This window comes from Anopheles coluzzii, chromosome 2 (genome assembly GCF_943734685.1).
Source record: "Anopheles coluzzii chromosome 2, AcolN3, whole genome shotgun sequence".
Classification (NCBI taxonomy): Eukaryota; Metazoa; Arthropoda; class Insecta; order Diptera; family Culicidae; genus Anopheles; species Anopheles coluzzii.
Genome location: NC_064670.1, coordinates 14194782 through 14322508, shown reverse-complemented (window position 1 = coordinate 14322508; position 127727 = coordinate 14194782). Strand labels below are relative to the sequence as shown.

The window sequence follows — 127727 nt, the reverse complement described above, 5'->3', positions numbered from 1 at the left end:
CGGAAAATTGTTTTCTCATTTCGTATGATCAAGTGACAAATAAACATATGCATCGGAAGATCAGCTGTGCTGGAATTTATCTCTTGGAATATCCGTATTTTGTAAACGTTGAGCCCACAAATATGTGATGTTTTTGAGAGAGCTAGAGGGATATGTTCAGTATTTTGTAATGTGTTTCTGTAGTTCATCAACAACTGGGTTCTGGACATCATTATACATCATTGTTAGATTACTAATACATCACAGAGGATTTTGAAAAGTTCTATAGTATTGGTTAAATCATTTGTTTATATGTTTATATGACGGCTTATGATGAGATAAGACTTAAAACTGTAATGAATATTAGCTGGATATCTATCGGGATATCTATATATTTCTAAATATATATATATATCAATACATGAAAAATACTTAACTGAAGAATTAATTTCTTCAGTGGTTCCGCTGAACAACAACCCATCTAAGATCCAGTCTGTTTTCTTCAGACATTCTTCAACATTTCACACTGATTGCCATTTCAAGCTCACACATCAGCTTTAGCATGAACTAAACAACAATTCCAGCGTCTATTCCTGTTCAAATACTAGCCACATACGTACACATGGGCATCCTAGCCAAAAGGGCATCGTTATTTGGTTTGAGAGGCTCTCCTACACTCCCCGAATGTCAGTAGGCTTCCCCATTACGTCACCGTCAAATGATGCTTTCACTTACTTTCATTATCGACCGTACCACACAGCCTACCTTGCCATTATGATTCTCCAACTACCCCTTTAAACCTAGGCTGCAGTTGACACAGTTCGAAAGACGAGTGCCATTACTCCAGTTCATCCCCTCCCGCCCATTTTCGTGCCGGCAACATCTTCAAATTTGCTACGAAACCTCCACCCGCTTCTGCTCGTACACTCGATTGGGGGGTGTGTGCGCATGTTTGACATTTATTTCTTTCCGCAGTTTTGTCCTTCCCTTCTCCGTCCCTTTCGGCATCCTGTGCGGGAGGATACACAACAACCCCCGTCCGTCCACCGGTTTGGGTGATACATTTCAATACACTTCGCCGCGAGCAGTGGCATCTTCGGGTAGGAAGAGAAGATCGCTCGTACCGACCGAGCTGCACGGTAAAGCCATAACCTTAAAATGTCGTTTCCGTCCGCATACTGGGTTCAGCGGGAGTTATGCAAGGGGAGGAACAGAGGTTGGATTATAAGCAACCGTCTTTATGGCAATCTAACGATGCGCTTCTACGACCAACGGGGTTGCATTCCGTGAGGTCGGGTTAAATGGTTTGACGACATTTCACTGCGAACGGTGGATAGGGAAAAAGCGGGCTGAAATGGGTAATATCGAGAGGATGGTGCAAAAGCTAGCTGGCAACAAAAAAAAGTTATAGAACAGCTGAACGGTGCAATTTGCCCGTAGTTTGGCGTGTTAGGAAGTTGAGCGAGTAATAAAATTATAGAAAAAAACGAAAAACCCTACCAACCAATATCCGAGTCTAGCCGGCATCGTGAGTGATTGATGTTGGAAAGTACCGTCGAAGTTCTCGAGTCAAGGAGTGGTGCATTTTCCCACGCCGTGTCTACGGACACCCTCCAGGCTCCAGCCTTGACATTCGACTCTCCGGCACTGGCCTGAAGCACTCGCTCGGAAGGGACACCGGCCGGCTAGCCACTTTCGCATAATAATAATCCAACTTAAGGGTACGCAAATTGGAGGCTATCATTTCATCATCCACTTCAGCGGCATAGACAACAGCCACTGCCGCCACTGCCGCAAAACCCACCTCTCGTCGATGATTTGTTTTAATTGAGGAAAAGTGGTTTTGTTTTCGGCATTTTCTTTCGGCTGCGGACGTTTGTAATGCCGTTGTTTCCTGCGGCGCACGTAGTGCGGCAATGCTGGCTTGAGCTGAAGTAACACTCCAAGCTGTTGAGGTGGTGCTGCATTTTGGACCCTGGTGGATCTAGTGGCTGCTGTGCGTGTGTGTTGTGTGGATGGTTTCCGAATGTCGTCCGATCGATGGTCCTTCGGCGAATTTTCGTGGCCAATCGATGGTCAATCGAGGTCATACGGATCAACCACATGGTAACAAGACGGATCAAGTTTAATTGTATCTGTATAGTTGAATTAAATTAAGCTGACCGCTTCTTGTATGTACATTATTGAGGTTTAAAATCAGTAAAGTAATTCTTAAAAAATGTAAACTTTGATAAACATATTATTATTAAACTAATATTTCATAAAGCAACATCACCAAGTTATTCGTTCGTCATATTCATCGTTCTGCATTGATGACAATACAATTTCTATATATTTTCGATTATCTTTGTCAAGAATTTGATGATAAAAACACGACATAATGCTCTATGCACGCTACCGAGACTCCACAAGGTCTGCAACGGTTGCTTTGAGATAGAATGAGCAGCCCTTTGATGATATTGCAACACTTTCCTTTTCACTAGTGCACTAATTTCACTCTCGTTTTGCCGTTACTGTGGTAACGACGCTCCTCCTCTCTGTTTCTTTTTTCCCCTCATTCCTTTATGCTACCATTTACCCTCTCATCCTCAACATAGTGCCCTTCCAGGGGCGTACAAGCTCACCCACCCGCCAAGAAGCTGGTCGACCAAAAAACCGCAAACCGGCAGCCGGTCGTGCGAGGTGCTCGGGTTAATTTGACTTTAATGCGCACGCTATCCGCCGGGGGAACCGGGGATAATCTGGCTCGCAAATTAGTCATTAATTTTCGAGCAGTGGCCCCCCGGTTCAGAAGATGCCAGTGGTTGGCATACGTATTTAAAACCCCTATCCCGTTTTGTGTTGTGGGTTTTTTTTTAGTGACAATCAGAATGCCAATCAAATTCGAACGCTTATCGATCAGTTGTGCGAGAAAAGAAGGAGGTTAACTTATCAGCATTGACTTAATTATGTTTTATTTCGTTCACATTTCGCACTAATCCCGTTTCATTTACTAACACCTCGGATGAGCAAAGTCCACCACGCAGATTCACACAAAGCTAAGTGAGTGCTTCGCTTTTGAATGGAGCTTATTAGGCAGAGACGACCGCAAAACACCGAAATTACCCTACAAAAACGGACATTTGGCCTGGCTGCAAGCGTTACGCCATCGGTGATGTGAGAAATGTGGACGGCGTTTCGAAGCATCCTGTGCGGTGGGGAGGGGGGGGGGGGGAGGTTCGGGATTTGGTGGGATGCATGCTAATTGATTTTATGATCATGTGGAGTTCAGTACCAGTAGCAATAGTAGCCACAAACCTTCTTTTTTATGCCTGCCCCAGTACCATGTGTCATAACGTTTTATGGTGTTTATTTGTTTGGGGGGGGTCAGACAAATCGAGCAGCCGAAAAGAAGCGTCGGCGAAAGCCATTCGCCAGGTTTGTTTGCTTCAAACACCACCGCAACAGTAATTTCCCTAAACAGTCCCGTGCTTGCTTTTGTGTGGAACAAAATGAGTTCTCTATTGGGCAAGGGAGTTGCATGCTCGCGGAGTTGGCCCGTTTTATTAGCTAACCCCGTCGTAAGGGTAACCGATTCAGATAAATGTAGCAAATCAAAAGGTAGTTATTTGCACCAAACTACAGAAACAAAACTAAACAGAAAAACGCATTGCGAAACAATGACACCACACTGTCTTATCATTACATCATAATTCTACTAGTGCTCAGTCGTAGCTTTAGTTTTTCCAACAAAGCCGGGAACCCCTCGAAAAGGGAACGAAAATGATGGACATTTCTTCGAAAATAATAAAACACATCCATTACGGATAGTGTCGTTACGGTCAAACCCATAATTTTAGCACCATTACGAAAGGGTGGTGAGGTGAGCGATACCGGTGCGAAGGTGGGAGTTTGGGCCGTGGCGGGAAGCAAAGATCGAAAAATAATCGCCAACTAACACCCTTGCGGAGTGAGGGTCCGGCTTAGCCTGGCCGGACCCACAACCTGTTGCGTAAATATGAACCACCCACCGGGGCAAGCGGTTCATCAACGAGGGGCGTGAATTTTCGACCACTTTCCCGGCCTGCAAACGGAGCTTGAGGACGATCATTTTTGGCTTGACTGAGGTTTGTCAACGAAGTGTGAAGAAGAAGAAGAAGGAGAAGAAGAAGAAAAAAAGAAGAAGAAGAAGGAGAAGAAGAAGAAAAAAAGAAGAAGAAGGGAAAACTTTCATTTATGACACACTCGAATCAAATCGGATTAGAAAGGGGTGGATGAGGGCAAGTAGAATCGGTGCACATTAGTTGGAGGTTCAACTTCAACTTGAAGGAAAAAGGGGACCAGAACCAGTTGTGGAATATGTTCACAATTGTGGGGTCATACATAATCTTAATGTCAGTTTTCCCTTATTTTTCGCATAAATTTGAAGCCGTGTGATAAAATTCAAACTATCTTTCTCGCGAAGTTATTCATTTTTAGTTAAAATAACGACCTTATTATTGGATCTAGACCAATCCCAATGCTGATTGGGTCTTTATTTTTAAATACCAAAGTACATTTAACAAATATCTGTTTCATTCCCCAAACAAAAGACATTGCCAAAGAATTGTTCTCTCATCTCGAAAAAAAAGAAGTCTCCACTCCAACCACACTTTACATAATTAACGATTCGCAGTGCGGCAGCGCAAATTTTCAATCGTCACTCACTATCCCCAATCTCCCAAAGCGGAGCCTGGGGATGGTACTGTCCCCCGCCCGCAGGGGGCAGGGTGGGAGTTATTTTGCAAATGCGCCAACGCTCCAAAAGCTAAAAAGCGACACCAAAACTGGCGACCCGTGCCAATGCGCGACACTCGACCGACCGGCTTTTGCGAACCGGGGTGGGCCTGAGCGGTCTGATCTGTCCATTGGCAGTCGGTCAGCCAACGCAAAGGGGGATCTTCTTCAACGCGCGCAGATGAAGCAATAGCAATGTCGGCATGCTTGCTGCGGCTGCTGCTGCTGCCCGGTTGCATAATGCTTTCCACCTGAGGCACCGGACAAAGGGAAACCCTTGAGGGAGTGGGACGGTGCGGTGCAGGATGGTACATTGAAATGGCCCAGCGACACGATGCGCGAAACGTAATGAAGACGATTGCATGCACATCGGTGGTGAATGTGTGAGGGAGGCCGAACGTCGAAAGCACGTCGCCGGAGAGGCATCTATCGCTTGTTGATAGTGGTGGGCAGAATCGGGTTAATCAATGTTTCACTGCTTCTATCGGTACAGGGCAGTACAATGAGGAATGATTGTCCGAAGAAAAATGTAATTTCGAAGGTATGTGAATGTGATTTTCATAAAAAGAGAAATGAGAAATGACACATTCCGTGGACGCTTCTTTTTTTTCTAGACGTCATCCTAACCGATCGATTGATCATCCCAGCGATGTCATTCCGGTATCGCAGAGTGCTCTTTTTCTTTTCGCTTCATTTACATCATAACTTTCACTGGTGATCGCAACGGCGAACAAATAGAAACAAAAAAAACCAGTACACAGCCTCACCGCAACCACCAGTAATTTTGACGATCGGACGATCTTTATTTTAAGAGTAGAGAAGAAAGACAACCGTCTCAGTTCACCGCACGCGAGGGACGCGCCATAAATGCACTGTGTTTATTTTGCGTTAGTTTTTCCCCTTCATTTGAGCCATCTTTACGTTTTATGTCTATTCCATTTTCCTTCACTGTGCGTTTGGCGTTTGCTGTGTTTCACATTTTCGGGGCCCTTGTAACACCTTTTTTTTGTTCTTCTCTCGTTTACGGCCGCTCAAGCAAGCCAGCGCGCGTATTGCACGCGTGTGTCGCGCAAAGTTGTGTGCTTCATGCGCACAACAAAAGCGTCGCAGCCTTCCCCGTCCTTTTGACGGGCGTTATGTTGGGCCCCCCGTTTCTTCTATCAGCCTCATTTTACTATTATGCCTGACGCTACAGTCGTGGAGTTTGCAGCGGCAAACGTAGGGAGAGGATGTGGGAGTTTACTGTTGACTAACATGGCCACGATTAGACACAGCGGCACGATGTCATGGGCTACTCGCGGCTTCCTTTTATCGCGCGCGCCTTGGCTCCTCTTCTTCAATTCTCCAGCGGTTCGCACGTCAACGTTGGTGTGGCGTCGGCGGGATGGTGGTGACGGTTAGTTTTTGTTGTTTGTTGCTGCAATTTTTTTCTCTCAGCTTTTTTTTCGTTTCTTGTGCTTCAATCGCTTGCTGATGTAAGAAAGAAAAGTACCAACACACACACAAAAAAAAACTTAATCCCTCGTACCCCATTCACCCCCAGACCAGTTCACGAAAGTGGCCGCGTGCGGACGGAATTAGACGGAGCGCTAGCTCGCCCCGCGGCACACAATTGCTCCATATTGTGAGAATTTCGTATCGGAATCGCCCATTTGGCAGGCGCGACGCTTGGCACGGAAAATGTGGGTCATTTCCGTCATTTGGCAAGGTGGCGAGATATTTGCGACGAGAAGAATTTTTAGGGCGCTTTTTATGCCGTTTGGTCGGTGCGAGGGCGGGCTGGTTGTTTGTTTGTTTTTTTGTTGTGATTTTCATTGCTTGCCTTAATTAAAGTGTGGTGCGCAATGGTGCTGCTGTCGAATGTGAAAATTAGCGAAGGAATTTTCACTCGCCAGCGCTAAAAAGCGGGGAGAAAAGTGTCCAAGAACCGCTTAGTTGGGGCTGAGATTTTCTCATGCAAATTAGATCGATGTGTGGTGAAATTGCAGGTTTGTTGTTCGATGTGAAGCTTCAAGAAATTTCAAATTACTTCCTTTGTGTTTGCAATAAGTTCTAAGCCAATTATATTAAAATTTTATTGAGCTTATTTTAAATTCCATTAACTGTTTTTTTAAACAATCTTCGCTAACGAATGCATTTCTCGGAACTGATTGTAATTATCAGCGAAATGGGTGTTACCTAAGCTACTGCAAAACCGCGCGAACACAATGCGCGATTCTTGTTTTAAAACACATTAATTCGGTCGTTCACACCAGCGCAACGAAACAAACCAGCGGCTAAGCTTCCGTACCCTGTAGCAAAGCCAAAAATTCGCACACTTTTATTTCGAAAAACAATTATTCATCAACGGAAAGGTTGGACCCGTGACCAGTGCACGCTGAAGGCAGGGAAAATTCGCAACGACGAAATTAACGAAAACTGCAACCCAAAAAGCAAAATAAAAACAAAAGTCTACGAAAAGTCGAAGAGAAAAGCAAGCTGCTTTTAAGATGATATTTAAAGCATTTTCACTCCCAGTAGCCTCCCGGTGGGTGGTTCCAAAAAAGCTGTTGCGGTTGTATTTATGCCTTTTTTGCCGCTAACGTTTGCAGTCTATTTTCCATGCTTTTCGTGCAACACTTTTTACTCGCCATCTCTCTCTCTCTCTCTCTCTCTCTCTCTCTCTCTCTCACACACACACACACACACACCACTTCAGAGCGTAACGCCACCAATGTTAGAAGCGAGGAGAGTGCGATGTCATTTCGACGAGCATCAGTCAGTCATTAAGGCGGTGACTATTTTTCCATACCGCCTTCCCGCTGCCTGCCCGCTCGAGGTCGTCCGTCCGAAGCACCACCGAGTGTGGGAGTGTGGGAAAATGTGCAACCAACTGGGCCCACCACGGGCTCAGACAGTGGGCAGACACGATAGCGGCGCGCTGCATTCGATCTCGATCTCGCTCCCTTCCGAACGTAAGCGACGAACCTTTGCTGCTCGGTGTGTTTGTGTTTTGCTTCTGCAATATCAGTACGCTCCATGTTCACCTTTCTTTTAGTTGCATTTCCCTCTGACTGTGTGAGTAGCAGGAAAGAAGGGGCCTTGGTACGGTACCTCTAAGACGATGTAAACGAAGTGGCATCTTTAGAACATCCCTTAGTACCGGTGAATGCTGTAGCAACTGTTGTAAGTGCTTTCGCTTTTAAAGCGCTTTTCCCCTGATCCCGCTCAGCCGAAAAGGGGGAAAGATTACGTAGCCCGTTCTGCACATCGGTACCATTTTTCACTCAATTCAATATCCATATGCTCCGGGTGCAGCTATTAGGCGCAGCAGTTCAGCCAAAGGTGTCGATCGATACCTACCGCTAATGACTATCATTAATGACAAACGATGGTAACGGTTAGGTCGTGGGGCGGTGGTGGTGATGGTAAGGAAATTACAGTTTTTCCCGACAAAAGCTGCAGCTGGAGATTGTCGTGAAGCAAGCATCACGCTGGATTACGTGTTGGATTCGCGAATATTGTGTGTGAAAAGTGTCTGCTGGTGCACGGTGAATGGTAGCGTTCACTGTGCCGCTCCGGATGCAGAGTGAACGATCGATATGTCACCCGGAAATTGCATTAAAGCTTACCGCTGTGTGAGTAGCAGTTGGAAGCACCGGGAGGAATGGCAGCGTGTCCGCTTCGGTGGGTAAAACGTGTGTGATTTTGTCTAAATTCCCGATGCTTTCGATGTGCTAATTAAGATCCATCAGCAATAATGCACGGCTTGATCGCCTCGGGAATAGCACGGCCAGTGAATCAATAAATTTCCTAATAGTTCTTTTAAATACAAATATTTTTTACTAATTTTAGAATAAATTCTAATTTAAAAATAAAATAGCAGTTTTTGTGCATTTTTGTTGTCGTTAATTATGATCTTGTTAATTGATTCACTTATCGCGATGAATCCAATCGTCTGTAAAATCTCCGGCTGTATCAAGTCATGCATGCATGTTTCATTATCTTAACGTTTATGATTTACGATCATGTGTTTACATAAAGCACACCACAACATGATCAACTCGCGCGACAAACACCCATAAAGAAACAGTGGAAATGTCCCATAACCGTCGTCGTCGTCGTCGTGCCGCAGCACTGTTTTTATCGTGCACCACCCCCCCGCTTGGTAGGACATTGCCTGGAACGAGCTCAATAATTTAAGCAAAACGTATGCTGCCACATTATGTACACAGTCCGGCACGTCCGTCGTCTCTAGCGCTGCATCATTAGTGGTGTAATAACTTCATCGTATCACCCGCGCTGTACAGCTGGAGTGGAGCTGCCGAACGAAGCTGCCGATCGTTCTAGCCGTTACGTAAGCGCCGCGCCGTGGGACGAATCACGCTGCCGCGATGCAGCGAGCAACGAGTCGCCATAGACCACGCACCTTTCTCCTCGGTCTCGGTCGACAAAATGGGCACCTTTTGGAAGACGGTCGACGGCCAGCTGTGGTAAATTCGAAAGCATCCATGCTGGGTGGATCGAACATTGAACACGGTAACATAGAGGAACCATTGGGCAAGCCAAGCCCGGCGTCCCGGGTACGAGCGCGAACGAGGGAAGAATTGATGTAGAAATGGAGGTGATAAGTACGGAATCGCGACATGCTAATTGTACAGCTTGTTTCCTTCGCTGCTCCACTCCATCGGACGGCTTGACCCAATGCCCTATTGCGTGTGTGGGTGCGGTAGGGAAGGTGACCGACGGTCCGTATTGTTTGTGGGGCGGCCGGTCTGGATGATGCATATGCCACTAACCCAGTTCACGCGAGCCGGACGGTTTAGGATTGTTTATGAGATGCAGTAATTTTAATACGCTTTTAATTGCACGTCGCAAAACATTTCACCATACACACCCAGTGGGGGTCCATTCATGCTCCCCAGGTCTATTAACAGGGGGTGTATGAGTGTGGTATGCAAAAAAGCAGCATCTCCCCGCAGCAGCCTGCAAAATCAGCAATTGTCCACCGAATTGTATGCAAATCGGGCGTTCAATTTCTCGCACAAACTGGACCGAAGCTGGTCCGACGGGCGTACGCGCAGAAACAAAAGACTTGCCCGTACGAGCAGGCGACGAACGTTACCACCTAGTCTTGCTGCAAGAATCGGCCGTTTTGGGGGTGAGGGCGTTTTTTTTTGGTTTGTTTTTGCTTTGCATTCTTGACCTGTTCGTGTGTACTCACACCCTCCTCGGGTGGGTGATTATTTTGTCACCGTGTGAGATAAATACGTCATTCCGCCGGGCGCCATTCCGATGTGGGGTGGCCACCATTACAACGTGCAAAACATGATTATGACACCCGAAAAACGTACGCCGAGGCGAAGGAAGGTCGGCCGGCAAGGGGTAATCGTTTTCGTTTCGCTCCACATTCTACCCGTGTTGTGAATGAAAACTCTTTTTTACTAGGTGCAAGAAAACACACACATGCACACGAGACCGTGTATGGCGCTCGGTTGGTTTCCCATCGCGCTCGGTGCACATTTGTCACAGTGCGGTGTGGACTGGCAGTTGGAAAAATTTGACAAAATGAGCCCAGTGTGTGCGAGAAATGAGCTCCACCCGTCTCGGGACAGGGTGGTGGTGGCGGAAAAGGGCTAACCGTTTGTTCTCACCACTGAATTAAGGTCGTTTTTTTATTGCCATCCCCTACTCCACTCCACCGGAGCAGTATGTTTGCTAAGTAGGTTGAGCTTTTGATTTCCGAGTTCGATACGTCTGTCAAGGAGCGTAATGGCCCACGGCCCAATCAGGCTGGCTCCCGCTTCAGCTGCGTTGTTCCATTGATTTTGCTGATGGAAAAGGGCATCTGTAGTTATTGATTTGTTTGTTTACCGTACCGGCCGAGAGGGGAGGGTTGCGTTTGATCGATTTCGATGTGTGAGAGCTTGCAATATTATGCTCTCAGCATATGTGGCTGGCAACGCCCGCCGCCCAAGAGCACCGCGAAACAACAATCAAACCAGCAGTGTTGCAATGCGCGCGTGTGTGTGACCCCCAGTAGTGTACGGTTCGAGAGGTGTCGATGGCATTGGCTGTCGGCAATTCGTCAGCAGCCGATCAATCGACAGAACGGATCCGATTCGATTCGATTCGAGCTCCGATTTCGCAAGGCGTTGAACTGCAAAAAAAGAAGGTATGAAACCGTACAGCAGCAGTTGACGAAAGCACTGTGTTTTTTGTCTCCTTTTTCTTCTCAGCCCATTTGGGGTGGATCTGCGATGTCGATCGCGAAATGTCATTTGATGGGTTACGCATTTTTTGTTTGATTTGGTGCGACCCTTACAGGGATTCTTGCAGGTTGATTGAAGGCAAGGAAAACTTAGTTCTCTTTTTTCCAACATTTAAGATAATATTTTTGCTTGAATTATGTATCTTTGATGATAGTGATTGGATTCAAATAGGGTTAACCATGTGGAAATCACATAAGAATGGACAATCTTCCCATACAACTCAAACAATTGCATTGAAAATAGTCTAAAAGCAGCAAAGAACATTTTAAATTAAATTGAACGAGTACACTTTGGACTTCGATGAGTCTCTGCGACGAGCCCTGCATCGCAGTGAGCGAATCGATTTCAAATCTCCCATCATCTGACCGATCGCTGCGGCATAACGCACGCATCGCCCTGCATGGTGCAACAAACCATCGGCCGAAAGGTCGTCATCGAATCCGCGCAAAAGTGACCAATTAAGCTAGGCAACTTCCAATTTGAGTGCCCACCTTCTTCTTGGGTTGCCGCTGCTGCAGTCCGGTTCACAAAATTGTGTAAATCCGTCGTTGCAGGCTCAACATTTCGACGCTCTTGCGGGGGGCGGAAATTGTACTTTTCTTTGTTGCGAGCGGCGGCACGGCGATCGTGAGCGGCACCCGCTCCATGTCACAAGCGTGCACAATTTCGGTGCGCCAACACCACCGACAATTAGTCCGGCCCTGGCGCCGAGCCTGGGTACCATCTTCCCGGTCTGCCAGGGATGGATCGACATTTGCGGATCCGATCGAACGAAACCCACCAATCTGCCGCCATCCGCCGAGAGGGGGGGGGGGGGGGAAGAAGAGCCGGTCCGATTCGGGATGCACTGGGTGGGAATCGCGGCTTCCTTCCCGGGGGGTTTTTCGGCCGTCGGTAATCGATGACCACATCGCTAGGATCATCAATCGACACCGAATCGAACCGCTGTGCGGAAGACTGCCGTACGATCGTGATCGTACCAACCCACCACAAAATGACCAGCCGTCCGGAGGGCAGTCAAATTTTTATGAGCCATTTAACACGTTCGCTCGCGAGTGCCGTGCCGTCCCACAGGAACAACCTTTCTTTTCTGAAAAGGTGCGCTGGAATTAAGCTGATTGCAGGGCGCATTATTGTTGCGCGATTGCGTGATTTGAAATTGAGTGAGTGCGATCAATGCGCGTGCGACATTTGCCAACATTTTAAAAGAAAAAACGCGCGCTTCAGAATGTACGACGATATTATGACGATGGTAGAAAGGTAGAAGGCTTTAAAGACCTTCAAATCTGGAACAAGCTCATCTAGAAGATCATCTCCACACACAGTTCGTCAGACAACATTCCACCATGTTTTACCTTTTTGCAGCTCGTGATGAGCTCAACACAAACACACCATACACACGCTCGTAAAATCGCACGCAGAGAGATCGTGTGCATTCTGCGCCAAGGGTGCTGCTGCGTGTGCCCCGGGGAACGGAGGGCCATCCGAAGAACGCTCGCCAAAACCCGGTGGCGAGCGGGCTTGAAAGTCAGCGGCTCAACGTTCATCCCAGCCGGGTAAAGATCATCTCGCCTCGCGACGGTCTAGATTTATGACGGCTGCCTGTCGCTACCGACCGGCGTTTAGCCGCGATCGAAGTAGAACTACGTGTTGTTTGGCAAATGTGTTGCAAGCCACCTCCGCAAACGAACCTTTCCCTTCTTTTTTTTTGGTCTGTTGCTGTTGTTTCTTCTACTACTAGTGCAGCTCCCTGGGCTGACATTTTACATTCGATTCGTCGGCGGAGTGGCGATGGTATATGAGCCGACAATCGATGACCCGAGCGCCATTCTAGCCTGGAACCGATCGTTTGTTCTGCGCATTTGTTGCGCGAAGGTGAGAAGGTCAAAGGATGAGCTTGCTTTTCGAGCATGAGCGAATGGCGCAGTGTAAGATGGTTGCGAAGGAGAAAGGATTCGCCTTTTTTCTCTGTGCGCCCCGTTCCTTTCACCCGGCATCTGGTGGATAAGCTCTTGCGCGAAGGTGACATCGATTTGTACCAAGCAGAGGATGGGTTTCTTGTTGACTGGTGAGATTCAAGGCGAATAGAAAGTAAAAGTTGGGTATGCAACAAGAATGGGCAAAGAATGTAATAAATGCTTAAATAAAATTAAAAGGCGTAATTTGATACGTTATTGCATACATTAAGGCGTATTGAATTATAGATGGTACATTTAATTTCATTTCAGCTGCTTATAAGCTCAAAATTGGTAAAAGTGTTCCAAGATTAGCAGAAAGAGATGAAACGGTTAAACTCACTTTCAATATTTCATTTCAAACATTTGCGAAAACGGTGGATCAGCATAAGTTTCTCAGCATTTTTTTTTTGTACATTTCCCCACAAAGTACACGCAAAGCCCCCGAAACCGAAACCTGTCCCACGATAGCAAAAGCTCCACAGTTTCAATCACAGTTTCAATCACAGGGCAAGTTTTGGGGCTGCTCGCTATTTTCTGCATTTGATTTACGATTTAGCGAGTCACAGTTTTGGGACGGGCTTTAATTGTTTTGTCATGCCGTGGCGTTTCCCAGCCAACCGGTGGGTTGCAAAAAGCCGAACGAAATTAAACGCGTGCACCAGTTTGGGCGATCGCTCGCTCCGGTGTGCAGAAATCGCTCTGTGAATTGCAGTGCTTTTGTTTGATTTTTTCGATTCATACCAGCATTCCAAAAGAAGGTGGAGAGGGATGGAAAAAGACTGCACTGAACTGCTTTGCATCGGCCCCCCATCGGCTAAGGGGAAGATTTGAAAGCAATAAAAATGTCAGCTCAGATGATTTCATTTGTTACGTCACTTTGTCACACCGTCATTGCGATCGAGAAGGAGTTTTTTTCTCAGTTTAATTGTACCCTTTTCTATAGCACACATTGCCTTTCCAACATGTCTAAGGTGAGCTGCAGTGCGGTATTCCTTGCATTATGTTTATTACACTCTACATCTCGCCGGCATTCGCCACTTCCTTGCGATCCCGAATGGGAGGTTAATTGAATGAACTTTCGGTGTGGAAATTAAAGGCCATCTTCCTCACGGATACCGTGCACCGTTCCGTGGTGTCAGTGCCCAGTGGCAGCTTAGAAGAGGCACGAAAACGGTCCCAATTCAGGCAGTAAAGAGAGAACAAAAAAAACATTCCAAACAAATGAAGCATCATCCTCTCTTTCGTAGAGTTCACGGTATCGTTTGCGGTTTGCGGTCGCATTGTTGGGCGGTCATACAAAGCACACGAGCGCCAGCGAAGATGGACCGGCAACCACCGGGAGCAGAAGGCCACCGGCTTCACATGGCGATCCTTTAGAGTGGCCGATCCGATGGACCGACCTTCACACCAGCGGCTCCGGGTTGTAACGTGTGCCGGCAAACACGCAGGATAAATGTTAATGGAGAATCCGTTTTTATTGGCATTTAGCAAATGGCACATGAAATTAGAGAAACATTAGCGGAGCAGATGGGGCGCGTGGCACGGTGTGTAGCGAGCGGGTGAGATCATACCCCACTCCAGTCATAATCAAGCGAAGATGCAAATGGTAGTTTATTCCATACCTTAGTGGGGGGGAGGGGGGATAATTTAATGTGTGCGTTTTTTACGCTTCCATTGCAAAGCTGATTACGTTTAAGCTATTGGTTCTGTTCGCAGCGGAAGCTAGAACGTGGCATAATAAGCTTATTAAAAGCTAATGAATGTGCTTGATTGCTTAATTTAGGGTACTTAACCTTTATCATAATTTAATATATTTTTCGTCCCCTGATGGGAACGGGTTCTGCTTTGCAAGATTGAAAGGAAAATGGCCAATAATTCGCATTATTTGTTGTGTATTTTGCAGACGACCGTTTTCGAAGTTGATTATATTGACTGTGTCGCAGTAACGCTGTTTCAGAAGATGATGCCTCCACATCGTGTCGTACCAATTTTGGATAACAAAGGCTACCATCCTATCCCGGGTGTCACAAAAATTGGCATCCCAACCCTGCGTATCATCTTCCCCGCCAGGGGTCGTCGACTTGCTCGCCGCAGACACAGGGATCATGCGTCGTTCGCCTCATCGTTGTCAGCATGATGAATGGGTTTGTAATGAAAGTGAAATCATCTCTTTTTTTTGCGTAATTCCTTCCCTCGATTTCCCCTCGTTCACAGCCCTATTGATTGGTGTAAGGCATAAAATAAACATAATCACGCCACGCATATGGTAGGTACGCTGGCAGCATCCATATTCAACGCGCTTGCCTCATGCAGTCGTTTGACCTGACCGACCGCGTGCTGGGTTTTTTTTCTTGTATTCGACCTTTCCCGTGCAGGTTCGTCGCTTGATCATACCAACAGCTTCCCGGGGGCTAATTTTATTTTATTTTTGTTTTCGTACCAACACTTCCAAATCGGGTTGTTAAAACACGAACCTTCCCGTTTTATGATGAGACGGTGATTTATGAATCGTTAAGGACAAAAAACACCCCAAATGTCACATCTTAAGCAAGCAGGTACGGTTCATGGTTCGAAGATGCAATTCATAGCGAAGAATTTTGGAAGAGCTAAAAAAAGGGGAAGCAAGAGTGGAGACAGTGGATTTAACCATGTTTGGGTGGGTTTGTATTGGGGTGACCTTGAATTATTTGCAATTCAAAACAGCGCACGATGTTTCTGCTGAGGCAACTTGTTCGTTACAGGTTTGATCATTCCACTTTACGAATATTGTACAGTAAAAGTACAAGTGTAATTTGTCAATTTTTCACTTATGTGTACGGCCCTACAACCTCGAAAGTGCGATTAAAACGTTACAACAACATTGCTTCCTGTACAGAAAGCGCTCAAACCTTTGCAGAGCAGAAACGGGTAGCCGTAATGTTTAATGCACGTAATAGATGTTATTATTTTATTACGCAAAACGGATCATCAGCACACCGGTTCCCACGCCCTTGATGCGGATGCGGTGCACAGCATGGGCAGCCGAAACAACACACAGCCAAATTTCACATATTTATCTATCATGTGGTGTTTTTTCCCCCACTTTTGAACATTTACAGCAACCAGTCGAAGATCCGAGGTCGCTGTTCATCTTCTCCCGGTCGGGGTAGAAAGAGGTTTGATGTTTTTAATTCAATACGATTTAAAAATAACAACCACATTCCATTGCCTTCATGTTTTGGGGTTAGCGCTTGTGCGAATTGAACGAGTTTGCGTCTATTTCTTTGGTACCGAAGCAGAACGCAACGCAGTGTAGGAACGATCGGTCAAGCTTTGTGTCATCGTGGGTAATTGGACATACGATCGTACTGCGCATGAGTTTCGCCCCAGTTGGTTACACACAGCCAATAATCTGCCGGCAAAGGGATCGCAATAACGGCTGAGACAAACATGAGGAAACGAAAGTAAAACTAATGAAACGTACAATCAAATCAAGTGCGTTTGCCTTCATGAAGTTTTGGTGGGTAGCGTGAGTAGAAAAGGAAGAAAAAAAAGGCACAAATGCATAATTGCAACATGATGAAATAATAGCTTGGGCCGCTGGTCGGACGTTGCCGGTGTGATGACAGGAGAGTTACATGAAAATGCACATTTGGATTGTATTTTTTATGCTCAATCCGATTTTTTTTCACTTCTGCCATCAAGGTTTTTGATTCAGCAAGTCCTCTGCTACGCCTTTTAAGGTCGACGAAGAGTGGTGAAGTGCACACTGCTCAAGTGATTCTATTTTTACTTTGTTGCAAAAATAGTTCAATTTTTTTAAAAATTTTGCATGACCGCTCAAGATGTTGAGCCACATCACTTTGTTATGAAAAGTTTATCAAAACACACTCCCAACAAAGTTCCTACGCCCGAAGGCAACTGCCCATGCATTGTTGTCCATGAAGGCAAGGACGTCTGTATTTGAGATGATCTTTGGAATGGAAAACAAACTACAGAAAGAGAAGACACTTTTACACGTTTTTCTTCCAAGCCCCAAGTGGCAACATGTGTCCATGTACACCTGCGGTGCCAACAATCGACAAGAATGCTGAAGGCTATGCAATTGAGTACGATCGCGTAGCGCGTCTTCACGTGGCCGATGGCTCTGTTAATCAAACCCAACTGCGAAACGAATCGTCTCCAATTCCATTTCCACCGGCCGATCGGCCAATCGAATGGCCGGCGAAGGTTCGGTGTTTGTCTTTTACGTACGAAAAGGCGATTATGGGCACAGCGTTACATGGAACTTTGTCTCCAAATCGTTTTTTTCAGCGGCGCAGCTCTCGCAGCGGGTGATTGGGATGCGATGGATCAGGTCAAAAGGTGCACGTGCAGTGCCGTTTGGGGGGGGGGGGGAGATGAAGCAGAATGGAAAGGTTGTTGCTGCAATGCAGCTTGCTGTGACAGTAGTGTGTGTGTCTGGTTTATGAAATTGACCACAAAAAGTTAATTTCGTTTAGTTTTTTAACTGTTCACCGGGGAGCCAAAAAAGTCGCCGACGTTTAATAGCTCGCAAAGGAAGAAGCTTCTACCTATTTATAATATCCAGTGAACATTATAATCTTCAATGAAAGCAACGACGTAAACATGTAAATGATAAAGCTTCCCATTACCCTGGTTGAAACGGAGCTGTACTTGTTGCAACACGACGCGCGAGCACTAGCGAGCGCATCGCAACGACCGCCTGGAGGGAAATTCCTTCACCACGTCCGAATCATTGGAACGATCGATTACATCGGAATGAAGAAGATCGGTTGCATCACCGTGGGGTCTTGGACGTGGACTAGACGTACGGTACGCGACAAAGGACAGGGACTGAAAAAAGCTGACACGATGCAGTATGCAATTCAGCGCTGTCCCTTTACACCTTGAAGCATGCTGGTAATGCAGTTTAAATTTTATCACATTTTAATTTTATTCATAAAATGATGAAAAATGCAAACCGTCATCACTTTCAGTATGGTGATGTTGCAATTTTAATTAACTTAATAAAGCTACGATACACTGTGCACCGTTTTACATTTTAAAGGGAAGCATAATTGACTACATAATGGCTCAAAAAAGCGAAGAAAACTTCGTTAAGAAACAAGAAAAAGGGTAAAGCAATCTACAGAGATAGCTTAAACGCACGAAGAAGCTACGATATGATGCAAGCATGAAACGATCACACTTTGAACTGCTATTCAAAGATAAAAACCACACAGGAAACGAAACAAATGATTCACTTACCGCGTTTGACGGCGCAGCGTGACAACAAATCGCTTTATGATGTGTTGATCAAAAGGGTAAAGAAAGCTCGTCACGCTTGACCAGCATTTCAGTATGCTACTGGGTCACCAGGAGCATCCCGCTTACATCACGCGCCAGTGAAACTTCAATGCGCGCGAAGATGCGCGCCAAGCGACGAACCTGCGGGGATAAAAATCTGTCCCCGATTCGGCCCCAACGGGCGTCCTCAGTCCCATCACCCATCACAGCAGGTTGATTAATGGTTGGGGCTCTTTCTCCTGCCTTGGATTGGCCATTCCTCGACCATTTCTCGCTGTTCGTACCTTTAATGAATTGGTTGTCCTGCTGCCGGCCTCACGCCGGACGTGGGAAGATTGAATATTACAATGTGCGTTGTTTATAAGCAAATAAAAGGCATGCATTGAAAACATTCGCAAACGATGGCGCCATACGGCGCACCGCAAGAGGAGAGCGGAAGCGCGGGGGGCTGAGCTGTTTTGACATTTTCAGCGTAGGTCGAGGGTTTTGTCGGAGAGGGTTAAGTAATTTTTCATCCCATCGTCACTCGCGGGGCGTACGGGCGGGAAGATTCATTCCTTGCCCACAGGCTCCTCACAGCATGATATTCGCTTTTTACATGGTTGGAAGAAAAAACGGGCCTTGATGCAGGTGACGTTGGGAGCGTTCATTTATTAACTGAATGAGTTATTAACACCATGTCCGATCGGATGAAAGCGCACCGTTGTGGAATGGATCCTCTCCAGTGGTCTGTACTATACAAAGATTTGTCATCCCAAGGGGATGATCTCCAGTGGATAGACATTCGTTTGACGACGTTGCAAAGCGATGAAAGCTTTCAAGAGAAGTTTGAGCTCAATGCTTAAACATTTCGGTTTAATGTGGATGGAACTTCAAGTTGTCAAAAGAAAAAAGGTTTTTAAATCTTCATGCGTCTGTTATATAAATCAAAGCTAATCCTACTTTACTTTCTTATTAAGTGCTGAAACTTTTGATTTCAGGTACCTTTGTGTCATAAATCCTGTTGAAAGTAACAGAAAAATCCTACTAAAACATAACTCCGTCCAGAAACACCTTCTCTCCACTCGCACACAAAAGACCAGGCTGGGGTGCTGCGGATGAACATGCCCACCGAGCATTAGCAAACCGCAATAAACCGTGTTCCGTTTTGTTTTTTGCATCACCAACGCTCGCATACGGTACTCGCTGGAGGCAACCTTGAAGGCAAACCATCATCCACCGGCCGCATTCAAGCATAACACGCGGCTGTGAGAACCTGCCGGCACAGCTGAATCCGCCTCCGATGAGCCGCGCTTCCCCATAGCATCACAAAACCCGGAGCCGGAGCTGGATCGTATCCGAGTCCGGGGAAGCACAGGCAGGACGCGGACGCAAGGACTGACCGAAAGTGACCGATTTTCCATCGTGCGAACGGAGCGCAGCGTGGTGCAAAAGTGGTTTACCTTGCGCCGGTCACGTGTCGTGCTGGCTCGCTCGGTTACAACTGCTGCTTCACCCGTTGCACCTGTGTTCTGGCCGATTGCGACGACGACGTGTGTTGTATGGTCCTCCCCCCTCCCGGGTGAATCGTGCCTCAAGGGTCCGTTCGTCCGCGCGATTGTTTGGCTGAAAGGGTTGTTCGAATTCAAACGTTCTCCACAGGTCCTTTCCCTTTCCGGCTGGCCGTCTCCCTTTCGGACCGTAGTCTGCGGTCGTGCAGGAACCATCACAACTATTCAATTATTGGAACCCCTTCGGTGGTGATGGTGGTGCGGGAAGGGTTTTGTAGGGATGGATGGTGTTCGATGGTCTGTAGGATAGGAGCTCACAGTGCTGGCTTGCTTATGCTTCGGTCGGTCATTATTTGTATCTGCTTGTGAGGGGTTTGTGAGCGGAAGATGGTCCGGTTCGAGCAAGCCCTCGACGGGTGAAAGACAGCTGAAGGTTCTAGAGACGTGATTCACTCGACCCTTAAAATGGTACGATGTTCTGCATGTGTTAAAGTGGTAATCCAGCAAACGTTAATATTTCCTAACCGTTACCATAAACTACTGCATTTAAGAAAATAAAGTTGATATACAACAGAGCTCATTTTAATGCTTTTATTCAAAAGAAACCACTTTCCCGCACAGCTAGTAAAAGGCAAATACTTCAACAACCAACAACAACAGCTAAATGCCACTTGCGGCAGTCTAATTTCACAATCCTAGCGCTTCAACGGCCACCAGCACCACCCACTCTATTGCAAGGGACGGGGCGATGCCCTGGCGTAAATAATTATGGTACCCAGACAGTGGGCCACCGCGAAATACCACTGACCGGTTGCTCCCTATTTGAATGCCGCTCTCCGCTTTGTGCAGGAAAGAGTGCAATCTTCGCGCGATGAAGATCGACTTTCAACCTCCCTTCCCATCCAGCCACGGTACGATCGCGTGTGTTGCAATATCCGGTGATTCTTTTAATTATTTTACCTCACTCGGCTGTAACATGGGCAGGTTGTCGTTAGAGGCGTTTTAGGGCATGGAATAGTGCGGAGAACACTCTTATGAGACCATGCTGGTGGCATGTTTGAGTGCTGGGTGCTTTGGAAAAGTAGAACATTTCCTGATTACCATTCAACCGCGCAGGGGATACGCCTTGGAACGTGTTATGATGAATGAATTGCTCTGTTTTGATGAAAATGATGGAATTGATGTTTATTTACGAGTAAAGGAAGCAATAGAAATTGAAAACCAAATAAAATACTATGCAGTTCCGTTTCGATTCTGTTAGTGGTTTTAAAATAAAACACTTCAAAACACTGCGGAAAAAGCAGAAAAAACACGCTTCCATAAAACGATCCATCACGATGGTATTTGAAAATCAAATCATTCCATTTTATTGCCCGTTCCTCTACTAATCCTTTGTCGACGAAGCAAAAGTCAGAAACCGGATCTCCGCAAACGATACGAACGTAAACACATCAGAAATAAAGCTCTCCGCAGGCAGCGTGAGTCGGTACGGTTGATGCGGTGATCTTCGCTTGGAGTTATTTCGAACATCACTGGGCATGCAATATATGTTTCAACCCGTTGTGTGCTGTGTGTTTCGGACAATGCGACGATGAAACGCATGCACGGGCTCAAATGTCAAGGATCTTTGCTACGAGGGATCCGTGGGAGATCTAATCGCCACCGTACAGCTCTGGCCGGGACTTCACGAGCACACTAATTAGTGTGATTTCTAGTGTACGCATCGAATCGGACTTCTGGTGTGGAATGCGATCAAGTGAAAGGATTAGCTTTCCGGGCAGTATCCGGAATGTAGGCTACACGAATGTACGAGCTATATTGCTGGGTCGGTGTGTCACGCTGATAGTCAACGGTTGATGAGCTACAATCGGTGACCAATCTTTCACTCAATCGATGACGAATTGGAGATGGTTGGCATTTAAGGTAATCGAACGCATGATTTTTTGGTCGTCTCATATTAAGTAGATAATCGTTAAATCAGTCTGACAGGGATTATCTACAATTATGGCTTAATGGATTGTAACTGATTCAATGTGAATGAGATTTTTTTTCTATTTTTGGATTAGTAATAGCGAACACGATTAGATAACGCAGATGGACTTAGAGAAAATAATTTCACTTTAGTATTATTTACTTATTTATTTACATATTATTCTGAATCTAACTCCTTTTTTTAGCTTTTTATGGTATGAACAAGGATTTCAGAATGCAATCGAGAATAGTTGATACTCACCATGATCGTCCGAATGGTCTATTTGGTAAGTGCACTGAACTGTAAATAGCACAACGAAAGGTGAAGTAGTTCAATTCTCTCCACCTAAAATATGTAGTATGTGGAATGTTTTGAATATTTGCTCAGGAATCTTTATCTCTACTCCGTTCACCTCCACAAACCCTAGTCGAAAATTGTACGCGAGTGTGAGGGCATTTGCAACTGAACATTAACAACACATTTTGAAAGTCCACATTCCACCACAAACTGTTACTATGAGGCACAGCGCCAGTGATAACGCAATCTTAATAACCGCACCATATCGTCCCATACTGTCTGCCCATAGTTTCGATTACATAGTTACCACCACCGCGCACCGTTTTTATGCACTTCTCCATTTTAAATACAACGTGCCGAGGAAGATTCCCCGCATTCAATGGACGTCGGCGCATGGCGGGGCGCACGATTCTGGCACGCTACGATTCGATAATCAAAATACGCGAATCGCCCGCAGCCATTTGCCAGCGTTGCAAACGTTGCGAACCGATCCGCACGCTGGCAGCCAACAACGCTGGCAAGTGAAAGGGCTACACACGCTCGCGGTCGAGGATGCACGTGTACCTTTCTGGCAGAGACGGAGCGGAGCGATTGCCAAAGAAGCTGCTAGCCGCGCGGCTAGAAGCGAGAGAATCATTCGAATCTCGTACCGATCTGCCGCCGGCTGGCACAGTTTATGCTGCGGAAACTTGTTCCAGAGCGCGCAACACTGCATCGTGTGTTCTCGTGGACCCACTGGTGGACCACGTCCACGTGCGATTGATATGTTAAGCTCCTCGGAGGTTGTCGTTTGCCCTTCCAGCGACAGACCAGTGCAGGAGAGTTGTGGATGAGTGTGGTTTTGGTTTTGCAAAATGAAGCAGTGGCCGATGATTAACTAGTGCCCGAGATTGTAACTTTAAGCCGAAGAAGCACCATCAAGCATCGCTGAAGATGCGCCCGGGTCTGGAGCCGAGCCTAGCCGATGGATGAGAATGTCACTTGATGAGATGTGTGCAACGCGTGACACATAATTCGTTCATCTGAAGCGTTACCGGTGGCAGAAGCCGTTAATTAGAGGCGCTCTAATGTCTTTGAAATAGGTGCCTTTGCTCAGTGAGCTGGCTGCGCTTTGCTAAGTACGTTGTGAGATGAAGGCACCTTTGAGCCGTACTGCCTTTCACTTCACGTCAGCTGATTATTGATGTGCACTGTTCGGTGAAAGGATCGGTTTGGGGTGAACCTTATTAAAATAAGTTTAATTCAATTAGCCCCTCAAGTAGCGATGCAATTGAACCCGCGCGTACTAAGCTGAAGTAGTCAAACCAATAGAGTACAACACAGAACGGTACAACGAAGCCACGAATAGAATGACGTTTTCGTTTGATTGCCAACAAGCAGCGTGCATGTAAGCGTGAAAAAACATGATGGTTGTTTTTATCGTTTCGATCTATCTTTATGATGGCTTTATCTAATGTGTTGTTTGGGAACATTACGACCTACAGATAGATAAAAGAGTAGGAAAAAACAGGCTCGTTTAAACAAGCAGTACAGCTAGCTTCGCCCACGGGAGTAGGTCGCTCATAAGTGTCGATTGCATAACCAGGTTTCTCATCACATTCCCCCGGTTCCCCTTTCGAATCCACTCCAGCGCTGGACGCTGGACCGTTGAACTTTGACACCTTACGCGAGGGACACTATCTGTGCGCTCAGCATCTGCGTATGCTCACCGGTTCACGCACATCAGGCGGTGATGGTCAATTTAATTAGCTGCGGGCTCGCTCGCTTAACGACCCCGTCAAATGTGTGTCTCACACCTTCTCGGTGGTCACCTTTACTTCTACCTATATTTTACGCCCTGTTGTGTATGTGAGCTCTGTTTTGCGCTGGAAGATAGTGGACGCGTACCACCTCATCGTATTCGTATCAACGGTGCAATGCTTTCGCAAAAAAACACAGTACACAGCACGGTGTGTGCTTTCGTTCCACCCCATTCGGATGACACTTGGACAGCGATCACGATTTATCACTCGATTCAACGCGCTGCCAACCGTTCCACCAAGCACGCCCAAGTACGCACGCGTGGTTTGTGTCGCCCAAGTCTGTACAGGGAGGGGGTGCGTAGTACATTACGCGTATCACTGTGCACGACGTGTGGCGCTGAGGTGGAAAATTGTTTCTCCGTCATACACCGCAGCATGGAATTGGGCGGCTCCAGGGAATGCACGATGTCACTGGGACAGCGAAGAATTTGATCGTGGTACGTGTGGCACGAAGGGAATGGGGCCTGCTAGGAAGTGGAAAAGCAACATCTCTCCCAGCTCTCACCCCACAGGCTGTGCTGTTCGGTGTAGTTTGTTGCAACTTCTGGTCCACATCGTTAGAGCGAAAGGTTAGACTGGAGGACGTCCTCCAGGCCCGGTTCGGCGACGCTGTGGCATATTTTATGCAACCGCGCCACCGCCACCGAATGGGCGTGAAATGTGATTTGCGGCGCGAGTCGAGGTTCGTCACTTACGCCTGTCAAAGTCTTTCGATTATTCTTCCGTTCCGTAAAAGCGGGGCTCGTTGCTTCAACGCTGGTTATTGCGTACAGAGCGGTAGGGGCGTGGAGGATGGTTTTTGCTTGCAAGTAATGGTACGAGAAGGTACGTCAGGTCGCGCGCCGCTTGGAGGATACTCGTTGCGGGCAGGGTAACTCGATCTGCCCGGCAGGCAAATTGATCGTTTCGATGATCGGTAGGCTCGTAGCTTTTTTTCCATCTCGACAAAGTCCGGGAAAGAAGAGGTTAACGACGGTACGCAACGCACGTTGCATCATCGTGCTCGAGTGCTGAGGATGAGCTGCAAATTGTTCAACTACCCCATCAGCGACTCGATCGATAATTGTGGGACAGCGACGTATTGCGCGCATATATTACGCACGACCCTGACATGTTAATCTCTTCTGCGCTGGTTTTTGTCACTCTCGCTGTACCGTTTCGTCGTCGATTTTTGAGTGTCTTGCATCGAAAGGAAGGACAAAAAAACCCCCCGAATTCGTTCTCTCCAGTTGATGCACGCTGAACAATATAAATCGCAGCAAAATGGGTATAGGTGTGAACAGCCCGAAACGAATGTGCCACGCCAACCGACGGAACCACCCATCGAACGGCATCAATAAACTTTATGGAATCGTCACACAGGCGGCACCACAGGAATCATTTGTTAATGCACATACGCCATCGCTATGTGGAATGGTGCACCCAAGGATCGGGTTTTTCGGTGTGTGCTCGCGGTCGGTTCGCGGGAAAAGGTTAAGCAATGGAAATGATATGGCAGTGCCGCACCGTGGCACGTTATGCGGGGGCGTTTGATCGTGTCTCGCGGCAGCAAAAGCGTGACAGGTGTGCGCATGGGACGAATGTGTGAGAAATGTGGTCGGGAATTTCACGATGGTACGATCGACGGTTGTTTATTCGTGTAAAGCTAGGAGAAATAATAAAAAAGGCTGCAAATATCATGGGTTGATATTTATTGCAGGGTGGTAATTCCCAGTATATCGTGCAGGAATGTGTCGCTGAGGGAAAGTTTCAAAGGTTTATGATACGTTAAAAATAAACAGTAAACTACCAAGGATCAATTCGAGGTTTTGTTATACCGCTTGCGCACACTTCACGACGCTTGTGAACAACCTATGAATAATTCATCCCGAATGAGTAATTACAGCTGTTCGAAACCCAATGTACACATTAACCTACACCTATCAAACATCAAAACAGTAGTCAGCAGCATTCAATTCCATCAAATCAAGCATCAAATTAGCATAATTTCCTCCCATCACGCAGCGTCGTCCCACGATTATTCGCGCTTCACGAATTAATCAATTCCATCGCCGTATTACGTTGGCTCGCGGTGGCTTTCCTTGCACCCGGTCCCGGCCCAGCCACCCAGGTCCACTCACGGTCGTGCTGAAATGACCATAATTTATCCCCACAAAAACAAAAAATCACTACCTCCTCCCTTCGGGCGATTATTAGTGGCCTGCAGCGGTGTTGTAGCGGTTGAGCCGTTCGACAAATTAATGCTCACTGCTCCATGAGGAACTGCGCCGCCAGCGATGGCCCGGAATGGCCTTTCCACCCCGGCACCAACCGTCATTAACCGGAAGGTATCAATTTAACGCCGAAAGACGAAAATCGATCGTGCCCGTTTTGGCTAGCGTTGCGGTGTTTGTGCCCACCCGGGACACTAACACGACAGACAACCGGCAGAACAAATTGATTGTCGAATTTGAGGCGTTCAACCCGGTAAGCGGTAGCGATCCACGGTGACAGTTAAATGATAGACAACAAGCCATTGTAAGTTAGTTCCGTAATGGTTGTGAGTGGAGTGGTGAGCAATGTTGCAAGCAATGACCCGAGGGTAGTCTCATCATCTTTAACACAAAATGCAAGGACACAGCCGGACGGGACGGACAGGACGGGCCAAAAAAGGTTAAGATACTTCCTGTACTTACTCTTTTTTTGGTGGTTCGCTTTCGCAGTACACAATTTAAGTGGGATCAAGTGAATAAATGAGCGAAAAGATCGATCGCATAGTGACAGATTAAACAGCGCTGGTGAGCCGTGGGAACTGGGCGCTTAATTTCCACTGTCCAAGCCGCCACGCCATCAAAACGCTAAATGTTAAAATACGCATGTCAAAAGTCACCCGGCAGCAAACGATCTCATTAGGCAGTATACAGCAGGCGCATCCCGGAGCAAGTACTTGCCGTGGCCGGGGGTTTTGTACTTTTACTTTCTCACAGGTGCTTTTCGATTGAGAGGACGCACACACACACACCTAGTCTGATTGAGCATTTTGTCTCCTCGGAGCGGGGAAGCTCTAGGCAATGGGCGATTAATCACGTTAGATAATGTTCGTTGACTCTCTCCCTCGGTTGCTTCTTTTTTGTTGTCGTACAGAATCGCTAATGAGGTGAAAAGTAAGATGCACCAAAGTTTACTGATTCAGATCTGGTGGCCGTGGCAGTGCGTAGTGGAGTGTGTGTGTGGGAATTAATTTGTTTAACGAGCGAGTAACGGGCAGTGAGGAATAAGATGAATCGTTGGATGCGGTTAAATTATGACAGAGGTTTTTTTAGCACCAGGAATATTATTTAAAATTAGATTTTGCTATTAATTGTTAGTTAAAAGGCCATTTAAACAAGGCTAGAAAGTTATACTTTAATAAATATTTAGTGTGGTGAAGTTGGAATACATTACTCTTTTCGGAGTGCTAGTAGTGATCATCCACAACCTACAATGTAACACACAAAGCAGAACCACCTACCGATCGTACACATAATCGATCATCCCTATCACTATCGAAGCGCCGTCAACTCTTTTATCGCGATCCGAAAGCACAATGCCAACACAAGAAGATGAACACCGGCGCGCAGATGTCGGAAAAGCATCTGCCAACGCGACAGCACGGTTGTGGGTTCGGGGGCCCAGGGCGGGTTGTGTAACCATTACCGGGCCACTGGAAGGGAAAAGCTGTGGGAAAAATTGATACTGTCTCCCCGGGCTCGGGTTTGGATATCACGTGGTGGTAGCAAGCTGTTCCCTTTCGTGCCGTACCGTCATCATGCTGAACCTTTCCTTCTGGTAAGTTTGTGGGCTGTCAAAAATGTTGTTGCCACTATCGCGTGATCGATCTTGAACCCGGCGTAGGTATGCGCGATTGCTCAACGAGTGGGATTTGGGGGTGGCAACGGACGGGTGCGGAGGAGGGGTGGATATATAATGGGGAGGGGCATTCCACGGGGGCAAAGATGAAACAGAGGTCTCTCCATTAGGTGATACGTGGTGGTCAAACATTGCACTTAACAGTGTTTCCCGTCAGATACGTAGGGGTTTCTCGCTGGATGTTGCGTTGAAGTCTTCCGTTCGATTTGCTCAATCGGGAATGTCGCTTCAGTCGATGCACGGCGGGAAATGGCAAATGTTTTAGCTTGATTGGGGAGGATATAGGTTCGTTCTTAATTATACGTTTCAGGGAATGATTTACTGTACGTGTTGGGTGAAAAATGAACCACAAGATCGCAGTCATCGTCTTCGGGATATCTCACATTAATAGACAAATGAACCCTTTCGTGGGATTGGCAGATGTTTACGGGAGGAAGGCATTAGTGAATATTGTATTTGATTGTTTCGCCCCATAACTGTGTAACAATTTTTGCTGCATGCTCCATGTAAAACAGATAAAAACTGAGTTATGTTACCTGTCCCATGTTTATGAAACGATGAAAGAAACTGCATTTTGGGTTTGTCTAATTACAAATTCCAGCATTGTTGCGACATTCAGCCAAGATAACGGGGGGAAGTATTTGTAAGCAAATTTTATGCACGGCAATTGGGAGACAGATACGGACAAAGAAAATGCCTCCTACCGGCCTCGGGGATGCCATCCCATAAACACTACAACTGGTCGTGTCATTTCCATTTCTAATGAAAATTACAATCAAAACTATACTGCGTTCCGCCTACCGTTGAAGTCGGCCGGAGATGCACAAAAACCAGGAACAAAGAAGCTATAGCTTTGTCAGTCACGTAGTCAGTTTGGCTGTTTTGAACAAACTTCCTCGCTCCCCGAAAACCATTCCGCTCTCTCGTTTGTACATGAGAAGATCGCGAACTCTTCACATTCCGTGGGGGTCAGTTTTTTCAGATAAAAATTCACAAAAGAAATGAAAAAAAAAATGAAGCCAAAAAGCCCACATTACGTGCATACTCACCACGGTCCTATAATTATCACATCGTCATTATTCAGGTCCTACAAAACGAGGAAAGAAGGCAAAAAAGGCATTCCACTACGATTCCTTTTACTTTTTGTGGTTTTACCCTACAAATCATCTCATAAAATGTAACGCATCTGTGTGTTTATAAAAGGGAGGCGAAAAAAAAGAATAACAAATAAATTTGAGAGCTTCAAACAACGTTGAACGGTGAAGGAAAGATGTTCCGAAAATTCCCAAAATTAAACGATGGTAACGGTCTCTTATCAAGATGGGGATTTGTTTATTTAGGGGCAGCGTGTGTTATCACGACCTCACTATCTTACACTATGGTGATGAGGTGTTAGAGTTCGCTACCGGTTTTTAGTATCTGAACAGCTGGGGGAAAAGGTTTAATAGGTGAAGGGAACATATTTGCTTGAAAAACGAAAGGCAATGGTGGAGTTAGTAAAAGTGAATCAAAATTTACATTACATAAGTAAAGAATTCAATGCTATGGATTTCTTTCTATGGCATCATATAATATTTGATGTAAAAGCCTATTAATTATTCGTATTTCAGTTGATTTAAACCATTTTTGCCATGAATTAATGTAGAACGAACGGCAAAAAAAAACTACTTTTTCCTTTCTCACGCAAATCTAAATAAACGCCTCCATGTGTAGTGATTTGTAGTAACAACAAGAAGAAAACAACAACAAAAAATGCCGACACTAGCAAAAAATAAATAAAATAACCTACGCGGCAGTCGGCCTCTCCAGCAAAACACATCGGGGCGTACGTGGCAATGGAACGCCCGCAAGCATATGCGTTCCCTCCCATAGATTTACTTCCACCCTTTCTAACCATCTCTCACACATACATACACACACACAGACACACAAACATACCTACAAGCTAAAGGTATGTTGCGCGATTCAGGGCGGTTTAGCCGAAACCACCCTCAGCGTGCAGCGAAATTAGCCCGTGGGATCCGAAAAAGTAACGCCTCGCCACCTCGCGCAGAAATCAACCGAACAAACCAAATTCGCAAATTACCCCGTGTGCGCGGTCGCGTTTTTCTTACGTTACGCAATCACTGGTACAATAACAACAATAAAAAAGGGCCTCACAAATAGCAAAGCAAAAGCCCTCGGTGGAGTAAACACAGTTTAAGGTTGATTTGAGTTTTGGGAATTGAATTTAGTTTAATCGTTTCGGGCGTTGTAATTGTGTGAGCGTCGTGCCCGATCTTACTAGATAACAGAACGATCTGATGTGTCAAACCCAAATCATGCTACTGGCCTTGATGCTGGACAGTCGCATAGAACACGACGGGGAAAACGAACACCTAAGACAGCTTGGAGAGATCTATTTTACTATTGCCTTGGCGTCTCCATGCCATCTTCAAGAGAGGTTCTTCCTTTAATTTAATATTACCTCTAGCGGAGCGAAAAACAAAACAATCACAAAATAGAAGGATCATTCTCAGAGCAATAGTAGAGGTAACTTAGGCTTCCTGACACCCCCAATTAGACTGGTAGCCCATTCGACCTTGCAACTCAAACCAGTGCCCTGGGGGTTCGGAACAGCACGGAGATCACACGCATTATAGCAAGCAACTTTCCCCCAACCCTGCGAACCGAAAGGAGGTTAAATTCTGTCGTGACCTTGGCAGGTTGGATGATTTTTAATTGCTACCCGATCGCGCTTGCTGTCGAAGTGAAGATTTACTCGATCTTCAGTCAGATCTGAGCCTGATGACGATCAGATACTTGCTTCCGTAGCGTGGCGAAGAGACGCACCTAGCAAGCTGCACGATCAATCGTTAGATCGGTGCGATTGTGCCGGAAAATCTTGCCCATCCTACGCCGCACGGTGCAGCGTGGTCACAAGAATTGGATGGTTTTTTGTTGTTGGTGTTTTCTGTTGTCGATGCCTCGTCTTAGCTGACCCTAAAAAGACGCGCGCTGATGCGTTTGTTTGAGCGCACAACAATATTGCGTTCCGAGTGGAGCAGGGGTGTGGGTGGGTGGGTAATTTGGTATTAACAATGCAAATTCTTCCCTACCTTCTTGGAAGCTCCGGCAAACATTAACGCTTTATTACTGCTGCTCGCCATGATTATACAGTGTGCGCGCGCTCAAGCTTGCGGTTCGGGCAGAGTTGGCAGAGGTTCTGAGCATCACGTGGGATCAGGGGCAGGGGGTCCCGATTGTAAGCCCCACTTATTATGATCCAACCGTGTGGCGCCCGGTGGTCAGTTGCAGCTTCATTCGAGCGTGTTGAAACCGTGTGGTTAAACGCATGGCGACATACTAGCACGGCCAGACAAAAAATTGCAGTCCAACGAAAAGAATGAAGCATCAATTTTTTTTGGTTGGTTTGCGATACTTTGCATCTCTTCTGCCCTTCCCCGCTGGTGGGTGCATTTTTTGTTTGCGATCGCATAATTCACCAAAACCGGGTGCTAATCATGCCATTCGACGCTCCCCCTCCGTGGGAACACTGGTGGTACGCGAAGAAAAGGTTAAGAGTTCTGCTGAAATCGGTCGGATTGACTTGACGTGCTAAATGAAGCGCAAAAAAGCAATGCCGCCGCATTAGCAGAGGTGGGCTCGAGAAATCGAGAAGATCTTAATTGGGTGGTTGGATTGGCGCTTCGTCAGGTTCGGTCAGGTTTGATATGCACCCGGCTGCCCATTATGTATATTTCTTCTTTTTTTCATTGCAGCATGTTTTAGACTGCAAAGATTTGTTTGTTTCTTGTCAAATAATGAGATCTTGTGTGAATTGTGTCAAACGATTTGTGAGGGAAAATCAATTTAATAATAACTGAGCGTAGGTTTAAGCTGATGCGTTCTGCAGTGATCTATTGCAGTGATAGCTATTTTAATCTCATAATTGTTATATTATGGTACAGTAAGCAAACAATGTAATTAATCGTCGCAATTTATGCTCCAAGTAGACTTATCAACTGCTCATTACACTTATTTAGGAATGAATCTACTAAAATCGATCTCATTTTACCCTTCTCGTATCCTCGAAAACAGTCTTCTTCAAATACAAGCAGCCCTTTGAATGCCATCACCCGATCGCCTACTGCCTTTTGCCTTTCGGCCGACGACAGCCGCATCATAATTCTATTCATCATCCCGCCCTACTGCCCTTCGCTAACCGCCGGGTGATGGTAATTACCGATGGATTAATGCCTTCACGTTGTAAACGCCAAGTCGTTGTCGCACACCCGCACAAGACCGCCTCAGCTCGGGACACCCATTCTCGATCCCGTTCTCGTTCTCTCCATCCGTTCGCGCATCCATCCGGCTTGTGCGGCTTGTGAAATGAGCGCCGAAGAGAACGCGCGATCACGCGCTGGTGCGCAACCTTCCCCGGGACTGGACCTTCAAATATGTGAGAGCGCACACGCAAGATCTAGTTCAACTACGACGGCTACTGCTGCTGCTGCTAATGAAATACTTGTAAAAAGTTCGAGCCATCAAAAAGTCGATTGTTCTCATCGGTGATCCTCCGCTTTTACGACCACTCTCCACTCACGCGCGTATATTATTGCCTCTGACCTCTGCACCGCTCAGGGGTCGGCAGGCGACATCGGTAGCATCATCCGGTCGGAGCGGAATCTGCACCAGCGTTGAACGGGACCTCACCGGGCTCGCACTTGTCACACGGCCTTTTCCGTGTTAATGGCTTAACGATCGTTAAATCGTTCACCGATCGGTCGGACAGAACCACACGCGATATCGTACGAACGGTCGCTTGATCTTCGGACGGCAAGGACGGCCCCGTTGGCAATGCGATCAAGATCAAGTCCCCCAAACGTTCGCGAAGCAAATGCAACGGAAACACAACAATCGAAACCAATTCAAATCACACCGACTGCGATCGTCGTTTCGGTTTTATTAGCTACGGATGGCAGCTCTCGGATGGCTTCGCACAGCTAGGTAAGTATTGTTGGTTTTTGTTGTAGTTGATGGTAATTAACCGACTTCCTTTGGCACCGAGGGAAAGGGACACATCGAAAGGTGGGTAGAGATGGCCTCCGCTAACAGACTCCTCTGTTAACGTTATAACGTTATATAGAGTCTGCGGTCTGTGGAATGTTTCATCTGCAGCACGAGCATTTTTGGTTACTGAATTAACCTTTGCGCTGGTTTTGTGAGTTTGTGGAGCGGATATTAATGGTAGCTGCATTCAATGAAATCCAGAGTGGAGGGATTGATTACAAAAAGGAGAGATAGATGTAACTATACGTGTGAGACTGCTAATGGAGGTAGTGAAGTAAATTAGTCAGATTGGTTTAGTGTCACGATAATGGAACAAAATGTAGAATAGACCGATGAACATGAGACTTTGTGAGTTTTATTAGGCATAAACTATCTCTTTTGAAACTTTTTAAAAATTTAGTCAAGATAGTTTTGTTTCATATTAATACTTTAATGATCACTTTAAAGTATTGGACGTATCGTATCGTGTATAAGTGGACCGTTGGACGTATAAGTATGGTGGAACTATTTTATCGAACAAATTGAAAACGACAAAAGTCCCTTAACCATTTGGAAAAAAAACGTTGAGCCATGTAAATAAAACAAAATCTTTTGGTTTACATTTCGTTGAAAATGGTAAGCTTGTAAAATCGTCTCATTTGTTTTGAGTTTCAAATCCCTGGTGGTATGTTTATCAGAAAAAAATGGATTGATTTGAAAAAAAAAATTACCATTGTGATTTGCTTTCGTTACGATTTGTTCACAAGATTGAACTCAAGTACCGGGGGTGTCTCGTACACAACATTGCATACAATTGTACAATGCAATCTCACCGTGCGCCTAGACATACCGCCAAACAGCGACGCGCCGTGAAGCGTGAAACTAAAACCAATGAAATTTGATGAGAATGATTGTTGGAGCAAAATCCTTGTTCGTGGTTTTTGCGCCCAACCACTAAATCACCATGAATTTTACCACTATGAATTTGGCGACCTAACCCAGGATTTTGCCACCAACAATTTTACAACCAAGAAGTATGCGACCAACAATTTTGCTATCAAGAATTTCGAGAAGATGAAGCAAAAATTACAAATCTGCTATTGTTACAAACCCGATTTTCCAATTCTCCAAAAACAAGATTGCAATTTTTGGAGAAAAAACATTTTGCGATTGTCGCAAAGAATCTGTGATTGTCGCAAAAAAAAATATCTCGGAAACGGTAAAAGGACGAAGGAAACGGTAAGAGGACAAAAAAAAATCATATTCGCAAAAAGGACTTTAACATGAGTTTTTCAAAAATGATTTTCCCCCCAACATAATGACAAATTTCAAAATAAAACTTTACACTTAAATATCTCGGAAACTAGAAGAGATAGCGCAAAAAGGAATTTAAAATGAGGTCAGTGGAATGTAAGAAAAACCGTATTTTCCCGAAAATATCAGAATTTTTCATTAAATATATTATCTTCCCCAAATTTGTGAAATTTGCTAACATAATTCTCTTTAATCTTAAATTTCTCGGAAACTAGAAGAGATAGCGCAAAAAGGATTTTCTTATGAAATCAATCTAATGTATGAAAAACTATATTTTCCCGAAAATATCGAAATTTTTTCATTAAATATGATTTCTTCCACAAATTTTTGAAATTTAATTTATTAAAAATGCAAACCTTTTAACTTAAATATTTCAGAAACTATGAGAGATATCGCAAAAAGGACTTCAAATAGTGAGTATTATTCTTAACACTATTCGAACGATAAACATCCAGTTTAGGGGTCGCTTTCGTCGGTTTCAATGTTTTAGGAAGTGTACAATATTTGGGTTTAAAGTGTGCAATAGAATTTCGAGTTGTTGTAAGTATGCAACAATTGAATTTTTGTATAGGTTTAAAAATCTGTATTTCTTGATATTATTCATAGTTTTTCTGCCTAAAATAAAATACGCGTACATTTTTTAACAATAATGATGTATACTAGGCACGCATAACATGCATATTGTGATTTTATCCATCGCAAACATATGAAAATACGTTAGCCCTTAAATGTGCCACAATTGGCAGATTACCCTAATTAAACTTAATTTAAATAAAATACAATTATAGATTATCCTTAGACTTTAAGATAATCTGTAATGGTATTTCTCTCTTACTATCTCCCTTTCTCTCTCTCTCTCTCTCTCTACTCGCGGAACTTCCGTCGCACAAAGCGAGGCATCGGTAGTAGGTACAGTATCATGTTGAACGCACACAACCCCAGGGCAAAAGCAATGCTGGCGGCAATATCGGTCGTTTCCTGGGGATTCGGGCGGCCAAGCCGCTCCATCAGAAAATCGGCCGGCTGCGGACATACGATCCCGTTGGCGGGTGTGCAGTTCATTTTGCGGCCCAAAAACGTGGCCGTGTGCAGCAGCGAACTGGCGTACTTGGTGTGCACACCTTTAGCGTTTTCCTGCAACCATCCGGGCAATCCTTTGGTGGATCTGTGAAAAGGGGAAATAAAACATTAGCAAAACAGAGGTAGAAAGTTGTATTGAATGTTCCACCTTACCTGATAGTGCCACTGGCGAGCGTGAGACACACGATCAGTATGTACGAGGTAGCGATCGCCGCGTTCAGCTGTGACTTCATCACCAGCAAAAACATCACGCACAGCTGCTCGGCCAGCATGAAGCTGGTCCAGAGCGCTACCAGCAGATACGTGAACGTCATACCGTCGGGATTGGACGGATCCAGGACGAGCGGGTACAGCACACAGGCAGCGACGGCCGACGAGATGAAGGAGAACGGTATCGAAACGGTGTTGTACGCGATCAGCATCGTTGCGCCAGTGTAAAGGCCCTCCGCATACTCCTGGCAGAAGCGTTTTCTCCACGGTGGAACTAAAGGGAATGAAATGAGGGTTAATGCTTTAGCAAACTTGCAAAATCTTCTCGTTTACAACTCATCCGTACACAGTGAGATTGTTGCCCATATGCCGACACCGTAGCTGAGTGCCAGTACGCTTAGGATGAGACCACCCTTGCTGAAGAATCCGTGCGCATCGTCGCCAGTTTGGCCGTAGAACAGCCACAGCAGCCCCATCGTAGCTGGCAGCGCGAGAAGACGCAGGAACAGTGCCTTCATACCAGCATATCCGCAGGAGAACGTGGCCGCCAGAAGTCGTCTATCGAAAGAGGTAAGTAAAGTTAGTTTCATAATGGTCTGATTTACTATAAAGTGATACTCACAGATAAAGGATGCCCCATACTTTCAGCTCGCCCGGTTTTCCGTACGCCAGCGGTATTTTGCCACTACCGATCGGGTTAATCGGTGCTTCCGGGATGGGCGTTTCACGGGCGAATCGTTCCACCAGCGCTTCAATCTGCTGGCTTGACTCCAGGAAGCGATCGCGCGATCTAAAGTGTAAGTCAAACAAATGCAACTGGATGTTATCAAACGCTCAAAGTCTTGCTTCTACTGTTTCGGACGCTGCAGGGTTCCGTTTTTATCGCAAGAAGAACCAGAGTTTTAAAAATTAATAAATATAAACTTTATTCTTATATCCTGCAATGACTCCCCTTTCTCTCCTTCCTGCTCTCACAAAAAAGCACAATCTTACTACGGACTGCTCACGTTCTGATGCAGATACATCACCATATCGAGCTCGCTATTGCTAAGCGCGAGCCGCCGCTTCTGCAGGTCCCGCTGGCCGGTCTGACCGAACAGCTGCCGCATCTCATCACAGGCCGCAGGAATGTTTAGTATGCGCCGGCACAGGCGCTTCAGCAGCGGGAAGGCCGTCTCGTTCCGCCAGTACGACATGATGTCGACCGCACTCTCCAGCTTCACGTCCACGTACTGCTGAATCTCGTCGTCCACCACGTCCTCGCACTCGAGCTTCAGCGAGGCGTCCATAAACTCGTAGAACGGCAGCTCCGACGGCGCCAGCGAGCTGCGCCGCTTGCGCACCCCGTGCGTCCCGTACTGGCCCCGCTTCACCCGCTCCACCCCGTCGAGATCGGCGTGCAGGTGTTGCTTCACCTTGGCAAGCGTTTCGTTCCGCTCCTCGTCCGACAGGAAGCGCAACCCTTTGAACTTGGGATCGAGAAACACCGCTATCCGGTGGTAGTCGTGCAGCGGGAAGTGTGCCCTCAGCTGGTCGAGCAGCGTTTCCTTCAGCAGCCGCACGTCCTCCTCGTCGTCCGGCTCGGGGCGGAAGCTAAGCTCGAGCTTTTTGCGCCACAGCACCACCTCGCTGATGGTGACGCCCGTGTCGGAGGCGAGCCCCCGGATCGGCTCGCGGAACGGCTCGAGAAAGCGCTGCAGCACCGCCAGCTCCGCCGGTACCGTCTCGTCCTCGTCCTCGCTGCCGAGCATGAACCGCTCCAGGTAGCGGCCACTGTCGTACTGGAACATGTCCAGCACGCGCCTCATAATGCCCCACAGCATCGTCACCGCGCACGGTATCAGCTCGTACTGTTCGCGCTGGTTGCGCAGCGTCCTTTCCGGCTCCGGGCAGTCGTCCGCGTCCGGCGGGCCCCCGTACACCAGCTTGAGCGGATCGGAGAACGACCGGGCGAGGCTGTCCTCGATGATGCGCTGCAGATGCTCGACGTAGGCCGCCTCCTGCCCGGTCACGTCCAGCGTTTTCACGTGCAGCGGCCGGAAGTAGTAGTCGGACGCGACCGTGTACGCGTTGATCGCGACGTACGTGCGCCGCTCGTGCTCGTGCCGGAACAGGCTGAAGCTGAACGTGAGATCGCAGTCGGACAGCACCTTGTTGAGCTGGCCCTTCGCCTCGTGGTACATGGCGGGCAGTACGGTTTCGAGCAGGGCGTCCCGGGACGCGAGCAGCCCGTCCGGCTGCTGCCCGTAGAACGCACCGATGTTGACCAGCATCTGGGCGAGCGTGCGGAAGCTCGGCTGATCGAACAGATCCGCACTGACGATGTCTTTGTACAGGACGCAGGCCTGCTGCCGCACCAGCTCGTCCTTCACGTTCTGGGGCAGCACGCCACCGTACTTCACCATCTGCGGCGGGGTCGTCGTGACGGCCGTGCTGGACGGTGGCGCCGCGGGCTGCACCACCTTCGCGGCGCCAATGGCTGCGGCGGATTTGGGCGCCGCCGGCGCTTTGCCGCCCTGCGAGCTGTTCCAGCTGCTCGACACTTTCGGCTCCAGCTTCACCTCCACGCCGGAGGGCAGCTTGATCTTGCAGCGGTGCCGCAGCAGGCTGCCCGTGCCAGTGCTCGCCTTGTGCAGCACGAGCCAGCCGCACTCCAGGCAGCGCACGTAGTTCTGCTTGATGCCCTTGTAGTACATCGGCATGTAGCGCTGCCAGGTGCTGTTGTTGTTGTGGTGCTTCCGGTACTCCAGCTCCGGGTCTTTGTCGCTGATCATTCGCTCGAGCTGATCCTTCGTCAGCAGCAGCGGATTGTGCATGGCGGCGAGCGCACCGGATTTGAGCATCTGGTCCGTCAGCTGGTACGTCACCTTGCCCATCTGCAGCCGGACGACGGCACCCTTGGCCGGGTAGCCGTCGGACGTGAGCTTGCGGAAGGATTTGTCCGCCTTGCCGGCCCGTATCTCGACCTCCGGCTCCGGCGGTGGCGCCTCATCGTTCGGCGTGTCTTCCAGGACCTGCACCAGCGCGTGACCTTCCTCCAGGGACAGTTCGGAGTCGGCCTACGGGGAATTGGGAGATCGTTAGTACGGTTGTTCGAAGCGTAATCCAGCGAACCCCGTGGGCATGGTACCCGTGGACCCATGGAGACAGAAATGGCAACCGGAGTGGGAATGGAATTTCTTCCAGATTCGACAGACAATTTGGATCGTGGAAAAATAAGGGAAAAATTTAGCCCAACGTTAAACGGGCGTCAAAAATCAACAAGTGGCCTCGTGTCTGTGAGGTCTTTTTTTAAACGGCTGCCCTCGGGTTATAAAACCACCTCTTCAGTAGGAGCCATTTTGAAGTGAAGAGAAAATACGCACGAGATGAAAAACAGAACCGTGAGAGAGAGAGAGAGAGAGAGAGCGAGCAGGTGGGCAGCAGAGCGTGTGTGTGCGAGCAGGAGCAAGTGAAAAGGAAAACAGAACAACGTGAGGCACTGACTGCAAGGGAGCTTTTTTTCGGTGCGCTCTGTGATCCAAGATGCCTTTGGGAACGCGCGCTGCTTCTTCTTGCCCGCTTGAAGGCAATCGGAACGGGGAGATGCAAAAAAAGAAAGAAAGAAAGAAAACAAGCCAACACGAACGCAAAGAACGAACAACACGGAATGGAGAACGCGCAAGAAGTCAACATCATGCGAAAGGGGGAGAAGGCGCAGAGTTGGCACGATCGAACCACTATCCAACGGACTCGTGATGGAGTAGAAAAAGGGAGCTGGCAGAAATGGGGGAAAAAAATGTTCTGGAAGTGAAAGAAAAACCACCCCATCTCCCTCGATACTCGAGCGAAACAATGAGCTAATGTGGTTGAGTGCAGTACGAGGGAACGGTTCGCGTGCACAGGGAAGACACGGGGAAGAACTCCAAGAAGGCACCATACCTTCACGACCATCCCTCACACGCGGGAGGAAGATGTTGTACAGTGATCGGAGAGTTTTGTGTGGTCCGCTGGAAGGTCTGCGAACCGCAGCAAGAATCACCGAATGCTAAGGGATGAGGAATGCGCACAAGAGCAGGCCAGCCAGCACGCTGAAGCGCTGACGAAGAAGTAGAAGAAGAAGAAGAGAAGGAAGAAGAAGAGGAAGAAGAAGAAGAAAAAGAGAAAGAAGAGGAAGATCAACAAAACAAACCGCGCCGCGCACAACAACAAACCCGGCGTTTTGCGTTAATTGAGGGGGATGGTTCGAGGGAGTAGTACACACAATCAACCCCCTTGCCTTGCACCTAAACGCTCCAAGAGAGAGAGAGAGAAACAGCGCAGCAGTAGTACTCTCGCAGTAGGCGAAATGAGAGCAGCGTGAAACGGGCTTACAGTGCTGTGCACGATAATTGCACAAGAAATCAGTTTTGTTTTAAATCAGTTGGTCATGAAACCTGGCTGGGAGATGTTAACTGTCGAGCATGAAAAACATGAACGCTACCTTTACGCTAACTTTAACGTTAACGTTAAGCAACATGATCAACATGCCAAAAAAACCACAGACAACATCTAGTCTATATTTTGTACCGGGAAAAAACTGGTCCACGCATACAGTAGGTGACCGCTAACTGGATGTGTTTTACTGGAGCTTTTTTAAAGTGGAAATTCGTTAACTGGAGTGATTCTCAGTTAGAAAAAGCATAAAGGTCAAAATATGAAACATCCGGAATCTTACGAAGGGAAATTCATTGCAAATGTACATTTTTCTCACAATTTTAAACTCTGAGGTTAGCGGTCACCTACTGTATATGTAGAAAGATAAACAACTGCCGCTTTCGATAATCACTCTACAGGAGTGTCTTTTGAACCGGAACATTAACAAAATGGTAGAGTTGATGGACTATTGCCCAAAAATTACCGCAAAGCTTGCTTTTCAAGTTCTTGGATGTGTTTAGCTGCACTTTTGTATACGTTACTTGCTTACATAGCGTAACAGTTAATTGTGAAGATAAGCTTTCTTCTTCTTCTTTTGGCACAACAACCGCTGCCGGTCAAGGCCTGTCTGTGTACCCATTAGTGAAGTGGGCTTGGCTTTCAGTGACTTTTTGTTACCGTAGCAGGACAGTCAGTCCTACGTAATGGGGCACTGTCTATTCGGGGCTTGAATCCATGACGGGAATGTTGTTAAGTCGTTCGAGTTGACGACTGTACCCCCAGACCGGCCCGAAGATTTGCTTTACTAGGCGAAAACATCTGTCAAATAGTTAATTTCACCGTGTATTTCACTCTTTGTTATATAATCTAGCAAAATTGGATTAATTCGCCCTAAGAAAACATTCGCCTTGAAGAGCTCAATATTTAATGTATTGAAGACATCTTAGAATGAATTTACTGTATTTTGAAACACTTTGTTGACTTTTAGCTAACCTATAAATTCAAAGTAACTCCGAATTTTAATGTAATTATTCCATCCAAAACTTCAAGACATACGAGTTGCCGTAGGAGAACCATCAGGAAAAAAATATTGGTGTTTTAAAGACATTAGTTATACATTTTGGTACACACTGTGCGATGCAGGAACACGCAAATCTAATCTCTCTAGATACTTCGAACAACAACAACAACAACAAAAACGCGTGAGCACGATTCTATTACGCTCCGTCTCATTCACTCGTTAACTCTCTCTCTCTCTCACACGCACACGATTCAATTGCTATTTCCCTCTCGTTCTAGCGCACGTGTGTTTTGGCAGCCACAAAACGGAGCGGTAGTCTAACGAGTTGTAGCGAAAAATGCGTATTTCATTAGGCCGTTTGTTTGGCGTGCAAAATGTGTTGTGAAAAATGTAAAAACAAAAATCAAAATAAAATTGAAAATTTACCAAAGCTTGCACGCCGTTTTTAAAAAGCTGGAGCTAAATATTTAACATAATTTCCAATGCTTTCATTGAGCCAAGTGGGTTTCTGCCTCCGCCTGTCCGCTGAGTGTGCAGCACCGAAAGGTGGGAGTTGCGTGCAGTGAAGCGCGGCGGCACTGGGAACACAGAGAACCACTCTACCGGACGATGTGCACGAGTGTGTGTGTGACTGTGTCTGTAATGCGCGTGAGTAGAGGCAATACAACAGAACGCACAAAAAAGCACACCATCTTTGACGTGACAAACGCTGTGACAAAAACGCAGCAGCGCAATAATAAAACGCTCACACTCACTCTCTCTCTCGCTCTCTCTCGGCGACCGTTTTGCCAGCACTAATGAAGGAGTCACACAACCTCCCCGGGGAGGGGGGATGCGAGGAGGGTGTAAGTGTGGGCAAAACCAAAATTTTGTCGAGTCAGATTTTGCAAACTAAAGTGGAGCATTGGCCGGGTCCCTTCTGTACTGCCATCACACCTGCCTGCCTGCCTGCCTGTTACGATTTTGCCCACATTCGGCCGGACAGGCAGGTAATGTGCGTGAAAGCTGCCCACCAAATGGTCGCCATTTTGTCTGTCACGAACTGTGCGTGCTGTGCCGCGTGGGCACACACCCTCGCCCTTCCTACCTGTATTTCCGGTTCCGGCAGCTCCTCCTTTATGTTGGCCAGCCCCACTGGCATGTAGAGCACCTGCGCTACCGATGGTGGCTGGCCGGTGGTGACGGCCGGTGGTGACGCTGCCTCACAGGTGGACGCCGACGAGCCGCTGGTCGAGGAGGAGATGGAGGACGGGGCGCTCGGGGAGCTGCTGCTCTCGCTTCCGCTACCGCCCGTCGCCGGGCTGAGCGGCGATTCTTCCGGTGAGTCGCCGGCGGCGGTGGCGGCGGCAAGGATGCTGCCGGCACTGAGCGTACCGACAACGGCGGCGTCGTTCATGTCGGTTTTGCTCCTTTCCGTTTTCTTTTTTTTTTCTCTGCTACCTCTCTTTTAGGCGGCGACGAGTTTTGCGACAATGTTCTGATCACGTTCACGGTGCAAACTCACACACACAGACGGGGGGGGGGGGGGTCCCCTTTAATCCTGTTTTTGCTTCTTCTCTTTGTTCCGTTACTGTTTCACGTTGAGCGGGCAAGAGCTTTTAACCTTGGCAAAAAGCAACGGGGCGGGGGGATGGTGGCGCGGTTGTTCCGTGTCCGTGCTGCACGACGGTTGTTGTCAAAATATAACGGGCCCCGTTCGCAGGGGAGAGAGCAGAGCTTGAGCTTGGGGCGTACGTGCACGACTCTACCGAGCGACGGCGACCGTGGTGGCACGGAGTAGCAGTAGGCTGCGTCGTGCCGTGTTGTGTGCGTGAGATGACGCCATGATTTCGTGCGCACCCGTGTGCACCCCCCCTTCTTCCAGCACCACTGCGTTGTGGTGTCTGTCGTCTACTGCCGCTACAAAAGCATACACAATGATGGTTCTGTGTGCTCTCTCTCTGTCGTGGCACAACACACACCAGCCGAAGGGATAAACGTTTTAATGTTGTCACGAAACGCACACACTCACACACACGCGCTTCTGTCACGAATCGAACGAGAGCCGGTGGTTGTTTTCGAACGTTTGTATTTGTGTTTGGCTCCGCCGTTCGCTGCCCGCTTTTGTTTCGGTGAAGCCCTCCGTCGTTTTGACGTTTGCCAGTGCTGTCACAGGGTGCGTGCGTGCTTGTAGAACGTTCTGCAAACGCACACACTCACACCATCACTGGAAGGTGGTTTACCACCCCGTACTGAAAGCGGAGCTGGTTAGGTGTAGTTAGATTTTGGGAAAGCAAAAAAAAACACGCACAAATCGAATGGCCGGTGTCCGGTTACCGGTTAATTCCAACTCAAATCGCACCGCGGAAGTTAAAAAAACACACACGCACACACAACGCGATTCAATTTCCGCACTCGCTCGCTCACACACAAGCGCTTCTCGGTTCGATGCCGTAGCCGTGCGCTCGCTCTCTATCTCCGTTTCACATTCACACACCGCCAACTCTGTGTGTGACGCACAGGTTCCCGAACACGGCGAATGTGCGGCTGCTGCTGCTGCTACTGTTCCGTGCCGGAGTGTGCGTTCCTCTCTCGCAGGATTCCGGTGAACGATTGAAAGAATGCGAAGTCAGCGCATCGAGCGTGAGCCTCGAGGTTGTGGCTCGGGTTCTTGACAGCGCGCCCGCTCTCACTCTCTCCCACCGGCGCGGTCTCTTTCGCTCGCTCGCTCGCTCGCTCGCCTGCTCGCTCATTCACTCTCTCGCGCACGGTATAGGCTCACGGCGGGATTCTCGATTCTACGCAACCTTTGCTGCTGCTGCTAAAAGTTATACCCTTCCCTACGGACAAAGAGCGGGATATTTTATCATGGTGTGTGTAAAAACCTAGAGTTAAGCGGAGAATCGGTGTGAAATACACGGAGGCGAGAGCGCGTTTTGGTTTCGACACAGTTTTGGCACTAACACAGTTACACATGTGGACATGTGTGCGTTCATTTTCGGCCAGCTCGCTCAGTTTGATCCGCTCGCAGCGGCATGCTCGTTTTCCCGTCTTGCTTTTACAAGTTATAATCAAAGCACTCTGAGCTTTCTCACTCTGGCTACCGCAATAATTTTTCAACGACACCAACAAGTTGACACTTGGCGAAGTTGTTTCATTTCAGCCGGTTGCGTCTGCGCTTGTAATTTTTAATTAAGTTTATTTTAGTGTTGAAAAGTTAAGTTTTCCTAGTTCTAATGCTTTAGGAAATGGTAACAGTGTGTGCTTCAGCAATCCTAGTTCGGGAGGTTTGTGAAATAAATTAAGTGTGTGCTTTTGTTCGTGTGCAGCAGCGTTTTACGAGTCTCCTGTGATGCAATCTGTTTTGTGAACTTACGTAGGTAAGAAATATGAATATCGTAAGTGTTTGTTTATTTTATTGTATTTGCTTTGAAATATAAATGTATACCTGTAAGATTTCATTAGTTTATATTATGGTATAGTTTAGAAAATAACTATATTTGCTTGCCTCTGGTGGTCGTGGTATAATTTCGTGTGTGTGGCGTTTTTGTTTAAATTGCGTGCTTGTACCCCGGTGGTATTGTCGTGCATATGTTGTATAAATTTCGTTCGTGTTGTGTTTATTTAAATTGCGAAATTTCTTGTACCCTTTGGTACCTGTTTTAAATTGTGTTTGCTAGCTCTGTTTTGAAAATAATCTACCTATTCTAAAATCATCCTTACCCTGTGAAAAGATGCATGTTAACTTAATTTTACCTATTGTTCAGATATAAAATAAATACCTGTTAAGATGTATCGTAATATCGTTTTGTTTACCGCTTACCGCGCTTATAAAAGAAAACAAATAATGTTCGTTAGTCAAATACATTCGGGCAGTCACTACGTGCGGACTAAAACAGTCATATTCCTTAAAGTTGTGAAGTTAAACTGTGATTAGTGTGAAACAAATTATTTGTGGTGCATTAACGAGAATTGTGTGTATTGTTACAATGGCAGCAAAAAGGAAGCGTGAAACAGGCTCGATGTATAAAATCATCGAAAATATTAGGAAGCAAGAAGAGGCAGAATCGTTGGGCGAATGTAGTACATCTGGCCTTCATAACATAAATGTGGTATCGGATGGAGACATGCATGATGCTTCAATCATTGGGTCATCAAGTGATCATTTAGAATATATCGAATACCTGGTCGAAGAACAAATCGTTGAAGAAGAACAAATCAATGATTGGATAAATATCGACGAGTGTGACGATATGCAAGTGAATGAAAATATCGACGACGACGAGGAAAACGAAGTACAGTCAGCGTCTGATAGTGCACAGCAAACACAACCAAGTAGCAGTGAAGTGGCCGAGCGAGTCAGAAATTGGGCTTTGAAAACCTATCAGACGCATAAGGGTATTAACGCAATGTTAGAAATATTACGCGATATAACCAGCTATAAGCTGCCCAAAGACGCGCGAACACTGCTTAAAACGAAGCAGTGTGGAAAAGAAATACAACAAATAGCAGGAGGAGAATTTTGGTATCCAGGAATAAAAGCAGCTCTGGAGAAACAATTTGGTAATGTTCAACCACGGGTGAGCAAGTTTTCGTTAAACTTCTCCATCGACGGACTCCCATTACACAAAAGTTCTCGCAAGCAGTTTTGGCCGATACTAATGAGTATTAAAGAGCTACCTGAAGTTCCAGTATTAATGGTTGGAAATTTTTTGGGTGAGTCAAAACCTGCAAGTGTGGAGGAGTACTTACGACCGCTTGTAAAAGAGCTCAACGGATTGATGGAGAATGGCATACAAATCGCCAATAAGCTGATCGAAGTACGCGTTTGGGCTTTCATCGCTGACTCACCTGCACGAGCTTTTATAAAAGGTAGGTTGTTAAAACACGTTTGAATTGTAACATATTTTTTATTAAATTTAAAAAAAGTGTTACAGCACGGTCCTATTGTTGGCATGTACTCATTGCAACATATTAATTTTCTTTTTCTTTTCGTCTTTTACTTCCAGGCGTGGTCTACTTCAACCACAAAAAAGGATGCCAGAAATGTACTGTTGAAGGAAAATTTGACAAAACTGCAAGAGTGATGTGTTTTCCCGGGATCGACGCACCAGCGAGAACGCATCAAGATTTCAAGGATTCTAAATACGGTGAACATCACAGGGAAACAACGCCACTTATAGATCTTCTTCACTTCGATATCATCGTTAATGTAATTATTGCTGACCTATTGCACCTGATTGACTTCGGAGTTACACGCACGGTTATTAACGGCTGGAAATCCGGCAAGTTTGGTGGAGGTCCCAAATGGAGTCAAGAAACATTAAACAGAATTAATAATATTCTCGACAACGTGGAAATCCCTTTAGAATTTCACCGCAAATTGCGTAGTATTGAAGATACTGGTTTTTGGAAAGCCAGTGAATTCAATATGTTTTTGAACTATGCTAGTTTCATAGTGTTGAAGGAAGTGTTGTCTAAAGAACAGTATGAACATTTTATGTTATACTATTGTGCGATTAGACTATTCTCTTCGGAATGTTACAGAGAGCATTGGCCAGCTGCACATGTTTTGCTTGTACAGTTTGTTGAACAGTATGGTACTCTTTACGGGGAACATCGTATAACCAGCAATGTGCACAATTTATTGCATGTGTACGAAGATGTAAAGAAATTTGGAGCACTTGTAAATTTTTCATCGTATCGATATGAAGCCAAGTTACACGATGTGGGTAGATCCCTAAGAAATGGCCATAATGTTTTAGTACAGGCTGCAAACAGGATATCGGAACAGATTCCAACACGTCCGTCAAGCAGTAAAAATTCCCCATTTCCCTATATTGAATCCAAACGTTATGGGGCAGTTGTACACATTAACTCAATTATTACTCTTTATCCAAGTGAACAATCAAATTGGTTTCTAACTCATGATTTCTATATTGTTAAATATTGCAGTGCCAAAATGGAAGGATCAGATATTACCATTAGCGGTAAGGCTTTTGGTTGCATAAGTGAAACTACCTCATATTACTCTTCCAAGTGGATGAAAGATATATATGAAGCGAAAATAAGCGATCTTTCTACAGAGGAAATGGTTTTTTATGTTTCGGATATAAAATGCAAAATGGTTGCAATTAAAACTAGTGATAGCAATTTAGTATTTGTACCTATGCTTCATACTTTATTATAATAAATATAAACAATAAAAAGTAACATTTTAATTATTTTACATTAACAACAACTAACAAAATATAGTAAAATGTTAATTTGATTTACTTAAAAGCTGTACAGAAGAACAAGTAACCATTAAATAAAAGTGCATGTTCGTATAGTAAATGCTTTTTTATAGTTGCATGCTTTATTCATAAATATTTATATTTTTTTTATAAAGTTCTCATTAAATAACTAATAATAATTAATAAAAACTGTTCCTAACTTCATATTACCTATACCACAGATGATTATAGTATTTTAACATAAAGTTGTTAAACACCAAAATTGCTTTAATACCTTACATCTAAAGATTAACTTAATTTACTATTTACATCTATTCGATTTTAAATCTCTTTGACTAGTGAGTATAAAATCTTCGTTTGGTATCAGTTTTTTTATCACTATTGATATGCTTTCTTGCTGGTGCTCTAATTAATTTCCCATGAATATATGTTTCTACATAAGCGTAATCTACCTTTGTACCAAAGTGATTAGTTGCAATCACTTGGAACAAACGCAACATGTTTGTATGGCCACTGAATTTATGTTTGTTTTCTGTTTTCCCCCTTCCAGACCAGCTACAAGTAGCAAGGAACTGTTTATCAAACAGTAAATCAAGTGCTTGATGCATTCTGCTATTTGCATCTTCAGAATCAATTTCTGCATCCAAGCGTTGGGCTATGTTATTTAAAAAATCCTCGTTCTTCAAATTGTCTTCAAAAACAGTAAGTTCGTCAACGGTCTTAATTTTCTCTATGCTAGTAGCATTTGTGCTTTGACTACCTTTTTTTTTGTCCTTCAAAATATTGTAAATTTCGCCAACCATTACAAATATTTGCAGTTCTCTGCTATTTTTCTTCCGCAGTTGTCGCTGACACAAAGCACAACAAGTGTGCTTGTTTGCAATGTGTTCCTGGTTTTTTGGGATCGTATCATTATTGCTATCGAAATCTGGTAACATATCTACCATAGACTCCAGGCTGCTGATGCTCGAGTCCAGATTTTGAGATGTTTCCGACGACACTATGGCAGCAGTAGGTAAGTTTTCTGTAATTGTTCCACTTTTTGATTTTGTAGGCACAACCGATGAATCTTTTATGAGTATACCGGATGTTGATGGCTGCGTACAACGGGATACGGCAAGCTGCGATGTGGCCGAATCTGACCCGATTGATTTTATTTGTGGTGACTCTGGTGGTGTCATGGTCAAGGAAGGAAGCAATTCTATTGAAGTAATGTGAATGGAAGGTGCTGTACTTCTACCAGATGAATAAGATGCGATTGGCGTTGCCTTAGTCGTTCCTGGCAGTGGTTTAACGGAAGGTCGAAGCGCTGACACCGGTGAATGAAGTGATGATGCAGCCATTTGCAACGAAGTTGCATACACTGTAGAAGTCGAAGCTGATGTATCGTCCGAGTAAGAAGTGCCTGACTGGGCTGTTGCTGTTACTGTAGTCGACGGAGATGTAACGGTTGCAGATGGTACAATGGTACGGATTGTGGTTCCATAAGGAAGCATAGGAGCAGTTGACGTTCCCAGCGAAGGCACAGACACCAATGCTGGTCGATTGGTTGGATTGGTCGATGGTTGCGCGGTCGAAATCGTAGCCGTACCAGACGAATGCATAACTGATGCACCCGGCACATTCAATGCTAGTTGGCCGATCTGAACCGTTCTTCCACATGGAAGTCTTGCTGTGGAAGGCATTCCAATTGAAGGCACAGGCACAGTTGGATTGGTTTGCGGATTTACTCCAGGTTGAACCATCCGTATTATGGTCCCAGAAGGGAACTTGATTGAGGTCGGCTGCATCGAAAAAATGGGTGCGGGTGTCGTCGGTGGGGGTGCACGCCATGCTGAATGGATGTAATGAGATGATGCTACCGTTGATGTAGTCGCAGTCGATGAAGCTACAACATATGTTGTCTGCGCAGGCGTGGATGGTGCAACCGTTCTAATGAATGTCCCCGATGGAAGCAAAGTTGCTGTGGCCATTCTTGTTGAAGACACAATCGAAGACGTGACTGCAACTGAAGTTGGTGGCGTCATGGTGTATAATGAGCCAGTCGAACTTGGCATTGTTGCAATCGATGACGGCATTTGTGCACCATATGCAGACGCCGCAATACACGGCTCCGACGGTATATTAGCCCGTAAAACCGTGCCGATAGGACGCGAGCATCGTGTTGAAGTCGAAGGCACAACAGGTGAACCATGCACCACAGGTGCATCACCGGTTAGTAACGGTTCACGCAGATGCGAATGTACCATTTCTTCGCCTTCAGGATTTAGCCGCGCGTGCTTTGCTGGTGTCGACATCTAATGAATAACAACAGTTTATTATAATGTTTTAATATTCACTCACATTTAATACCACAATTCATGAAACTTATACTCACTGTTTCTTTTTATTCCTTCGCAGGGTATAACAAACTGACCCACTGATATATAGCACCAAAATAACTACGAAAGACAGTATTTAAAGGTTAGTTGGCATTATTCTACCATAAACATTTAACTAAAGTTACCTTGTAATGTTTTTTAATAACTTTTTTACTCTTTTACTTTTCACAGTTTAAAATCACTCCTACGCGTTTGTGAAATTTTGCCGGTATGAAAATGTAAACATCTCATTTGACAGCTTCGAATAAAGGCAGAGTTGACACACACACCATTGCAGAGCCTCGACATTTCACTCACACATTGAAAGAAAAGAAGCCTCGGAAACCGAGAGAGCGCTCCGTGTATTTTATATGAGAGCGGGAGAGAACCGTGGTACCGATTCTCTCCCCTTTTTTTAAGCCTAGGAAATCTTCCATCGGCTTGACTCTAGGTTTTTACGCACACCATGATAAAAATTACCCGCTCTTTGTCCGTAGGGTTTGCTCACGGCACGTACACACACACAGCGACACACTGTCCGGTGCCCGTTTCGTTCTGCGAAATCAACATCCACGGTTCAACATTCTATATTCACTCACGTTTCTCCTGGCCATCCCCTCTCTCCGACAACCCTTCACCCCCGTGGCTCACCCTGCCCTTCCAGCGTCGTGTTGCGTGTTCAAATTCTCCTTTCCGTGTGTGCCGCGCGTCGTTGGTCACGTTTTTCCATTACACACCCGGTTCTGCTGGTGTGCAGCCGCCAACAACGTCACACCTTCCCTCCTACCAAAACCATGGTTCCCTGCCCCGGTTCCTGGTGTGTTGCTGTGGGACACTCTGTGCTGCGTCCGGATGTCACTGTGTGGTGTGGTTTTGCCTGTCTTCCTTTCCCAGCGACCCTTTGCTCACATGTGCCCTCACACACAAACACACACACACGCACACGGGGTTGCTGGCTACCTGTGCCCCCTTGTGCCTTGCACCTCCGCACAGTTGTTAATGTGAAGTTTTGTTGTTTTTTCGTTTAGTTTCATTCTTTGTACCTTCCAGCATCACAGCTAAGGGTTGGGTGGGGGGTTTGACGAGAGCATAAAAAGCATAGCGGTGCCCGCGGTGCCCAGGGTTTTGAGCTCGTGAAACGGGCAACAGAGCGGACACGATTTCGTACGTTTGCTTCCTGATGTTGGTTTTCCTTTTTTTTGTTTTTTTTTTTTAAATATATTTTTTACATAAATTGTAAACTATGAATGTTCTATAATAAATAGTACATAACATGTTTCATTGCTAAAAGTAAGTAATAAGAGATAAATGTTGTAATTAAGCCTTAACAGTGTTTATTTGTTAAAAAAGAAAGATAAAAGTTTAAAAAAATGAAACGAAGAAGAAAAATACAAAATACTAAAAATGGTTAAATTATGTTTGCTTAACACGTGTTACTAAAAACATCATTTGTTCAAAACAAAGAAGGAACTAAACGAAACTGAACAGGAAAACGCTTTCAACTTTTAGCTTCTTTCAACTCCAAGCCACATAAAATACACGTGTGCGTGCGTGTGTGCGTGTATGTTGATCTTCATACAATCTTCTTTCCCATCCGTTCTTGCATAGGTCAAAACGACGGTTCTTACCTCGAACACAGAACAACAACAACAACAAAAAACAACAACCCTGCAGAGCACCTTTCGTGATCAACCTAATACTATGGCGCATTTTACCATTTTGCGTGACTGGATCTTCTTTCTCTTCTTCTTCTTCTTCTTCTTCTTCTTCTGCTTCTTCTGCTTCTTCTTGTTGTGCTTCTGCCTGCTTTGGTTCACTTCCCTTTTCCTTCCTAAAGGGGCCCACGACAGTACACGGACCGACCGTTTGCTTGCCCCCTTTTTAAGTGTGTGTGTGTGTGTGTGTGTGTGTGTGCTTTTTCTTTGCGCTTTTTCCTTTCTCCTTCCTTTTGTGTTGCATCTTCGCACCTTCCGCAGGACAAACGAAGCAGGCCCCTTTCCCACACCCCCTGTTCCCGCGTGACAAGTGTATGGCTACGTGTGCGTGTGTGTGTGTACCTATGTGCGCGGTACCGCGGTAAGAGGCTGGTGAAACCGCACGCAAAGCGAACCTAGAACGTTCAACTCGCCAACCGCCGCAAACAAGACGCACGCACCAACCACCCCCCAAAGGGGAGGGGGTGGTTACAGCTCGGTGTCTTTTTTTCTTTGTTTGTTACGCGGAGTAGCGTACGGTTCGTGCGCGTACCACGAAACCACCACCACCAACGTACGAACGCTCTTTCACCCTCACGAAAACTACCCCTATGGTGGTGGCGTGCTGAAATTGCTCTACGGCACAAAACGGGGGAAGCTTTTTATTGGTTCCGTTTGCAAGACGCAACATCTCACCCGTGGGTTTCCGTGGCAGATGAGCTGCGAGCTTGAAGTGAGAAGAGAGCCGCGTGAGAGTGAGCAAGTGAGCCAGCGTGATGTGTGTGCGTAGCGTGAATCACACTATCGAAGCGAGGCGCAAAGTACGCAGCCACATTTCCGGTGAATCGTTCGCTGGCGCGTTAGAAACCGCGTTCGCGAGGCAAATAAACACCAAACCGCAAACACTTTCATTGGGCTTGGTTTGGCTCCACAGTACAAGGAGGAAGTCAGCCCCAACCCCTACCGTTTCACCCAACATGACTTGCTGCAGATTTAATACTGTGTCGCACATGGTGGGTAGTTACTGTGCAGTGGCATTTGTTTTGCGCTCTGTGCACGGTGCAATACAAAATCGTGCCATTTGTACAAACCAGCACGCTGGCAGGGCACGGAAGTGGTGAATTATGGGCGGACGTTTTACGGTCGTGATTAGCGTAACGGAAGGGAGTAGCAGAATGACGTTGAATTATTTTAATATTTTCACGTTTCGTGCGATAGTGTTTATGATATTGGTCATTATGTTGCTACCATTAGCAAAAATAATAAAGCATAATTGCACAAATATTTTACAGCGTAGAGTATGATTTTAAAGGTTGTATATTTTGATTTGTTCGAAAACATAAGGAAGTTTCAAACGGCACTTGTGTTGTTTGTTTTGAATAAACAGAAAAGTATGACAATAAAATGGAAAACAAAACACAATAACTACAAGAGCACACAAATATGACGAGGAAATAGACACTCAGCAATCTAAACGTAACAATGGTAATAGTTTCTGCTAGTGGCTCCACAACAAAAGTAGCAAGATGATATATAAAAAAAGTTGTACTGCGTTTGTACATTTACTAACTATACATAATTTACTCAATTTACTAGGTTTTCTTTAATTTGAAATAATTGAGCGTATAATATTGTTGAAATCGAAGTATTTAAATGAAATTTATAGTTCGAATACATACATTTTTAGCACTTCATTCACCCGTTTGGTCTTACGGTTCACACCCTGGCGTAACGTAGCAGCGAGACCTAGTTATCATGCCCGGTGTTTAATTTTTGGACTCGAGTCTCTCGCTACTCGTCGCGAAACGGCGCAAATCTTGTTTATGAAAAAAATCATCCTAGGAGAGATAGATTCACCGGACCTTTTAGCTAGAGTTAATTTCCACGTACCTGCTCGTATTTTAAGAAACTTTAGGCTACTAAGAGTTGACCAAACTAGACGTGCATATAGCGATAATGAACCTTTGACTGCGATGGCTATTAGATTTAATGCACATTATGACTCTTTTGACTGGAATTCCCTAAGTTAACCTGTTTTTCTTGCTGTGATACTCTGTGTTATTTATTTTGTGCTGATGTTACATTGTACCGTGATGCTTTATGTTATTATAAGTTTAGTTTATAAGATCAGTGATAAGGCCAATGATGGCCAATCACTTAACATTTACAAATAAACAAATAAACAAATAAACTATAGGAACCATATAGGAACTTCATTTTTCCAACTGGAAACGGGTAGAGATCATGTTAGAAGAATAGAATAAAAACAAAAATAATTCCTCTATAAATGTCCTCTAAAAACACAACATTGTTTAGATAGCCTCGAACGAATGCATGATGCTTTAATTCTAATTAGACAATATAATAAAAACAAAACAATTATTTTTCATAAATTATTCGCGTTTGCCACAAATTTAATTAAATAAATTTTTACACATTAAGTCTAAAAACAAGAGCAAGAGTTGCAAGAGTACAAGTGTTCCTTGGGGCCAAGCTCATTTTGTTTTCATATTTTATCGTTATCATATATGGATGAAAGTCACGTCTCCTAGGACCTTTATGACTTTACTATCACTATCACGTCTCCTAGGACCTTTAAAAAAGGACCTTTATGACAGAAATTCCTTTAATTAATTTTAATTAAAACCTTTAATTTTTCTCGTTTACCTTTATGACAGAATTTCTTGTGGTTTCCTCGTTTATGTTGTGTTTTAGTCATCACATCGGGAATATTACAGTTTTATGTTGTATATGTTTAGGATTTCAACAATATATTTCATTGATGGAAATGAAAATACTGATGATGTTAACAACGCAGGTTAACATTGAATAAATATTTTGTAGTTATATTTGCTAACTATTAGATGGTTTGAAAATTCACAACATAACTAAAATATATTTGGCTACTATATATTTACAGGGTTTACCAGCATAATAAACAACTGTCCATTTGTTTATAACAATAGTCGTTTTGAATAGACACCGCTGTCTATCACTTGCTCACACGTCAGATGGTGTAAGCTACTCTATCCAATTCAATGTATAAAAGGAATTGGTAATTTCGATTTCAGTTTTGAAAAAAAAAAAAAAGATTTGAAATTAGTATTCCCTGTTCCTTCATATATGATAGTAATATGCACACAATATGCTAAGCAACACTTAAAAACATTAAAGAAACAATCATGAACGATCATGACCACACTTAATGATCACCACTACTTAAACTCTAAAAGCTTATTTCTTTACAGGAGTTCGTTTTTCGATTGCAAATTTGATTTGCGATATTGAATGAACATTATCGAAAGGTATAATGTGTTGTTAAATTGTTTGGCGTAAATTCTTGTTTGTAGTGACAGATGTGTGTGTGTTTTTTACAAATAAATCTAAAATGCACAAAATGACAGTTTCATTGACAGAGTATGTAAATATTAATATTATGTAGAAATTCATAAAACAGCAAGTATTCGTCATGAAAGAAAGCAGTGGCACTTACCTTCGATCCACCGTGGACAGGCATAGATAGTACATGAGAGGATTTTCCAGCTGGGGACACGGGAAACCAATACCGTGGAAGTACTCCAGCATGGCGCGAGTACCGCCAGAGTAAACAGCACCTCCCAGACACAAGAATAATGCCCTAAAACAAAAACAAAACATACAGCCAATTAGCCACGAACTTTTCACAGTTAAGCAGCGTTCCATGCCATCCAACTTACCTATCTAAAAAGGGGAACACATCCGACCGTGGCTTCTCGAGCGAAAGCAATATACCACAGCCCGTTTTCTTGGCCGAGTTAGACAGTATGCTAATCAGCAGGTAAGCGCTAAGCGGATCAAGCCCTTGCGTCGGTTCGTCCAGCAGCAGCATCACCGGATCGCGCACCAGCTGAATACCGATCGCGAGCCGGCGCTTCTCACTGATGTTGAGATTTTCCACCTTCTTGTGGGACACCTGCGACAGGGCAAGATCGGCCAGCACCTGGCGTACTTTGGAGCTTTTCAGATAACCTCCCAACTGGTAAACAAAAATAGGGAACGAGAAAAGAGTTTAATTAAGCAATCTAAATATGAGTTTTCAACTCAGTTTTCACTTACGATCGTTGGTGTGTAGTGAAGCGTTTGGGAAACCGTCAGCCCGGGAATAAAGTCACAGGCATGCGTGACATATCCGCACCGCTGCTGGAACAGTGACTTCGTCAGCGGTGCCCCATTCAGCAGTACCTGGCCGCGGGACGATCCATCCGACCGGCGGGCGATAACATCGAGCAGGGCACGCTTTCCACTGCCCTTCGAGCCGAGGATGGCCATCACCTCACCGCTGTGCACGGTCAGATGCACTCCCTTCAGCACGAGCGCTGACTGGCCGCCGCCATTGAAGCACCCGCCCGTATCAACCTGCCAAATCAAAACAAACGACATCAACGAGCGCACAGGCACAGAACGGTGCACCTTGAGAGTGGCTGTTCGCTGCGGGAGCACGTTCGCAGCGTACACAGCAGCGTAGGACACTCAGGTGGTGGTGGCTGGGTGTACGTACCTCGGTCGTGTGGTAGATGTTGTGTGCCTCAAGCACGTAGTCGCTCCCGATCATGACGATCTGACCTAGTGTTGATGTTCGACACAGCACAAGCGACGAACCTGAAGCAAATGAAATGAGCTCGATCGCTCACCCACTGAGCGCGCGTGGTGAGTGGTGCGTGGCGCAACCCTTGACAGATGGTTACCGTGGCAGAACAGCAGAACGGCCACCGATCGGGACAAAACAGCGGCAACCTCCACCGACAACGTTACAAGCGAGACTGTCGGGTCGGTTCCCCGATCCACGATGTGTCGGCCCGTTTCGTACGCTTTTCCGGTTAGGGAGGGGGAAGTGTTGATGAATCGTTGACCGGATTCTTCAACACTCGTAGCCGGATGCGTCCGATGGTTTGCTGGTATTGGTAATGCCTATGGAATCTGACGTCGAAATGGGGCCTTAAAAGAGATTTTAAATGCTTCGGTACTTTTCTTATGCTGGCAATTGGATTTTTTTCATCTCCATTTTTGAAATATTTTTTTTCTATAATAATATCATTATTAATTATTAAAAACATTAATGAGTGTTATAGTCTATATTATGTTTATAAATTATTGTTTAATTTATGTATGTAACTTAATTGTTAAATGTTTAGTTTTCATTATATTTACGTTTTTACTTCTGATCATCTTTACAATTGATCATCAAAACAAATGCACGAGAACCTACCCTGTTCCACACTCACCCCCTAGGTGGCTTTGACTAACCGACCCTCTCATCCCTCACGCCCCTAACACAATGTTTACCTTTTTGCCCACGGCACGGCTACAAACGTGCCGTGTGCGTCACAACCCACACAACGCCAGTCCCGGACGCAACCGCACTGTGTGTGTATGTTGGTAGTTGTATGCGCGAGTCACAGCCGAGGCCTATCGATCGCGCTTGGAGCCACCCGAACCAACATGGCGTCCCGAGCAGGGTTAGTTGTAGTTTCGCCTCGCTGCCAGCAAGCCGCAGCAGCGCATCAACCGTTTCAGCAGCGCGTGCCCCATGCAGTGAGTTGCACTACCGTGCAGAAGCTCTGTGTGCACTCTGTGCAGCTTTGTGAGTGAACTGCGGACGGTCGGAAAACTCCCTCCCTTCTATCAGTGTGCAAATTGTCCTCCATTGAAGAATTACTCATCAAAAGTGAAGAAGCTTTGCATTTCAACGGGAGTACCGATATCCATCTGATGACTGATGCTGACTATGTGCTATGTGTGTGTGAGTGTTCTGTGATTCTGTGTGTGTGTGTACGGGTGTTTTGTGTTAGAGCGAAAAAAAAAACGCACAGATTCACCGAAAGTGTTTGATTAAAATGCAAAACACTGGTGTGATCCGCGTGCCTGAAATGAGATCACGCCTTTTGAAGGTTACCACAGTGCCCATCGCATTGTTTCACTTTACGTTTTGTACCGCGTGTTTCCGCCGACGCGCAAGGTGCTTCTACGCTCTACCGTATGCTTCGTGCTTGTATTTTCCTCCCCTGGGGCTTTTCTGTTTGGCGTTAGATGTATTTTTGGTTTGTTTTGTGTGTGTGTGTGTGTGCACTTCTCCAATGTGTTGACTGTAGGGGGCGTTAGAATATTCTATGAATCGGTTTCGATACAGCTGGCCAGCAGTAGTAGCGAGTGGGTGGAAAAAAGCGTGGCCGTTGCACAATTGCACAACCGTTTGCGGGCTGCATTGGTTCTGCGCTTTCGCAACGCTTCATTCTTTACCGCTCTGGCGTTCTATGTTCGCAACACACATACATTTACAGAGGGCGGTGAGCATCGGTTAGACGCGCTCGGTCGCTCGGTCAAAATGTTTCATGCCATGATCACTGAAGAGTTTTTTTGCCCCGTTGTAACCATCGGTTTTTCGGGTTTCTGGTACAGGATGAAGAAGAATTCGCTATTTTCAACTTAATATACCAATCGAACTAAACTCCAATGAAGCCTAGCGCTGAGGAGATGATATTGCAGAAAAGGTTCTTTTTTTTGCGATTACCTCAAGAAGAAAGGGTGCGTGAGGGTGTGTGAGTGTGTTTGAAATGTTGAGTATGAGTAGGCGACACCAGTTCGCGATCGTCATCCGGACGCTCTTTCTCCATTCTTGCTCCGCACAAAGACAGCGTTCCGCAAGCGTTCAGCAAAACGGAAGATTTCAACGAGGGTAAAAGCGACGAAGCTGCGATTAATTCTCGATCGCGCTGTAGACACCACGAGAATTCTTTTATCGTGGTTCAAGTTTTTTTCCCCCCTGGCTTTCAGACATTCCAAACAAATATCGTCCCCTGGAGCGAACAGGTCCCGGGAGAGCAGGTTGCTTTTTCGTTTTATTTTTGGCTTCCTTTTCTCTCTCAAAAAAAACGTCATTTCTTTTTTGTCTTTTTCGTCTAACACTGGACGTAGAAAGAAGAAAAGCGACAGAAGACAGGTGTGAAAATCGAAACCCTTTTCTAACCTCACCATGAGAGAGGTGAAGAAAGCAATAAAAAGAAGTAGAAAAAAAACGGCAGACACACTTAGAATGTAAAACAGTTAACCCCGATTCGGTGTGAGAGAAAAAAAAAGTGTGATCGCGGTGTTTAGCCTTTAAACTCGTTGGTCACACAGGGCGGAAATGGGGTAAAAAACCCCGCTGATCCCCGAAAATGACCAAAACTTCCGACCAACTGACCGTGAAACAGTGTCAAGAGTGAAACCTTCCATAGAGGGGAGCGTAGAGTGGGAACTGTGAACCACTGTGAAGACGATCGCCACGGTCGCCAAACAAGTGATCATCAATGTGCCCGGAAGATCGGACTGATCTGCCGCCCGATTCCCATGCCCCATGCATTAATGTGGTCCAGTTGCGGGGGGTGATGGGACTCGTTGTTTTACTTTTCTAACTTCGTCTCGCTTCTCAGTGCCACCCCTCTAGCCGTTCGACGATTCGACAATGTGAGCGCGCCGTGTGAACGCGCGGAATGTTTTAAGAAAGTGAAAGAAGTTAGTTTGTGGGTGAAGTAGATTGAAAATTGTTTGAAAGGCCGAAAAGCCTACGCACAAAAACAAATATTTCGAGTGATCGTTTTGCCAAGCGGAAAGGAAATAAACAAATAAAACAAAAATCACAAGCAAGCAGAGTGATACAGCATCACCGAAGCCCACGAGGAACGCGGGAGAGCAATCGAAGAAAAATCGTCCAACAGTGACCGATTAAAGCCTCATCTTTAACGTATTTCTTTGGAGCAAAACGGTAAGTGAAAAGATCAATTTTCAGCCGTCATCAAAGCCGTTGCGAAAATGATGATGACGATAGCGATAGTTTTCCACACACGTAATAGGCGATAAAAAAAATGGATGGATGAAGCTTTTAATTAATAAAATGCAAATTATAAGACGATTTAACCCACCCAAAGCTATTTAGCGTCGAAAAAACTACGAAAAAAACGAGTCTTTGTGTTTATCCTCCAGCCGACTAGTTGGTGGAGGTCACAGCGTCTTCCTAAAACACATACACACACAACCACAAAGCGAACGAATCAAAAGTCATGGTAACCGAAAAAAGTAACTCAAGGTTTTTCTTCGACCAAGATGCGATAGGTCTTTTGCCCGATTGCGCTTGTTTTGAGCGTTTGGCGGGGTTTCTTTCTTCTGTGCGTTGGAATCAAAGACCGTCGCCGAGGTGGAGAAGGAAATGGTGCATCGGCTTTTCCGGCTTCCCCTCTACGTCGGGCCCTCGAGCCAGCAGAGGAAACCGAAAAGCCGGCCGTCCATGAATTATGGATGAACCTGAAAGCAACTGAACCACGTCCGCACGGAGCCTGCCTTTGCCTTTGCCAGCGGCGGTCTTCGGTGACTTACCGGTGGCACCCTCGACGTGCCGTATGGTGGTGGTGTGCGCTGAGATCTCAGCTGAGAGACCCCAGCACACAGCAATCATCGTCGCAGCGTTTTGCTTCTGAAGCTGGGTTTGCGGTTATGTTTATGTGCGCACAGTGATTTCCTGACGGTGCACCTATCGCTCGTTCGTTTTGTAAGCTTTTGTATGATCGCACCCAGGCATGTGTGTGTGTGTGTGTGTGTGGTTAGCAGCATTTCTTTTGGTTTCATTTTTTAAACGAACTTGCACGGTTACAGCAGCAACTATCGTCAACCGTCGCACCAAAACGACAATGGTCGCTCGAAGCCTCAATGAGGTCAGGCACGGTGCAGGCCTGCAATCGGGGCGGCTCACTCGTGCGTGTTCCGCGCAGGGCCGCCCCGATCAACCTCATCCCACCGCACCCAGCGGCAGCTTTATACGAGAACGTGTAACTATTAGGAAAAACATAAAAACATTACCAAATGCACACAAGGGGGGTCCCCCCGCCCGGCTCAGAGGTTTTCTTTGGGAAGTGTTGTTGTTTTTAATCTCCCGTCGACTATCATAACATCGTAGCAGCCAAGGCTATATATGTACCGCCGTGCGAGTGGATGTGTGTTTTGCTTTCGGAAGCTTAAGCCATACCGTGCGCGACTACAAGAGTATCATAACGCCGTCATAAACAAGCGACCGCTTTATGGACCTTAACGGTTACCTTCAAAACAAAAAAAGGGCCACTGCTTTTAACAAAACCGTTCAATAAACCCCAACCCAACCGAACTGATTGCACGGGGTGCATCATGGTCGATTAGGGTTTGCAACATTGCGTTACGCGTGCCATCGCGCACGGTTTGCTGCACCGTATTGCTGCATTCCAGGTGGCTAATAAAATGTAACATAATGACCATTAACAATCCGAAAACTGCACCTGCACTGTGCGCTGGCACGGTTTCAAGGGTGGAACGTGCCGTTTAAGAGGTTGCAGGCGTCGAGGTTCGTTGGTGCAAGATCGTTCCCATGCTTCCGAGATGCGCTACGCGGGTAGGAAGCAGCAGCCGCACAACAATGCGTGCCATACGTGGGCAAACATTATCAGAATCCGCTGCAGGATTGAGGAACTGTTTGGGAAGCTGTTTAAAAGAAACCTTACTTGAAATTTGTCAAACAGACGCGATTGGAGCTCGAGCGATTACATTGTCGGAATGTCGTTTAAAATACATTTAGTGTACAGAGATGTATTGCTTAGTCTTGGAATGTTAGTGCATAGTAGCTTTAATGCCAAACACGGTTGCTAAAAGCATGCTGGAAATTTCTGAAAAGTCGTTTTGTTTGCAACCGTAACATGGTACGTTTACATAGTAAAAGTAATAATTTGTAATGGCCTGTTTTAACAAAGGCTCTCCTAGTGGTAGAGCAAAAGTACAATGTTTCAATAGTATACAAATAACTTTCTATATAGTGTTACACCATAAAGCACACAACCAGCTGAAGCTGCAGCCTTGAGCAGTATCTCTTGTCAAAGTACAGAAGACCCTCAAGGAGATACAAAACCCCCGAGTTATGACGATTCGCACACACGACTGTTTTGATTCTGACAGTCAAAAGCTGATAGTTAGAACAAAAATAATGAAGGAATTGTTTTTAATTTCTCACTCATATTCGTTACATACACATACCCCAAGATTCCCCAACTACCCGAACTTGAATACAGTGGAACGCCGTTTATCCTTTTATCCGGCTGTCCGTATATCCGTGATGTTTGAGAAATGACAGTTCAATACAAAGATGACATCGCGTGCCGAGGAGGATATTTGAAAACAAATCGTTATCAGAGCACATCGTCATAACAAAAAGCACTAAGATTTTGGGCAAATTTTCAATATTTTCGTTGTAATAACATGAAGTTCATAAAAGCTGGCAAAGCTTTACCAAAACAATATGTATATCAATTTTAAAAAAAACAATATCTCAAGAATTAGTGATAAAAAACGTTCTTGGACCCAATAGCCGTGCTATTTAAGTATAAGGGCAAGGTTGAGTCCCGATGAGCCCGGATAAAAGGCGTTTTACTGTACTTATATCCTGAAATTCGACTTTGGAATAAAATTAATACCTCATCGAAAATTGTTTTAGTTTAAATAAACGATATCATAGATTTCGACTCTCGGTTATATGTCGGTTATAAACATTATATTGACAGATATTAAATATACATCTTTTTCGACTTAGGACTTTCTTTGGAAAATTTTTAACGACCCCAAATACTGTCGTGTCTGGGGGGTTTCCTATAATGAATACATACATCTGTTGATTTTGTTTCGAATGATATAACAATTTTGACAAAAAATGCTTAAAAAGTTACAAAGATCCTAACATTTCATTCCATTGTATTGAGCTTCTAGTCAGTATAGGATTTTTTTGCACACCAATTTTCCAACTCTAAAAGAAGTATAAAGTACATTTTATTGTAGAGTGTGATGAATTTATCATCGTTTCGTTTTGGACAAAAAATAGTATAAAAGTTGCTCATACTATCCACACTACTACCTGCACCGCTTGAAAACTAGAGCAAGCAGATATGCTTGCGCAAACGAGCCCAGCTAACACGTTTTCTAAAGTGGGATCAACTGGGACCCACACCTGGCACATTCCGCCCTAATACGGCATGGCGATCGCGACTTCCGCGCCAATGCACCCTTTCCCGCGATCGCATTGAGCTCATCGAACCCTCATCATTTAGCACCCCCTTTGATAACCGAAACGTGTCTACCCCCAAACCGCACCCGATTGCTCACAGAACGCGGTAAAAAACAGCTTCCCCCTGCCCACCGGGTAGTGTGGTGGTGGCCCAGTTTCACCCAAGCGCCCGCGTAAGTGCGTAAATAAATAAAAAAAAACGCAAATAATCGTGTGGCCAAAAGCGCAACCAGTCGGTAACGGTGCTGGTTGGAAAACGTGGGGGGAAAAGATGCAAAAGAGAAGAAGGGAAAGAGAAAGAAAAACCATCAAATCCTAAAATTGGGTTCGCTTCTTGATGTTGTGTTGTGGTTTCGTTGTTAGTTTTTCTCGAGCGCCGAATTTCCCAGCTCGCAAACGCATCGCACGTACCACGGAAGTGCGTGGTGATCGATTTGTGGCGTTGTTTGCACACATAATGCGTGGTTTCACTTGCAGCACCCATCCTCTGCCATCCTCTTGGCGCACCTGTATCGATCGAAAGAAAACGCTACACCGAAGCAAGATTGGAGTGGCAGACGAAAAGTAGATTAAACGAGAGAGAGAGAAAGAGCTATCGAAACGCATTCCTACACACACCGCGGACATCATACATCGAACGTAAACAAATGAACAATTAAGTAATATTTCAATTTACCCAATTCTACATGCACTACTTCGGAGCGATGATGATGGCTTATGATTGACGAACGTGAACAGCGATGGAAAGCCGGACCGGAGTGAAACCGGCGCAGGCAAGCAAATGCGGAGGCAGGGCAGGGCAGGAATCATCTTTCCAATCGATTTACGGTGCGTTTCGCATATCGACGGCAAACCATCGTCGAGATTGCAATTTGCATTAGCGTATCGCATGCATCGCATCTCTCGCACGCTCGGCGGACCGCCGGGTGGAAAATCGATCGATCATCTTCCATTTCCGGAGCTTTCGCCTGCCCTGGTGCAATGAGGGGAGGGAAAGCCAGGGAAGGCAGCTTGGGTAAGAGTTCATACTGTACCAAAAAGGGGGCGAACGGGTTGGAGGGGAAGCAGGAAGGGTGGTAAAGAAAAGCAGCAAAATTTGCACCAAACGTTCGGAGTACATAATTTCTGGCCAAAAAAAGAAAAAAAAAGGAAAACAACACTCACACACACACATTTGGAGAAAGAAACGCTGAAACCCACAAAGTGTTCCGGTAGTGTGCCGAGTGTAGCATAATCTTCTCAAACGCTTCCCCATGTCCAACTCGCTACCACCGCGCAGGCTCGGTTCAGGCTCATCGGATTTGGTTTGGCTGATCGTGCCCGAGCAGTAGAAATGAGGTTAGGTGGTTTTTCGTTTGCGGTTGATTATTGTTTCCTCCTTTTGCCAATTTTGCGCCCCAAGCTCAACGCTACTTGCACGCGGTCATGTAAATATATGGACGGAGTGGGCTGCCAAGATCATGTTGTTGCTGCTGCTGCTGCTGGTCGTGGTCGTGTCGGTCAGAAGAGATTTTGGAGAGTTTTGAGTGCAAAAGAGAAATTCAATGCTCGTCGCGATGTACGTGTATGGCGGGCCAAGCCGGCCCGGTTGTGGTGGGTAGCCGATTTTCGGGATTCTACGCACGTCGTTTAAAGGAGCCGATGGGTCGACATTGGGCGCGTAATATTGTAATCACTGCGCCACGTTGAAGTTGGACGATGAATAAAACATATGCTCAAAGGTGCCACGAAGCATGTCAGTGGGTGCGACTTGGTTAAACAAATTTGCATGAATCGTGTGGCACACGAATGTTTTTGAATTGGTAGCATTTTTTTTTTTGCGGGTGGATGTTATTTTGCATACCATCATCATTACGACATCATCGTTCAATTGATTATTGCTGACCCAATTCAGTGGCTCAATAATTTGTATGATCATGATGGTTTGCTAGAAATGATTGATGCTTTTGCGAGCTGTTGATGTATGTCTCTGGTCAACACATGTTAGAGCCTTTAGCTTCAAATCGCATTCAATTCAAACGAACCACCTGCCTGAAGTTCCCTTCAAAGAAAGACAGAAATAACCAATTTCTCCTCACCATCCGATTCGAATCGTTTCAATCCAATTGGATTTTATTTCACCTCTCTCGTTGCTTTCTGGTTATCGAAAAGTCCTCTGTCCACTGTCGTCGTTTAAGCCCAAGCCACCCATTAGCATACCGCAGCGAAAAGCCCTTAACGGTATCGTGAGTACGGGGTCAACGAACCGTTGCCCGTTTCGTGCTATTAAACCGACTTGGGGTGGACCGTTCTAGGCCTACGATAGGACGTCACCCTAGACACCGCCGATCGAGTCCGATCGTTCGATTGAAACGCATTAAAGGGCTTTTCTCCATTCAAATTTACACCCGTACCCTCTACCGCTGGCAGCCACAGCTCGAACGATTCGGTCAGTGCGGGATGGGGAAGTCTCGGTTGATCTCTGTCGAAGGAATGCCAAAAGCAATTAGCAACCGCGTCGCTATCGTCATTTTTCTTTCCTCTCAATCGCACTCTCTCTCTCTCTCTCTCTCGCTTGGTCATCGATCGAACGGGGGTGAGAAGGGTAGGCCGAAAGGGCTACTTTCTTCTTTACTGATGCGCGATCGTTCGGTTCGGGTAATTTTCTTACTGGAATGGAGGCCACCGACGGAGCTCATCGAAAAACAATACAATCGATCGTCGTCGTCGTCGTCGTCGTCGCTGTCGTCTTCGCAGCTGCTGGGAGGCAGTTGCCTTTATGGCTTTGTAAAGTGTATATTGCTCATTCCGTTCTCATTCAGATGCTCTCTCCCTCTCGATCTCATATCAACATCAATTCCATTTTTCCATAACAAAAAAAAACCCTCTCTGCTCCCCTTTTTCCTTCGCTACTATTGGGCCTTCATGCGTCGGCACGGTTGCGTCGGTGGCACAGGCCACTTGTGCCTTCCGCCTTCCGTCAAAACGTGGCTTCGTGAAAGTGAAACGCTCACAGCATTCGCGGAGAAGAGTGAAAACTTTCCCCCGCCGAAACAACAGCAGCAACAAAAACAGCGATGCAATAAAGCGTACGAAGCCCTCCCACATGCCTGCCGCCTGTTTCCCCTCTCTAAATCGTGGCCTCACCATCGCCTGGAAGACATCGTTTTGTTGTCTCGCGTCGCATAAAACACACGTCACAACATCACATGCAGGCAGGTATGTGGTGCACGGAATTACCACTTTCGCCCGTGCAAGTGCATACGATTGTTCTCGCCCGGGCGCTAGATGCCGCACAGCAATAGCACACGTGGCACAAAACGAAAGACTGCGGATGAAAGCGACGAACCCTACTTGCGCGACGCGCCATTAGCGTCACGGAGGTGCATAGAGAAGCGTTTGCGGGTAGTAGCGCAGTGCCCCGGCCAAGGGATCGCTGGGCTGTACGGTGTGTAGTGGCCACGTTTAGCTTTCGAGCAGGGTCGAGCGACCGGCCGGCCGGCATTATCACTCTGCCCGAGCGGGGATGATAAATGAGATTGGTCGGGATCGAAATGGACGCTTTGCGTGTGCTGTTCGGCTTTCTTTTGACCGTGCACGTGTGTGTGTGTGTGTGTGTGTGTGTGTGTGCTGGCGAGCAAATTGAACCTGTTTTGAGGACGCTTCGAATGCCGCGGGGCCTACACAGAGAATGGGGCGTCCGATAGCAATGATGGTCAGCGGTGTATCTCATCGGTAATGTAGCCGAGCTCGGGGGGCGTGGAGATGCGGCTGACCTCAAATTTGGGGGAAGATTTCGGGCTCGTTTCCATTACAAGCAGCCGCCAAGCAGAAAGAAAGTTGGTCACCGTGATTACGACGCGGCCATTCTCGCTGTTGGAAGGGGGAGCCAATCCATTCAAGTTGGCGCTGTGAGGTTTGAGAAAATGTTATCATGTGATTAGAAATGGAAAGAGTGAAAAACAATTACATTTATCAACCCAATTCATCACAATGATAATAAAATTGCAATTTGTGAGTAAAGTGAGCATAAGAAAAGAGAAATTGTAGAATACAATGCATCATTTCAATGCTGAGCCACTTTGCAGCGAGTGATTTAATAGATTTTAAGTAAAATGTAATCTTGTATTTAATACATTGTTATCTTTCTCATGATTGATTGATATTATGTAGTTCATTTTAATGAAACAAAAAGCATTCAATTAAATCATACACGCACTCCAAATTTTCTATCGTCCAAAAATGGTTTAACCCTATTCCACCCATGATACAGTTACCAGATCGCTGAGATATGATCAGCTGCCATCATCACTGTTACGGTTACATCAGAATGGCCGTGTGCCTGACGCATGAAGCGTTTTACAAACTCCTGATCCGTATCAGTGCAACCATGTACTACTGCCACCAGCTCTTGGGCTCTCGGGCCGCCGTTGTCTTTCCCCGTGTCGCTTTTCTTGAGCGCTTTCCACCATCGAAACCGTCATCGTGTAACATCATCCATCACGAACGAAACTAACCACTCCATTTCCCGCCATCTCCTACACCTGGGTCAGCTGTCATTGTCCTCCAAATACGCATACGCCGTTTCTGCCGTCATAGAAAAAAGGTTGAATTGAAAAACGCTGTTTCTTACGCCCCTCCCTTTCCCCAGTAGTGGTGCGTATCCAATTGGACACCCGGTGATGTAAATGATGTAAAACCGCGCAAAGGTGCTGTACCGATAGAACGGACCCCGTTAAAAATGAGTTCCAGTGGACGATCTTTAGAAAATGGTTAATTGTTGGGCGTTGGCTTTTTAGCGCGCCGTGTTCTTTTACCACTGTCCACAGACATTATGGCTCATCATCTCAGGCTTTACACGCTGCTCGGTGAGTTTAAATGTATTCCCTCTGCTGACACATCCCATACTCAGTTCCGAGGCCACCGAACCTGCCACATTACGCATGCTTGCAAGGTGAAAAGTAATATAAACAAGCTCAAGAATCAATCCGTTCCCATCCGTTGGCCGCTGCCAACGGGAAATGCGTGGACTTTCGCCCACCCTGCGGAATCTCATTTGTAACCATTTGTGTGACAGATGGGAATGGTCTTTGCCGCTCCGGAAACAATGAATCGAAAACTGCACACGAAATAAAGCAAACCTACCATCATCACAGCCTTCCAGGGCAAAGTGTAGCAAATAAACAAATGTCACGAAAGCGATCAACCAAAAAAGAAAAACATAAACACAAAAGCCCGTCAGAAACTTTCTTTCACTTTCAACACACTGTGGTGGAACTGTGGTTGATCGCGGGGAACCACGTATGAGGTCGCGTGTTTATTTGCATGGCGACAAGTGGCTGATGTTGATGTTGATGCTGTCTCCCGGGTCGGACGCCACGGTCGCGCTCGGACGAAGGTTTGAGCGCATAAAATCTTCACTCTGTGCTGGAAGAAAGCATTAAAAAACAACAACAAACTAATACGATCGACTCCACTCTGCATCTCTCATACAGCGACTGTGATCTGAACTCGACCGGTCACTCAACTTTCCCTACGCAATCTTCGCCGGCTGGGAAGGAGGTATTTCGAAGAAAGAAAAAAAACCATCGCGAACGCAATGTGAAGGCGTTTTCACTCCCCGGGGAACCGGTTCACACGCGGAGGGGGGGAATAAATCTCCACAGCTCGAGACATGTACGGGCCGAAAATAAATCGATTCCCGCCCGTCCGCCGGTATGCAAAGCGCGAGAATCGGTAGGTGGAATGCACCGCGCGTGTGTGTGCGAATGCTTGTTGCGGCAGGGCAGCAAAGTGGTCGGGAAGATTTCTCTCAATAACTTACACCGAAATCCCAACCACGCCGAAGCGTTAAAGTATAAGCCAACGGGGGAAGAAAGAACAACCATCCGACCATCCGGTGATCGTACCCTGAAGAGGCTCGCGCAGCTAAGTGTCGCTCCTTCATCGTCTGATGATAGTGTTTATCTTCCCAGTGGATAGGAAAAAACATTCTTTCCCCGATCTTGTTGAACGATCACGAACCAAAAAAAAGCAAAAACGGTGCGGCCTTCATAATTACGTACGTTTATCAGCTGTCATGGTTATGTTTCTTTGGGGCTGATTTCGAAAGAACGAAAATCTTCCCCGCCTAAGTGTTCTTAACCGCCTGCAGCAATGCTTCTCTCCCTCATTCAGCATTCAGCAGCAAAACAGCGTTCGGATCCGATTTTGATAGGGCCTTTTCCGTTCGGGAGTGCGTTTGCTAATGCTGGTTACAGTTACTTCCCTCACTGGGCCTGTGCGTTTAGGCTTCCTCCTGCTTTCCGATTGAATAATGATGCTTAAGCGCACTTTGGAAAAGGGAACAGGCTGGGAGCGAGCTAGAATTAGAATAAAGACATAACAAGCGCGGCGATACTTCTCACCCGCAGTAATGTCCGCCCGATTAGAGTTGAAGTAGCGAGCGATGGGATTGTAGCTGCGCAAAAAATAAAATCAAGCTCTCACAATTACTTGCAACGTTAGCAGAGTAGCAGCACCAACCTACAATTGATTGGTGGAAGTGTAAGCATCGAAAGATTTAAATGAGTGGTAGGAGAGGAATCTTTTTAGACATTTTTGCTTTGGCTGTTTTTGAGTGCTTGAGTGCTATTTGTTGATGAATGTGGCTGTGGAGATGTGGTTAACTGCTGGATTTACTAGGAGAAATCAATTTCTTTACAATTGAGTGTAAACATAATGCTATTTAAGAGTTTTACATAAACAAAATCAACACAAATCGCTGTAATTTGTACATTTTACTAAAAATTTAGCTGTTGGGCTATGCATACCCAAAATGAATAACATGCAACATCTCCACAACAGCACTTTAACAACCACACACACAAAAAAAACCGCAAGAATATATCTTGCAGGAGCAGCAAAAGGAACGCCAAAGCAAAAGACGCCAAACCGCCGCGGGAAAAGGTCAATGGCACAGCGGAGCAAGCAAACACCCGCACACACACGTAAGCGTATCCGAACGACGGCGACGACGACGCGCTTAAAGACGGCCACCACCGCGAAGACGGTTCACGTGAGCTACCCCAGGCCCATTCGTGGGCAGCAGCGCGTTCTTACGAGGGTGGAGAGTGCGCGCGCGCGTAGGCCCCGGAGGAAGCCAAGGTTACGAAAGCTTCGCCATAAAGTGAGATGGGTGGGCGTACGAAGCAACTTGCGGAAGACATGCGGCGGACGAGATACAGGCATAACAGAAGCAGCAGCAACAAAAAAAGGAAAATTGTGGCTGTGTGAGTATCTTCTGGAGAGATGAAGGGCTGCGTTTAGAGCGCCGTAAAGCTAGTTTGCACATTTTTCCTGCCCGCTAGAACTGTTTCAGCATGAACTTGAAACCGCAGCATACGCAGCATCCGTAACTTGAACACACCCGGGGCCGATACAAGGCGATCGCTGGCATGGCATGCCCGTGGACGATCGCGCTGACACCGTGGCCTCCAGCGTGCTTGGTGTGTCGCTGCGTGTTATGCGTTAGCGTTTGACAATTTTGACAGCTGTCAGGTCCACCCGTAAAAGAAACCGAGGCCGGACCGGAGGAACCAAATTTGCAAATTCAAATACCGCCGGCAAGCATATGGCCATACGTGTACAGCGACACACTAGAATGGTACCATCGCCACACAAACCCCCGCATAAGGAAAGCTGCGTCTGCGACTGCACATGTGTTATTTCCTTCGCAAGTGCTATTATTACACCAAACCAGCGTTCTTATCGCGCGCGCCGTGAAAAGTTCAGCGACTTTTCGCCTCACTCCCATCACTGCAAACCCTTTCCAGGCCTTGCGTTGTACTGCCGCGGTTCCGATTTTGTCCATGAATTTTCCACCGTTCTGCTTCGGCGTTTTTTTTTTCCTCGAGTTCCAAGCTTTTACGCAAGAAGATGATGGTACGTTCGGTTGGAACGTCCGTTTCGTTCCAGCCACTCCCCACAGCCGCGGGTTGGGTCGTACCGGCCGTGCAAGGTTGTGTTTGTGTGACGAAGCGATCTTTGCCGTCCGATCTGAGGGAAAAAATGGAAGAATTGGCTTTTCCTACCCATCCCGGCGTCATCGTCGTCGTCGTTTGCGCCTTGTTGGGACGCTGTAGAGGTAACGAGCGCGATACGCCGCCCAACTCGGAGCTTGGCCTGCCAGCTGAGCGAATTGACGCACAAAGAGTACGGGCGTTTTTTTGTCTGTTACTTTGGTTTGCCTCTTTACGGCAGCCCTCAGAAACGTTCGAGTGCGAGAGAGCTTCGAACCATTCTTCGGGCTTTGTTGAGCAAGATAAATGTTTAGCAAATCCAATAGGAAAAAACATTCGACCGATCGGAACGTGAGGTTTTGTTGTTACTCGCGATGGTATTTCGTTGACATTTTTATGCGCTCCCACCGACAGAACACACATTCAAATTCGCTATTTGCCATAAGCGTCAAACGTGTCCATTAAAGGGGAGGAAGCCAGTCCGACTGAAAGTTATACGCAACCTTAGCTCCCGGATCTTGGCAGGGGTGGAAAAGCTGAGCAGCCTGGGTCGCGTGTGTCTGAGCACACATCACGCGGGACGCACCACATTCGTTCCATGTGACGCTACAGGTGTTTACAGTTACGTTTCTTACCCTTACCACGCGTAGAGGAGAGAGAAAAAGATAGTGATTTAGCGTGATGTTGCAGAGACTTTTGCAAGAAGCACCTCAAGAAACTGGTCGAGAACGGCGATCAAGCGTTGACTCACCGAGAGAACATGACCCTACGGTTAGTAAAGCCACACGTGATATTCTCATAAAAACATTCTCGCAGACGTCAGCAAACATCGGCCGAACGTCAGAGCCAGCTGGTAGGTAGTAATACAGGCGCCACGGTGACACGTCAAACGTTCCCTCTTCGCCTCGCTGCCCGAAGCCTACGCTACCCACCAAGTAAGTCACCAACCAGCGGCATACCGACTTGGTGATTCCGAAAAGTATAGACCATCTGGAGTAACAGCAGAGCGGTGGATTTAGACTTCACTCTGCATTTTTGTCTCTCTCTCTATCTCTCTCTCTCTCTCTCTCTCTCTCTCTCATTTTTTTGTGGGCTGCTTACTCAACCTAGTATAAACAACCGGTAATTTACTGGAAATCACACGACCACTATTCCGGCCGACTTGCGGTGCTCTCGTTTGCTCTTCCCGCAACACAAAACTTCGTAGAAGTCGCCGTGCAGTGTGGGGATTTGTGCCTACCGTGGCACGTTCGAAGCGCCCCAAAAGCGCCGAAGCACGATTGAACGGCTCCGAAGCCGACGCCGATCGTTTCAAACAGTTCCTGCCCGCCGTTCCTACTGCTGGCTAATTTGTCTTCCGTTCCGTCACTCGGGGACTCGGGATCGCAACTGGACGGATGGATTGAGACGCCACAAAAGCCACAGCTCGCTCCAAAATGAGAAGACTTTTACTTTAATGGGGTTTGGCCCCGCTTGTTGGCCCCAATTCGACCCGGTACCCGCGTCTCGGTCGTCGTCCCAGTCCCCTGGGAGTGTGCTACCGGTGTTTGATGATGTGTCATGTTTGGAAATCTTCATGCCCCCAGTTTTTTGCCGAAACTAATAAACAGACGAAACAAAAAACATTAAAATATTTACCTCCTCATCTGATATACCCAGTGGTAGCAAAATGATCGCGAAAGTTTTATGCACACGGAGCGAGCATCATCAGAGAGGGTTCTTTCGCTCATTAAAATAGGTTTGCAATGTTTGCTGCTTTCTTCTGCCGCAAACGATTAACTCACGGTCGAGTGTGATGATGGTCAGGAAGGGTTGCTTTTTTGCATTGCAACGTAAAGCTGTTTTTTGTTTTGGTTTTGCCTATACAGCACTCTGAACAGTTTGAACGGTGAATGCCAAGGCAGCAGCAAGATAAATTGCGTGGGAATGTAAATGCCAACGGTAAGCGCAAGCGAAAACAATGGTACGTATTGGAGCAAACGATAGCTTCATGTTGTTGCGTATTTTTGTTTTGTTTTGTTTTTGCCTATCGTCAATGATAAACGATCGTACGCAAAGTAGGTTAAATCGTTTGTGATAGGCAGCAAGGGCAGCATACTGCCGAGGTACCGTTCGTTTGATGGCGCGAAAACAAGAAGTGTGTGCATCAAAGCAACGAATCCGGTTCGAAGGACCAAACCTAGCAGCACGCTGCCGTTTGGTACGCTACAGCAGGAACGGGTGTGAAAATTCTAATCCAAAAGCCCGTCCAATCAATCTTCCAAGCCAATTTGAAGGCAAAACCTAAAGCTGAACTGGTCGCAACTGGACATGACATAAGGTATCATTCGCCGCGAATTGAAGGCAATTGAATGCGCTGCTAAAAATGAGCGACACGTTGCAGCTGGCCGATGCACTAAAAACCACTTCCCAAGGTCGTAAACGTTACCCGTGTGGAACGGCGTTGGATGGCCGAAATTGGCGGCACCGTTGCAAAGCAGAAATAAAGCAAACCTTAAAACAAACACAGTTTGTGGCCTCACGGTGTGGCCGGCACAACTAAAACAATTTGACAGCATTATTTTGACAGCAGTTTGGTTGCGGTTACCAAAGACGTACAATCTACGGCAACCGGCCCGGGTCCTGGAACCGGTAAGGGAGGCATAGTTTCAGATTATCAAATCTAACGGTGATATCACTGCCCGTTGGAGTTGCACAGTTGCATAATGTAGCCGTTGCAACGTTTCGTGCATCGCTGGATTTGGTGAGAGCGGGTGTGGTGCCGCAATAGGAGATCGATCTGGGCTCCCTCCAGTTTTCTGATCGGCTGTTAGGTCCGGAAAACTGGACCTACGATAGGTCCGCATTCCGTGCATCCAAGTTGATAGAAAACTGGAATTCTATCCTGTTTTGGGTCCCTCTCTCTCTTTCTTGCTATATCTATCTCCGTGCAAGATGCAAAGATGTCACACGCCCGTTGGCAGTTGCCATTTCTCGGCGTGCAATGGTTGTGTAGTTCAAGTGCAAGTCCCACCGTACGCCTTCAGCACATCTCGAGGCCTGGCAACGCATCACATTTGCGTCTTGCTGTATTGCATTACCTGTGCATGTTCACTTTGACATTTGTTACTCTGGAAGTGTAGTGGGACAGCCGCGCTCGACTACCTTTTTTTTGCATGATCGATGAAGCAATCGGATTTGTGCCGCATTCCAGTGAAATGATCGATGATCGTGAGAGTGTAGCAATGAAGCAATTTGTTGGAGTGGAAAACGCATGCATCTTTGTGTTTGTTTTGATTTGACGTAGGCAAATTACTACTAAAAGGTTGACTAAGATGTGTTTATTGCGTTGGGTTGACTTCTTAAAGAGTCGATAGATAAGTTCGGCGTATTTTGACGGCTTAAATGGGCACATTTCTAGAAGCAAATATCACAATGAACGTCGTCTTGATAGTACAGCTTTGGACAATCGTCACAAATTCACTTTCCGAGGATGTCGCAGTCATAAATCGGAACCTCGACGCAGACACACTTCCTCTGTGTCGCAGGAAATGTCAATTTATTTGCTTCCCATCCTTCAAGGACCTTACCGTGACATCTAAACCACAACTTCAATGCGCAAAAGCGAAACCATCTTCAGCATTGTTGCAGCCTGTTTTGTTTTCTATCTTCAGCTTCCTATTTCTCCTTCTATTCCTTCCACTAACCGGGACGGAAATTCATTAGTATTCTTTTGTGCACTTCATCATCTCCTCAGAATGCGCGTAAAGACAAAACAGAAACGTCACACAAACACAAGCACAACGTTGGCGCTGGTCGAGAGTGCAATTTGTTTGCTGTTCGAGTTTGTGCTAGCCTTAATTGCAATGCTTCGGGACATATTTGGGTCCGAATGGAGTGGAATTTAATTGAAAGCAAACAAACCGCCGACGCCAAAGCGCACAAAGCGCGTGGTCGTAAATGTGGGCCGCGTAACCGGACGGGTGAGCCGTTGAGGGTGAAAAAACATACACCCAGGAAAGCGTCGAAACGCATCATTTACTTATTCAGCATTTCAAGGTGCACCGCCTAATGAATCGCGACCGAATGGTAAACCAATCCCGTTTTTTTTCTTTTTTCAAATATTTGTTTGACATTCACTCTCAGCCATCGTTTGCAAATGGATTGGAGCAGATCGAACGGCTTTGTAATGTGATCAGTATGCCCAAAAGGTGTGGTTGACGCAACATCATTCAACGTATTGATCGACTAAAAATGAAAGCATTTCACACAAAGCAGCCACATCAAACCAACCGAGAACCGAGCCCATAAATGCAGATGAAAAAGCTTCTCTCAATGTGCCAGCATTGCAGGTTAATTGAAACGGACAAAATATACAAAATCAGACACACACAAGTACAAACCCCGCACAGATGTGTTGCAGGAAGTTGACCAGTAGGCAAGACCTTGCCTTTGTTATGCTGTCTGTCTGCATGTGCATTCCGGGTTGGCGTTATATTCGGGTGAGCTATTGTTTACCCAGGGCGGGCCAAGGTTGACGCGTTGCTTAGAATTTAATTTTATAGCCCTTTGTTAGGGGGTTTGTGTCTCGCGTTGTGTTTAAAAATAGAATTTAAGATACAATTAAATTGGCTGAAAAATATGCACGACGAAGGTGACTCTCATAACTTTGAAGGTTATTAGCAGACACCTCACTGCACTATAATTAAAGCCTAATTCCATTAAAAGAAAGCTTTAATAAGCTTTTTTTTTTCTTCTTCTTCACATCCATAAGTGAAACCGAGCAAATCATAAAAATCAGAAAAACATTATCGCGACGCATTAACACCCTTTTTCCCTCCGTGTGCGCGTGTGCGACGCGAAAGCGTTCATTTCATTTGCGCCAGCGTGCTATTAAGTCAACCTCTGCCACCCTTCTGCATCTAGTACCGACTGACTGCTCACTCACGCAAAAGCTGTTCGACTGAGCGCTCAATTACGGGTGCACAGTGCACCAGCGTTTGTCAAATATCTTTATTTAAACTAATTACCCACAAAGTAAGCGCCCTGAGGTAGGTGTGTCTGCTGGTGTTGTGTGGCTTTCTCAGGCCTTAGCCGAAAGGTGGCCGCGTGTCGACACGACCGTACCCAGACTGCCAATGCTTTGCTCCCACGCAACTTTCCCTGCGCGGCTCGGCTCGGTTCGGCATGTCGTGGCAGGTTGGTTTCCCATGCTCCAGATTTGTCACCACTCTCGCTCTCATCTTTCACCGAAATTTGGGGATGCACTTCCCAGCGTGAGATGCGGTGCGTGCTGATTGCACACTTTATTGCCCTTTGCCACCATCCATCTACCCCCCTGTCTCTAAGCTCAATGAATCGTTTAACCGATTTGAATCGGGCTGGCGAGTTTTATTGCCGGTTTGTTTGAGAAGTTTTGGAAAAGTCTAGCGTCTCGGGCTCATCCATACATTCATTGGCGGCTGGATATCGCTCTTCTCCGCCGCCCGTCTTTATGAACACTTCCCGCACGCACACATGCACCCTTGGGCCATTGTTTCAAGGTGCAATTTCGGTGCCCGCACCCTTGGCACAGGCACAGCAGCGAAAGCGGGATGGAAAGCAACGCAACCAAGCAGGGTACGCGAACGGTCTACGGTCGGTGCGCGAATTGATTAGAAGGTTCACACAGGGCGGCTGAATTGCCCTTCCGAAAGCGTGTTTTTTTTAAAGGAGAGAGAAAAACAGAAAATGGGCGTCACAAAACACGAACCGGCGCGGTTCGTCGCCGTACCGCACAGTGAAGTCTTTCGTTCGGGTGTATGCATTCGCGCTCGAAGCTTGATGCGCTTCGCGGACGGTTACGCGCGTACGCCCATCGCAGGGGATGGAAAGGGTCACCCTACTTTTTGGGGTCAAGCATCCCCCCCCCCCCCTCGATCGTCAACGGTCCCCCGGCCTGCGCAGGTCACGGACAATCGGACGACGTCGATTGACGATTCGCTACGCGCGTAAGAAAACACCGTAGCCCGGGTCGGTAGGAAGTCTCGGTTGCCTCACCGTGGTCGCTGCGACGCGACACCTGGGCACGGAGCCCTTTGCAGCGGGCCGCTCGATTGAAACGAGGCCACGCTTGGGACCGTTTTGCAGCCAATTTCCGTTTTTTGGGGGTTTGTTTCAGCGCATCTGTTCGCTGTGACAAACACACTGTGCGAAGGCGGAGCGAAGGGTGTTGGAAGATGTGTGTTGCAAAGGAAGTGGTAACGGACGGCTTCGCATTTCGTCTCGCGTATTGCGTACGTAGCCGTCCGCGTACGCGCACATCGAACGGCAAACGGACGTTACGACGTACCTGTGACTAATTTGCTTTCCACTGCCGCGCTTTTCTCACCTTTCCACGTGATTTCCATAATGCAGCAGGTGCCAGCCCGTAGCAGTAGGAGTGCGGGGATCGTGTCATTTACTTTTATTATGACACCTTACGTGAGACAACTTACATACTCAACGCAACGCATTTAGACTGTGCTTCCTCCGATTCAAAAGTCTACTTTCTTTCGCTCGTATCACCACCGTATCGTGTAGACTCGCACAACAAAAAAACCCTTTTATGCGTTAGCCAACACACCTAGCCAAACTCCCCGCGAGACGATTAGTTCCGTGGCATTATGCGCGATGATGTAATTTAAATACTGAGCCTGGTTATCGCATTACTTCAGCACCCTTGTTGGTTTGTTGATTTACTCTCTGCGGGGAGCCGTTTTACCCGCTTTTCTAAAGATGTTTGATTATCTACCCACCAAAAACCCTCTCCCAGGTGGATTCAGGTCAATCAAAGGGGTTCGGTAAGGGGGTTGATGCCGGGGGAAACGAAAAAATCTCGGTGTTAGTAGGTCATACTGGAATTTAAAATAATCAACACCTCCCCTTCCCGGCAGCTAACGAGCCGGTTTCGGAAATTCGAACTGAAATAGAAAAGAAACAAGCAGGCTTGGAATATAATGAGTGCTGCACCGCAACAACAAACCCCCCTCCGAAAAGCTCACCTTCCGATCCGAACCGGCAAACGGCAGGGAAATTTGGACAGCATCTTCCCAATCGAAACAAGCCGACGAAAGCAGGCCCGTTAGTCGCCGGCCAGCTCAAGCAGCTCATCTTCTACTGCAGCAGCTGATCTTGCGGCTAGCGCGGCGGCCCAATACAATCGGCCACTGCCCTTTCCCGGGCACCATACGGTACATACGGGAATAGGGTCTGCGAGCGTGGAAAGGAAACACTTCGCGCACATCCACTTGGTGGATAGGAAATTCCAGCGTTAAATAATATAAAAAAAGGTTCATTTCTTTCCACAGCCCTCGAAAACAGCCGTTACAAGCACGGTAAACGGTTTTTGATGGGTGATCGATCGATCGATCGAAAACTAAACCCAAAACTCCCCGCTCCCCTGTATCCAGTTCCGATGGGGGCTATCGCCGGAATTCGATACGATCGGGTGGAGTGGAAATATTGGCGTTTGTGCGGGCTCGTCCGGGGGCCACGCTAGCCACATTGACCTCGGGCCATCAAGGGCGTCAGGTGAATGAGGGCTGGCAAAAAGGGAAAAGCGATCCGGCTGCCCTGCGCTTGCTGAACTTGAACACTGCCAAGGGTTTCAAGCGAGCTCGGAATGGCTAATGAATTGCTAATCGAACCGTTTCGACAGTTCGTTGTGGTGCGGTGATTTCGTTTCTATTTGATCACAAAGCGTTAGGGCGGGAAATTATGGAAATGAAAGACGAAAACTATTTTTCAAAGATTTTCATGCTTTTATTTGGAAAAGTTAATCGGTCTAATTGTGTATTCGTTGGAGGGCAGAGGTGAAAATAATGCCATTAAAAGGGATCGTTAGCACAATCAAGTATTTATTAAAGCCGGATGTGGTATTGGAAAATTGAAAGATCAATTATTTATAACTTTATTATAAATCAGTGAATGATACAGAAAATCATGTTGATTAATTTAAAACAAATAAGCAAACAGTTATATCTAACAAGAATAAATCGACCATGTAAACTAAACCAATACACATGCCAGGAGCCCAATTTTGCTTTCATATTTCAACACACCTTTTGCTTTTTTCCGATTAGAGTTTCGCCTTTTAAAAACCTGTTTTGCTTTGAAATTAGCAATCCGACCGTAAATTAATTTACTTTCCATACCCCCCCGTTTACCTTAACCTTCGATCGAACTTTTTCCTACTTATCCCTGCCACTCGCACTCGCACCGAAAGCACCACCGCCCCCAGCCACAGGTCCACCGATAACCGAAAACAACGCAACGCAAACAGCACTTTCATCCCATCAAAAATCCATCAATTTCGCTCATGATCGCCACGAAATGGACAACGCGCACCAACGCCCCTGTTTTATGCCATGCTCAATCATAACCACCTGAATCGGCACCACAGCGCACACACACAGACGCTATGGCTCTTGGGACATTCACTGTCTCCGTGCTGAGAGAGCCTTTTTGCCCTTAGGGGCGACAAATTTAGACTTCTATAGCTGGGGAATGACATTCAACGAGCCACAGGCACGATGAATGGGGCTGAACTAGGGGTGACGAAGCAACGCGCGAAAAGAAAATAAATAAAAAAGGATGCAAACGAGCAATAGGGACAGCGGCGAGGGGAGACATATTTGTGATGAAAGTTTTCGGAAACAAACCAAATCGCGAACGTGCGGCAACCACATCCGGGGTGGAATGTGTGTAACACTTTCACTGGCAGTTTTGGTACGGCAAGAGTTTGGTGCTGAAGCTGGGCAGACAGATGAGGGTAGGGCAAAAGGATTCGCGAGGTAAATTTATGTCGGCTTCTGTTGGAGACATTTTTTTTTGTGACGCGAGAAAGTGATGCTGAGATTGATCACATTATTAATGGCTGTTCGAGCTGACAAGCTTTCAATGATTGTATGCGATGTGTTTATTGTCTGCGCACAACACAAAACTCTTGTTGTTTAAACAAATCGAAGCGTACCATTTGCCTTGAAATTAATAAAGAAATGGTAAATAGAAACCTTCAGCCCGGGGTGACCGGATAAGCGAACGAAGCGATGGTCCGTTCATTGCAAGCAGACTGTCCGTGTCGCGAAATGGTAAAAGACGGTGCTAAATGCAGCGCTAGCACAAAGCGAGCCATCCCGTGCTCGCTGCAACCCTTTTGCAGGAGGGAATGGTCAGGAAAACTGGGCGATCACGGTGCTCGCACCGGTGCTGTGGCAAGCGTTCCAGTGCCGGTGAGCCGGTGGAAGCAGAAGATCCCGCGGGAACGGGAATGTAGAAGAGAATCAACAACAGCCACTACCACCAGTGCAGGGCAAATAATCATCATAAACCGGTATGGCAATAGGGAACAAAAAACCGGTGAGATGGCCCGTACCCGTGTACGGATTTACAATTAGCGTTAGACGAGCAACCAGAGATCGGCGTTCGGGGGGGTTGGAAGCGATCGGGGACAACGAAGGGAAGGGAAAAGTGTGTTACGCTTGGGGGAAATGGACACACGGTGGTTTGGAACGCTGCTGGTCGCACTGTTTGCCCGTCGTTTATCAAGACGACCGAAAACCGGACCGTCGACAAGGCGGCCAGGGAACGCAACCGCCTGGAATCGGGACGGATCATCGGGACGGGCTGCCGGGCGATGAGGATGATGATGATGCACCGAGAGCACCGAAGACACATTTGGTCGAGTTGGGTGGAAAAGCAGCGCTGCTGGAAATGTTGTGTTGCAGTGTGTTAGACGTGTAAAAACGAGAGCCTAGAAATTCATGAGCTAAATTGTGCGCACTAGAAATGTTATTTATTTCCGTAACCATTTTAAAACAAATTATCAGCTTTTTTGTCCTCTAATTAGTGAATTTTAATCGTAGATATATGAGTTCATTTAATTTCATTAAATATGTTAGGTTTTTTAGCTTTAAAGCTTTCTTGCGACAAAAAATCAATTTCTGCCAACAAAATCATTACTTTTGTTGAAACCTTTGCATACATTTGGGCGCTAACGATGCAAGCGCTGCATTTTGCATATTTTAGCGTTTCAACACTCTCTGCCACTTGGCTAATAAGAAAATCTTGAACTCCCATAGCTGGACACTTTCATTATTCAAACCAATTTCCAAAGACACTACACCGCCTCCACCCGTCCACCGATCGATCGCAGGTCGATCGTTATTCGCTTGCATTCGCCTCTCCCAGCCTCTTCACCACACATCCCACATGACTCGTGGCAAAAGGAGCGGGTGATGGGTGTTGTAAAACAATAGACACACTTTCCCATCTAATTACCTCTTTTACACCCTCACCCCTGGTACCTGGCACCGCGCGATCGACGTGAAAGTGACGTTAGGGGTTGCAGTGGGTTCCAATAAGCAAAAAAGCACAATCTCATCCGCCGGCTCCTCTCTAAAATCGAAAGCAGAAGCAGCACAGAATTTGCGGGATCGAATAGAGAGAGACAGAGACAGAGAGAGAAAAAAATGCAAACGAATGTAATTAACGGACCAAACGGACCAGGTGCAGGGTGTTCTGTGGCTGCCAGGAAGTGAAGCGAACACACACTCGCTGGACAATCATCCCACCTACTCGGGTAACATTTGTTGCAACTCAGAGCTCCCCACACTCGACTGAGATTGGTTTACTTTGTCCTGGGCTGCTTAAAAGTAACGTTACACACCCGTTGAAAGCCATTTTGACGGACAATGCAAATGACGTGTCGTGCAGTGTGAAGAAGGCAGCATCGAGGGTGCTTTGGTGCGTTCTACAGTAGCCTGTTGTGATGCACAGAGAACAGAAAAGTCCACTTACGGAGGGGAGAAAGAAACGAGTCGCTTCATCTCCCTGCATGGTGTCTTCCGCATTTCCACTCAGCCCGTGTAACTCTCACCACTCGCACACCGGGCAAAAGCTGCACCATCTTCAGGCAAACCCACCCTGTCCATCTTCTGTGTGTGTGTGTGTTTAGTGAGCGGATCTTTCTAACGGCATCTTTCGTCCACAGTGTTGTGGTCCACACGCAGCGCCAACTCATAACTGTACGTGATAAGGCGTGTAAATTGTGGCATCCCCCGGGTTGTGGCAGCACGCAATGGCATAATTTCTTCATCCGACTGCTGCCGAGCATGCGTCGGTACGATAACGGATGCTTTCGGTGTGCTGCGGCGGCTGGCATGGCGCACCGTGGGGATGCCGTCGTACGTGATTCTTGCCAGGGTCATCGGCAACGGGGGTTTTGGGCAGCTGGGAAATCACAGCCATTTAGCAGGCTCATGGGGCCGAGAGGCTCAAAATGCAACAAACGCAACAGTCATGCGTGCGTTTATGTGACAGCTCAGCAAACGGATTCGCTGGAAAGGTGTGTGTGTTTTACTCATCAGGCCTGGATCAGGCGAGCTTTGACGTGCACCGTTTTGTTGGAGCCATGTTGTTTATGGTCACGTCAAAAGATTAAACTAACGCGGTTATATCACCCGAAGTAAATTGCTTGCAAATATTCAGTCTAAAGTGTTTCTTGAAGACGAATGTCTAAAGTCTTTCAAACCATGCCGGTGAAAGTGGAGCCTACGGTAGCATACGTGTAGAAAGTGATGATCTGTACCAGAAGAGGAGACGCACGATGAACCAAAAAAAAAAGAACTTTGTAGAGACAATGTGTAAAGCTTAATCTATTGTGCTTTTTTTGCTAAGACTTTTTGCCTGCCTCACTAACTGCATCTTGCATTTACTGCACCGCTGCACACACTCGCCGGAGCGAGCTAAGCCTGGTACGTTACTTCCACTCCACGCCACGCGATAAGATCTAATCCCATCTAGAGCTGGAGCCGTCCATCAGGTTCCATTGTCGAACGTCCAGTCCAGTGTGGACTGATTGAAGCATAACCCACAACCAAACTCACGAGATGCTGCGTAAAATGCATTCCGAAAGGAATGGAAACGTTTTGAGTTTTCCTTTTCGGTACAGCGCCTTCCACCAGCCAATCGATTCGTTGATGGTGAGGCAGAGGAACGAAAATCCAAACCCCCCTCATCCCATCGACGGGCCCAACGGTACCACGGCAAGCCTCGAGAAGTCCCGATTGCGCAACTGTGCGACTGTGGGTTTAAGCTGAAAGGAGCGCGGGTCGAACGAACGAATCTCACAATCACTGTGTAGGTTCATTTCGTAACACCACCCCGGTACCCCGGTCGAGTTTATGATTTATTGATAAGCGATGGATGAAATAAAAAACGCGCACACTTCGGTAGTATAAAAGTGATCTGTGCGTCCTGCAAACGGCAAACGAAATCAAGCACCTCACTCAGCTTCTCAGCTTGCGAGCGGGCGAGTACGCTAAGAAATGTCATGATGAAATCAACCGAACGGAATGTCCATTCCGTTGCGCCTAATGGATCGAATGAATGGCCCGGAAGGGTGTCGGATCATTACAACAAAAAAAAACGAAGGGAACGTACCCAGGCACGACCCCCCGTAGTTGGTGGAAGTGGCTGAGTGATTTAGTCAAACGCTCTTGGGGTGACGAAGCTCTCCGGAGAACCGGAACCGGAGATGAAGCCCCCATTACGCCGTGATGGCCATGGGGAGGGGGACTCATGATGGGTGGGAAAAATGTACGAAACTGCGACACAGTGGCACAGTTTATTAGGGAAACCATTCTGCGCTAAAGTCTTGTCTCAAATGACACTAGAGTTTGCTGTGTGTGAAAAATAAAGCATTAAAGTTTTATCACATTTTGATTGATTTTTTTCTAATCATCTACCTCGCATGTTCTTATTCTTCACCCTCTTTTAGACCCCCATCGGTTCTGCATGGTATGGAACTGCGCAAAATGAGTACGGCCAAGCAGCAGCAGCAGCTCCAGCAGCAGCATCAGCAGCAGCAACACCAGCAGCAGCGCGAAGATCGACGATACTCGATGCCGCACGGTATGCACGGCACGCTACCACCCGGAGCAACGGATGATCTGCACGCGTGGTCCATCTATCGGTAAGTGGTACTTCACACCCGCCAGCATAGAATGGAGGTGTTGAAATATAAAGCAAACAAAAAACTGGAACGAAGCGATGTGAATCTCAACGCTGTGTGTGCTAAATTCTAGGCCGACAATTAACCGTAAGAACGCGTAATTAATTTGTATCGGGACTTTGTTTTGGAAAGGGTAGTTCTTTTCCTGGAGGAGAGCTATGCGTTGTGGAATGCTATGTAAAAGTAAATGAAAAAATGTTGCACAACATTGAAAAAAGGGGACAAAGAGAGCGAAAATCACATCCAACAGACTTCATAACATGACGGACAGAAAAACGGCTTTAAAAACGCATTAAACCAATAGCCCCACAATTGCTACATTTTCCGACACCTAGATCGAACCAAACCCTTTTTCCATCTAGGCAAAAAAATAACAACTCACCCCACCGCAGGCCGAATGATCGTTAATCGAGCGGGAAAACTGATCATATGATACCAACAGGCGTGCGCGCGCGCCACCGGATCGCATCCAATTGAATTGCGCAAATCGGGGCGCGCACGAAACGTGCCCGTGTGTGCGCGTGTTAATGACGCTACACTTTTCCCGATCTTGTTGTCCGGTCGAAGGAGGGGTGGGAGAGAGTGGGAAAAGCCACCGGCTAGATGTGGTACGCACTGTAAGCCTAATCGATTCGTGAGCAGTTTGGCTGACCTGGATTCCGAACGAGCTTGTTCGAAGCCCTTTTTAACGAGTTACATCGAAACTTCTAATAAGGTTGCAGCAGTCTGTGTTTTGGATGGGCGGGGAAAAAAACGGCAAGGGCACGGCTTTTCTTACGCCTTTGAATGTCTCGCTTTGTCTCTTGTAACGCAACTTGAACGGATCGATTGCAAAACGGTTCGGCGTAGTTCTTCTATGGGAGGCCCGTGCAAGGAGAACAGACCCAACCCGGTGTAGATTGTCACCTTCGACTCCATAGTTGGGATCGATTGTTGCAATCGTACGGCACTAACGCGTGGCGGTCGCATGGTCTCTTAAATACTTCAACCCCCGGCAGCAGGCAGCCTAACCTTGCGCGTTTGCAACGCCTTTAGCAGTGCGGTGCTGTACGAAAAACTACGCCAAGTCTAATTTCAAGCCCGTGAAAGCATTTCCGTCGCGGCATTCGGGGACCTACCCTAGCAGCCGTATCGCCCACAGCTGGGCCCACCGTTTACCCAGTACCTGCGTGACCTTGGGCGGTAGTCATCGACGCCTAAAACCTAAAACTATGCCACAAAGCCTACCCGCCAGCGGAGAGTGACGCTAAAGTGCAACGAGCCAACCTAATGTACGCCTCATCAGACGCAAAAGGGAACGGACATTGTGCAATCCGACAGAGCGTATGTGTGGCTATAGGGTGTACCCGAAGGCAGTGCCGCGCCGTTGGAATGTAAAAATGCATTGTGAGTGTGTTAAGCCGGCCGGTTGTTTATTATTTGCCGTAGCGAGCGCTGGCAAGGTTTTACGAGAGCGTGCTCCAATGACTAGAACCTTGATTGTACTTTACGTTGCGTGACTTGCATGCAAATCTTTGCAAGATAATGCACTTGCCTATATGTGTGTGTGTGTGTGATCGCCAACTTCAATTAATCTTTTGTCCCGTTTTTGTTTTCGATTCTCCCCATCACAGCCAGAACCTCAACTCAGACTTTGCCGACTCGGCGCTCGGCTCGTCGGACAAATCGCCCAAACCGTACGCCTCCCAGTACCATCAGCGAGACACAGCCATCCTCAACCATCCGCGCTATGGCCCGAAACAGAACCCGATCAACAGCAACATGTACACCTACCTCAAGTTCGGGCTGCCGCGCGTCTTCCCCCCGAACGGTGGCCAACCGATGGCGAACGGACGGCCGGGCCGGGCCTCCTCCAAAGCGAACGGACGGGGCCGGGTGAATCGCGGATATCGGGACAGTACCGGGCCCGGGCCCGGCTCGTCCGGCTACGACAGTAGCGACAACGAAACGAACCGCGGTCGTGTGCCAGCTAATCTAAGGTATGTGGTGAGGGTATGGGGGTTTGCAACGGCTCTGTTACTTTTGGCACATGTTCTGAACTCTCGACCAAAATATCGCAAGAACCTAAGGATCGATGTTACAGATTCGTATTTGTGTTGATCAGCTAACCATGACTTGCCTCCTTCTTGTTGAGTTGTAATATATATCAAATCCATGAAGTCCATCCCTGACGTTTGTGCCTCAGATGTGTCTGCAATGTAATAATCCTTTAAATCACAAATGTTACACAAAGTTCAGAAATTGTGCCCAAAGTATCAAAACTAGTGAACCATAACTACTAGCCATTGTTGTTGAATGCAAGGTGCATCTGTTTTCAAATCCAATTTCATCTTTTTGGAAACAATGTCAACAACATTTCATTCAAAGTCTTCGCTTCACCAAGTCATCTCACTAATTCCTTCCGTCTCGAATTGCAGAAAATACCGCAGCGAGTCCGATTTCCGAGCGATCGGTGCCACCAACACGTCGCGACCGAGTTCCCGTGCCCAGGGCATACCGCTGGCCGCCCTCAAGCAAGCGAACAGCCGCGCCAGCATAGCCGGCACGCACGTCTACAACCCGTACGCGACGAACCTGCGCCATCACAACCTGCGCTCCCAGAGCGAAGCGGACCTGCTGGCCGAGTGGGACTACGACGATTCGCCGACGTACGGCGAAACGCGCCTCTACCCGGAGGAAGCAATGTACGCCACCCAGAGCCGGCGCCACTCGATGGCCGGGCTGGTGTATCCCAACATCCAGGTGCACTGTCTGGACGTTCTTCCCGGGCTGCGTGGCGTTTCGCTCCAAGCGAAGGCGGGCGATCTGTTCGCGATCATGGCGACAGCACAGCGCGAAGGCACGGCACTGGTCGAAGCGTTGGCCGGTGTGCGGCAGCGTATGGCCGGTGAGATTCTCGTCAATGGGCAGCAGGTAAACAGGCGCATCCTGCGCCAACTTTGCGGGTACGTCCCTGCGCTCGATGCCGCACCGCTCGATCCGCGCATGAGCGTCCAGAGCACGCTATCGTTTGCGGCCGCCCTGCGCGGCCCGTACGATCGAGCAGATCTGAAGGAACGCATCGACATACTGGTCGAGGACCTGGGCCTCACTGCTGTCCGTTCGGCGAACGTATCGCGTCTGACGCACTCGGAAAAGCAAAGACTGAACGTGGCCTGCCAGCTGCTGACACAGGCGTCCATCCTGCTGCTCGACCAGACCACCATCAACATGGACATCTTCGACACCTTCTTCCTGGTAGAGTACCTGCGGCAGTGGTGCAGTGCCGGCCGGATCGTCATCATGACGCTGCAGCCGCCCACGTTCGAGATCCTGTCGATGTGTTCCGGCGTGCTGCTGCTGTCCGGTGGCCGTACCGTGTACTCGGGCAGCCGGGCCGACCTACCCCGGCACATGGGTCAGCTCGGGTATCCGTGTCCGCCGTTCAAGAACCCCGCCGACTACTATCTGGATCTGGTCACCCTGGACGATCTGTCGGCGGCGGCATTGCTCGAGTCGTCCGCGCGCATCGAATCACTCGCCAACTCGTGGGATCACGTCAACTCGGAACCACCGCTAGCGGCACCCGTTGCTAATCTGCCCGAGCCGACGCGCAGTGCCGGTTTCTTCAGTCAAATCAACGCCCTAGCCAAGAGGTAAGGGTGGCATTTGTCGAACGATCTGTAGACGAAGAGGGAAACTAATCACAAATCAATGAAATGTTCTTTCTTCAGATACATGACGTACAAGCAGCCGGGATCGCTACTGACCTGGATTAGCCGGCTCATTCTTGCCGCCGTTCTGTCGCTCCTCATCGGCTGTATCTTCTGGGATGTTCCAGCTTCCGATCCCCAGCTGAACCTGAACGATCGTCTTGGGTGAGTGGAGTGGGCTTTATAGGATCTCTTAAAAGGAGAAGATCGCTAACGATGAGATCTTTCATTCTCACAGCTATCACCATTGCATGATGATGGTTGCACTCTGGCCGCTACTACTTCTTCAGATACGAGACGTACAGGAGGATCGTAGACATGCGGAGAAGGACCTCAAGCTAGGCCTGTACGGTCGCTTTCTGTACATGATCATCCAGAGCACGCTGAGCGTGATGCCGAGCCTGTGCATATGGCTGGCGTACCTGCTACCCGCACACAGCATGGCCGGACTATACTCCTACACCACCAACAACGATACCGGCATCTATTTGTACATGGGTAAGTGGACACTGCAGTGCATACGATGCTCTGTTCGTTGCCTAACCAACCTCCGATCATCTTCACAGGCTACATGCTGCTCTATCTAATGGCCATACAAACGATAGTGCTGTTCATCGCTCACCTGGTGCCGTGCGGCGTGACCGCCTCGATAGTGACCACGCTCGTCCTGCTGACGATGGCCGCCGTCGGTGGCTTTGCCGTGCACGTCGCCAACGTGCCCGACTATCTGCGCTGGATGGAGCTGGTAGCGCCGCAGAAATGGCTCACACCGCTGCTGACCGAAAACGAGTACAGTGCGGAAACGCTCGCGAGCATCACCAGCCAGCAACAGTGTCGAAACAAACAGGTACGAAAACAGGATCACTTTAGTCCTACAGGAGCCGAACGGCTCACTAAAACCATCACTCCTCTGCGCTCAATTCCAGGTTCAGTACACTGAGATTATCGTGCAGCAGCCGTGTCCACCACCGAACGGTACCTTCGTGCTGGCCGACCATCAGCTGCTGCCGCGCGATCACGTCCTGGATGCGGCCGACATGTACACCTCGACCGTGCTGGGACTGCTGCTGACCTGCATCGTGTTCTTCGCCCTTACCATGTTCGTCTTCCTGCTGAACTGCCAGTCGTTGATGCGAAAGAAGAGCACGGGCCGTTCCGGGAAGCGTGTGTAATGGCAAGGCCGTTAGAGAGGGCCCCCGTTGAAGCATTAGACTTAAGCCTGCAGGATGTAAAAGTGCTAGTTAATTTTATTCCTAATTATCATTTCCCCCTGATACGACCCTTTCGATCCATTGCCGCATACGAAAAGGTTGCACGGCGATGGAGCTTCCCGTATAACACAACCGTCCAGATTAGGTGGTATGTTTCGCTTCCGTCCTTTCATTATGTGTATTATGATGTTTTCTATTTTTAGCGAAATAATCAAGGTAGCAGTTTTCTTTTTACATATATACATATACAGCCAGCCAGTTGTAACCGACTGGTAAGCTAGTGCATAGGGACGACGAGCAGCTGTTAGCTAAGTAGTAGAGATCGATTTTAAAGGTTCTAACGTAGATGACATGGAGATAGTGGGAGTAGTAGTTAGGGGCCAGCATATCTACGCAACTGGTTCGTGTTACGTGCTAGCGTACGCGTGGCATTTAGGACGATTTGGGAGGGCAGCGGCAAAGTAGGATACATGCATTAGACAACGGATAGAAATTGAATGAGTAACATTTCTTTTAAATTAAACGACAATGATGTACGAGGGAAACAATACCTTAAGGTTGTTAGTTCTGTTCTGTTAGTTGATGACATTTCTTCTTCTTCTTCTTCTTCTTCTTCTTCTTCTTCTTCTTCTTCTTCTTCTTCTTCTTCTTCTTCTTCTTCTTCTTCTTCTTCTTCTTCTTCTTCTTCTTCTTCTTCTTCTTCTTCTTCTTCTTCTTCTTCTTCTTCTTCTTCTTTTTCTTTTTCTTCTTCTTTGTTGATCTGATGACAGTTGAGCACGTTGTGCTGACATTGCTAGATGTCCCCAATATTTCTCTAGAGAGTTCAATGCTTGTAAACACATGATCTTCAAAACATCCTACTGGTAGTGGTAGGTAGTCCTCTGAGTCTCGTACTGAACCACTGAATAACATCAAATACAAGTATAACTGGGGCAATCGGATCTATCATTCTTACAAGCTAAGCAGGCAGACCAGCTCGAGATACAGTGCCTCATGATAGCTGAGATCCGCTATCGGAATGGTTTCCAATGATCGATCGATTAACAACGATCGTATGTGTGTTGTATGATTCATCGATTAACTGAGTGTTCGTTCTACCTACTTCCAATCTGTTGCAAAGAAGAGCCTTACAACATCCCTTACATTAATTTTATAGTTATTTAATTTCAAATTATTTTATTTAATTTAGTTACAGGGTTTCCACGATGTATTGGTCAGTTCCCATGATTTTTTGGTGCGTTCCCACGATTTTTGGTCGTATCCCATAGATTTTTGATTCGTTACCATAATTTATTGGTATTTTCCGATTGGATATCAATACAATTGGACCAAAAAATTCTAAGAAACGACCCAAAAATCGTGGGAACGCACAAAAAAATATGGGAACCCACCAAAAATTGATGGGAACCAACCAATAAATCGTGGGAAACCCTGTAATAGCGATTGCTCCTGATAGATCGATAATCGAACCTTTTTTAACATTAAAGTTCTTATGTTTTTTTTTTTTGTTAATGTGAACCGCACACAAGCACTTAAATAACAAAAAAGGGTTGTTGGCTGTCAATGGACTCATTAAAAACAAAAACCCTGTTACCGATCCGATGGCGATCATTAATTTAGTCTGCGATAGGTCATCTGTTGTGCATGAAGATCCATTGGGATTTATCTGTTCTACATCTTTCGCAATGTGATTGACTGAGAGTAAATTTCGAGCAAAAAATAGAAGGTCTATAAGGACCAACCGGTATGCTGAGGATCAACATGGTTTACCACTTAAATGCATAATTTCGTGGCAAGTTGCTCAAGCAACAGACCTCACTGCGTAGCGCGCCACAACCAAAACCGAACACCAAATGTGAATTGCAGAGTTTTCCAGGGGTTCTCATAGTGGTGGGACACTTCCTTGACTCTTTCTTATGGGAAGTGAACTACATATGATCGTAACACTTAAATAAAGTTAAAAAAAAACATATTCTTGCTATGTTGTGCACAAGCTACGAAATAATTAATGACGTCGGCATTTCCCAAACAATTGAACTAAATAGGAAGTCCATACTGTTCGGGAACAATTATCACTTTACATTCACTTGAATCTTCACATTTATCACAAATCATGTATACCGCAAAACAAACAAACCTGCAGTGAGCTATTAGCATCAGCGAACAGTACCATCGACTCCTCCAATATAACGAGCACAGGTAGAGCAGTGTTTGTTCTGTACAAAAATTGTCATTCGGTGTGTCGAATCTGTTTTGCAGCTAGCGTGACAATCAAACAGTCCCCTCGTTCTGCACCCAATTCATTCACCCTTTCGGTGGGAGGAAGGGTTACACATTGAAAGTGCTCGCTAATGCAAACAATCATTTACAATCTGTACAATGTGTCTAAAGCGCGTTCACATTAGTTGCCGCTTGAAGCCGGCCGGCATTAAAAGTCAATTATCATGCGCTGTCCGAGGTAGCACCACACCACATACACACATTCGTCGAAATCTGTCTAATGATAACCCGTGCAAAGGCATGCAATGGTCGGGCGGGTTGTGCACATCAGGCAGGGGGAGTGGGGCAAACATATGATTTGCGAACGTGCTGGTTGAGGGCAGTGCAATCGGGGTTTCATCGTCTGCAGCAACATCATCATCAACCAGCATTACCATTACACAAACACAAAGCAAGCCCGATCATCATCGAGCTCGGAATGTCTGTCTATCGCCCGGAAACAAAAACTTCGGGAAATGAGCTATACATGTGTGTGAGTTTTTGTGTGAGGCAAATCGTGGAAGAGCCCGTACGATGGGGTGCAGTGTAGCGCGGCGCGAAGGGATCATGATGGATCGATGCGCAACCCCAGCAAAACCGTCTGACTCGTCTCGTGTCTGAAAGTGTCTATGTGTGCTGTAAATGGCTGGTGGGTATATAAAAGAGCATCTGGAACGGTGCTTTACATAACCGGTCCACGGGTCTGCTGCTGTCGTTGTAGCCCGTCTCGTACATCGCGCTTGATCTGCCATCGTCAAGGAAGGGGAAGCGTCTTCTAAGACGCAGACGAACACAAACACAAACGCCCATCGCAAGGGTCCCACGAACTGGCTGTCCGTTCGTCCGTCCGGCTGTCTGTCTGTCTGTCTCCGCCGTCTGGACACTAGGGGGACCCGCTACGAACGGCCGCAGTCGCAGTCTTTGTTGTGCACTCGCTCCGAACGGAGTCAACGTCGGCGAAGCAGTAACGTCGCCGTGAATCGCTCTTTCAGCTGAATAAAGACACACACACACACAGGTCGAGTGAAAATATAAAAAAATGGCACTGCTACTCCGTGTGACCGTTGCGTGCGGTGCAGTTCTTGCGCTGGTGACCGTTCGCAGTCAAGCGGCGAACCCAACAACCGAAGCGTTTGGGCGCAACGAAATCGTGCCGGATCTGATCGACGTCGCACCGGAGCAAACGATCAAGATCACCTACCCCCAGTCGGACGTGGAAGTGTCGCTCGGCAACCAGCTCACGCCGACCCAGGTAAAGGCCCGCCCGAAGCTGTGCTGGGAGGTTGAGCCGAGCGCCCTCTACACGCTGCTGATGGCCGATCCGGATGCACCGTCGCGCAGCAATCCGGAGATGCGCAGCTGGAAACACTGGCTGGTGGGTAACATCCCCGGCGCGGACGTCGATGCGGGCGACGTGCTGGCCGATTACGTCGGTTCCGGACCGCCGCAGGGTACCGGGCTGCACCGGTACGTGTTCCTCGTCTACAAGCAGCCGTCCCGCATTGTGTTTAACGAAACCGTGCTCAGCAGCAGGTAGGTTTGGCGCGTGGCATGTTCTTAAGTCCTTCCAGTAACTGGTTCTTTCTCGACTCCAACAAAAACGCCCCTCAGGAACCCGAACCGTGGCAAGTGGAATCCGGCCGAGTTTGTGAAGGATTACGAGCTGGGCGTCCCGGTTGCCGGCAACTTCTACCAGGCCCAGTACGACGACTACGTCCCGGAGCTGTACGCCACCTTTACGGACACTGCGTAGAAGTACGCGTGCAACAAAAAAAACGAGGCAGGATCTTCGTTAATCGTTAAACTCCCCTCCCCAGTTCCCCTTGCTTCCTTCCGTTGCGTTCCTTTCCCGTATCCTCTCACACCCTCACACACACGCGCTCCCCCATGTCCCCACACACAACTTGTTTTTCGGTTCCATCCACCGCACAAAATCACCGTGTTACAATAAAAAAACATAACGAAAAAAAGTACTTCGCAAGAAGAAACGAACCTTTCGGTGTTTGCTCGAGTGTTTCCTTTTTTTTCCCCACTATGACACAGACACACACACACACACATTTCGCACATTTGCAACAAAAGTAAATGGAAAGGATTGGGGTTCCACTTTCGCTCATGTGCGAATGGAAGGGCGAATGTGTTCGCGAGTCCTTGGCGTGGCACTACCGGGAGCCGCCTCGTTTGACAGCGATGGCGTCGGGGCTGGAAGTTATTTGTTTATTGTTATTTGGGCAGTGCGGCAGGTCCAACATAAAAATGCGCCTTGGGTGAGGGTGGGGGGGAGGGGGAGGAGAAGCCTGGAGCCCACTTTCATCGCACCCTTTTGTTTCACCCCCGGTTGGCATGGAAGCAATGCAGCGGGGACTGTGCGAAGTGCACACAGCGTGCTACGGGAAAAGGCTCCGGTGGCCACAATCGGGCTTTCCCTTCCGGGGATATCTTGAATGTAATTCTTAAAAAAAAGGACATTTGATTCCCCTTTTTTTACGATGCACCGATGAGGTCATTAAAATTAGGCAAACAGCATTTGCAGGTCAATGCACGCCGATGGGCGTGTGACGCCCCAAGAGTCATTAGCAACGATTTCCGGAGTGGAGTTTGGAAGTTGGAAGGTGCTGTCAGCGCCTCAAATGACACTCGCTTTATGTTTGCACTGAACGGAGCGGGAACGGGGGAGAAGGAAAAAGTTTAATTAATTGCATTCAGTTCATTTCTACACTTTTTCGCTGGGAAATGGAAATTTGTCGGAACTTGAACGCTTGGAACAAACACGACGCCTCTCTTCCATAGTTCGGAACAGTGTCGGCGAAAGAGGCTTGCGTGTTTGCCTTGGATTTTCCAACAGTGCTGCGAGTTCTGGACGTGTTGTAGTAGTGGTAGTAGTAGTAGCAGTAGTAGTTGTTGTTGTAGCAGTAGCACCAAACGACCTATAAACCTAGAACACAGCCCCACAAAACTAGCGCACCGTGGGCGGTAAGGGTTTCTCTTTCTACCCCCAACGCACCAGGTCCCACCGCCCTACCGCTCCCACAAACCTTCCGGTGCTGTTACCCGGTGCTCCTGCCCGAAGTTGGGTGTTGTTCGCCAGTACCAGTTCGTCGCGAACGTTCGCCCCCGGCAGGATGTCGGACTTTGTGCGCGATATGCGCAATCACAAGATAGTGCCGGACGTGGTGCCGGTCCCGCCCGAGAGCCTCCTGCACGTGACCTATCCCGGCGGGCTGCGCGTCAACCTTGGCAACATCCTCACCCCGACCGAGGTGAAGCACGTGCCGGAGGTGGCCTGGCCGGAGGCGGAACCGGACGCCTACTACGCGCTCGTGCTGACCGATCCGGACGCGCCGAGCCGGACGGCGCCCAAGTTTCGCGAATGGCACCACTGGCTGGTGGTGAACATACCCGGCATGGACCTGGCGAAGGGGGACACGCTGTCGGATTACATTGGCGCAGCGCCGCCCCGCAAAACTGGCCTCCATCGGTACGTGTTTCTGCTGTACCGGCAGAACGAGCGGATCTACTACAAGGAGTCACGGCTGTCGAACAGGTAGGTACGGGACACATTTTTCGTTGACCGGGTTGACCTCGTGGATGTGCCAACATAACACTGACCCTGTGCGTGTGTGTGTGTGTATTCTTCCTTAACAGAAGCACCCAGGGTCGGGGCAAGTTCTCCACGCACAAGTTTTCGGAAAAGTACGAGCTGGGGCTGCCGGTGGCGGGGAACTTCTTCCAGGCCCAGTTCGATGACTACGTGCCGAAGCTGTACCGTCAGCTGGGACACTTTCAAAACGCATTCTAAAAGCTGCCAACAGTGCGAAGGATGAAAGATAGAGAGAGATAGAGAGACAGAGGGAAGAAAGTGCGCATCAACTTGCGACTAGGGGTCGTTCAACTTTCGGGGTCAGAAGCAGGATCTTTCTCGCGATCGGTTGAGAGGATAATGATAAAGTGCGATGCTCGTGGTCTGCTGCGCAATAAAAACGCACACACGCACACATTCGCACAGACAGACAGACAGGGACGAACGGTGAAGAAACAGTTCACAGCATCTGTGAGCTCTGTGGGGAGGATGAAAGGATTTGTGAAGCTATAGCTAAAAAGGAGAGAAAAAAAGCCCAAACGAGTGGCTGGCATAGGGCAGGATACATAGGGCATGGGATGGAAATGATCATCTCGAGAGGGCAGAATGGCATACACAACATACACACAAAGACGTGCTTCGCAGATCGATTTAACGTCGTCTCACCTGTGGTGCCGCTGCTGTTGCCATGGTGCCTTCGGAAGGGATCTTTGCCACCGAGCGGACAATTCTGGCGAAGGGCGAAGGCTGCCAGCCTGCTGCTGCATCCCCAAGTATCCTTCGCCGAGCCGTGGAAAGGCAGACAAAAACAAGGATAAAGCGAAAAGAAAAACGAAAATTAATAAATAGCAAGAAGCGAAGAAGAAAAGCGCAAACAAACAAAGAAAAAAAAACGGAAGCAGAAGAAACGATTTTATGTAAAACAAAGATCCCCAAAGATATGTGGTAGTATAGGTAGAGTGATTTAGCATATAACGTTGTACGATCATCAAGTCAGACAGTCAGAAGAGATGAAAAAATAAGAGAAAAACAAGCACTAGCGAATGTACGTTTGCACGTTGAGGAAGGGCAGTGGAGTGATGAGAGAGAGAGAGAGAGAGAGAGAAAATACGTCGATTTTATTATTCTTATTACTGTTTAGTCGCAAGTTCCGGCAATAGGTGTTATGTGTTACCCGAAAGGGCGATAGCGGTAGGGTAGGATAAAACGGGGTGCCAGCCTTGCGCTCACACACAGGGCTCACGCTATGTGTACGTGTATGTGTGTGTGTGTGTTGCAGACGATGGAACTGCGACCTCTTGGAGTGTTCAATAAAAATTTGCGACCTCTTCGTGCGCACACGGCAGTGCTGGGCGGAAGGGGCCAATGTATCATTGTATCGTATCGGTGTCCTTTTACGTACCCGGTGAAGCTTGCTGCGTGCGTGAGAAAAGGGCAAGAAAGGGGCACAATGTTGCAAGCGCGGCTGTGCGGCTGGAAATGGATTGGTGCTGTTGGGATGGAGCGAAGGATTTGGACTGGGTTTGGATGTGTTTTTTGCTCAAAGGCGGCGGTTTCCACAACGCAGGATGTAAGTTCGATTCTCAGCTCCGATCGCTCGTCTCCTCGTGTACGGTATGATAACAAAAAGGGGTTTGTAAGACTTGTGTAGAAAGAAGGCACCATAACCACACATTGTAGATCATTGTCCCGTGGAGAAGAAGGATCATTTTTCGTTGTTTTATATTATTTATTTATTTATCTTTTCCATTACAACGGTACATGTTTGAGTCATTTTTACAGCCCTTCGATTATGATTGATCTAGTTCAATGCATTTACTCCTAAGCAAATTTCCTTATCTTGAACATAATCAGTTTATCTCTTTGTTTTCTATAATTTATTTATTATAAGTATTACGTTGAAGAATTACAGAGTTCCTGTGACTTTTTGTTACATTTTCTCATCATTTTTAGATATTGTTTGAATCGTTTCACGAATTATGGACACTTTCACACGTATGTTCTCAATCTGTGCTACTATTTATTGACTGGTTCTCGATGTTTTCAACAGTGTGTTTCATACAATGATCGGCATAATAAAACGCCCTCCTCTTACAAGTTTAGATTTGTTGTACTTTAAGTAGTGAGTAGTTTTACCTAAAAATGAAGTTTTACTAATGCATTAATTAATTTATTTTGTACAATACCAAACCATAACTAAATAGAGAAGTTTGATTAAAAAGTAAATGTAATAATAATGTATCAAAAATTGGACCGAATCAAATCGATTGATTTTACACAGCTTTAAGCACAATACTCATAATAGTTAAATTATAGTTTAAACATAAAAAAATGACATTTCATTTTTAACAAAAAAAAAACGAAATTTAACAAACATAAAATTGTAAGAAGTGGGTACTTTGATATCTACCATTTTTAAAGCACATTTTTCCAATAAAATGAGAAACCAAAGAGACGCAAAAACAGTATGGAAAGAAATCAAAAAGTTTGAGAAGCTTTAAAACTACTTGTGGAAATATGTAAAATACGCTGAATTTAACCGTATCCCAAAAAAAAACGGAACAAAAGAACAAAGAGAGATACAATTTGTTAGAAATGATCCAACGACACAGCAAACGCCTGCACACACCAACACGATCAACGCGCCGCCCTGCCGCAGCTCGATCGCGTCAAAGGTTGGGGGCACGATGTCACGCAAACTATGATAAAATGGGTGTGTTAGATTAAACCCCTCTACTCCAAAACAAAAAAAAACCGGAAAGGTAGAAAGCCTCTCAACAGCTCGAGAGGGACAGACAAGACTCTCGTCATCTCGTGACTGCTGAACGCACTCAAAACGTCCAGTCCAGCAATCTCTTCCAGATCGGTGTGTTATCATCGTACGCCACGTCCAGAAGAGGAGATTAGTGTTTTTCGCTGTGGTATAGCACTGCAAACAGGCACACATCTAAGCTCACTTGTAGCTTGTCAATTGTTCATCGTGCGAGATAAGCGTGATGGCACCGGCAAGCCTACCATCAGCCCGTCGCCGTACAGCAACGGTAGCGCTAGTTTCGCTCTGGCTGTGTTTGGTGCTGGACGACATTTCGAGTGCCAGCGGTGACGCAACGACAGCAGCAACCTCCAACAACATGACGACCGAGGTGCAACAGGTTTTCGCCCAGCATGAGGTGATTCCCGACGTGATCGACGCCGCACCGAAAGAGTTTGCGAAGGTAAGAGAGCAGTGGTGGTACGCTTGTCTGTTGGCCAGTTTGCAGTGATTGATATCCCTTCCTACCCTCCCTTCGTTTGTTGCCAGATCACCTACCCGAGCGGTGTTACCGTGAGCGGCGGTAACGAGCTACGACCGACGCAGGTGAAGGACCAGCCGCGCGTCGAATGGACCGCCAAGCCGGACGCCTACTACACGCTGTTCATGGTCGATCCGGACGCACCGAACCGGCAGGAGCCAAAGTTCCGCGAGATTGGCCACTGGCTGGTGGGTAACATTCCCGGCACGAAGGTAGAGGACGGTGACCATATGTACGCGTTCGTTGGCTCCGGCCCACCGAACGGATCCGGGCTGCATCGGTACGTGTTTTTGGTGTACGAGCAGCCGGGTGGCAAGATTGACTTTTCTAAGGCGCCTCGAGTTTCGAACCGCAGCCGCAACCATCGTGTGAACTACCGGCACCGGGAGTTTGTAAAGCAGTACGGGCTCGGCGAGCTGGTGGCCGGGAACTTCTACCAGGCGCAGTACGATGACTACGTGCCGACGCTGCACGCACAGCTATCGTCCGGCACGGAGTAAGGCGGTTGATAAGGCCGGAAATGTATTTTTTATGAGCTCTGAATCTGTTCGAGGTATGTTTCGTAATAAAAAACAAATCTGGTGACAGCAAAGGGCAAGTTTGCATGCATCAAATTATCAAGGTTTGGGGTCGCATAGGCATCCACAGCGGAGTCATTATCACCCGATTCCATCCAATTAGGCTCAGTTGAGCATAGTGTGCTAGCTCTAATGATCGATTTCGCTTGGTCTGGGCTTTCGTATAGTGGTGGGCTCTTGTTATCGGAATTATTCGGGTTCGATTCATGAATCTATACTGAAAATGATTCCGAATGTACCCTGGAGTCGATTCCGTAATCAACTCTGGAGCCTCTTCAAGCCTAGAATGGACCGTCCCTCCATAGCAATGTTTGACTATTCTGCTGCGTGATACTGAATAAGTATCGAAAGTCTGTATAGGCCGACAGATGCTTCCGACTATAAATTAAGACTTAAACTTGAACAACGGTTGAACGGCATTTATTTGCATAAAAGAGTTCGCATCATCGTTCAAATTGAACCTGTTTAAAATCTACTCTAAACAATCATTCTGATTCCGATTTCGGAATTCCATGTCAATCCTGGAATCGATTCCAATTCCGGAACCTATTCCGATTCCAAATCCGGAACCGAATCCAGAGCCGATTCAGATTTTGCAATTGATTCCCAAAACGATCCCAACACCGATTCCCAAGCCGACTCTGATTCTGGGCCTACCCGACGAAATCGCTTCCAGATATGTTAGGAGCTTGTCGGAATCGATAACGACAGCCCAACTTCATTATTCCCATCACTACTCTCGTGTGCAGAATGCAATGACCCGTGCTTGTTAGATAATCGATGCACAAAGACGCACGGACATCTACTCTCCGTTCACTTTTCACTCTCACACCGGCGTGGAAGTGGAAAATTCTACGCATCGTGGGGGTGTCCTCATAAGGGAGAACCAGTTTTTCGCAACTGCTATACTGCCAGCTGCTGTGGGCTATTGAAGGGTTGCCGCATTCGATGTTGGAGGGGATTTGTTTAAAAGGAAAATCTCACCACCGTCCGGAGGACAGTTAGTTGACGCCATTCGTGACCCACAGTGTGTTCCCCGGCAGTATGTCCACGTGCGTGCGCGGTGTAGCGTTGTTGGTGGTTAGTTTGCTGCTGCTAGAATCTCGCGCCTCCGACATACTGAACGATGCGCACGTGTACCGTGCCTTCGCGTCGTACGAGGTCGTGCCGGATGTGATCGACGAAGCGCCCGACTGTTGGGCCCGGGTGTCGTTTAAAAGTGGCCGCCAGGCGGAAGGAGGTAATCGGCTAACGCCAACACAAATACGAAACCCTCCGGTTGTGAGCTGGAACGCGAACGAGCGTGCGTTGTACACGCTGATCCTGACCGATCCGGACGTACCGTCACGGGATGATCCACGCTATCGGGAGTTTATCCACTGGGCTGTGGGGAACATCCCCGGCAACGATATCGATCGGGGTGAAACGCTTGTGGAGTATCTGGGAGCGGTGACGCCACGGGGCACAGGGTTGCATCGGTTCGTGCTGCTGGTGTTTGAGCATCTGCAGAAGCTGGACTTTTCGGCGGAACCGAGGATCACGGCACAGTGCGGTACGGTGCGGCGATACTTCTCCACGCGCAACTTTACACGCAAGTACGATTTGAGTGGCGTGTACGCGGGCAACTTCTTCCAGACGCAGTACGACGATTACGTGAACACGCTGCAGGCACAGCTGCGCGAATGTGAGAGCGAGCGTGAGTTTGACTGGCTGGTGCAGTGAGTTTGATGCTAGAATTTGTTTTGCTCTTTCTTTTCCCGGTGTCCCCATCTAGGTTCGCTGAACGAACTGAACGGCGCGCGCAATGGAACCGTTTTCGGTGGACCGTAGGTGGAAGAAGGGTTAGCCCAGTGCTGCCACTGTTGCTTGGTAGGGGCTGCGACGTGTGTAAATGTGGGGAAGGGGGTCTTCATTTATAGGGAAGAGACGTGTGTGTGTTTTGAGAAGTAAATAGCTTTTTTATGGTGGAATCAGTAGTTGTAAGATAAACGTAACAAAATCAAAATTTCTTATAAAAAATCTCAACATGGTTCAGCGTAATAGAATAATATAAGAATAGTGGTGATACAGATAAATAGACATCCAAAAATTACACAATTGATGCATTAATTATGTTTTGAAAGAATTGTGCTGGCGGTTAAACTTGAAAGAAAAGATAAAATTTAAATATCGTCAGCATGACCATCGCGTACCGGTAACCATAGCAACGGCATGTGAAGCGCTACAAGTGATGGGCGGTAATCGACATTTGTAGGGTTTTCCCAAAAAGCTTGTTGAAGCAAGAGCATCCCCAACGAACAATGAAATGTTATTCAACGTCGAATAAAACTTCGAATAAGAAATATAAAATGGTTCAAATGGTAGTACCTTATGCAACAAGGAATGGAAGTACTGATTCGAATGTTTTAGCCGAACCTGTCATGAAAGAATGTTACTCTATACAATTCATTCCCTCATACACTTTTTTAATTTTATGACTGTAACCTATTTTGCTATCCCGTTGTTCAAGGATTACTGAGTAATTTTAATTTTCACTCCAATGTTGATGGAAACGATACGTCCGTCTTCATCGATTTTCGGTAGAATTGGTTCGTGTGTGAATCGTTTCCCTGCGCCTTCCACTCTTTCGGCCAGACACACATTCACATGTGCTGTGTTTGGTGCTACCGAACTAGCAAAAGATGACATGCTTTCTCGCTCTAGCACAGAAGAAAATCTTCGAATCAGTTGTTTGTTGGGTTGCCAGTTTGCTATGGCAGCAATGGTGTAAATACCCAATTAACAAATCTGCAGCACCGGATCCTGCAAGATCGGATGTAAATTGTTTTCCATTCAGGTCGTTCATCTCAATAAATGAAAGAAGATCCTTCGCAATAGGGTCGTCTGCGACGATTTTAATTCAAACTGAAATACATTTATCTTTTGATTTAAACCAGGGGTCTCCAAACTACGGCCCGCGGGCCGCATGCGGCCCTCAAGAGCTTATAATGCGGCCCACGATGACTTTGTCAGATTTAATATAAATATTACGTTATTATGAATTTTTAAAATTAAAATGTTTTTTTTTTACTTTTCTTAGACAAAATCAAGCTTTAGTAACACGAAACTGTACAAGTATCATTGGTATTTTATTATAAAAAAGAGATTTAAACGTTCACTCATCAGTTAAAGTTAGCGTCAAATGGCCCTCAACATAGTTATTTTTGAAGCAATGCGGCCCGCGAGCTGAAAAGTTTGGAGGCCCCTGATTTAAACTGTTCTAAATTCGCATACAAACATGTTTTGCTCCCAATGGACAGCGATAATAGATTTAAAACGCATTTTGGTATGTGAATTAGTTTACGTAATAGAATTGATTTTTTATTCATTTTTTTTAATTTACTTTATTAAATTTACTATTAAACTTTATTGAAACATAAAAAAACACGGTTCTAAGCTGAGACGGTAGTTATGTGATGAAAATTGAAAGATTTTTTTTACATTCTAAAATTGCAGAAATATATAATTGTGTTTAAAAGAAAAATCCACCACGAAAATGTTGGCTTTCCGCTCTGAACCATCAAAAAGAAAAAAAACCTATCCCAACTGTCAAAGTGAGCAGACTTTGACGCACGGTCGCATTTTGTTCGCTGGGTCACCGAGCAGCACTGACGTTTACGGGCCGATTGTTTACAGCCGCAGAAGCTGCAGACGGAAGGCAGGAAGAAAAGTCTGATTGTCCGTGTTCTCGGTGCGTGCAAGGGCCGACCAATTTTTTTTTGTGCAAAACCAATCGTGTGAGAAGAGTCACTGGTGAACTGTAACATAACCTACGGAGAAAAGTGTGTTTCCTTCACCGTCCGTTGTGCTCGTGTAAACGTTAGTGTGTACTGTCTTGTACTGAATCGTGTAATCGTAGTTGAAAAGCAGCGGGCAGTGTGCCACACTACCAAACGGGCACGTCCAGCTGCAGGTCCCCAAAGAGAAACACACACACTCACACACACGCATATCACAAGGGTTTTTTCTTCTTCGTCTCATTGCAACGTGCGTGCCGTGTATTGCCTTTCTCGCGCGCGCATATGTGTGTGTGTGTATGTATGTGGAGTGAGAATTGTGTGCGTGTCTCATTTAGTGCGCCACGGGAGAAGGTATCGCGAAAATCGAAGCAGCCGTCTCTAGGAAAAAGCCTCGTGTGTGTCGTGTTTTTTTACGGTGCATTTCGCTAAACCGACGCGTACGTACGGAAAGTCCTGCCGAAGCTCCATTTTGTAAATTAGCACACCGCTCTCCTCGTTTCCCGTTGCGTGCACATTCGGGGGAGCGTTACCTTTTTTTGGGTGGCTGGCCGTGGTGGTAGTGATGATAAGTGCCGTTCGGTTGTGTCCTCCGTAGCCGTTTTGCACACCTTTCGTTGCCTTCCATCATCAGTGACCGCGCGCGCGAGTGCTTTTGTGTTTCTGCGTGAGTGAGTGTGTGCGTGCGTGTCGATTTCATTCTATTCCCCCCCTTACCCTACACCACCCGTGTTAGCGGGGTCGTCACCCTGCCAGCCTGTGTTGCCGAATGAAGGGGCCAAACGGGGTAAGCGCCGCCGGCCCACTCCTACCAGTACCATCGTCATTCCCGTGCCGTGACGGTGTGCAACGCATGTAGCGTGGCCAGGAGGAAGTGCAGGAAGCCGACGTAACGAAGAAGCTACCGCGTGTGTCCGCTCACACACACACACGGGCACGCCACACATCGTTTCACCGTTCACCGCTCCCGTGAAGCGGAGCCAGCGCGGCTAGAACGAAGGGCCCGTGCTAAGCGAGGAGGAGCGGCGGGTGCAGTGTGGTAGAGAGTGAAGAGTGCGTGCACAAGACACGGCACCTTTGCTGGGGTGGGTGGGCTGGTGGACAAATAATGTCGGATGTAAAACGCGTCACACTCACGACGATCAGTGATGTGGTGAAAAAGGGTGGCACCAGCCCGTTCGGTGCATTGTCGTCGGCGTTTGAGTCGAGCACCGCGGCGGCAATTCACCCATTCGGCAGCAGCAAAGGAGGGGAGACCACAAGCAGTGGACCGAACGCCGGAAGTGGTGGTGGTGGTGGTGCGGCGACAGCAGCGAAGAAGCTCAAAACTGTCCGCCTCGAGCTGAACCTGTTCGAGCCGACCGCAGACAGTTTTCCCGAGTTTAACTTTTCCAAGCTGATACACGTCGAGCAGGTAGGTTAGCCGCGGGGCGGTAAGGGGGAATGTGTGTAGAAAACGTGGCCATCTTTGTCGTGTGTGTATGGGTGTTGGGAGCGCAGTTTCTGCTGTTTTGTTTCCCTTCAATTGTCAAATTCTGTTACGGAAGAAAGGGGGGGGGGAATGTTTCGTCTATTTGCCAATCCTTAGTAGGCTGGGGTGGAAGGGTACTGTCCGCCTCACTCGCCCCTCTCCACCAGAGTGCATTTCCACATCCGATGGCGTGTGTCCGAGTTTGGTGCGCGTCATTAATTCACCGCTTTATTACGGTGCAATTGAGGTGATTCTTTTTAGGGTGTGCGTGTGCGTATTTTGCTCGCGTTTTTACCCCACTGCCTGCACCCCTTACCTGAGGATTGGAATAGTGCATGTGTGTTTGTGGGTGTGTAAGTACGCAGTTTTTGTTTTTTTTGGTAACATACAAACGCACTTTGCTTTTATGTTTTTTTTTGTTGTGTGCGTGGGTGAATGCAACCCACAGAGCGAAGAGGAGGGGCGTGGGAAGAAAGATGTCACTGCACCGCGCCTGTGTCTCGCTTCCCCACCTACCTCATACAACAATCGATTGCTGCGCTTCCGTTCTAATTGCGCGAATCTTGCGGCGGAAGATAATTCTCGCGCTTTTTCTGTTGTCGCTCTGCTTCTTGCGCATTCTCTCCCTTTTTGCGTACGTGACTTCGGGCGGGTGGTATGCTGCTAGACGTGCGTGTTTTTTTATGAGTAGCAGCGCAGCCCATGGTCAAAAGGGATGTGTGTCAGTGTGGTAATGTGTGTTTGTGTATGCGTGTGTTTTGGTAGAAAAGAAAAAGAAGAGAGGTGCGTTTTTGACGTTTCTTCCCAAAGTTACGTCAAAGTGGTGCGATGAGGGGGGGTTTAAATAGATGTCAACTGTTGTGTTTAAATTTGCACTTTTTTTTTAATCGGGAACGACAATTTATGAATGAAACTGTGTGAATGGGCCTTTTTGGAAGGAGTTTGTTTCACTTACTTGAAACTACTTTTTCCCCTTAATTAAGTTGACTATTTTTATTACATTTTGTATTTCCACCGACATTAATTTGTGTAATGCTTTCTGATTTCGTTGTAGAAACGGCTGAAGAAAGCACAGAAAAAGCAGCAGCACGACGATGAAGCGAACGGGTTCCTCTCCGACCCGGAGCTGGACAACGACGTTGCCCGAATGGCCCGGGAGCTGGAGCGAAAGTACGGCTCGGGTTCGGACTACGCAACCAAGGGCAAGGCAGCCCGTCCCTCCAAGCTGGACTACTACGATCGTGGCGCCGGCTACGACGAGGAAGACTCGTTCATCGATAACTCCGAAGCGGTAACTGCCACTGGCTCCCTATTGTATGATATTGAAGAATGCTTTTATTTATTTCCTTCCCGCTCCTTCTTCTTCCTTTTATAGTACGACGAACTGATCCCGCAAGAGATAGAAACCGTCGGCGGTGGGTTTTACATCAACTCGGGCCAGCTGGAATTTAAGCAGCTGTCGAACTTCGAGCGCCCCGAAGATGCGCACCGGATGCCGAAGCCGAAAAAGCGCGCCCTCTCCACCACATCCGAAAGCAGCGACGAGGATGAACCGGCGGGAGAGAAAAAGAATGCCCCGGTGGCGGAGAGTAGCGCCAGCGGTCTGTCTGGGCAGTCGAAGCAAACGGTGGACAAGCCCGCGGCCACGGCTGGCGTGCTGGAACCGGGTCGGACTCAACCTGAAGGAGTCGAAAAAGGCTCCGATGCCGGCAAGTCCGGACCGGAACCGGAGGACAAAGCGCGCACGAACGGACACGTGGCCAAGAAGCAAAAGATCGTAGATAATGGGCAGCTGGCGGCCGAGCAAAAGAACAAACCGTCCGCCAGCGAAGGAGGAGGTGGTGGCAAGGAGAAGGCGAATGGTGTGAAGGAAAAGGTAGCGGTGGCGCCCGGCGGTGTGTCGTCCACCGTTGGGGGCGAGGAGGCCAGCAAAAAGGATGAAAGCGGTATGAAATCGATCAAGACGACCACCGTGAAGGATATGCTGCGGGCCAAGCGGGACAGCTTGCGCAAGATGGAGCAGGAGAAGAAGGGACGCAGCAGTGGGTCGAGCCGCGTGTCCAGCTCGGAGGCGGAAGAGGACGGCGACGGTGGCGGGGACGACGAGGACGAGGACGAGGAGAATGACGAGGAAGATGACGAGGACGACGAGGAGGATGAGGAGGAGGACGATGAGTACGATGAGGAGGGAAGCGAGAAAAATTCGCCCGAGTCCGGTTCCGAGGTGGACATTGCGTCGGAAAGCGAAAGCAGCCATGGGAGTGAAAAGGACGCCAGGGCTGGGAAGTCGGGCGAGCCACTGCCAGTGGCGAATGGAGCGCTGGACGGTGAACCGGCCAAGGAGCGCAAGCAAAAGGACCGCAAGCTTCCCGAGGACATTCCCGACCAGCTGCGGCGCGATGTGGATGCGCTGAAGGAGCTAGCGCGCGGCCTGTCCGGTGCAGGAGGGAAGCTGAACTTGTTCGAGAGCAAAGTGGCGGACCTGCTGCTCCGCATCGACGACGGGGCCCGCGCGTCCGGCAGCAGCACGCGCAATGCGGTGTTCCGCCATCTCGAGGCGCAGCTGTCGGTCAGCCGGCAGTCGCTACAGCTGAAGCTGAAGAAGATACGCATCCGGAAGCTGGAGGGCAGGACGAAATCGCTGGCTGCGAAGCTGGAGGACGTGATCGCCGATACGATGCCGGCGATCGTCACCAAGTACGAGCTGGACTGTCTGAAGGTGAACGAGCTGCGGCTGGCGGCAGCGGCCCAAACCGTCACCAACAACCCACTGCCAAACGGGGAGAAGGGTGATGCCCCACCCAACCCAGTCACGCAGCAGATACGCAATCCAAAGAAAAAGTACACCTGGAACGAGCGGTCGCGCGATCTGCTCTGGGAGCTGTACAACGTGCGCCAGCAGCTGTTTGCCCTGGTGCGGCCGCGCAACCAGTCGGAGGACGAGGTGCTGGCGGAGTTTCTGCGCACGAAGGTGGTGCCGCTATGGCCGAAAGGTTGGATACGCTACGAAGACATACAGAAGGAGCTGGACCGGCGGAAAAAGGCACTGGCGAAGGGTCAGGCTGCTGCTGCTGGTGGTGCGCCGCTTCCGACGGGGAAGAAATCCACGCCGGTCGTTTCCCCGCTCGTGTCCCCCAGCACGACACCGTTCGAGTCGGCGGCACTGCCCCTGCCCACCGGCAGCACCCCGAACGGTGTGAAAGCACACGATGCTGCCTGTCCACCCCGTTCGTCCACGCCGATAAAGTCGTCGGGGATCATCGGTAAGGGTGGAGTGGACGGTGACAAGAGCGCCGCCACTGCCACACATCACTCACTGTCGGCGGCCGCCAACATGTCGCCCAACGCTGCCCACAAACGTACCTCGGACCATAGCATTATCAACATTATGAACTCACCGCCACCACCGCCTGCGGCGGACAAGCAGTCCGCCGGCGATCAGCGTCGCTCGTTCGACGCGATGGACACGTCCGGTGCCCCGTTCGCCAATCCGGACACCGGCGGGACGGTGGGAAGGGACAGCTTGAAACGATCTCCTGCCACGCCGGCTGACAGAAGGAACCAGGATCGGCAGCGGTGGAACAGCCGGGAGGACGACAGCGACAGCAGCATCGAGATTATAGCGGAATACAACGTTCCTAGGGCACCGGTCGGTGTTGGTGGTGGTGCGTTCCAGGCGGGGAAGCTGCCCGCTTCCGCGACGGTGCTGCAGATGACGACGCCAACCCTTCCCGGTGCATCGAATCTGCCCGTGCTGAACAAGGAAAAGTATAAAAACTTGATCGCGGCCAAGCACAAATCGTCGTCGCACGGTGGCAGTGGCAGCAGTGCGGGCTCTAGCCCGATCGGCATGGGTGGTGGTGTGATTGGTTTTGCTGCACCTTCGGGCAATGTGAGTGGTGGTGGTGGTGGTATGCATCTCCCCGATATGGCCGGTGGCACTGGTGCTGGGAGCGTCCGGCTAAAGGATACACCGTCGCCCATCGATGTGGACGTCCATCAGATCATGAAGGATCTCAAAGAACTGCAGGTAAGTGGGAGGGAAAGGAACTTACAAGAGGCATTCTTATACTAAAATGTGGCTTTTTCTCCGTATTTTAGGAACTCCAAAAGCAACACAACACCAGCGGTAACCGGAAGCCGGATAGTTCAGCGTTACAATCACAACAGCAGCACGGTAAGTGGAAAGGACTTTACCCTCTCACTCATACTAACACGCGTTGAGGCGATCAAATCCATTGAAAGTACACATCACTTCTTGTCCCTATTAACAACGTAGTGCAACAAGTTCCACTGGCCCAGTTCGTTCCACGATCGTAAAGGTCGTCCCGGTCGTGATGCTGCATCCCTTTCATCCTTCAAGGGGGGAGGTCCGTCATATTGCGGTGCTCGTTTAACGTAGGAATCCTCGCAATCCGACCGAGGCGATGTGGCGACGGATCATACAAAATAGCGTTGCGTTCGCGGTGTAGATATATGGAAGGTGTGGATTTTGAAGTATTTTAGCACTAAATTTGATGTGATTTGTGGCTTGCCGTTTGTTACCGTTGTTGCTCGATGTGCTTGTTTTTGTAGCGATCTCGTTAGAGAATATTTGTTTGTTTTGCTGTTCGCTTTTTTTGTATAATCGGTCTTGTAGTAGCATGAAGACATTTGCTTTTGTGGCTATAATCGAAAACGATCGTTCGATCACAGGGTTGTGTAGTGTGCCGCGTTGCTTAACCTTGTTGGTCCTTAGTACGTTGGAGCGAACGGCAAAAATCCGTTTGTCGCTCACGGGTTTCCGTTGCTTTAATTTAAAAAATCCTGTATGACATGTTTTTCTTATCAGAATGAATGGTGTTTTTTCTTATCAACAGTTTAGATGCGCACAGCCAAAAATACAAAACCTGGCTAAACGTGATATATACCGTAAGGTATACTGGAGAATCATATTCACCTACAAACCAAACCGTTAGGAATGTGCAGCTCAAAACTTTTCGGGCAACTCCGGAATCAGCTCCATAATGGGCTCCGGAATCGGTTCCGAAGTCAAATCCAGTATCAGCTCTGGAATTGGAATCCGACCCGGAATTGGAATCTGCTTCGAAACGGAGTCGATTTCGGGATCACCATAAGAAAAGGCGTTTGGGTCCAATAATGCTGCGTATTGATAGGCGCAAAGAATCAAAATTTACTTGTAAACGATCCTTTCTCATGGAGATTCCCGCTTCGCTTCTGAATCTTGTTATTTTATTTCAATAACTGATTCTAATTCCTGAGCTAATTCCATTTCTGGAATCAATTCCCAGGTCGATTTCGGTCCGGAGCCGATTCCGGCCGCTGAAACGACTGCGGAGCCGACTCTAGAATCGGCTTCGGAGTCAATTTCTGAATCAGCTCCGAAGTAAACTGCAGAATCAGCTCTAGAATCGGCTCTGGAATTAGTTCCAGAATAGTTTTCGAACACGGAATCGGGTCGGTCCGGTTCCGAGCTCCCACCACTAGTTCCAACTTGCTGAGGACCGTTGTCTCCCTCTCACTGTTTGAACCATCACTCGATGGAAGTGATTCTCCCCACTCCCTAATCGCTCTCTCTCTCTCTCTCTCTCTCTCTCTCTCTCTCTCTCTCTCTCTCTCTCTCTCTCTTGGACCTTCGTGTATGTTCTCCCTTCCAGCCGCAACGGCAACCACTACCACCACCACATCCAATGCAGCAGCCCGCTCCACTACTGTTGCCGATTACTTTATCGACTGTGATATGGATGAGGAAGATATACTGTTCGCCACCAACTTCACCTACGGTGGGGGTGCGCACAAGAACTGAATAGCTGTCCCCATGTGCATGTGGTTATATAGTGTCGTAGTGTCATCGTCCTTCCTACCCATCCTGAAGCGTATCTCGGAAGTGGTGTCCCATTCGCCACAGTATGTCGGTATTGCGCAGTGGAGGTAAACTACGAATGTATGCCCGATAAGATGGTGTTGAGACAAGTTGTTTTAATCGGTGTCTGGGAGTAAATAGTCGAATCGTGTAGAAACCGATGGGTTTCCGTAGAATAGTCTTTTGGTGTCTTTAATCTGCTCTCTGGTGTCTCTGGGTTCATACTGTACCATTGAATCATACACCACCTGGCGCACTCTACACGCTAATTGCACACACTTTCCCGCACGACTCATTGCTCTATGCTGATGCTTTTGCATGCTTCTTGTTAGTTTTAGTCGCTTATGTAGTGATTATTGGTTTGATTGGTGAAATGGCAACTCAAAACGTGTTTACTGATTACCTGTGTTGTTTCTCAAATCTTTTTGTTTTTTATAGATCGTTCGGATAAGAAAAAAATGGCAGCATAAAAAAACCGCATGCGGCGGGGTTCGTTACTCGCGCGAATTCAATGGAAAGATTGCTTTCCTAAAAAGATGACCTCTCTCCAAAAGGCAAACGAGGAAAGGGATTCTCCCGCACGCTGCGCATGAACGCGCCCGAGCGCAAAACGCCACTGCTGCGTGAAATGTGGTTTGTCCGGTTGCGCTTTTGTGGCAAACGGCGTGCGCGTCTGCCCGTTAATGTGTAGAAACCCCTCCCGGAGACTAATTGGCAGTGTGTATCGACACGGAACACCTTCTGGACACAGCAATGCATATAATTGATCCGAGGGTTTAGTTTAGGGACGTGTGTGTGTTAGGCTATAGCAGGCGGCTGTATTTACCCGCACGCACTTCTTCTGTTGCTCACGAAAAAAATGCCAGTGGAGAAGTGTAAGAAGTAGGTTAAACAAAGGGCTAAAACGAAAAGAAGGATATTGATTCCCCGTGTGGTGGTGGTAGGGGATGGGTAGGTAGTTGTGGTGGTGGTGCGTTTAACGACAGATCCCATCAACCCGATTCAACTCGCAGTACTCTACCAGAGAGATCTATGGGTGCATTTTTGTTTCACACTCTGTTTTGTACATTCGCGTGTTAGCTAGGCGACACTCAGTCACATAAACAGTAACTGCTGGGTACCACACACCACTCGCGGGGGTTTATTGTAGCATAAATAGAACGTTGATTGTGTATGAATTGTAAAAAAACAAGAAGGAAGGAGCTAGATGGACTGCATACAAAGATAGCCTAAAAGAGCGATAAGAACGTAAGATAAATGATCACTTTAAATTTAATACTTTTTAATTCAACTTCCCACTTCTCACCCCCCCCCCCCCCCCCCCTTTCACCCCTTCATTACTGCCTAATGCAGGTGTTACTTACGAATGTTTTTGTTTGTTTATCTCTTTATGTTTTGCTCATGTTATGTATAAAGAGTGTGCGTGTGTGCTTATGTTTTGCTATACTATTTATCCCCAACAAGAGCCTGATTTGATTTTAAAACGTTTCTTTCTGTTTTCCGATTTCCACTTCTACTGCTTACGTCCCTTCTTAATGTAGGATATGTTTTTTTCTTCTTCCAAACACTCTGGGAACATTTTTTGTGTATAATGTTTTAACTTTATCCAACATCGTGCTGTGTTCTGTCTCTCTCCAGACGAATGGCACGGAGAGGATGGGGAGAGGATCATCCACCGTTACGTTTTATAATGAACTCTCCCAGAGCACAGGGTAAACGAGAAGGGAAGGGAAGGGACATGATGGAATCTGGCAAATGAATCTAAAATTTCAGCCTTCTCCATCAACGGTTCTCCACAGAGTTACAGAAACACACACACAGACACAGTAAGATGTAATAAAAACGGAAATTAGATTTCTACACTGAACGAACACTGTTGTTTAGGGATTTTTCTGATAAAAAAGAAAGAAAAGAAGGTGCTTATCAACATGCTGCTGGTGGAGAGATAGATAGATTGTTTGGAGTGTAGGTGTAAATATTTCACTGCTGATGATTCTGCGCTACTACAGCAGGGTAAATGAAACAGCAAATCGGCTTTCGTTTTTTTTGACAATCGATAAAAGGTGGTAAATCTTTATTTAAACAATCAAATGATATTTTTGCGAGTGAGAGCACGAAAAATTTTCAGTCACATTATACCGTGTCGCAATCGAAATAAAATTCACCTCAGCTTACATTCTTCCATTTTTCTTTGTTGCTGTTGCACTGTGTGTCCTAGCTAACTAAACTATACTGCTGAACTGCTAGCGTTAGAGAGAGAAAGAGAGAGAGAGAGATGCATAAATAGGATGGTGTTGTGTTCGCAGAAAAAAAGTCAAAATTACACATTTTTGTCACCTTGACACAATTACAGCAAAAAGCGCATTAATCAGACCAATTCGAAACCGTTGGTGTTGTTGTTGTTGTTGTTTGAAAGTGGGTTTAAAAGGGTAATATTTAGAAAACGAAAACCAAAACCAATAACAGCTTTTTGTACAGTAGTACTAGTAAAGTACTTGAAAAGAAAAAAAAGGGGGGTTATTGTTTGTTTCTTTCTTCGACTTTTACACGTTGCCGACGATCGACGATTGACACACACACAAACAGAGCAACAGAGGCGGGTCGGCCCAGTACACTAGGTATATGGTTTTATATATATGTACAAGAGAATTTGTTTTTAAACTGCTTTTACATTGCTTTGCACCTCGCTTTCCGGTATCCGTTCTACTAACAAAACAAATATTACGCATAATATAACAGAACAAACATATATAAATTCTTATCAAAATCAAAAAAACAAACAAAAAGAAACACATTTCGTGAATGGCGATGGCGCGAGCGCCCGCTGATGATTGTGATCTTTGCGGGTAAATCCGTTTCCCCTGTTTTGCATCTTCCTTTCCTTTGTGTTTCGATACACACACTGATGATGCTGCTATGCAGTTATCTCTGTGTGTGTTTTTTTCCTCACCGCCGGTACGTAATTGTGGATTTTTGTGTTTCATAATAGTTCGAAAAAGCTCGATGCTTTGTTTTGCCTCGATTGTTATTCATATTTCATGTTCCTTGTTCCGTGTATGTGTGTGTGGTTGTTGTTGGCAAGAGTTATTTAAAAGAATACACTATAATGCTATATGCGCAGAAGAGAATTTGCAATGCAAAGGGCGCTCGCCAAAGGACTGCATGCGGGGCGTTTGCTTCACTTTCTGCTTTTATCCAAAATTTTTGAGCGTACGATGCTGTGTGTGGTTTTGATTTGACCAAAAGACAAACGCCCGCCAAATAGGAGAGCTTTTTTGTGTGTAAACAAACCGCTCTGTTCTAATTCATTTCACATGTTTTTAGTAACCGTGTAACACCGTAATATTACCACAACGTTTGGCACAATAACACTATATCTCAATCGTTCTAAGCTGCGCTCTCCTGACTGCACATTAATTCCGCTTTCACGACGCTGCTGTGCTGGGGCTCCACAAAAATGCAGTATGTAAATAGAGCGCGCGCGCGCGCGCGTGTGTGTGTGTGGGCGTGTGTGTATAAAACAAATAGCGCATATTTAACAAATGTAAAGAGTTCAACAAAGTAACGTAACCGTAAACAAAACGCCGCGCCAAGATGCATGATCGAACGACGGAGGACAGAAACGGCCCCACTCCGCGATCCGATCTTCAACAAGTAATATAAAGTGGGTGTGTCTAACACGGGGCAAGGGAGGGAAGGGAGAGGGTTTAGAAGCTGAGCAAAATTCCTTTTTTTTCTCGCTAGAGTGTTCATGTGTTCGTTTTTCGTTTACTCAAAAGGGAAGGTTTGATAGGGATCTGAGGGACAACACTTCAGAGCAAAAGAGAACGCGAGGCGCGCGACCCTTCCAAAACCTTTTTCTTATGTGCGCCGGCTGTTGTTGTTGTTGTTGCGTATTCCATTTGCCGTGGGTGGTGCTGCAACCCCCGCCGTCGGTACTTTGTGGCGTCCCCGCTTGGTGCAATCGGTGAATTGTTCGTTCGAGCAGCCACCACCGCCGGTCGCTCGCTTCATGACGGACGTCGATTTGATCACCAGTGGTCTCGTGCTGCTGTTTCTGCTGCTGCTGCTGCTTCTTTCGTGAATATCGCCAGCTCTCAGCAGCTCGTTGGTCCTGGCGTTCTGTTGCGTACCGCACCCACCACCAGCAGCGTTGCTACCAAAGGCGTACTTAATGCTACTGATAAATTTACTAAACCTAGTGCCGCCGTCGCTGGGGACGGCGGGTCCATTGCCACTATCACTACTGCTGTCGCTGTCGCTGCCCAACAAGCTGCTGCTATGGCTTCTGCTGCTATTCAGGCTATTGTTGGTGGTGTTGGTGTTTTTGTTGCCGTTGCTATTGCTGAAGGTGGTTCCTCGGTGGAGCAGGATCGTTGCTTTACGGTCACCCGCGGTAGATGACGCCACACAGTACGCGGACGTCCGATCGGGTGCGTTGTTGTTCGTCGGTTCTATAGCAGCAGCAGCAGCAGCGGGCGTCTCCACCTCACGATACCGCCAGGACCATCGCCAGGGCCAGCTGCCGTACCAGCTGCTGCTGCTGTTGGTTGGCGGTGGTGGCGGCGGCGTCGTCGTCGTCGCTACCTGCCATCGGCTGGAAGCGTACTCTCAAGAGTGCTTCACCTTGCCGTTCAGCTGACGGCCGCCGCCCGCATTGCCGCCGCTGATCGCGTACTCGGTCGCGTGCGTCGCCACGTGCTGGATGCCCTTCTCCATGCATGACTGGTAGATTGGTTTCATCATCTGGAAGTGGAAGGGGAGAAGAAGAAGAAAAAGAAAAGAACACACACACACACATACGCATGGTGGGTGGACAAGTACTCGAGCGATTAGAATCCGTAACGGAGAGACAGTGAGAGAAAGAGGGAGTGTTCTTAAACTTAAAGTATACCCAAAGGGTTTGTTTGTGTAATCGACACGACTCCACACACCTTGGACGGACGGACACACATACATACATGCATTACCCCTTTGTTACCACAACCGACTGAAGGACACACAATTTCGGACGGCACCACAGAACGGAACATGGACTCATACCCCTTCCCCCTCCATACCTACCTACCTAGATAATGATCGGAGACGAAAGGCAAGCAATGGATTCGAAAAGGAAACGGACAAGAATCTATATCCCTCCGGCAGAGTGGGGAAAGAGAGAGAGAGCGGAATGAAAGAATGAAATTTCGATTGATTTTGTTAAAGGAAAAAAAGCCAATGATGTTTGCGTGTGTGTTTTTTTTTGTAAAAAGAAAACATAACATAAGGAAATAAATAAGGAATATGAATATGAATAAGGAAATAAAACAAAACAAGAAACAATCAAACGAAACTAAGAACTAAAAATAGAAAGCAAAGAAAACGTAACACATTTACCCCAAACATAAAAAAAAAAAACTGAAGTAAATAACATTGAACCCACAGACAAAGTAAGACAGAAATTAACAAAAAAGACAAAACCACACTAAACACAGCCAGGACACGAACCTCCAAAAGGAGAGAGAGAGATAGAGTGATCGAGTACGGTTTCGTTTGGTCAATTTTGATTGACTTTCTTTGTTTTTTTTTGTTCGCTTTTTGCTTTTACAATTGCTTTCGTGTTAGTGTTCTATTTCATTTAGAGCTTTGGTTTTTTCTTTAACTATTTTGAGTTTGACTTGCGCTTTTTCTTCTGTTTGGGGTTTTTCGATAAATAATCTTGCGCTTTTTCTTGGGTTCCAAAAGGTAGCTCCCGTTCCTTGTTGTCAACAATCATAACACACCACACATCGTACTACTGTGTTAGCATCCACACACAGGAGAGAGGGGGTATTTCACACCTGGTTTGGGTCACGCTTTTACTTGCTTTTTGTGGCTGGGAGGATTAGTAGCAGCTGCTTCTTCTTCGTCCTACGGTCTTTGAACGGGATTATTTGTAGAGTATTGTGTGTGTGTGTGTGTGTGTGTGTGTGTTGGATGCTCTCTCGAAACGTGTGATAAATAATATATTGCTAAATTGAGTTAACCCACCACCCACCCACCCACCAACGACCTACCCTATGCACACACTCAACACGATAGCTATTCCCGGCAGCCCACTCGCTACAACAGAACACTACAACACACACCGCCCGCCCCTTGCCTTCCCCATCCGCTCTTCTACAGTACGTTCAGCATACGCATATAGTACACGATCTCGTCCTGGTGCAGGTACAGCAGCGCGCCGACACCGACAATATAAAAGGAATAGCAAAAGTAACTTACATTTTCCCACAGCAGGTTCGCGATCTCGTCTAACCGTACGCCAAAGTCGCTCAGCTCGCCGCTATACCTGGGGATGGAAACGATTTCAGTAGCACCATGCCGGATCCCGTTTTGCTCCCCCCACAACACCCACGTACCTGATGTAGGCCCACGTGCCTAGCGTGATCAGCGCAACGCCCATGATCAGGTTGGCAAAGTTGGCAAACGTGTACAGCCCGACCAGCCCGAAGATGCCGCTCATGATGTACATTACCATCGCGATCACGAAGTAGACGGCGGGCGTGCGGGCGGCTTTGAAGATGTTCTTGCTCTCGTTGTGCGCCCGGAACGTGACGAACGTTTCGTCCAGATCCTGTTCCAACTTTTCCCGATACTTTTCCGAAAACTCTTCGCCGCCCATTTTTCGCTTGGACGAAAACTGCAAAACATCAAAACCCCAATTATGATCATTCCGATGCACCACTACACGGTTACTTCCGCCTCCTTCGCGCTCCTCTCCTAACCTGATGCAACGCCTTCTCCTTGATGCGGCTGTGCTCCGAGTCCAGGTGGGCCGTGCTGAGGTACGGTTTGGTGCCCCCGCACACATCCTCCATCAGCTGCGTGTAGATTTCCTTCGCTGCGGCGACCGCCGTCAGGTTGTTCGCTTCCGCCGTCGCCACCAGCATGCTTTTCGGCTCCGGCAGCTCGTTGCCCTTGTAGATGGCCATGTACGATTTGAAGTACTGCACCAGATCCCGGGCCTTCACCCGCTGGCCGTTGATTTCCTTCACGATCAGATTTTCCGGCGCCAGCAGCATCGGGACCAGCTCGCGCAGGCTCTTCTTAAACTCGGGCGTAATGTCGGACAGGCGGCCGTCGAAGCTCGGATTGGTGGCGACCGTCAGGCCCGGGTGGGGCATCAGGAAGCAGGCGATCTCGGAGAAGCAGGACGTGATGTGGCGCCGCAGCGATTGCAGCTCCGGGTGCTGCTTGTCCGACACCTCCAGCCGTCGCTGCAGGATCAGCTGACCGCCGAGCGCACCGTACTCGGCCTCGTACGGGAAGCTCCAGTCGCGCACGAGAAACTGTAGCCGCTGGAACGGCTTCTTGCCCGAGTCGGCCAACGCGAGCCGGCCGTACTCTGTGAAGAGCTGCAACGAATCGAGAGAGAGAGGGAAGGAGGAAACATTCGGTGGTTAGGACGGTTGACAGAGTAAAGGCCTCCCCTTTTCTACGGTGTACCTGTAGATGTTGCAGATCATCTTCCTGTATGTTCTGTGAGAGGTTGTAAATCTGCACGGAGGATAGCATGGTGCTGAGGGCGAACACGGTTGCACAGTCCCGCACGGTACTCTGGCTGTCAAAGGCGCCTTGTGTGTCCATCAGTATAATTGCCAGCTGAAACCGTGCCAAACACGAGTACAATTAGAATCACATCTCTTGGTCAAATGCACCCTCCTCTTTTCCTTACCTTCTCGCCATTGGCTCTGTCGTGGAGGAAAATGTCGGACCACATCAGGATGCCCGTTGTGTCACGCTCGCTGCCACCGCGCCACGAAAACCCGGACAGTGGTTCGCTCTCATCGCCCAGCCACTCCAGCACGCTCTGATGATGCACATACTGCAAACGGTCAGACGGAATGAGTTAAATTAGCGATGCACAAACAATTCATCCCCAACCAAGCCAAACCACCACCAACCTACCTTGGCGTACATGTAGCGGAGGAAAAAGTCCAGCAGGAAGCTTTTGCCCTTCCGGAAGGCACCGGCCACCGAGACGACCACGATCGCCCGGTCTTTGATGCTGTCCTGCAGCAGAATTTCCGACAGTGCCTCCTCGTTCAGCAGAAAGCTGTGATCTTCGCTCGTCTCCACGACCTGCACCGGTCTTGCCTCCATGCTTTTGGCTGTGTTTTTCGTTTTTTTGCGCACTCTATTTTAACTATTTTGAAACGGGGACACGAACGAGCGCGCTTTTACCCTACTACTACTATTACTATACACTAGATTTATTTTCTATCTAAAAATTTGCACTAAAGCGGTTTCTTTTTTAAGTTACACACACACTTCTCTTTCTGTTCGTGGTTCGTGGGAGTTCAAAACGTGCTTAAAACGTATTCGTCATTTATACGCCCGACCGTGTGTGTGTGTTACACTGTTGCTGGGCGAACTTTAACACGGCGTCAGATCCGGGCTGTTGGGAGAAAAGCAAAAAAGAAACAATTTAATACAATGCTAACGTTTAAAGCTTCTATGTGATAAATTCTTTGAAAACATCCGATAATGCGGTGAAAACGTTTATACTTCTATTAAATAATATTATATTCAAACGTCTGAAGATCTCCAAAACTCCGTACGATGCAGAAGGATGGGAAAGGAATGCGTCACACAATTGGAAACTGTTTTTTTTCTTCTCTCTCGTTCTTCAAGATCGCAAAGAAACCATCTCGACGCCGAGCGTGCGACTGGACCGCAACCGTCTAAATGCGTTAGAAGTGGCTCAACATTTACGGCGCAACCACGATCCTCAAGGTCTTCCCCGAACAGGGGGCCATTTGGCCGCGCGTGTGTAGATATATACTATAAACACAAACACAGCGAGAGCGCATCCAAAACGATCAACGATCAATAACGACACACTGGTGGGGCGAGTTGCGCGATATAGTATACGGAACGTTGTGGAGTCGATAGTTGGATTTAATGATGGAGTGATGACTCGTGCACAATTACTACCACCACTATATATGGGGGGTTGGGTTGACGGACACACAATTACAACCATGAAACACGCGGGGAAGATCGCAAAGTCAAGATCAGTAGCGTGTTGCAGAGCGCCGTAATTGGCCTGTGAAGCTAAAATGGGCATATACTGTGTTTGAGATCGAGCCACGGTTAGAAGATCGAGACGAGACTGTTACTGATCTCATATTCTTTGAAGCAACTCGAGTGCTGCAAAGTTCAACTTCACAAACACATGGAAACTCTCTCTCTCTCTCTCTCTCTCTCTTTCTCTTTAAAGACACAGACCCGAACAGGTTCTCTAATGGGCGTTCTTGTTATGGGGCTTTATGTGGCTATTAAATCTGCCTTTCGGTGACAGCGCCCTGTTGCGACTACAATCCCTACTCTCTCTTCGTTGGCGGCTCGCCGAGTGACCCGCTTTCTTCTTGGGTTGGCTTTCCAACCCGTCAAACCGGAATATGTGTAACCAAACCTTGTATTTGTGTGTGATAAAGGTGCACGTAAAGATTGATTTTTTCAAACCACAAAGACATTAACGCACGTCCAAAATGATGCATTCTTTCCACTGAAATGACCCTGAAAAGGATAGACGAAAAGACTGTGGCCAAAAAAGTGTTACATTAGGCTCAAAGGTTTGAGACCTTTGCAACAGGAGGATGGTGTAATGATACTGAATTAGAAGGTTCATATAATTGGCCAGTTTTTTCTGGGAGGACAACCCCATCCAAGCCCTTGGCACACCTTTTGGCACAACAGCAGCAAGGGTGTAATGTACGGCGACAGCTGGGCAAAACAAGTACAGCTGCAAACAAATGATTTACTGAAGGGTGGAGAAGAACACTTTTTAATACTAGAGCGGGTCAGGGTGTTAGCTTTTTGGCGTACGAAACACGAAAAGCGCATCTTCCGTTTGGATTTCAAGAAGCCGGGCACCATCATATTCCTGAGATTTTTGTGCCCGTGAACTATTAATAGAGCATCCCTCCTCCGCCCGCGTGTTTGAAACAATTTTTGGTGGTTTGTTGACGACGACCGGGGGCATCGCATCCGTGAGATTATTTCACTCCCGCCACACAAACCGCTTGATCTTCTGCTTGTTAGCTTCTTGTTAGCCTCTATTTCGTTGAGTCGCTCAGACAGCATTACAAGTGGTTCAGGGAAGAGGAGTGGTGGTGCAAATCGCTTCCCTTGATGTCATGCGCTTTAACCATCTGACACACGTCAGAGACATACACTGGGGGTTGGTAAGATTTATTCCCGGCGTGCTTGGTGCTATTACATCACTTGATCTTGTAATGCGCCGGATCTGGCTCTGTCTGCTTGATATCTTCATGCCCTATGTTTGCGTGTGATGCAGTGGTGCATCCAGAAGCCGCCTCGGGAAGTATGGTAGGAAGCGGCTGAATTCCACAACAAAATTCACTCTCCATGCAGGGAATTTGACCCACCGGCCGTCTCGATTACGTGTTAATCGCTGTTTTATGCCCTCGGTTGCTTCACTTTCGACATCATCACACATGGGCAGGCGGGGGGGGGGGGGGGGGGGGGAAGTTTGTTTATATGGTGGTTGCTGGCTTTTCTTTCTTCTGCCTCGTCTTCAAACAAACAACTGGGCCAGCAAGTAAGGGGAGTTTGGAGTTGAACCAGCGAGAAAACGGTTATCAGGGCGCATTTTCGATGGACGCGGGTGCGCGTATGTTGTGTTGCATATATCGAACGCTTCGATCTTCGATAGTGCGCGCACGTCCCAGCTACTATTGCGTGGAGTGTAGCAGTGTAACTTACACACTGTATTGGCTGTTTCGCTTTCGATGACGCGCTTCGGGGTCGTCTCTTGATCATCGATCGCGATTAATAGAGCGTGTACTGTTATCGTGTTTGAAGAAGAATTGATTACCCATGTTAACACCAGCAAAGGAGGGCATATGTATGGGTAGGTGCATTTTGAAGATGTCGAATTATACAATTTAACACTAGTTGTGTTATTTTGTAGGTAATTCCAATCATTCCCAAGGAGATCACACCCGGCGATGTTTTCCTTTTCAACCACACTAACAAACACACTGTTTCGCAGATTCGCGATCACGCTGATTGATGGACGAAATCAGATAAGGCTGCCTCGGAAGAAAAGAGGCGCCCATTCCTTTAATCTTCAAACGAAAACAACTCACTTTCGGTTTTGGATCGGTCTCGGTAGAGGGCTTCGAGGAAAGAAAAAAAACAGAAAAATGGAAACATCAGTAGGGCTTCGAGCGAGGCGGGTGGTGGGTGTGAGTGCTTTTGTGATGCGTCTCTGCAACGCTGGGTAAACTTGAATTAGTTTCCCACCCCTGCTGCTGCTGCTGCTGGCTGCCCATCTTAAGCCGTGTGCGCAGACATTGACCGATATTTCGTCATTGCGGGCGCATTGCGTAAAATATAAAAAAGCAGGCTTCAACCACTACTACACCACCGCTGTTGGTGGATTTAACTTTCAAATCCATCACAATAAAATTCAACATGCAATCTCGTGTGCACGGAGGGAGGAGTGGAGGGACTGTGCTTAGATAACTCTTATCGTGCGCTTCTGTTTTTTTGGAGCGATAACATGAGTTAGTAATGAAAATAGTAATAATGTTATTTGATTATAGATTAATTATTGGTCTGTCTTTACGTTCCAATATAAAAAAAAAATAAATAAATGTCTTTTCTCTAGAATGTTCACGTTGCAAATTGGAAAATACAAAGTTATAAATAAAACCAATTTGATTACGCAGCACAATCGCGCACTTGCTTGCTTCCAATGGGTAAGAAGACGCACGAAGACACGCAAGGCGATATTCTACCTGTGCGTTGTTGGCTTAAGTCCAATTAACCCTGATATGCCCTCGACAGTGGTGGACCAGGTAAATGGAACACAGAACGGAGAGAAGAAGGAGCTAGAAAAAAGGGCATCAACGCAAAAATAATACACAAACCATGTGTGTCTGTGTATTTGTGAGCCTTCCTTTGCGGCTGGGAAGGGGGTTTGATGGGAGAAGCGTTGCGCACTGCACTTTGACCAGGATCAGCAACACAAAAACACACACACACACACCACCATGCAATTGCTAATCATTTCCAATTCCTGGAGCGCCGAAGGTTTTGGAGGTGTACCAGATAGGTGTTTGCTGTATACAATTTCGATTTGAGAGGTACAGCCAATCTCATTTTACTTTAAATTGGGACATCAGACGCCCTAAATTGAGGTTGCTCAATTTTTGTTTTCGAAGATGACGTGGCATTCGAGGCGCGTTTTAAGAGTTTCAAGTCAACTTAATAGAGCCAAAGGTAGACAACGGTGTACGATAGGAGATGTTGGTGTGTCCACGTGCAGCCTTAGGGGGTGCTGTAGCTTTTGCTAATTAATTTCTCCGCCATTTGGAGCAGTAGAGTCCGAGGGTGGTTTCCATTCTGATGATGGTAGTGTTGGCATATTCTCCAGCCACGGCTCCATTCCGGCTGCTTCCCGACTCTCCGACTCTGTGGCGTGTTCGGATGGTATTCCGGTCTGATAAAACACGCTACACCTGGCCATTTTCACGCAAACACCACCACAAACGCACACACACATACACGCCGAGTAGATTGCTCTCAATAATTCACAATTGAGCTGTTGTGTTGGAAAAACTACACCGAAACGGGGAGGTTTCCTCGTGGAAAAAGGGCAAATGAATCGCCACCAACACCGAGATCTTCCACACCCGCCCGTGTGCGCCATGTAATGTGCTGTAATCATCATTTCTCCCTGCTCCTTTTCTTTCCGGTAGCAGCAAATGTAGCAGAAAACTGATAACGATTAGAAGAAGGTGTGAACGATGTACATAAACACACACACACACACACACACACACGTTCACTCACACAGACACCAAAGATTATCAGCTGCGTGGATTAATTTATCGCGCCAATCATCCCCCGAAAAAACACCCAGTATATGGACTATGGCCTAGGTTTTATGAGCAGAAAAAGGAAAGGAAATGGTTACGCGAAGCAGCTGTTCCACACACATACACACACATACGTCAATGTGATGTGTTCACCCACGCACTTTCTTTTCGCTCTCTTTCCATCACGCATTAAGCATTGATTAGTATTAGAAGGGAGACTTGGGTCTGTGCTGCTCCGTTTTTTTTTTTGGCTTTTTGTAGAAGCAGTGACTAACGGCGCACTGACCAAATCTTCCCTAGCGCTCCCTGGTCGGAGGGTTTTCGGGGTACTATTTTTAAGGACCCAACCACACACACACACACACACACACACACAAACACACAGGGGCGCGACGGGGACAGTAGCGGTCACGTTCTGCGCCTTTCTCGTAGCGCAGCAAAAGCGAAAAGCGGAGAAGCTTACACGAAACCACCCGGGACGGACACACGATCACGGCGCGCACCACAGACGACGACCACACGGAGCGTACTGATGAGCCGCGCGCGGCCGTCGAGCCGTTTTCGATCGCCCCGTGTTTGTGTGTGTGCGCGCGCGTGTTGGACCGACCGTCGTGGCGGTTTTCGTGGTCCGGTTCCTACTGTTGCGCTGTGTACGTGTGACCGCGCGTTTGCGTGTACGTTTGTGGTGGTGGCCAACGAGGGCAGCCTATACGCGCGTCACGCGCCGTCGATCGTCGTGTTGTTGTGTGTGGATGGATGTGCGCGATCCCCGGCAAACTTGAGCCCTCTTGCCTTTCGCCGTGTCCCTTGGGCGCGCCACCAACACCCATGTGGGTGGATTTTTTGTTTATTTATAAGCGATGCTTCCCATGCGTTCGCGTTCTATGTACTTCCATGCGGTGGCGGTGGCTAGTGACGGATTTCCAGGTGTATTTTGAAGACAGATCAGCACGTTTCGCCGCTACGTAGGAGAATGATAACAAAGATGTGTTATTTTCTGCCCTTCTTAACTGGACGCGTTGGGGTGGCTTTGAACTGCTGAAATAGGGAGAAAAATGTGTAAAATTAGCTCGGTTGCAAAGGCACGCATCTTCTCCACCGTTTTTTTCTGATGTAGAAGAAGCAATCCCCAATTCCAACTCACCCAATTGGGAACTGTGGTAGCGAGGGCAATTTTCAATTCAAAATAGAGCATTACTCTTCTTCGGTATCTTTAGCTGTACATTTTCCAGCTCAATGGTGTTAATTTAACAGCGCATTACTGACTCGATGCTTCCTCACCACTCCACCACTGGTGTGTTTCCGTGCGGTGTTTGTAAGCCAGCAGGTTTGATAGGTTGATAATGCTTCTTCTCCTCCGACGAACGAACTGTTTGATTCGTGGTCATTCCATGCAGCTGGCGGGCGGGCCGGCGCTTTATCGTCATGGATTTCTCAGGGTCGGCCGGTCGGTCGGTAGCAACTGATGGGTTTTTGGTTTTGGTCGAAAGATAAGATGCAGTTTCGGTTCTTTTCGATGTTCGACTGACGCAATTCGTTGCAAGAAAGCGCGGAAAAAGGTGTGTGTGTGTGACGTGGAGAGGTGGACGGACGCATTATTTTGTAATCAACTTAATGAGGGTTCGACTGTTGGGCGAATATGCTGATGGAGTGGCAAAATTTTGCTGTCGTGTACGGAGAGAACGGAGATTAATTTGCGTTGAAATATCAACCTGCTTCACAAGGTATTAATACAATATTTTTAAATTGTTGGAACTCATTTTGTCATTGAATTGTAATGTTCTTGATCTGCCTGCAAAATGTCTTCAAAATACAAATAATGCTAAAAATCAATCTGCATGCGAATTCCTTCAGTGATTTTCAGTGAGTGAAGAGATCAGCAGAAAGCGCCTCCTAATCATACCACATCGCGACATAAAAATGGGACAATTTTCATCCGGAGCGCCCGCATCCGCCTCAACGCTTCCCCAGTGGGGACAAGCAAAAACCCATCATCAAAAAAGGGGTAGACAGTGGCAAGAAGGTGAAAGCCAGCATCGTGTGTTGTTGGGACGGGGTGGAGAGAAAAAGAAAACAAAAAGAACAACACAACACACAAACACACGGCCCACATACAGATTTCCCCTGGCAGGCGCCTCTGTTGTGTAGAGTGCTGCGTTTGCGCATTGCCACGAAAACAAATACCGTACCCTGCTGCTCATCGCCTTCTTTCTCTCCCCGACTGTGTGCTGGCTTGCATTCATGCTGTCCGAATCTAGCTACTTGTCAGCGACCCTTGCCTTTCCACGTGGATCCTCTCCCGAGACACCGTGAGCTTCCTGTTGCACTGGGGAGAACCATTCGCGCGCCCTTCATATGTCCACAGCCAGGGGGTAGCACAAACAGAGCAACGGAGGCCTACTCCTCTTTGGGAAGGGCAGAAGCATAGCAAACTGATGTCCAAATTTTGGACCGTGTGCACCTTTCTTCCCCCCTTCTCGGTTGGTATCCGCAATGGTGGGAAGGTTTGGTTGTTTTTGTTTCTGTTCCATTGTGCCACTGGAATCTCTCCACCTTTGTGCTGATTCTTTTGCTGAATCGCTGTGAGGATTTGGAGAGAGGGACCGTTTTGCATCCGGGAAGGTGAACAATGGCCTGTTTTGTTTTCACTCTCTTCATGGCCGCTGTAAACTGTGGTTCCATGGTTACTGCAAATGGCCCTTGAAGCAGCCTGCTGGGAAGAAACGGAGCATTATTAAAGCAGGCTATGCTAAATCGGTAGCCCTTGGATTTGGGATCAAACATTCAGCCTCTTTCGGGCGGCGCTGGAATGTGCTGCATTTTTCGCATTCCTTCTATTTTGGACCCATGTTTCACGACCGGACTACAGCTACACCTGTGCCGCGCTTTTCTATGGTCAGCAACGGAGATTCTTCTTTTCGTTCCACACAATGCTCCGTGTAACACGAAACATTTCGCTGCTGCTGTGAGTTTTCGCCTTTCACCTGGCAGACAAACGTCCACCAGCTATCCCCCCCTCCGTCGGCCTGTGGTAGCCTGCGTGGGGACACAAACATTGTGGATTGGAAAGGTGATTGGGGCCAATTCAGCAGACATAGTCCCCCCCACACACACACACAAACACACATACACTGCTGCATCTCGTACTTGCACTTTTTTCACACTACCAACACTACACCAACTTCGCTAGCACGTCAGGGTCGCACTTCGGCAGGAGCCACCTTTCTTCACACCAGTAGCTTCCTCCATCACTTCACCAGAAGACAAAAAAACACGACTCGATTTGCTGAATAATGCAATGTCACCCAAAAAGTGTTGACTGATTGCTCGACAAATTGCATTCCTCCAGAAGGAGAAACAACCAAACGAACCAAACGAACTGAATGAAGAAAATATTACGCACTTATTTTGATCTTTTCTCTCGCTGCTGGTGTCGACCGAGTTGGTTCTTCATCAACAAAAGTTATGACACGATGGTGCTCCACGCGCGCACTGCCACTGCTTTTCAATGCCAATCGCGCACCACCAGATATACGATAAACGATGCACTCTGCACTTGCTAAAACGCACAGCACATTTTGGGACACGCAATTTTTGCCAATTTGGTGTAGCACAATTTACATCACACATCAGCCAGTGCGATGATGGAAAAGATGACCCGTACTTCGGGAAATATCAACGCTAATGCTGCCCGAACACGGTGACGTTCGCAACCTGCAAGCAGTGCTGCTGGCAGTGTGGCCAGATTATTTTGGCAGATTTCGGTGGGAGCGTCAATATTTTATCGGTAGTATTTGGTAGGAGTTTCAATTTGTATCCGTAGTTTTCGGTATGTTTTGAAGTGTTAAACGGAAGGGGGATGTTAATCTGCACGAGAAAATACATCCTTTTTTATTTGAAGGAGATGCATCAGATTTGGTCCATAGTGGCCACACGAGTGAGGCCTTTCTGAAGTGTCGATCTGAAAAATGTGCTATTGATCCTGAGCCAACGAAGGATTGAGATGCACATTTCCTTTTGAGCGGTGGTGATTCCCTTTTCTCGGCGTTCCACGCGGCCGCTTAGGACCAGTCTCAGTGGCAGTTCTTCTTTTTCTAGTTCTGGTCGCTAGTGATTTCCATATTACATATGGAGTATACTGCATTAAATCATTTGGGAAATGGTTTTATGACTTTTTGGTCAGTATTATGAGAAAATCTGTGATTTTCAGTAGGATAAATGAAAAATCGGTAGTTTTAGATAAATCGTTATTTCTGGTCACTCTGGCTTCTGGGCGCATGACGTTTTGCGAAGTGCGTGTGTTTATGGTACACGTTTGAGGGCGCTGCAGGTTTGCTTGAAAAAAAACCCCGTGTGCACGGTTTTCTTGTATAACAGTTCAGGGTTTTTGGATTCAAAAATATAGGTAACGGTAATGTTAAAGGGAGAAATTGTGAGAAATATTTAAAATAAACTGATTTTGAACTTGTTTGTTTAATTTTATGTAGCCTACTGTGGTTTATTAGGCTCCGTTACATCAATTTTTCTCCTTCTTGTTTGGCACAACTACGGTTGTCGGTAAAGGCCTACCTGTACAACAAGTGGGCTTGGCATTCAGTGATATTCAAATGGCAAGAGAATCTGAAGCAAGATCCACATCGGTCTTGGAACTGACTCCGAACTCTTGCCAATTCTGTAGTACCCACTTCACACGAGGCGTAAAAATGAAAAGTTTACGCTAAATTTGTGTGGGTAAGCGTAAAATTTACATCGAAAGAGTATGCGGTTGTATGGCTGAAATCCTGTTTTCGCCGAAGTCTACGCTTCGTGTGACATTCGTATCACTTTTACAAAACCAATACTGGTCCTAGAATAGGTCCCAACACCATACAGGTCGTAGAATTCAGCTATCTCACTCGAGGCTCTTTGTAGCATAGATTTTTTTAGATGCGAAAAGCCTTGTTTCCACGGAACGATTTCTTCTTGAAAACTTCTGTCAAAATGACCGTTTCCCAACTTCCCAACTTCCGTTTTTTGACGGTGGAAGGTGAAAGATTTGCCATCAAACAATCGTTGCGTGGAGAGTTGCAGTTGGACGTGTGAGCCTTTATGCGAAAACTGTTTAAAAAAATAATTCGGTCCTGTGGGGGGGGGGGGGGGGGGAGCCGGTGCGGCTATCAAACATGTTAAACAAGTTAAAGACATGACAGCACTAAGAATATCCTTAAATTTCTACTCCAACTGGGAGCTGGTAAACTCCTAAAAGTATGCAATAGATTAATGCTAAAATGTTTAAAAGAAATCACATTGCATACGTGAAGGCGTTTACTAGCATTTGTTGGGGCTAAAGCTTTCAAATATGCAATTAGGTAGAAAAATTACAACGTCGACACAGCTTTGTCGACCGTAGATGAAGTAAACAGTTCGGAGTAGTAGTAGAGGAACTCTCCATTCCTACCAAGTACCATGTGCTATTGAAAACACAGTTGTTGGATCGGAAAACAGGCAACAGCATTCTCTGGTGCGATTGCCACACCGAATTGTGCCGTATCACGCTTACTACATTGTTTTGCGATTCCTGTTAACCTTTATTGTAAGAAAATAGAAAAAAACCCGTAATATACGCCTACCCTCTCCATGAATGATAGTATTTTAATTCGAAAATTGTGAGAAATGGCACAGCATCGTTAGCGGGCGCCAATTTTCACCGACCGTACATCGGACTTGGGCCGTATAAAATGGGCATGAGCCTGCTGGCGTACCTTTGTGTGCTGTACGTTTTACCTTTGATTAAATGTCAGCGTGTCTGTGTGTTTACATTTTATCGACGCACTGTTCCAAGAAGGTGAATTCAAATGATGGTGCCACTCTTTTCGCGAACTACTCCAAACACTGCCATGTCATGTCGAGGATAACGTTAAGTGATTACCGTTTCGCAGAGTGAATAATTGCAACGGACCATCTGCTGGTAGATTGTAGGGTGTTTCAGTGGAAAATGCTATCTAAAAATGCTCTAAACAAGATCACTATCAGCGTTCTGTCCGTCAGAGTTCATGGAAAAGTTCAATCGCG

At 47.1% G+C, this 127727-nt stretch overlaps 9 protein-coding genes and 1 long non-coding RNA gene across 20 annotated transcripts; 7 read left to right on the top strand and 3 right to left on the bottom strand.

Moving 5' to 3' along the window:
- Positions 1–34509: 34509 nt before the first annotated feature.
- LOC120949241 (ATP-binding cassette sub-family G member 5) lies at positions 34510–55661 on the bottom strand. Its single transcript, XM_040366419.2, has 8 exons — positions 55539–55661; positions 55097–55396; positions 54718–55016; positions 54495–54638; positions 35939–36106; positions 35663–35874; positions 35260–35590; positions 34510–35191 (listed from the first exon to the last, which is right to left on the bottom strand). Exons 1-8 carry the CDS (start codon positions 55590–55592, stop codon positions 34891–34893), a joined length of 1809 nt encoding a protein of 602 aa, XP_040222353.1. The 5' UTR covers positions 55593–55661; the 3' UTR covers positions 34510–34890.
- Positions 36217–43543, bottom strand: LOC120949240 (uncharacterized). The gene is made up of 2 exons (XM_040366418.2): positions 41820–43543; positions 36217–38375 (listed from the first exon to the last, which is right to left on the bottom strand). The coding sequence occupies exons 1-2, from the start codon at positions 42126–42128 to the stop codon at positions 36309–36311; spliced, it is 2376 nt and encodes a 791-aa protein (XP_040222352.2). The 5' UTR covers positions 42129–43543; the 3' UTR covers positions 36217–36308.
- On the top strand, positions 43555–49596 carry LOC120952766 (uncharacterized). Of its 3 annotated transcripts, none has more exons than XR_005751320.2 (5): positions 43555–44091; positions 47498–47649; positions 47790–47962; positions 49348–49410; positions 49500–49596. It is a non-coding gene; the product is annotated as an uncharacterized LOC120952766 (long non-coding RNA). The 3 variants fall into 3 exon arrangements; XR_005751317.2 differs by having other exon boundaries at positions 47766–47962; XR_005751318.2 differs by having other exon boundaries at positions 43555–44109; positions 47766–47962.
- A 765-nt stretch (positions 55662–56426) lies between the features above and the next one.
- On the top strand, positions 56427–88531 carry LOC120950387 (ATP-binding cassette sub-family G member 8). 4 transcript variants are annotated; one of them, XM_040368375.2, is made up of 9 exons: positions 56427–56572; positions 58450–58781; positions 82845–83039; positions 84692–85057; positions 85496–86713; positions 86792–86935; positions 87009–87268; positions 87337–87617; positions 87697–88531. In XM_040368375.2, exons 3-9 carry the CDS (start codon positions 82867–82869, stop codon positions 87940–87942), a joined length of 2688 nt encoding a protein of 895 aa, XP_040224309.1. In that variant the 5' UTR covers positions 56427–56572; positions 58450–58781; positions 82845–82866; the 3' UTR covers positions 87943–88531. The 4 variants fall into 4 exon arrangements, with proteins under 4 accessions (XP_040224309.1, XP_040224307.1, XP_049462310.1 ...); XM_040368373.2 differs by having other exon boundaries at positions 56427–56621; XM_049606353.1 differs by having other exon boundaries at positions 56427–56774.
- Positions 88532–90908: 2377 nt separating this feature from the next.
- On the top strand, positions 90909–92232 carry LOC120952425 (protein D2-like). The gene is made up of 2 exons (XM_040371746.2): positions 90909–91773; positions 91852–92232. The coding sequence occupies exons 1-2, from the start codon at positions 91280–91282 to the stop codon at positions 91991–91993; spliced, it is 636 nt and encodes a 211-aa protein (XP_040227680.2). The 5' UTR covers positions 90909–91279; the 3' UTR covers positions 91994–92232.
- A 505-nt stretch (positions 92233–92737) lies between these two features.
- LOC120950288 (phosphatidylethanolamine-binding protein homolog F40A3.3-like) lies at positions 92738–95594 on the top strand. Its single transcript, XM_040368200.2, has 2 exons — positions 92738–93784; positions 93886–95594. Exons 1-2 carry the CDS (start codon positions 93363–93365, stop codon positions 94037–94039), a joined length of 576 nt encoding a protein of 191 aa, XP_040224134.1. The 5' UTR covers positions 92738–93362; the 3' UTR covers positions 94040–95594.
- Positions 95595–96620: 1026 nt separating this feature from the next.
- LOC120951497 (protein D3-like) lies at positions 96621–97705 on the top strand. Its single transcript, XM_040370263.2, has 2 exons — positions 96621–97035; positions 97122–97705. The coding sequence occupies exons 1-2, from the start codon at positions 96817–96819 to the stop codon at positions 97611–97613; spliced, it is 711 nt and encodes a 236-aa protein (XP_040226197.1). The 5' UTR covers positions 96621–96816; the 3' UTR covers positions 97614–97705.
- Positions 97706–98214: 509 nt separating this feature from the next.
- Positions 98215–99788, top strand: LOC120953106 (protein D3-like). 2 transcript variants are annotated; one of them, XM_040372792.2, is made up of 2 exons: positions 98215–99387; positions 99466–99788. In XM_040372792.2, the coding sequence occupies exons 1-2, from the start codon at positions 98736–98738 to the stop codon at positions 99519–99521; spliced, it is 708 nt and encodes a 235-aa protein (XP_040228726.2). In that variant the 5' UTR covers positions 98215–98735; the 3' UTR covers positions 99522–99788. The 2 variants fall into 2 exon arrangements, with proteins under 2 accessions (XP_040228726.2, XP_040228727.2); XM_040372793.2 differs by having other exon boundaries at positions 98225–99375.
- Positions 99789–101297: 1509 nt separating this feature from the next.
- On the top strand, positions 101298–110668 carry LOC120953490 (yemanuclein). 4 transcript variants are annotated; one of them, XM_040373457.2, is made up of 6 exons: positions 101298–102881; positions 103993–104229; positions 104314–106968; positions 107040–107115; positions 108596–108869; positions 109240–110668. In XM_040373457.2, the coding sequence occupies exons 1-5, from the start codon at positions 102576–102578 to the stop codon at positions 108742–108744; spliced, it is 3423 nt and encodes a 1140-aa protein (XP_040229391.2). In that variant the 5' UTR covers positions 101298–102575; the 3' UTR covers positions 108745–108869; positions 109240–110668. The 4 variants fall into 4 exon arrangements, with proteins under 4 accessions (XP_040229391.2, XP_040229392.2, XP_049462309.1 ...); XM_040373458.2 differs by lacking the exon at positions 108596–108869 and adding an exon at positions 107218–107421 and having other exon boundaries at positions 101299–102881; XM_049606352.1 differs by lacking the exon at positions 109240–110668 and adding an exon at positions 107218–107421 and having other exon boundaries at positions 101299–102881; positions 108596–108676.
- A 176-nt stretch (positions 110669–110844) lies between these two features.
- Positions 110845–125379, bottom strand: LOC120953491 (atlastin). Of its 2 annotated transcripts, none has more exons than XM_040373461.2 (8): positions 125080–125379; positions 116731–117220; positions 116498–116647; positions 116269–116424; positions 115548–116177; positions 115182–115462; positions 115045–115111; positions 110845–113547 (listed from the first exon to the last, which is right to left on the bottom strand). In XM_040373461.2, exons 2-8 carry the CDS (start codon positions 116923–116925, stop codon positions 113413–113415), a joined length of 1614 nt encoding a protein of 537 aa, XP_040229395.1. In that variant the 5' UTR covers positions 116926–117220; positions 125080–125379; the 3' UTR covers positions 110845–113412. The 2 variants fall into 2 exon arrangements, with proteins under 2 accessions (XP_040229395.1, XP_040229394.1); XM_040373460.2 differs by lacking the exon at positions 125080–125379 and adding an exon at positions 122140–122252.
- Positions 125380–127727: the final 2348 nt, after the last annotated feature.

What these genes read in the sequence shown, in the direction of transcription:
- LOC120953490 (XM_040373457.2), top strand. Translation starts at nt 102,576, where the DNA reads ATGTCGGATGTAAAACGCGTCACACTCACGACGATCAGTGATGTGGTG. An exon ending in AGGATCTCAAAGAACTGCAG is followed by an intron (nt 106,969 to 107,039) that starts GTAAGTGGGAGG and finishes TCCGTATTTTAG; the next exon opens with GAACTCCAAAAGCAACACAA. An exon ending in ACAATCACAACAGCAGCACG is followed by an intron (nt 107,116 to 108,595) that starts GTAAGTGGAAAG and finishes TCTCCCTTCCAG; the next exon opens with CCGCAACGGCAACCACTACC.
- LOC120951497 (XM_040370263.2), top strand. Translation starts at nt 96,817, where the DNA reads ATGGCACCGGCAAGCCTACCATCAGCCCGTCGCCGTACAGCAACGGTA. An exon ending in CACCGAAAGAGTTTGCGAAG is followed by an intron (nt 97,036 to 97,121) that starts GTAAGAGAGCAG and finishes GTTTGTTGCCAG; the next exon opens with ATCACCTACCCGAGCGGTGT.
- LOC120950288 (XM_040368200.2), top strand. Translation starts at nt 93,363, where the DNA reads ATGTCGGACTTTGTGCGCGATATGCGCAATCACAAGATAGTGCCGGAC. An exon ending in GAGTCACGGCTGTCGAACAG is followed by an intron (nt 93,785 to 93,885) that starts GTAGGTACGGGA and finishes CTTCCTTAACAG; the next exon opens with AAGCACCCAGGGTCGGGGCA.
- LOC120949241 (XM_040366419.2), bottom strand. Translation starts at nt 55,592, where the DNA reads ATGATCGGGAGCGACTACGTGCTTGAGGCACACAACATCTACCACACG. An exon ending in GTGTTCCCCTTTTTAGATAG is followed by an intron (nt 54,639 to 54,717) that starts GTAAGTTGGATG and finishes TTTTTGTTTTAG; the next exon opens with GGCATTATTCTTGTGTCTGG. An exon ending in ATGGGCAACAATCTCACTGT is followed by an intron (nt 35,591 to 35,662) that starts GTACGGATGAGT and finishes CATTCCCTTTAG; the next exon opens with TTCCACCGTGGAGAAAACGC.
- LOC120953106 (XM_040372792.2), top strand. Translation starts at nt 98,736, where the DNA reads ATGTCCACGTGCGTGCGCGGTGTAGCGTTGTTGGTGGTTAGTTTGCTG. An exon ending in GCGCGAATGTGAGAGCGAGC is followed by an intron (nt 99,388 to 99,465) that starts GTGAGTTTGACT and finishes GTCCCCATCTAG; the next exon opens with GTTCGCTGAACGAACTGAAC.
- LOC120952425 (XM_040371746.2), top strand. Translation starts at nt 91,280, where the DNA reads ATGGCACTGCTACTCCGTGTGACCGTTGCGTGCGGTGCAGTTCTTGCG. An exon ending in GAAACCGTGCTCAGCAGCAG is followed by an intron (nt 91,774 to 91,851) that starts GTAGGTTTGGCG and finishes AACGCCCCTCAG; the next exon opens with GAACCCGAACCGTGGCAAGT.
- LOC120949240 (XM_040366418.2), bottom strand. Translation starts at nt 42,128, where the DNA reads ATGAACGACGCCGCCGTTGTCGGTACGCTCAGTGCCGGCAGCATCCTT. An exon ending in TGCCGGAACCGGAAATACAG is followed by an intron (nt 38,376 to 41,819) that starts GTAGGAAGGGCG and finishes AATTCCCCGTAG; the next exon opens with GCCGACTCCGAACTGTCCCT.
- LOC120950387 (XM_040368375.2), top strand. Translation starts at nt 82,867, where the DNA reads ATGGAACTGCGCAAAATGAGTACGGCCAAGCAGCAGCAGCAGCTCCAG. An exon ending in ATCAACGCCCTAGCCAAGAG is followed by an intron (nt 86,714 to 86,791) that starts GTAAGGGTGGCA and finishes TTCTTTCTTCAG; the next exon opens with ATACATGACGTACAAGCAGC. An exon ending in CGGCATCTATTTGTACATGG is followed by an intron (nt 87,269 to 87,336) that starts GTAAGTGGACAC and finishes TCATCTTCACAG; the next exon opens with GCTACATGCTGCTCTATCTA.
- LOC120953491 (XM_040373461.2), bottom strand. Translation starts at nt 116,925, where the DNA reads ATGGAGGCAAGACCGGTGCAGGTCGTGGAGACGAGCGAAGATCACAGC. An exon ending in ACAGAGCCAATGGCGAGAAG is followed by an intron (nt 116,425 to 116,497) that starts GTAAGGAAAAGA and finishes GCACGGTTTCAG; the next exon opens with CTGGCAATTATACTGATGGA. An exon ending in GGCACGTGGGCCTACATCAG is followed by an intron (nt 115,112 to 115,181) that starts GTACGTGGGTGT and finishes TTCCATCCCCAG; the next exon opens with GTATAGCGGCGAGCTGAGCG.